General features: G+C 47.4%; 1 protein-coding gene across 1 annotated transcript; it reads right to left on the bottom strand.

Moving 5' to 3' along the window:
* Positions 1-37,997: 37,997 nt before the first annotated feature.
* On the bottom strand, positions 37,998-133,532 carry tfap2c (transcription factor AP-2 gamma (activating enhancer binding protein 2 gamma)). Its single transcript, XM_038802917.1, has 7 exons — positions 133,173-133,532; positions 130,670-131,107; positions 129,053-129,104; positions 95,405-95,630; positions 76,054-76,172; positions 73,224-73,365; positions 37,998-41,405 (listed from the first exon to the last, which is right to left on the bottom strand). The coding sequence occupies exons 1-7, from the start codon at positions 133,218-133,220 to the stop codon at positions 41,114-41,116; spliced, it is 1,317 nt and encodes a 438-aa protein (XP_038658845.1). The 5' UTR covers positions 133,221-133,532; the 3' UTR covers positions 37,998-41,113.
* Between the last annotated feature and the right edge of the window lie 10,647 nt (positions 133,533-144,179).

The raw sequence follows: 144,179 nt of genomic DNA, 5'->3' as shown, positions 1-144,179 counted from the left end.
GTGGGGGAGCATTTTGGAGGTAGTGACCACAATTCTGTGACTTTCACTTTAGTTATGGAGAGGGATAGGTGCGTGCAACAGGGCAAGGTTTATAATTGGGGGAAGGGTAAATACAATGCTGTCAGACAAGAATTGAAGTGCAGAAGTTGGGAACATAGGCTATCAGGGAAGGACACAAGTGAAATGTGGAACTTGTTCAAGGAACAGGTACTGCGTGTCTTTGATATGTATGTCCCTGTCAGGCAGGGATTGGATTGGATTTGTTTATTGTCACGTGTACTGAGGTACAGTGAAAAGTATTTTTCTGCAAGCAGCTCAACAGATCATTCAGTACATGGGAAGAAAAGGGAATTGAACAGAATTCAAGAAAATACATGAGAATACATAATAGGGCAACACAATATATACAATGTACTACATAAGCATTGGCATCGGATGAAGCAGACATGGGTGTAGTGTTAATGAGGACAGTCCATAAAAGGGTCATTTAGGAGTCTGGTGACAGTGGGGAAGAAGCTGTTTTTGAGTCTGTTCGTCCGTGTTCTCAGACTTCTGAATCTCCTGCCCGATGGAAGAAGTTGGAAAAGTGAGTAAGCCGGGTGGGAGGGATCCTTGATTATGCTGCCTGCTTTCCCCCGGCAGCGGGAGGTGTAGATGGAATCAATGGATGGGAGGCAGGTTCGTGTGATGGACTGGGCGGTATTTACGACTCTCTGAAGTTCCTTGCGGTCCTGGGCCGAGCAGTTGCCATCCCAGGCTGTGATGCAGCCCGAGAGGATGCTCTCTATCGTGCATCTGTAAAAGTTGGTAAGGGTTAATGTGGACATGCCAAATTTCCTTAGTTTCCTGAGGAAGTAAAGGCGCTGTTGTGCTTTCTTGGTGATAGCGTCGACATGAGTGGACCAGGATAGATTTTTGGTGATGTGCACCCCTAGGAATTTGAAACTGCTCACCATCTCTACCTCGGCTCCGTTGATGCTGACAGGGGTGTGTACAGTACTATGCTTCCTGAAGTCGATGACCAGCTCTTTAGTTTTTCTGGCATTAAGGGAGAGATTGTTGTCGCTGCACCACTCCACTAGGTTCTCTATCTCCCTCCTGTATTCAGACTCATCGTTATTCGAGATCCGGCCCACTATGGTCGTATTGTCAGCAAACTTGTAGATGGAGTTGGAACCAAGTTTTGCCATGCAGTCGTGTGTGTACAGGGAGTAGAGTAGGGGGCTAAGTACGCAGCCTTGCGGGGCACCGGTGTTGAGGACTATTGTGGAGGAGGTGTTGGTGTTGGTGGGAAGAGATGGTCGAGTGAGGGAACCATGGTTGACAAGAGAGGTTGAACGTCTTGTTGAGAGGAAGAAGGAGACTTATGTAAGGCTGAAGAAACAAGGTTCAGACAGGGCACTGGAGGGATACAAGATAGCCAGGAGGGAACTGAAGAAAGGGATTAGGAGAGCTAAGAGAGGGCATGAAAAATCTTTGGCAGGTAGAATCAAGGAAAACCCCAAGGCCTTTTACACATATGTGAGAAATATGAGAATGACGAGAGCGAGGGTAGGTCCGATCAAGGACAGTAGCGGGAGATTGTGTATTGAGTCTGAAGAGATAGGAGAGGTCTTGAACAAGTATTCTTCTTCAGTATTTACAAACGAGAGAGGCCATATTGTTGGAGAGGACAGTGTGAAACAGACTGATAAGCTCGAGGAGATACTTGTCAGGAAGGAAGATGTGTTGCGCGTTTTGAAAAACTTGAGGATAGACAAGTCCCCCGGTCCTGACGGGATATATCCAAGGATTCTATGGGAAGCAAGAAATTAAATTGCAGAGCCGTTGGCAATGATCTTTTCGTCCTCGCTGTCAACAGGGGTGGTACCAGAGGATTGGAGAGTGGCGAATGTCGTGCCCCTGTTCAAAAAAGGGAATAGGGATAACCCTGGGAATTACAGGCCAGTTAGTCTTACTTCGGTGGTAGGCAAAGTAATGGAAAGGGTACTGAGGGATAGGATTTCTGAACATCTGGAAAGGCACTGCTTGATTAGGGATAGTCAGCACGGATTTGTGAGGGGTAGGTCTTGCCTTACAAGTCTTATTGACTTCTTTGAGGAGGTGACCAAGCATGTGGATGAAGGTAAAGCAGTGGATGTAATGTACATGGATTTTAGTAAGGCATTTGATAAGGTTCCCCATTGTAGGCTTGTGCAGAAAGTAAGGAGGCTTGGGATAGTGGGAAATTTGGCCAGTTGGATAACAAACTGGCTAACCGCTAGAAGACAGAGAGTGGTGGTGGATGGCAAATATTTAGCCTGGAGCCCAGTTATCAGTGGCGTACCGCAGGGATCAGTTCTGGGTCCTCTGCTCTTTGTGATTTTCATTAACGACTTGGATGAGGGAGTTGAAGGGTGGGTCAGTAAATTTGCAGATGATACGAAGATTGGTGGAGTTGTGGATAGTGAGGAGGGCTGTTGTCGGCTTCAAAGAGACATAGATAGAATGCAGAGCTGGGCTGAGAAGTGGCAGATGGAGTTTAACCCTGACAAGTGTGAGGTTGTCCATTTTGGAAGGACAAATATGAATGCGGAATACAGGGTTAACGGTAGGGTTCTTGGCAATGTGGAGGAGCAGAGAGATCTTGGGGTCTATGTTCATAGATCTTTGAAAGTTGCCACTCAAGTCGATAGAGCTGTGAAGAAGGCCTATGGTGTGGTAGCATTCATTAGCAGAGGGATTGAATTTAAGAGCCGTGAGGTGATGATGCAGCTGTACAAAACCTTGGTCAGGCCACATTTGGAGTACTGTGTGCAGTTCTGGTCGCATCATTTTAGGAAGGATGTGGAAGCTTTGGAAAAGGTGCAAAGGAGATTTTCCAGGATGTTGCCTGGAATGGAGAGTAGGTCATACGAGGAAAGGTTGAGGGTGCTAGGCTTTTTCTCATTAGAACGGAGAAGGATGAGGGGCGACTTGATAGAGGTTTATAAGATGATTAGGGGAATAGATAGAGTAGACAGTCAGAGACTTTTTCCCCGGGTGGAACACACCATTACAAGGGGACATAAATTTAAGATAAATGGTGGAAGATATAGAGGGGATGTCAGAGGTAGGTTCTTTACCCAGAGAGTAGTGGGGGCATGGAATGACTGCCTGTGGAAGTAGTTGAGTCGGAAACGTTAGGGACCTTCAAGCGGCTATTGGATAGGTACATGGATTAGGGTAGAATAATGGAGTGTAGGTTAACTTCTTAAGGGCAGCACGGTAGCGTTGTGGATAGCACAATTGCTTCACAGCTCCAGGGTCCCAAGTTCGATTTCGACTAGGGTCACTGTCTGTGTGGAGTCTGCACATCCTCCCCGTGACTGCGTGGGTTTCCTCCGTGTACTCCGGTTTCCTCTCACAGTCCAAAGATGTGCAGGTTGGGTGGATTGGCCATGAAAAATTGTCCAAAATTCTATGATTAACCTAGGACAAAAGTTCGGCACAACATCGTGGGCCGAAGGGCCTGTTCTGGTTGTATTTCTCTATCTCTATCACTCTCAGGGTCTTGACTCGCAGATATACCGATCTTCTGGCCATGGTGCCGTTTTTTGAGATGCAGCTTTGTGCTGTTGCTAGGTAGATTCTCCATTTTGTTCGAAAAAGGTTTCTCAGTTTTGCAAAAAGGGGATTCAAACGAATGCCCATCCCTTTACATCATAAATGGTGCCAATCAGTCCAATAAATGAAGAATGCTTTGATGATGTAAATATTAATACGAATCCAATATAGCCTTAAAAAATGTCCTGCTTCAGTCCCTCCTCTCGTCCAGGGGGTCCCATTCATGGCTGACCCCCCCATGGACGATCTTCAGAGGTAAAGGGGCCTGTATAGATGTTGTCCTTGCTGTTGTTCCTCTTCCCCCATGGTGTGGTACAGTTCTTGCATCTGGATGCTGGCAGTGGGTAGCGTTCTTGATAGAATATTTGCACATATGACTTTAATACAAGTTTGACCCAGGCAGAGTGTGAACAGGATGGCTATTACTAAAATTACTCCTTTCATGATGTATGCTCCCCAAACTGTGTTAAACAACCACCCTAACCACCCATCAGTCCCTGTGAGTCCCTGTTTAAAACTATCCAATTGTTTTTGTATCCTGGACATGGCTGCTGTTATGTTTAGTGTCTCGTCGTGTACATATGTGATGCATTTTTTTTTGATGATGGTGCATACCCCTCCTTATCTGGCTAACTGATAGTCTACCGCATATCTTGTTTGTTGTGTGTATAGTCTGAGTTCTGCGAGTTCTTGGTCAATTGCCCCTAGTGCTTGTAAGGTGCTGTTTCCTAGGATGGTCAGGCCGCATATAAAGAAATTCCTATTCTTGGCGCTGACCACCCCTGCTGCGCCCCCTAGGGGTAGTGTCCCCAGGAATCCATATCCCAATGAGGATCCCAATGTGACAGGGGTCTGCCAGTCAGCGCAGAATTCTGCACTGATGGCCCTGGTCACTATGCGTTTTTGGACATGCCCTTCGCTTGGGCATGGAACCATGAGGGGTTTGATTGTCCCCATGGCAAAGAACCTTGGAGGCCTGTCTGTGGCCGTCATATATCCATTTTTAAACAAAAACACATAACCCTCTTTGACCCGATAACATGCATTACCCCTGGGTCGTCTGACCCCATGGTTCCATGTTGTGGAACCTTTCTTCCCCCGGGACTGCCCACTCGATTGTACCTCTTGGTGAGAATCAAATGGGTATGTCCACGAGGCTGAGCTTACGTGGGTGCCGTTGCACTTGCCACAATGAGCTGTCTACCCGCGGTGACTGCAATGCATTTTTGTTGTTTGCAGTCACAAGTGAAGTGTCCTTCCCGGACCCGGCACTCCTGGAGGGCACAATGGAGGGCACGAGTCATTTTTAGGGACAAAGGCATGCACGCACCCCCATCCCTTTCCCTTGAAACATTGTGGGTAGTCCCCATGTGTCTCTACCCGTTGGGGTCCCATCCCCCCTGAAATTCCCGGCTCAGTGAGCTCTACACATCTCCCTTGTATCCCTTGTTTGAAATGTTCAAAATGTTCCTTGCAGGGTGCCCCCGATGTGTCAATAGTAAACAGGTCTTGTGGGAGCTACCCTGGTGTTGCGATAAATAGAGAGTTTACCGATCGTGCTGAAGGGCAACAAGTGGTCCTATTCCCATAGATAGAACATAGAACAGTACAGCACAGAACAGGCCCTTCGGCCCTCAATGTTGTGCCGAGCCATGATCACCCTACTCAAACCCACGTATCCACCCTATACCCGTAACCCAACAACCTCCCCCTTAACCCTACTTTTATTAGCACACTACGGGCAATTTAGCATGGCCAATCCACCTAACCCGCACATCTTTGGACTGTGGGAGGAAACCGGAGCACCCGGAGGAAACCTACGCACACACGGGGAGGACGTGCAGACTCCACACAGACAGTGACCCAGCCAGGAATCGAACCTGGGACCCTGGAGCTGTGAAGCATTTATGCTAACCACCATGCTACCCTGCTGCCCTCATCTGCTGGTGATCTGCTGGTGTGTCCTCAGGAATAGGTTTTCTTCCACAATTGGTGGTTCTGCTCCCCTAACCCTCATGTGTTGGAGCATATTTACAATGGTCATGGCTATCATTAAATGTATCTCTACTCCCATCTTGGTTTTTTCTTTTTACAATAGTTACGATACATACAGAAAATAAACAAACAGGTGATTAAATTAAAGGTTATTGGTTTTGGTGTCTTGATCGTAGGTCTGGTCCTGGTCCCTATGAGATTTGAACAATGAAAACAGTACCTTAGGTTTACTTGTCTTTATACAGCTTCAATTGGGTCCAGTGTTTCCAGATCCCCTGTCCCCTTATATCTATGCAGGCACAGGTGTCTCCGCTAATAATGACCTCGTAAGGTCCGTGCCATCTCGGGGCAAGTCCTGGTTTTGCAGGAAGCATTTTTGTTAAGACCCGGCTCCCGGCTTTTGGGACCTCTGGTAATGTTTCTGAGTCCTCCTGTGTGTCAACCTGTGCCTGATTTGAAATTGCGGACCGGCGCATCCCCTTTAATTGGGTGCTGAGGTCTCGGATGTACCGGCGGATCCGATCTTTTATCGAACCCACGTCTGTCCCACCTGTGATAATGTTTTCGGGTAAGTGCATTGCTCGCCCGGTCATCAGCTCGTATGGAGTCAAGCCGGTAGTTCGACTTGTGGTCGCTCTAAGCCTCATCAGAACCGCAGGTAGGACTTCTGTCCAATTTCTACCTGAGGATTGCATTGCTTTTGCTACAGTTACTTTTAGAGTCCGATTCATCCTCTCCACCATCCCGGAACTTTGTGGGTGGTTGGGGATGTGAAATTTCTGTTTTATTCCCAATAATTGGCAAATATTCTTCATATTTTTTCCTGTAAAATGTGTTCCCTGGTCCGAATCAACCTGAGTTGGCATCCCCCATCGGGGAATAATTTTGGTTGCCAATATCCTGGCTACCGTTGAAGCTGTACAATTGGTTGTGGGGAATGCTTCCACCCACCTGGTGAATTGGCCAACTATTACTAGGCAGTATGTTTTTCCGTGAGAGGGAGGCAATGGTCCTATAAAGTCCATTTGTATCTGTTCCCAGGGTCCCTTTGGTCTAGGTTGATATCCCATCTTTACTTTTATGGGTTCCCCTGGGTTGTGCTGTGCACATATAGTGCACCTGCGGCAGTATGTAGCCACATCTCATCCTAGTCCTCTCCACCACCACTCTCTCCCCAGGCTATGTATCATTGCATCCCTGCCTGTGTGGGAGTGTCCATGGTGTAGTTCTAATAATGTGGTCTGGATGCATCCTGGTGCCAATACCCGGTTATCTTTTCTCCAAACCCCATCTGTCCCTTTAACTGCGCCCAACTCCTCCCATCTATCTCGTTCTTGTTGGGGAATGTCCCTGTGTAATTTCTGTATGTCAGTTTCCTCCTGTTCTACCACTATCGCTGCAAGGGGCAGGCTTTTAATATCGCTATTCTCCAATGCTTGTTGCGCCGCTGTGTCTGCTGCTTGGTTCCCTTTGAAATGAACCACCCCGGGGTGTCCTTCCCTGGTTCCCGCTGGTGGGCTTTTATTTTGATTACTGCAGCCTCTTTAGGCTGTTCACTAGCTGCTAGCAGAGCCTTTATTCGCTGCTGATGTTTAATGGGGGTACCTCCTGTGGTAATGAACCCCCTTCTCCCCCATGCTGACATGTAGTCATGGACCACCCCGAACGCATATTGGCTGTCCGTGTATACGTTTACGGTTTTCCCTGCTGCTAACCTCAAGGCTTGGGTGAGGGCAACTAATTCTGCTACCTGAGCGGACTGACCCCCATCGATCCGTCCAGATTCTAGGGTTTTCAGGTTCTGGTCTACTACTGCCCACCCTGTCCTTGGTGCTCCGGATACATATTTGCGGGACCCATCCACATAGAGGGTCTCATCTGCTGTTGGAAGGGGTTCATCCCTAATCTTCCCTCCCTCGCTATCGTTGTCAATTTCTCCGCAGCTGTGCGCTTCCCCAATATTTAAAATCCCTGCCGCGGGGTTTTCTCCCGTGTCCCTAATGATGGTGACTGACTTGTTAGGTGGTAGGAGTGTGGCCTCCCACCTTGCCCTTCTAATATTTGAGACTGTTTTAAGTTTGCCCGTGTTTAGCATTTCTACCAGTGTGTGTCTTGTGTGTAACACGATCTCTCCTGTTATGATAATGGGCTTGCTTACCCTCACAGCCCATGCTGCACAATCTAGGGCGGCTATGCACTTGGGCATCCCGGTGACTACTGGTCCCTCAGCCGTTGGAAAATACCCTATGGGTCTCTTCCTATCCCCATGTGTCTGTGCCCCTACGGCAGAATAGAAGCCGTCCTGGTTATCACAAAATATGTGGAACTCCTTGCTTCCATCTGGCTGTCCTAGCCCTGGGGCTGAAACTAACCTAGCTTTCAATTCTGTATATGCTGTCTCTTGCTCCTGTCCCCACTCTATACGTTCTAAGGCTGGCTTCCCTCCCTTCACTAGTCTCTGGATTGGTTCCGCGATCTTTGAGAAGTCAGGGATAAAACTCCTACTATAATTGAATAATCCTAAAACTTTCCGGACCCCTCTTACTGTAACTGGTCGCGGCATCTCTTTAATTGTGGTTTTGCGATCTACGGGCATTTCTTTAATTCCCTGGGAAATTAGGTGTCCTAAGTACAGGACCTGAGGTTTTCCAATTTGTGCCTTATGTGGGCTGACTCTCAGCCCGGCATCCGCCAATCCTTTTAATACAGAATACATGGCTGCTTTGTGCCCTTCTTCTGTTTTGGACGCTATTAACACATCGTCCACATACTGGAGGACCATATTGTCCTCAAGCAATTTCACCCTACTCAGGATATCGCTCATTGTTCTGTGAAATATGGCGGGGCTGTTGTGAAACCCCTGTGGGAGGCGAGTCCATGTATACTGTTTTTCTTCCACAGTGAAAGCGAATTTATCTTGGGATTCTGTGTCCAGTGGAAGGGACCAGAACCCATTTGCTATGTCCAATACCGTGAAAATTTTGTGGTCTTGTGCCAATCCGTTTAAAATAGTCGAGGGGTTTGCCACAATGGGGTGTAATTTAGGTGTCACTTTGTTCAAACCTGTGTAATCGATGGTGAGTCGGTAGCTCCCATCAGGTTTTATAACTGGCCATGTGGGGGAATTAGTGGTGCTGGTGGTTTCTCTGAGGATTCCCTTTTCTATCAGTCCCTTAACTATCTCTACCACTGCCTCTTGCGCTTCTTGCTTGATAGGGTATTGTCGGTGGGGCTTGTGTTCCGGTCCTGGGACTTTTATCGGCTCTGTGTCAGTTAGTCCGGTGTCTAATTTCGTACTGGCCCAGGCTTCGGGAATGGAAGCACAGATGGCTCCGAACCCTTTTCTCTCCTCATCCCAATCTCGGACCACAATGGTGGCTACCCCGATTGTCCCCAGGTGGCTTGCTAATGTCCCTATTTCGGTCTTCCTACCGTCCGGTTGTGGCCAAATTAATTTCCCTCTCCCACAATCTATCAGTACCTGGTATTCCTTCATTAGGTTGTTTCCCATGATTGTGCCCTCAGTATTCTGACACACGTAAAATTGCATTGGAATGTACTTGTGGTTAATTTCTACTAATGTGGTCTCGCTAAGATAGGCGGGCATTCTCTCTCCCCCTACCCCGGTTATGTATATCCTTTTGTTGGTTAGTGGCAAGGGTAGGTTTGTAATTGATATTGCTGCTCCTGTACCTACTAACATGTGGCATTCCCTACCCCCCGCCAAGGCTTCCACATATATTCTATCCTCCTCTTTCCTGCTGTGAACGGGAGCTACGGGTTGGGAGATTTCGACCTGTGTTGGTCGATGCGTGGTGTGGACGGACACCAGCTTCTGTCAGGATTCACTGTCTTCTGTGGGCGTGGCTACACTAATCCTCTCCTGTCTCCCAACTCCCTGGTTTTGGGTCCCTTGTAGTCACCCCTGTGAATTCCGGGGATGTGATGCACCCGGGGTTGGTCTGTAGTGGTCTTGGGGTCTCCCATGTTTCCCCCAACACATTGCCTCGGTATGCCCTGCTCTGTGGCAGTGGTCACAGCGGAGTCCGCCATCCTCGGGTTTCCCCCTGAATGGCACTCCCCTGCAGAATCTAGCCATATGCCCTGGCTGGCCACATGTGTAGCAGCTGAACCCGGTTCTCCCCTCACTTCCGTTATGGGGGGTCCCGGTCCTCTCTGGTCTGGGCTTTGTCTGGGCACCCTTCTTTTCTTTTATCCCGCTAGCCCACTCGACTAGCTCGTCATAGTCCTGGGATGCTATCACCCCCATCCTAAGGACTTCCTGGTGTGCCTCCGATAGCCCGTCCTTAAATGCTTGGATAAAAACCCTGTCTCTCCTATCCACATTGTCCTGTCCTGAACACTCCCTATATACTTGGAATAATCTTTCTCCAAACTCCGATGCACTTTCCCCCCATCCTTGTCTGGTATTCGTGATCCTGCTCCAATTAGTGGGGAGTTCCCTAAGACCCGTTGGACTTCTGTCTTGAATGCTGTGAAGGGTGCCTCTGGTTCTCTATTTCTCCTATTAAAAGTTTCACTTAAGGTTTTACTTACCTTTTTCCACGCGGTCGTCGTTGACCTACACCTCTTTAGCGCACGGTATCTCTGTCCGGCGTCCTCTTTTACTCAAAAAATTCTCTGTACTATTTCAAAAAAAACTTAGGCAAGATTATACAATTCTCCAGGACAATATTTAAAACAGACAAACCCTAACCCTTTAAAGGTACCTCACGTTGAACGGAGACTTGTACCCGTTCTTGGCTGCACTGGATTTTTATCAGATTCGTTTAAATTTGATCCCGGCTTCCAGACCGTGGCCACCAGTCAAGAAGTCAGATATCAAACCCTGCTCACAGCACCATTTGTTGTAGGGAAAAATCCCTTGTGCCAGTGCATTCAAGAGGTCGAGTCTCAAGGCAAGGTTCAAAGCATTTTTACTGTATTGTACAAGTCCTGAAGTCCTTCAGGGAGACCCACGCAGCCAGCTCCTAACAATGGCTTGACCACGGTGATCTCCCCGATATGCAGACGAGATTCAATATCTCTATGCTGTACCTTGATTAGGTGTTGAGTGTGGTTCCTGGGTTAACCTGGGAATCTATTGTGTCAGCCTCCTGTTTGATAGGATTTGTGTCTGTGTGTAAAACTAATCTAATCAATATATTTAATCCTTAGGTTTCTTTTGCCTGCCTGGGTCATTTTGGTTTTACAACATTTCATTTTATAACATTTCATTTTATAAGTCTTAGTTTTAAGCAAAATATATATATATCTGTCCCACTGTCAGGGTCGTGACTCGCAGATATCCCGATCTTCTGGCCATGGTGCCGTTTTAAGATGCAGCTTTGTGCTGTTGCTAGGCAGATTATAGATTCTCCATTTCGTTCGAAAAAGGTTTCACAGCTGTGCAAAAATGGGATTCAAACGAATGCCCATCCCTTTACATCATAAATGGTGCCAATCAGTCCAATAAATGAAGAATGCTTTGATGATGTAAATATTAATACGAATCCAATATAGCCTTAAAAAATGTCCTACTTCAGTTTGAAATGTTCTTCAACCAATTTCATGATCTGGTCAAAGGTCTTTGAGTCGAGTGCCTCCAGGCATGTGAACTTCCAAGTTAAATTATCCGTTTGAAGCCTGCAAACTTTCAGAAATCTCACCTTCTACTCGTCCTCACCTGTGATATCAATCTCAGTAAAAATATGGAGCCGTTCGATGTACTGATTCCAATCCTCAACCCCTTGGTCAAATGGGTCTAGTTTCCCAATGGTAGGCATTTCTACTCATGGTTTAAATGATCCCAACTCTTGCTGGAGCTTCTCTAATTTTTCAACTGTTCCTTCCTTCCCCCCTGCGATCAAGAATTTTTACCTCATTGCTAATATGGTGACTTGAGACATACACTGAAGGCTTCCAGTTGTTAACAAACGAGTTTATTGATGAAAGGCAAAGGCAGTTAAGTAATATGCACAGAACACAACACAACAGGTCGTCGCACATTGGTTCCCTGGTCCACACTGCCTGGGACCCTGCTCCCAGGGCGCCTCACAAACTTTCAATTGGCCAGGGATTATGCGCTCCCACGCGATTCAGCCCAAACTGGTCACATGGTCTGAGAAGCCCATCACCCCAAAGGGGCTGTGCTACACACCTGTCCATGGCAAAATACTGACAGCATCATAAAAAGGCCTCCAATTTGACCTTTAATCACAGTAATCAGGCTGCCACTTCCGTGATTTGGACAGCCTTTATGCAATTGGTCTCACCCCTGCAAAAATGCCCCAGGGGATCGATAAAATCCGAGCCCATATTTCTCACAGTCATTGAGAATGACTATCTGAAATGCTGAGGGTCAGCATGTATGGGGAGTCCTGCTGCCTACAAAAGGTGGTCAACTTGGATCGTCCCTTTAATGAGTATCCCAAGGTACTTCACTTCAAAATAATCAGACAAAATTTGAAACCACAGCCAAAGGAAGATGTTCAGAGGGATGATGAAAATCTTCGTCAAAGAGGCATGTTTTAAACAGAGAGACAGGGAGAAGAGGAAAGATTTAGGATGGGAATTTCAGATCTAATGGCCTTGACAGTTGAAGGCAGGATTGGCAACTGTGATACAATTAAAATCAGGAATGCACAAAGGACCAGAGTTTAACAAGAGTTGGAGAAATGCAGGGATCACAGAGGGTTCTAGGACTGGAGGATTTTACAGAGCTAGCGAGTGTTATATTACTCTTTGGTAATATATCGTTACTCTTTGCTTCATAATCCAGAATGGTCTGATGGTGTGATTGTAAAGAAACCACCAATTTTGCGAGAATTACTTTAAACTTTGTTTTATCTTGATCCGTCATGTATGGGAAAGAATTATAGATCTCTATGGCGTATAGACCAGCCACAGTGAGTAGAAGAGCAATTTTACGTGCATCGGTAGCATTATTCAAATTGGAAGCCTCTAAATAAATTTGGAATTGCTGCTTGAATACCCGCCAGTTTACATTTAGGTTACCGGTGATCCTTTGATGTCGTGGAGCTTGAACTTTGCCCATCGATCCTGGATTCGAAGTTCTGCAGTCGCAGGTTGGTGCTTCGCAAGTCGAATAGCTTCTTCGTTTTTTCTTTTTTCTAATCTTACTAAATTATACCAAATAGTTTCTGTAGCCAATACCTGGTACCATGTTATAATACTCTTTGGTAATATACCGTTACTCTTTGCACCGTAATCCAGAATGGTCTGGTGGTGTGATTGCAAAGAAACCACCAATCTCTAACTTAAAACAAAACTGATTTACTGAATAACGATTACATAATATTGAGTTTGCACACTCCACAGAACTATAACTAAGATGTGCGGGTTAGGTGGATTGGCCATGCTAAATTGTCCTTCGTGTCCAAAAAATGTTAAGTGGGGGTTACTGGTTTACGGGGATACGGTAGATTCGTGGGCTTCAGTAGGGTGCTCTTTGTAAGGGCCAGTGCAGACTCGATGGGCCCAATGGCCTCCTTCTGCACTATAAATTCTATGATTCTATTAATAAAGTAATTTTGGTTTAAGTAATAACTAATTAACTACACATGCTGCTTCTATTTAATCTCTATGCTAGGATCTATCTTTCTCTGCTGACATTCAACTCACTAGTACCCAAGTTTCCCTGAGTTCTTATATTTATACTGGGAACTATTGGTGACCTCAAATGTTTGTACACCTGTATTACACAAGATGAAATAATTAACCCTTTACTTGTCTACATATATACATATCATTACAGGGAGAGGCAAGACCATGGAGGGATCTGAGTAAATGGATGAGAATTTCAAAATAAATACATTAAAACATTTTAAAGCACCCACTACTGGGTTCCAACAAGACTTCCTAAACTCAGCCTCACACAAGCCCTAACGCAACAGTGTGACATTTCTCAATTTGCATTGGAAGATTTCTTTTAACATTATGAAGTGCAACTGACAGGTTATTTGTGGTTTGCATCTTCAAATAAGCATTTTGTTCCAGTAGAACAAAACATAGAACATTCAGTGCAGAAGGAGGCCATTCAGCCCATCGAGTCTGCACCAAATCGTTTAAGCCCTCACTTCTACCCTATCCCCATAACCCAATAACCCCTCCTAACATTTTTGGACACTAAGGGCAATTTATCATGGCCAACCACCTAACCTGCACGTCTTTTGACTGTAGGAGGAAACCGGAGCATCCGGAGGAAACCCACGCAGACACGGGGAGAACGTGCAAACTCCGCGCAGACAGTGACCCAGTGGGGAATCGAACCCGGGACCCCGGCACTGTGAAGCCACAGTGCTATCCACTTGTTCTACCACTACCTGCTGCCCTACAAGTGATTCCCTTTCTGGAATTAGCAGGTAAGTGTTGGAAGGATTAACAGGCTGATTATCGCCCTGTTAAGCCATATCATGAACATTCCTCCCATGGTCAACACGTTTCTGGAGTGGAACCTGTACCCAGAGTTTCTCGCTCTGAGGCAGGGACACTACCTTCTGAGACTCAATAGCCAGGCTTAATTTGGACTAAGACCTGTGATGGCCTTTGACCTGGAAGCAGTATAGTAAGGAAAATTTTCAATTTCGTGAAAATGTCTGAGGAATTTGTCATTTTCACCATAGCACAGTGGTTAGCACTGCTGCTTCACAGAGCCAGGAACCCTGGTTTGATTCCCGGCTTGCGTCACTGTCTGTGCAAAGTCTGCACATTCTCCCCTTGTCTGTGTAGGTTTCCTCCAGATGCGCCGGTTTCCTCCCACATGTGCCAAAGATGTGCTTGTTTGGTGAATTTGACATTCTGAATTCTCCCTCCGTGTACCCGGACAGACACCGGAATGTGACGACTAGGGGATTTTCACACTACGTTCATTAGAGTTAATGTCAGCCTACTTGTGACAATAATAAAGATTATTATTATTAATGTTGTGGCGGTGCCGGCATTGGACTGGGGTGAGCACAGTAAGAAGTCTTACAACACCAGGTTAAAGTCCAACAGGTTTGCTTCAAATCACTAGCTTTCGGAGCACGGCTCCTTCCTCAGGTGAATGAAGAGGTAGTTTCCAGAAACCTATATAAAGGCAAAGTCAAAAATGCTTTGAATGTGAGCATTTGCAGGTAATTAATTATTTACAGGTCAAGAGAGAGGGGTAATCCCAGGTTAAAGAGGCGTGAATTGTCTCAAGCCAGGACAGTTGGTAGGATTTCGTAAACCCAGACCAGATGGTGGGGGGTGAATGTAATGCGACATGAATCCCAGGTCCCAGTTGAGGCTGTACTCATGTGTGCGGAACTTGGCTATAAGTTTCTGCTCGGCGATTCTGTGTTGTCACGCGTCCTATAAGTCGCCTTGGAGAACGCTTACCCGGAGATCAGAGGCTGGATGCCCTTGACTGCTGAAGTGATCACCGACTGAAGGGAACAATATAATATAATAATAATAATCTTTATTATTGTCACAAGTAGGCTCACATTAACACTGCAATGAAGTTACTGTGAAAAGCCCCTAGTTGTCATATTCCGGGCCTGTTCGGGTACACACAGGGAAAATTCAGAATGTCCAATTTACCTAACAGGCACATCTTTCAGGACTTGTGGGTGGGAACCAGAGCACCAGGAGGAAACCCACGGAGACACTGGGAGAACGTGCTGACTCGGCATAGACAGTGACCCAAGCTGGGAATCAAACCTGGGTTCCTGGCACTGTGAAGCAACAGTGATAACCACTGTGCTATCGTGCCGCCCCTGGAGATACAAGGTACCCTTTCTGAGAGGTCGGCCCAGAGTATGGACTGAAATATAAAATTTTACGCAATGTTACTTCAGTATTGGAAGCTGAGGAGGGTGGCGATAAGATGAATTTAGCTCTGAGAGAAATACATGGTGTAAGGTATGAAATGGGACAATGCCACCATTACTTAAATTGCAGAAAATATACCCCATAGAAAATATGTTCCAGCTGCTCTACAGCCACACAAGCGTTCTCCCCTTCTGTCAGCATTTCCTTTCACCCTCATGTGTTTATCCAGCTTCCCTCAAATGCCTCTCTGCTGGTTCCCACCACCACTCTGTGGTAGTGAGTTCCACATTTCAACCACTCTCTTAATTTCACCTCAATCCCTTGTTGGATTCTGAACTCTCCCAAAATGTGACTATGCCCCCACACCAGCATAAAAACATTGCCATTTTACTCTCGAGTTTCCTACAAAAAAAGATGAGCTGATTCAATGCCCTGCAGGGGGCTAGCAGGGACCCAGAGTAATTCACGCAGGTTTAGCTGTGGATACGGGCGCCACACTTCCGGTTTGGAGTCTGCGCATGTGCATGGCGGCGACCTCCAGCGGCCGCACCGAGCGCCATGACAGACGTGGACCACGGAGCCACACATTAAAACTAGAATCCCCGATCGGCCGCGCGCCCGAGCATCTGACCGCGCGGATCTGTCCCCTGGCCGCCTATAAGACCCTCCCCGATGTCTGATCCCCCCACTCCCCGCCAGGGCAGCCACGGACTGAGTCCGCAGCCGCCACGCCAGCATCCCGGCCAGCAATAGATGGTTAGTTCCACGTTGTTGGGAACTAGGCTGGTCGGGAGCGGAGGATCGCTGGGCTGGCCTCTGTCAATGGGCCCCCAGCTGCACGGCATACTTGGCGATCATGCAGATTATCGGGTCCCGGAGAATCGGCGGACCAGCACCGGGCCCGATTTCGGCATGAAATTGGATTCTCTGCCCCCGGGCCGAACGCGATTTCTGCATTGGGCTGCGGAGAATCCAGCCCTTAGATTTTTCTTCTTCAGAGAAAGGAGCCCCAGTCTCTGCAATCTTTCACTGAGCAATGGGCTTTTGACTCAGGAAACCATTTACAAACCACCAGCCCAGACTTCCTGCTGATCTGATTGTGGGTTTGCTTCCCACCAAGATTTGCAAATTAATTACATCCGAAGAATCAAGCAGCTCCGATGCCATCTGGTCACCTTATGGGGAGAGCGGGGGGGGGGGGGGGGGGGGGGGGGGGTGTGTGGGTGGTGAGGCCGGTTGTGGGGGAAGTGTAAGAGGGAAGGGACAGAAGAGATCACTGCACTCACTCAACTTATTTTGAACAGGGTTATGAATTCATGGAGAATGAAAATGTAAACGCCCATTTTCACAATGTGGGACTTTTGCCTGTAGAGACTCAGAAAATCCCTGTTTCTATTCATGGTCTGTGAGCAATGGGACACCATAACTGTCACCAAGGTTCCTAGATTGCTGAGAGGGAAGTTGAACAGCATTCCTAGACCTGCTGGAAAACACACGCCGATACCGAGTTAGGCTCAGATTAACCTTCCGCAGTTAAATAACTGAACGATACTCGTGCTGTAGAATTTGGTTGCACAGTATCCATATTTTGGATGAGGTAGGTGTAGTTTTGATTCCAGGATGGCCTCCATAGTGAACAGTTGCACATGAATACAGTTCATGCTGAACGCTGCCTTAGATAAAATGTTAATGCTGATGGAGAGATCGTGCATATGCTGAGCTGCCAGATAGTGACATCATCAGTCTCGAACACTGATTGTATTCCAGGATTGCCATTTTGGAGCTTAACACGTCAGCTCACATCCTCTCCGATCTTGCGCCAGTATCAGGTAAAGGAATCAACCCTTTTCACGTTAGTCATAGATTGATTTGTATTGGGTTTTTCTGTGATATAAAATTGTTGAGGATTTGTGCTGTTCTCTAAAGTTGCTGAAGTCTACAGAGAACGCTGTCTCAGGTAGTGAAGTTCCTGACTTTAAGGATTCTGCTCGGCCACTTACTCATTCACGGGAGCTATAGTTTCTATCCCCTTTGGCCTGCTGCATGACAGGGTGAGTGAGTAGAGGCTGCACAGATCAGGACAGGCTGTGAGTGGGGGCGGGGGGGGGGGGGGGGGGGGAAGATACAGAAAAGTACTCTCTTCAAGAGTTTATATCCACCAAGAGATGCCCAAATTAGTTGATATAAATGGGATATGTGAGTAAACTAGCCAGGAAGGTAAAAGCAGAAAAGAACCTTTACATGTATATAAAAAGGAAGAGAGTAGCTAAAGTGCATTTTTGTCTCTTTGAACATTGAACACAGTGCAGAAGGAGGCCATTTGGCCCATTGAGTCTGCACCGACCCACCTAAGCCCTCATTTCCACCCTATCCCCATAACCCAATAACCCATCTAACCTTTTTGGTAACTAAGGGCAATTTATCATGGCCAATCCACCTAACCTGCACATCTTTGGACTGTGGGAGGAAACCAAAGCACCCGGAGCAAACCCACGCAGACACGGGGAGAATGTGCAGACTCCACACAGACAGTGACGTAGTGGGTAATCGAACCTGGGACCCTGGCGCTGTGAAGCCACAGTGCTATCCACTTGTGCTACCGTGCTGCCCTCAGTTTCTCCGCCTGAAGCGTAACAGGAGAAATTATCTTGCCGAAAAAGAGAATGAGAGAGACATTGAAAGAATATTTTGTGCCTGTCTTCACAGTAGAAGACACAGGATGGAACCTTACCATAAATATGGCAAAGTTACCATCCCGTCTCTGTCAGTGGGATTTCTCATGGAATCTTGAGCCTGTTGGGGGAAAAAAGTGAGTGGGCATAGTTAATGGCGTCACTCTGGTGAGGCGAGAACTCTTTGACATCTTGAGCCGGGAAGTGGTTTCAACCAGATCTGGACGGCATCTATAAAGCGTGCTGAGTTCAACATCATGGCTGAATGTCACCCAGGCCACATCTGGGAGGTCCTGGATCTCTCCCCCCACCCCCTGACGGTCATAACCGGCAGATCTCCCCCGACAGTCATCACAGGCAGGTCCTCCCCCCACCCCGCCCCAGTCATCGCAGGTACTTTCACACCCTCAATGTCCACTCTGGTCCTCCACTCCCACTACAGAAAAACTCACCCCTTCTCCCATGGGGCTTCCACTCTGGTCATGCCGTGGGAGTGCCAAACTGGCAGTGCCAACATGTGCAGGTGGGCATGTTCCTCTACCCCTCCTCCTCCGGGGTCTATACTTACCTCTGTGCCCCTGGACTGCCTCATGCCTGGCCAGATTTGGTATAAATGCCGTCACGACAGCATCGAGTCAAGAGAAGGGAGTGTCTGGGGAGAGTGCTCGCTAATGACATGATAACATATTAAAATGAGGTTCACGGGCGCCTGCGGCGTGATTTTCACTTCTCCACCGGGGTGGGGGTGGGGGTTAGAAACTGCAAACCACAATGGCGAGAATCGCGTTTTTCGATTCTCTTCGGAGTTTGAGCCCGCAACTGGTTTTTCACAGACAGAGAGACAGAGGGGCTGTTTAGCTCACTGGGCTAAATCGCTGGCTTTGAAAGCAAACCAAGGCAAGCCAGCAGCATGGTTTGATTCCCATAACAGCCTCCCCGAACAGGCGCTGGAATGTGGCGACTAGGGACTTTTCACAGTAACTTCATTTGAAGCCTACTCGTGACAATAAGCGATTTTCATTTTCATTTTTCAAAGGCCTCAAAATCCCCTCCTACGTTAAACATCCCAGAAATAGAGGGAAACCTAGAGGCTCATAAGAGTGAAAACATTAAGGTAATTAATATCAGCAGCGAAAACATATTGGAGAAACCCAAGTGACTAAACTCCAACATATCTCCAGGATCTGCTGGCCTCCATTCTACAAGAACTGGGTGCGGAGATACTGGGTGCTCTGGCTTTGGTTTTCGACATGCCCTAGATTCTACAATGGTCCCAGCAGATTGTCAGGCAATCGAACATCACTATTCAAGTAAGGAGGGAGAGATAAAATAGAACTACAGGTCAGTTAGTCTGATATCAGTTATCGGAAAATATTGGCATTTACTATTAGGGGAGTCCTAACAATGCACTTAGAAAATCATTGCCGGTGGGATTCTCCATTCCTGAGACTAAGGGCTGGATTCGCCGATTTTGCGGCTATATGCAGAGGAAGCATCAGGTCTTACGACCAAAAGGTCGACGCCTCCCCCGCACCGATGCTCCACCCTGTGGGGGGATAGCAGCCGTGCCGCATAAAGTGCCCGGCTTTACCTGCAGATATGGACAGAGAATGACCGTGTCCGTGCCCACGCATGTGTATGGTGGTGACCTGCGGAGGCCGCGCCGTACAACATGGTGCTGGCCGTGAGTGGACCCGGCCTGCCAGATACCCCCCTCCTGTAAACGTCCACGGCACTCCCCGACCACCCCTCACCAGTCCCCCCAGACCCCTGTGAAGCCCTCTTGGTTAGTGGAACGGCTCCCCCCCTCCCCCACCCCGACTGTGGCAGCGCTGGACACAGTCCACAGCTGCCACGCAGGTCCCCGAAAACGGAGAGGCCACACGACCGATGCCATTGGGAAGCCGGCCCATTGGGGGCGGAGCATCGGGAGAGAGCCTCAGGTGACGTCCTGAGGCCGTCCCAATGGCGTACAGCGTACTCACCAATTACGGCCTTTTTGAGGGGGCACAGCATCTGAAAAACAGCGCCGCCCCCGATTTCGGCGTAAAAACGGATTCTCCGGCCAATCGCAGAATGCGATTTTGCCGTTGGCACTCGGAGAATCCCGCCCTAAATGTTGATGCTGGGGCAGGTTTTGTGGACTTGCACATCAATGGTGTTCTGTGTCTGTCCACCCTGACCCCACAGCCCACCTCCTGGCCACCCCGCTACTCCCCTTGGCCCCCCCAGCCAGCGGCACAACTGTCATCAAACTGGGGCCACACCTGGACCGATTCCACTGCTGGTAAGGAATAGCACCGACACCATGTGGAACACAATCGATTCCAATGAGAAATGCTGCAGGATTCACCGGGTCCGTTGGTTGACACTCGGGAGGCTGACAAGCTGCAGCCATATATGCGCACTGCACTCCCACACACACTATCCCAGCCAACAAGATGGCACTGGTTGTACTGAAATGCACTCATCCCGCTGATGGGTCGGCTGGGACCAGAGGGCACCTAGGGGGGATAACCGGGGGGACACCTATATGACCTGTGGCCATAAGTTCACAGTGGGCTGTGAGCGGCGTGCACAGCTGCATGGCTGGTTTTCTGGTGCAGCAATGGTGTTCTGTGCCTGTCCACCCCAACCCCACAGCCCCCTGGCCTCATGGCCACCCCCCGCTGCCCCCCCTGGTCCCCCAGCCAGCGGCTCAACTGTCACCAAACCATGGTGACACTTGGGCACTTTCCACACCCCCTCTGTCTCCCTCAGCAGCCACAGCACTGGTTTCATGATTTTTAAAGGAACAAGTGAACCTCACCATCGGGAATTCGTCCTGGTGGAGGTGGAGTATTGCGGGTTCAACAGGCTGTATGGTCTACTGCTGCTCAGATTTCTTATGTTCTTATGTACAGCAACTTGAAGGAATTTCATGCGCTCAGTGTCCCGTTGGGTAGTGACCACATTCCACATCATGCAGGTCAATGTCCAACACCCTGGCAGTAGTCCTGATGCCCTCATTCTGGACCAATCCACTACACCATTGGCATTCGAGCCACCATGACAACCAGAGGGGAGTTACTGGAACAAAACGGCCATCTGCTGACAATATTGTTCATGACTCTGATAGGCAATCCACAAAAGCCTCATGCTACCACACAAAATGTGATCAACTGGGGCGCTTAAACATAGGCCAGGATTTTCCCATCCCATCATGACGAATCCACTGCTGGGAATTCGGCAGCCCAGCCAAAATTCCATTGACTTTTGGTGGGACCAGGCGATCCCAGCAACAAGTCGGGCTGGAAACTCCCGCCCAATGTTCCGCTGTCTGAACTGGTGCGGAGGAGCCCTGCAGAGCATGGCAGAGTTCATGTCAAGGTTCACTGTAGCTGCTGTATGCTGGATAGCCTCAACAACATGAAGACGTAGCTTTTATTATCAAATTTGGGTGAAACATTGAGAAAGAGGAGGAGGAAGGGAGACAACCATTCCCGTTCTGGTCACGTTGCTTGTGATACATTCATCTTTCTGCAAAATCAGTGAACAAAGAACCGAATCACCATTCACCAACAACTCCAACCTTACCTTCCTCTCCATCACTGGTCATCACAGCATTCTCTTGGCAATGATGCTAAAAATAAAAACCACCAGAAAACAAATATTCCAAATCAAACATATAAATCAAACCTCAACGTTCCAGAGAAAAGTTTAACTGATTACTCAATATGCATTCTCTTAACGCCTGTCATCTCTGTGCTTTTGTCTGTTCTCATTCTCCAATTCTGACTGCTGGGAGGCTGCTAATATTCACTCGGGAAGTTATCCTTCACTTTCAGATTCCTTCAGTATCACTGGATCTAAATCCTAGAATTCCCTCCTGAAAGTCAATCTGGGTATACCTACACTTCAGGGACTCCAGCAGTTCAAGAAGGCAGCTCACCATCACCTTCTCAAGGGTAACAAGGGATGGGCAGTAAATGCTGATCTAGCCAGCGATGGCCACACCTCATGAACAAATAAAAAAGGCTGCATATTGGCTTACAGCACAACCTCAAGCAGCTCTGGACCTAGCAAGCCTGACAGTGGAGTGCAGCACCTTAGCACAAGTGCAGCAGTTTGGGCGGACTGGCTAACAGAGAACATTAAGGGCTGTAGTTGGAGGATGAATACTACCATCCTGAGAAAGGCAACGTTTTGTGCTCTATGACTGGGCATCGTCCCAGCATTCCTAACAAAGTACTGGGGGTGAGACCCTGTCGCCCCCTTTTGAAGATTGGTAAATGCAATTGCCCACACGGGGCCTACGGAGTGGGGATGATTATCTTCCCCATGGTCCTTGTAGAGTACGAACTCACCCGCTAGGGGCGAGGGGTCTCAATTAAAAATCTCTGTATAAAAGATCGGCCAGTCAGGCATCGACCAGAACAGGAACCCAGTAGGGGTCTACCGGTCCGTGCATGTGTCGTGTTGTAAATAAAATTACCTTTCTTTATTTTACCCGATGAGGACTCCCTGCATCCTTGTTAAAGTAACCACAGCTGTGGCGGCAGCAGTCTGAGCTGGCATCCAGCCAACTCCACCTCCACTGCTTCAGTCAAATGTTGGGTGGCTTCTCCTTGTGCTGAAGTGGAAGCTGAAATACTGACCATCAAACATGGTATCGTCGTGGATTTGACCACCATCTCCACACTGGAGCGAATGGACTCCAAGCTCCACAGAAAACCTCATGCGAAGATGGTGCCTGACTCCTCCATGCTTTTCAACATTAACTGAAAGTGTTCATTTTGCATATTCATTCATGTGTGACTTGTACCATTAAGTTCCTCCTCTGGGCCTTCTGCAGGAGAACACATTTGCAACCTTACTCTCTGGTGAGTTGGGGACCATTTGACCCTTTCCACTTGCCTTGGCCACACTCGATGTGTCACCATGCACAGATCCCAATTCTAACCTATCTTCCAAAGCACAAGCAGTGTCAGTGTCCCAGCTGGTAGCTGTGATTGTCAGAGCAAGTCACTGTTCCTTCTTTATCACTGGCTTCCTGCCTGGCTCGGTTTCAGGACTTGTATATATGAACAGGGAGAGCCACAAGAGGAGGGTTGTGGCGCAGTGGAGGCGGAGAGCGAAGAGGTACATCTTTATACCATCTGAGCTTGCAAGTCAGAACAGAGTGTAGGATGAGCAGGAAGTGGGATCTGAGAAGGAGGATTAGGGATGAGAATATCACCATCTTTGATGGTTTCAGCCCTGCTTCAGCTCATAACATGAGACAGGGCTGCTGCAAAGGTGGTGAAAACCATCTCCTCTGTCAGGATCAGAACATGCAGCCTTACGTGTCCACTGTCAGTTAGGTGCTGCTACCTGTGATCCTACAGGAGAGAGCGACGAGTGCAGTGAGTGTGGTGCAGTGCGTTTGGTGATGTGGTTTCAATACTAAATAGCTGGCAGAGTGTGTAAGGGGTGGACGTGAAGTTTGCAGCCAAGTGTGTGAGAGTAATGAAGCATTGAATGATTGGTAGAGATTACCAGGGGATGAGTGATGGGGGTGTGGAGGATTGAGCAATGACTGAAGATAGCGGTGCACTAGGTGGAATATGACAGTTAAAGATGCATAAGAATGTAAGAACTAGCAGCAGGAGTTGACAATTCAGCCCCTTGAGTCTGCTCCACCACTCAACATGATCATGGCTCAACTCCAGTCTCCTGCCCGTTCTCCATCATCCGTTAACCCATTAATAATTAAAAACCTGTCTCTCTGTTCCTTGATTTTACTTGATTTTACAGTGAATTCCAGATTCATGACCCTGTTTTAAATCTGCTACCCCTTATTCTGAGACTATGACCTCTCGTTCTAGATTACCCTACAAGAGGAAACATTGCTTTACGTCTACTTTCCAATGCCTTTTATCATCTTGCATACCTCAATTAGTTCTCCTCTCATTCTTCTAAACTTGAGAGAGTGTCAGCCTAAACTGCTCACTCTCTCTTCGGAAGACAAAGCCTCACCTCTGGAATCAATCTAGTGAACCTCCTCCGAACTGCCTCTAATGCAACTGCATCCCTCCTCAAATAAGGGGACCAAAACTGTGCACAGTACAACATGAGTTTGTCTCATCAATGCCTTGTACAGTTGCAGCAGTACTTTGCTACTTTTATACTCTATTCCTTTAGCTTTAAAAGGCCAAAATTCCATTTGCCTTCTTTATTACCTGTTGTACCTGCATACTAGTTTTCTGCGATTCCAAGGCACCCAGATCCCTCTGCACTGAAGTACTCACTGACTTTGAACAGTTGTGTGAGGTCATTGGCTTCTTGCAACATGACATCCAAATGCTCAGGACTATACAACTGGTATTGACTGCCGCAAGTATCTGGTTCCACTATCTCTGCACTCTCCATCAGGTTTCCTGATCTAATGCGGATTGAAAGTCTCTCTCTTCCTTTCCACAGTCTCCACTAGGACTCCAGCATCAGAGAATCTTTGATCATGCTTCTCTCTCTCCCCTGTTCCACCATAGTCACTCTTCTTGTATATCAGACACATTCTCCAGCTGCTTCCAGCACCTCTACCAGCCAGTAAACACCTCAGCTCTCCAAGCATGAATTTGGGCCCTTTGTTGTGGCATGTAGCCCACTCAACAATGTGTTTAGCGAGTTTGGCAGCCCTGGTCACGGCTCCTCTACCGCTGCCGCTGGCCAGGTACTCCACCAGCCCGGTAGTGGTGGCAACCCTGTGGATATGGGGCCAGTGGAGGAGGCATGTAGGGGAGACGGGGGCGTCGGTTTGGGCACCAATCTGCGATAACCATCGGTTTGCCCCCGGAAGTATGGATGGGGGGGTTTCGAGCATGGCGGCGGGCGGGGGTGGGAAGGGTGGGCGATATGTTCCTGGAAGGGAGCTTTGCGAGTTTGAGGAGCTTGGAGGAGAAATTTGGGCTGGTAAGGGGAAATGATTTTAGGTACCTACAGTTGCGGGACTTTGTCCGTAGACAGGTCCCATCTTTCCCACGCCTCCCGCCCATGGGGATTCAAGACAGAAGAGTCTCTAGGCGGGAAGAAGGGGAGGGTAGAGTCTCTGATATTTCTAAGGGGCTCATGAGGGAGGAAGAGTCCCAGACGGAGGAACTGAAATTTAAATGGGAGGAGGACGGGCTGTGGGCAGAGGCCTTGAGTAGGGTAAATGCGACCGCGACATGTGCCAGGCTCGGGGTGATTCAATTTAAGGTCGTTCATCGGGCCCACATGACGGTGGCTTGGATGAGCAAATTCTTTGGGATAGAGGACAACGGGAGGACCACCGAACCACGTTCCCATGTTTTGGGCATGCCCTAAGCTTAGGGGGCACTGGGAGGGATTTGCAGGCGTCATGTCCCGGGTGCTAAAAACAAGGGTGGCGATGGGTCCAGGGGTGGCAATTTTTGGGGTTTCGGAAGACCCGGGAGTCCAGGGGGAGAAAGAGGCCGATGTTTTGGCCTTTGCTTCCCTGATAGCCCGGCGATGAATACTATTGGCGTGGAGGGACTCAAAGCCCCCGAAGACTGAGTTGTGGCTTGCAGACATGTCGAGTTTCCTGCGTATGGAAAAAATTAAGTTCGCCTTGAGGGGATCTGTACAGGGGTTTGACCGGAGGTGGCAACCATTTATTGACTTCTTTGCGGGAGAGTGAGCGTCAGCAGGAGGGGGGGAGGGGTTAGAGTAGAGTAGAGTAGGAGGGATAAAATGGCGGGTAGTACCGGTGGGAAAGGAGCGGGCTTGTGTAGTATGTTACGATTGAAGTATTGAATGTTCGTGGATGTTTGCACATTTTTGCCTTTTTTGCTTTCTTTCCGTTGATGTCTGTAACTGTTTACAAAGCCAAAAACTACCTCAATAAAATTGTTTATTAAAAAAAACAATGTGTTTAGCAATACACTGCACATTGCAATCGTTTAAATGACCAGCAAGTGTGAAGTTTGGAAGAAAAGGGCCTGGGTTAATGCCATATTGAGACCTAGTTTCGGCCATTATCCAAATTTGCTCCCTTAAGTCGACACATGACCAGCCGAAGTAACAGAGACACAGCTACAACTGATGGGGGAATTATCCGGGGAATGATTCCCCAGCCTCTCAACAATGGGGCAGCAACCAACTGTTCTAATCCTTTATGATGGGGTAGTTGGGATTCATGGAATAAAAATTGCAACAGCCCCAGGAGTCAGCTGCTTCAAGAGTGGAGTGGAGGAGCTGCGAAGATCATTTCAAAGCCCCAAACACCAAATCGCCTGACCTCGATTAGCAGTTTTTCTGAGAATTATGAGGGAATTATTCATTAGAGGTACTTAATAAATATCAACCCCATCAGGTTCACGTATTTTAGACACTGAAGCACCGTTTTAATTCTTTCCCAGATCAATTTTCTGTCGTGAAGCTCATTACCTACCTGGTTAGATCTCCTTCTTACCCAACTGACCATTATTAATATGGAAATTCAACCATATCGAATTGTACAGAGCTCTGTTTTAATAATAATAATAATCTTTATTAGTGTCACAAGTAGACTTACATTAACACTGCAATGAAGTTACTGTGAAAAGTCCCTAACCGCCACATCACGGCACCTGTTCGGGTATATAGAGGGAGAATTTAGAATGTCCAAACTACCTCACAGCACGTCTTTCGGGACTAGTTGGAGGAAACCGGAGCACCCAGAGGAAACCCACGCAGGCACGGGGCAAACATGCAGACTCCGCACAGACAGTGACCCAAGCTGGGAATTGAACCTGGGACCCTGCGCTGTGAAGCAACAGTGCTAGCCACTGTGCTACCGTGCCGCCCACATGGTACTGCAATGATTATGCTGTTGGGTTTGCAATTCAGATGTCCTATGTCAAGCCCCAATGGAGCAATTTGACAAAGTGAGTGGAGTAAAGCTGACAACCTGTGGGCTGCCCCCAGAACCAAATTGTCTGCAAGTTATTGTAAAAACCCTCTGTTTACTTGAGATTGGTCCTCAAAGTATTGGGTGCAGTTTTATCGCTGAGATGCAAGGGTGATGTACAAGTGTTGGAGATAGAGAAGCCCTGAGATGGTTATGAGGACAGACAGAGATTTTAGCTTTTGAGCCTAAAAAGAAGATATCTAGAGGTGAAGGTATACCTCACAGAGTGTAAGGGATGGTTAGGGGAAATCGAAAAGGGTGATCCAATTTATTAATTTAAATAAAATTACAAAATCTCATAGGAACAAGAGAAGAACAAGATTAGGTGAGTCACCCTTTGGAAGCATTCTATTAAATAATGTCTGATTGGGGCAGCACGGTGGCACAGATGTTAGTACTGCTGCCTCACAGCTCCAAGGACCCAGGTGAAAATGAAATGAAAAATGAAAATTGCTTATTGTCACAAGTGGGCTTCAAATGAAGCACCTAGTCGCCACATTGCGGCGCCTGTTCGGGGAGGCTGGTACGGGAATTGAACCGTGCTGCTAACCTGCCTTGGTCTGCTTTCCAAGCCAGCGATTTAGCCCTGTGCTAAACCAGCCCGAGGTTCGATTCCGACCTCAGGTGACTGAGTGGAGTTTGCACTTTCTCCCCTTGACTGCGTGGGTTTCCTTGGGGTGCTCCAGTTTCCTCCCAGTCCAAAGATGAGCAGTTTAGGTAGATTGGCCATGATAAATTGCCCTTTAGTGTCCAACAGTTGGGTGGGGATACAGGGTTAGAGCGGGAATTGGGCCGAGGTAGGGTGCTCTTTAGAAGGGTCAGCAAAGACTCGATAGGCCAAATAGCCTCCTTCTGCACTGTAGGGATTCTATGATTCTCTATGGTCTGGACCTCGACTCCATTCATCCACCTTGGCTCCATATTCCTTATCCTCACCTCTATCTCAGTTTTGAAAATGTCAATGACACCTCCTCCCCCCAGTCCAGTCCCATAGCCATTTAAGAAAGTTCCAGTTCTCCGCGATCCATTTCTCTTTGTCTAGCGTATTGAATCTATTTCCTCACGGTGGATTGGAAATTAGCAAACGTGACGCCACTGTTTAAAAAAGGAGGTAGGCAGAAAGCAGGAAATTATAGGCCAGTGAGCTTAACTTCGGTAATAGGGAAGATGCTGGAATCTATCATCAAGGAAGAAATAGCGAGGCATCTGGATAGAAATTGTCCCATTGGGCAGACGCAGCATGGGTTCGTAAAAGGCAGGTCATGCCTAACTAATTTAGTGGAATTTTTTGAGGACATTACCAGTGCAGTAGATAACGGGGAGCCGATGGATGTGGTATATCTGGATGTCTAGAAAGCCTTTGACAAGGTGCCACACAAAAGGTTGCTGCATGAGATAAAGATGCATGGCATTAAGGGTAAAGTAGTAGCATGGATAGAGGATTGGTTAATTAATAGAAAGCAAAGAGTTGGGATAAATGGGTGTTTCTCTGGTTGGCAATCAGTAGCTAGTGGTGTCCCTCAGGGATCCGTGTTGGGCCCACAATTGTTCACAATTTACATAGATGATTTGGAGTTGGGGACCAAGGGCAATGTGTCCAAGTTTGCAGATGACACTAAGATGAGTGGTAAAGCGAAAAGTGCAGAGGATACTGGAAGTCTGCAGAGGGATTTGGATAGGTTAAGTGAATGGGCTCGGGTCTGGCAGATGGAATACAATGTTGACAAATGTGAGGTTATCCATTTTGGTAGGAATAACAGCAAACGGGATTATTATTTAAACGATAAAATATTAAAGCATGCCGCTGTTCAGAGAGACTTGGGTGTGCTAGTGCATGAGTCACAGAAGGTTGGTTTACAAGTGCAACAGGTGATTAAGAAGGCAAATGGAATTTTGTCCTTCATTGCTAGAGGGATGGAGTTTAAGACTAGGGAGGGTATGTTGCAATTGTATAAGGTGTTAGTGCGGCCACACCTGGAGTATTGTGTTCAGTTTTGGTCTCCTTACTTAAGAAAGGACGTACTGGGGCTTCCGGTTGCGGCTATGACTAGCTAAGTCGCACATTTGGAAGCTCCTGCGGCAAAGGTGTTTTCGGGCCAATTGGAGGGCCCCAACGGTGCTGAAAAGACGAATCCCGGTGGGGGAAGGTCCCCTGAGGAGAACTAGACCGATTTTATGGTCGGTACTCGGAGTGGAGCGGCAAGAAAAGTGGCAGCAGCTCCCCAAAAAAAGCGGGGGAAGAAAATCAAAATGGCGGCCGGCGGCGTACCGGAGGAATGGAGGAAATGGGCGGAGGAGCAGCAGGCCGCTCTCCTCCGTTTTTTCACGGAGCTGAAAGTGGAGCTCTTTGAGTCCATGAACGCGACGACCACCAGGTTGGTGGGAGCCCAGGCGACCCAAGAGGCGTCGATCAGGGAGCTGCAGCAGGAGATGACCGCGAGGGAGGAGGAGGCCACGGTCCTCGGGGCAAAGGTGGAGGTGCACGAGGCACTCCACCTGAAGTGGCAGAGCCGTTTCGAGGAGCTGGACACTCGGATGAGGAGGAAAAATTTGAGGATCCTGGGCCTAGAAGAAGGCCTGGAGGGGTCGGATCTCCCGAGATATGTTGCGGAGATGCTGAGCTCCCTGATGGGGGAAGGGGCCGGTCCTGCGCCCCTGGAGCTGGAAGAGGCATACCGGGTCATGGCCAGGAGGCCTAGGGCAAACGAGCCCCCGAGGGCGGTGCTGGTGCGGTTCCAGCGGCTATGTGATCGGGAGAAAGTCCTGAGGTGGGCAAAAAGGGAGAAAAGCAGTAAGTGGCAGAACTCGACGGTAAGGGTGTACCAGGACTGGAGTGCGGAGGTGGCAAAGCGGCGGGCCCGGTTCAACCGGACGAAGGCGGTGCTACACGCGAAGAGGATCAAATTTGGAATGCTGCAGCCGGCGCGCTTGTGGGTCACCTACAAGGACCAGCATCATTATTTTGAGTCCCCAGAGGAGGCCTGGACCTTTGTACAAGAAGAAAAGCTGGACATGAACTAAAACCTGGGAGCACCGGCGGTCGTAGCCGCCTGGGTACTCTTGATTGAGCAAGTGGCCCTTATCTTTTCAGGCCAGGTCGGAGCTGGGTAACAGTTTCTTGGATTGTTTGGCTTTTTTTGAACGTTTGACTTTTTGAATATCTTGAAGGTTTCGAGTTGTTTGGTGTTTCTGTATATTTGAACTGTTGAAATTTCTATTGCGGGTCGTTTTCTTCTTATGGTGTGTTTCTTCCCGTTTCCAACTTCCCTTAGTCATTTACCCTTTTTACCCCTTTTTCTTCGGGTGTTGGGTCCTTTTTTTTGTTTTTTCTTCCTTCTCTGGTTATGGTTATCTGTGGTTATTTATACTGTTTGATGGAGGGTGATGGTTAAGCACATTGTTAGTTGATAGCTATTTAATTATTTTGTTATTTAAGTATGTAGTTAAGTACTTATGTATTTATTTGCCATTGGGTATTTATATTGTTAAGTTGGGAAGACGGGACGGGGGGGAGTGGGTTGATCATGCGGGTTTATCTCTGGGGTTTTAAGGGGATCCTTCACGGGCGTGGATGGGGATGGGGGGGAGTGGAAGATGGCGGGGCGGGGTGTGGCCGGGCGAAAGCGCGGGCTTTCCTCTGTTTTTCCCGCGCGCGGGATGGAGGAGAGAGGAGGGGGGAGGGGAGAAGAGTGGGGCGTGGCCAGTAATGGCGGCCTTTCCCGCGCTGGAGCGGGTTCAGAGTGGAATGGCGGGGGGGGGAGGCCCCTCCCCCCCCTCGAACCGGGAGGAGTCGGAGTGTGGCAGGAGCAGCCGGGTCAGCGGAGATCAGCTGACTCTCGGGAGTACGATGTTGGGCACATTGCGGCTAGGAGGGGTCCTAGCCGGGGGGGGGGGGGGGGGGGGGGGGGGGGGGAGGGGGGGGGGAGGGAGGGTTAGGGGGAGATACCGGGTTGCTGCTGGAAAGACCAGGGACGAGAAGGGGAGAGCTGGGGGGGGGGGGGGGGGGGGGGCATCGCTATGGGAAACGGGTCAGAAAGGGAGGGATGACCCGGGGCGAGCAAGGGACAGAACATGGCTAATCGACAGGGAGCAGGGACGGGTTGCCCAGCGATCCGATTGATTACGTGGAATGTAAGGGGGCTGAATGGGCCGGTTAAAAGATCAAGGGTCTTCTCGCACCTGAAGGGACTGAAGGCTGATGTAGCGATGTTGCAGGAGACTCACTTGAGGGTAGCAGATCAGGTCCGCCTGAGAAGGGGGTGGGTGGGACAGGTGTTCCACTCAGGCTTGGATGTCAAGAACCGGGGGGTGGCGATTCTGGTGGGAAAGAGGGTGTCGTTCGTGGCGGCAGAAGTGGTGGCAGACAAGGAGGGCAGGTATGTGATGGTGAGGGGTAGGTTGCAGGGAGAGAATGTGGTGCTGGTGAATGTGTATGCCCCGAATTGGGACGACGCGGGCTTTATGAGGCGCCTGCTGGGCCTCATCCCGGGACTGGAGGCAGGGGACCTGATCATGGGAGGGGACTTTAATACGGTGTTGGACCCTGGGCTGGATAGATCGAGTTCCAGGACGAATAGGAGGCCGGCAGCGGCAGAGGTGTTAAGGGGGTTTATGGAGCAGATGGGAGGGGTAGACCCATGGAGATTTGGTAGGCCTAGGGTGAGGGAGTATTCTTTTTTCTCCCACGTCCACAGAGTGTACTCCAGGATAGACTTTTTCGTATTGAACAGGGGGCTGATACCGAGAGTGCAGGACACGGAGTACTCGGCCATTGCGATATCGGACCATGCACCACATTGGGTGGACGTGGAATTGGGGGAGGCGCGGGATCAGCGCCCGTTGTGGCGCCTGGATGTGGGGCTGTTGGCGGACGAAGAGGTGTGCAGAAGGGTTAGAACGGGCATTGAGAACTATCTGGGTACGAACGACACGGGTGAGGTGCAGGTGGGGACGGTCTGGGAGGCCCTGAAAGCAGTGATTAGAGGAGAGCTGATCTCCATAAGGGCACACAGAGAGAGGAAGGAGAGGCAGGAAAGGGAGAGGCTGGTGGGGGAGCTCCTAGAAGTAGATAGGAAATATGCGGCGGCACCAGAGGAGGGGCTATTGAGGGAGCGGCGCAGTTTACAGGCCAGGTTCGACCTACTGACCACTAGGAAGGCGGAGACGCAGTGGAGAAGGGCGCAGGGTGCGGCGTATGAGTACGGGGAAAAGGCGAGCAGGATGCTGGCACACCAGCTTCGTAAGCGAGATGCAGCCAGAGAGATTGGGGGAGTGAGAGAGAGGGGTGGGGACGTAGTGCAGAAGGGGCAAGAGGTGAATAGGGTCTTCAGGGACTTCTACAGGGAATTGTATAGGTCTGAACCGCCGAAGAGGAGAGGGGGAATGGAGAACTTTCTCGACAAATTGAGGTTCCCAAAGGTACAGGAGGAGCTGGTAGAAGGGTTGGGGGCGCCGATAGAGCTGCAGGAGCTAATTAAAGGGATAGGCCAGATGCAGGCGGGGAAGGCGCAGGGGCCGGATGGGTTCCCGGTGGAGTTTTACAGGAAATTTGTGGACTTGGTGGGCCCAGTGCTGGTGAGAGCCTTTAATGAGGCGCGCGAGGGGGGGGTTCTGCCCCCAACAATGTCGCAGGCCCTGATCTCCTTGATTTTGAAGCGGGACAAGGACCCGGTCCAGTGCGGGTCCTACAGGCCTATCTCCCTCTTAAATGTAGATGCCAAGCTGTTAGCAAAGGTCCTGGCAACCAGGATAGAGGATTGTGTGCCAGGGGTAATCCATGAAGACCAGACGGGGTTCGTGAAGGGACGCCAACTTAACACAAATGTCCGGAGGTTGTTAAACGTGATCATGATGCCGGCAGTGGAGGGGGAGGCGGAGATAGTGGTAGCGCTAGACGCGGAGAAGGCATTCGATAGGGTGGAGTGGGAATACTTGTGGGAGACGTTGGAAAGGTTTGGGTTTGGGTTTGGGGAGGGATTTATCAAGTGGGTAAAGCTGCTCTATTCGGCCCCGATGGCGAGTGTGGTAACAAACGGGAGGAGGTCAGAATATTTTGGGCTCCATCGAGGTACTAGGCAGGGATGTCCCCTATCCCCCTTACTCTTTGCATTAGCGATTGAACCGTTAGCAATGGCACTGAGGGGTTCAGGGGGGTGGAGGGGACTGACAAGGGGAGGGGAGGAGCATCGGGTCTCGCTCTATGCGGATGACCTGTTGCTGTATGTGGCAGACCCGGAGGGGGGAATGCCGGAGGTTATGGAAATACTAGCGGAGTTCGGGGACTTTTCGGGATATAAATTAAATCTGGGGAAAAGTGAGGTCTTTGTAATACACTCGGGAGACCAGGGGGAGGGAATTGGGAGGCTCCCCTTCAAAAGAGCAGTAAAAAGTTTCAGGTACTTGGGGGTGCAGGTGGCAAAGAACTGGGGGACCCTCCACAAGCTGAACTTTTCTAGGCTGGTGGAACAGATGGAGGAGGAGTTTAAGAGGTGGGACATGGTGCCGCTGTCGCTGGCAGGGAGGGTGCAGTCAGTTAAAATGACGGTCCTCCCGAGGTTCTTGTTTTTGTTCCAGTGTCTGCCCATCTTCCTCCCTAGGGCCTTTTTCAAGAAGGTAACGAGTAGTATCATGGGGTACGTGTGGGCACATGGCACCCCTAGAGTTAGAAGGGTCTTTTTGGAGCGGAGTAGGGATAGTGGAGGGCTGGCGTTACCCAACCTTTCAGGATATTACTGGGCGGCAAATGCATCGATGGTACGAAAGTGGATGATGGAAGGGGAGGGGGCAGCTTGGAAGCGTATGGAGAGGGCGTCCTGTGGCAACATAAGCTTAGGGGCACTGGTAACGGCACCATGGCCGCTCCCTCCCACGAGGTATACCACGAGCCCGGTGGTGGCGGCCACCCTCAAGATCTGGGGGCAGTGGAGGCGACACAGGGGGGAAGTGGGGGGTTTGATAAGGGCACCACTAAGAGGGAACCACAGATTTGCACCGGGAAATACAGGAGGGGGATTTCTGAGCTGGCAGAGGGTGGGCATTAGGCAACTGAAGGACTTGTTTATAGAGGGGAGGTTTGCGAGCTTGGGAGAGCTGGAGGAGAAATTCGGGCTCCCCCCGGGGAACATGTTCAGGTACCTCCAAGTGAAGGCATTTGCCAGACGACAGGTAGAGGGGTTTCCCGTGCTTCCCGACAGGGGGGCGAGTGATAGGGTGCTATCAGGGGTCTGGGTCGGGGAAGGGAAGATCTCGGACATTTATAAGATTATGCAGGAGGTGGAGGAGGTACCAGTAGTGGAGTTGAAAGACAAGTGGGAGGTAGAGCTGGGGGAACAGATAGAGGATGGGACATGGGCGGACGCCCTAGAGAGGGTCAACTCGTCGTCGTCATGTGCGAGACTGAGTCTCATTCAACTGCATAGAGCCCACATGACGGGGACAAGGATGAGTCGGTTTTTCGGGGGTGAAGACAGGTGTGTCAGATGTTCGGGAAGCCCTGTGAATCATGCACACATGTTTTGGGCATGTCCGGCACTGGAGGAGTTCTGGAAGGGGGTGGCAGGGACGGTGTCGAGAGTGGTGGGGTCCAGGGTCAAGCCAGGATGGGGACTTGCGATCTTCGGGGTTGGGGTGGAGCCGGGGGTACAGGAGGCGAGGGAGGCTGGAATATTAGCCTTTGCGTCCTTGGTGGCTCGGAGGAGGATCTTGATTCAGTGGAGGGACGCAAGGCCTCCAAGTGTTAACACCTGGTTAAACGACATGGCAAACTTCATCCAATTGGAAAGAATCAAATTCGCCCTGAGAGGGTCGGTGCAGGGGTTTTTCAGGCGATGGCAACCCTTCCTGGACCTCTTAGATCAGAGATAGAAACTGAGGTCGTGACAGCAGCAACCCGGGAGGGGAGGGGAGGGCGGGAGGGAGGGGGGGGGGGGGGAGGGTGTGGGGGGAGGGGAGGGGGGGGGGGAGGGGGGATAACAACGAAGGAAACACGGTATCGGTGGTGTCACGGGCAAGGCCTGCCCGAGGACACTGCCAGAAACGACAAGGTGGTCTGGCGGCCGGTTCGTAGGCGGGGGGGGGGAGGCGGGGGGGGTGCGCGGGTAGGGGGTGGGGGGGATTCTTGTTAAGTAGGGGGGTTTGACTTTGTTTTGATATAATTCAAATGTAGGGGGGGTTAAAATGTTTGTACTCTGAAAAATTTCTTCAATAAAAAGTATTTAAAAAAAAAAGAGAAAGGACGTACTGGCGCTGGAGGGTGTGCAGAGGAGGTTCACTAGGTTAATCCCAGAGCTGAAGGGATTGGATTATGAGGAGAGGTTGAGTAGACTGGCACTGTACTCGTTGGAATTTAGAAGGATGAGGGGGGATCTTATAGAAACATTTAAAATTATGAAGGGAATAGATAGGATAGATGCGGGCAGGTTGTTTCCACTGGTGGGTGACAGCAGAACTAGGGGGCATAGCCTCAAAATAAGGGGAAGTAGATTTAGGACTGAGTTTAGGAGGAACTTCTTCACCCAAAGGGTTGTGAATCTATGGAATTCCTTGCCCAGTGAAGCAGTTGAGGCTCCTTCATTACATGTTTTTAAGGTAAAGATAGATAGTTTTTTGAAGAATAAAGGGATTAAGGGTTATGGTGTTCGGGCCGGAAAGTGGAGCTGAGTCCACAAAAGATCAGCCATGATCTAATTGAATGGCGGAGCAGGCTCGAGGGGCCAGATGGCCTACTCCTGCTCCTAGTTCTTATGTTCTTATGTTCTTATTTCAATGGGCTGGATTCTCCGATTCCCCCAGCCGCGTGTTTCTCGGCTGCGCACCGTTCTCTGACGGTGGGAGTCTCTATTCCCACCGCTTGTCAATAGGATTTCCCAATGAAGACACCCCAAGCTGCCAGGAAACCTGGGGTGGGATGGCACTGCCGGCGGAAAAAGAGAATCCCAACAACTGAAGAATTCCGGCCACTATTTAAGGACTGTGATTAGATCCTCCCTCAATCTCCTATACTCAAGGGAACACAAGCTAGGTTTTTATGCAACCAGTCTTCATAATTTAACATTAATATCTCCACTTCCGAAAACAGAATAGTCAGGATTCGGACAGGTTTAAACTTGGAAGGGGAAATTTGTGGTGGTATCAAGAAATTCTTCTGAAAAAAGACTGAGAAACAATTGGATTGGACATGCAGATGTAAAATTGGAGGAACATTGTCTGGAAGCATTTTAGAAACACTGGGTCCACCATATTGTCTTGGTCAGTGGGTCAAGCTGGGCTCAACAGCATCCCCTCATCAGCAGCTCTCATGTGAAGCTAGAAAGGTGACGACAGCAGGCTCCTCATGCACACAAAGAGGAATTCACCTGAGGAAGGAGCAGTGCTCCGAAAGCTCGTGTTTGAAACAAACCTATTGGACTTTAACCTGGTGTTGGAAGACTTCTTACCATGCACAAAGACATGGCCAATTGTATTCTCATTAAGCTAGGCAAAGTGGGTGTGACATTTTTACCCCCCCCCCCCCACCGGCCCTCATCACCCAACGGAAAGTGGGCAGTCCACCATGAATATTCACCATTCCCGCACTACTGAGCAGACAGCAAGGAGACCCAGGGCCAAAGAGCCTCAAACAGGTACATTTGCTAACGTTTCCTATGGAGCAATTTCAAGCTTGAGCCTGTTGCTGAAAATCACTCCCATTTCCCAAAGGTAAGGCCTCCTAGAGACCTAGAGCGCTATCCTCCGGCCACGCTGCGCTGGAAAAGCAGCTCGCCATGGCATAGTGTGACTGGTGAAAGCCGGGAGACCCCATTCCCGGATCTACCCACTCACAATGTTGCAAGGGGAATCCTGCCTATAATGGGCGGGATCACTTTTTAACAAATCTGCATATTAGAGCAAGGTAGTAAGCCGTACTCCATTTTTCCCCCCCTATTTTTAATATTTAGAGTACCCAATTATTTTTTTTCCAATTAAGGGGCAATTTAATGTGACCAATCTACCTAACCTGCACATCTTTTGGGTTGTGGGGGTGAAACCCACACAGACACGGGGAGTATGTGAAAACACAACGCAGTGACCCGGGGACAGGACCGAACCTCAGCACCGTAGGCAACAGTGCGAACAACTGCGCCACCGTGTCACCTTAAGCCTTACTCTAATGTGCAGATTCCCAAGGTACCTGAGGCTTTGGGAATTAATCCCTTTGCCTTGGGCACCTCGGGCGAGCGCCATTTGGTACTGGTCCCCACAAACAAGGATCAGACGGAACACCATTCGTGGGCGTCTCCAAGGGAATCAGAGGCTCTCAGCTGCATGCTCTTTGGGCAGGGTGGTGCCTTGGCACTTCTGGTGCCACCTGGGTGCACGCCTGGCACTGCCAAGGTGCTCAAGTGGCACTGCCAGCTGGCTGCCAAGGTGCCAAGTTCGCACATCCAAGCTGACATTTTTTGCGCACGTGTGATCGGGCTGGGATTGGCTGGTGTGGATGTGGGAGGGGGGACCCTCCTCCCATGTTGTGCTCCCGTGTTATGTTTAGGTTGGTTTGGGGTGAGGCCGGGGATTCTTTCAGGGGCCTAGGAGATCGGGAGGCCGTTTTTATCTCTCACTGCAATGGGGAGATCTGGCGAGCGGAGTTCCCCGTTGAACTCAGCCATGTGTTCCCCATTGAGGCCCCATTGAATAGCCATGTGCTTCTCGGCACTGTGTCTGCCGGGAAACACGTGGCTGAACACGCTCGCTCAGGGACTTTATTCCCTTTTAGAAAGATTGCGCCTAATGTTAGCCAGAGGCTTCTGGGCCGGACAATTTTCTGGGCAGGAATCCCATATTTAAATAAGCCTGGGATTCAGTCCTGGAGCAGCAGCTGAGTTTGTACCTCGCCTCACTACCCTAATTCAACACAGGCCCACTGATCCAACCTGCGCCCCCAAGTCCTGTATAGCTGATATACCCAATTCTTAAATCAAACAAATTCCCACCTTCACTTTATTGGACAAACCAGACACCAGACAGCATGAACAAACAGTATATTAAATTCAGAATAACTTTTTTTATTTTTCTCAATTGGCATTATATTACAGGACAGAAAGACACTGAATCCACATCTTTTCAGGAACTGTACCTAAACATCCATTGGCTTAAAATTCACAGACGGAAGAGATTTAAAAAAGAAAATTCTCTCGCTTCATTTACAGAAAGAAAGTACCATATAACTCGCACCAAGAATAATTATTGCTTTTTCCAGAGAGTTAGGTGAGTGTTAAGGAAAAACACAGCGTTCAACTCACTGCCAGGCACTCTGCACCTCCAACATATTTAAATACCCTGTTTTACGTTTCTCATCATTATAACTGTGCAGGAATGAATAAGGAATTATATCCCAGCTTACCCATTAACAGGAAAATACATCTCCAGAAAAATAAGAAAACAGGAAGACTAAACCCTATTTACAAGAAGTAAACACATTTATCAAAAAGGATTTAAAGTTGCACCATATTTACATTACCCATTAAATTACACATAAATAAATATGTACATTCAGAACACTGGTTCCCTTATTACCCTATTTACCCTGTGGAGGAAACTGTCCGCCATTTGGAGAAGAACAGGCAAGTTGCTGGCTGTCTGGTGACCACTCACACCCGGCTTTTCAAGTAGATTTGGAATTGACCAAAAACCGGTCTCTGGTCCTTAACAGGTCAACCGGCGGGGTCAAGGTCAGAGGGGAAAGGTGGAGTTGGTTCGTGTGGCCTTTCAGTGTAAATGTTGCAGGTCAGTCGATGTCATGTTCAGTGCTGGTTTGACAACAGCTGGCCTGTGACCCCCTCCCCCATGTCATGATCGCGGGAGTTCCCTTGTCCTATAGACTTGAAATGATCAGCGTGGACTCCAATTGGCCAGTCTTAAGAAGAAAGAAGAAAAGTGGGATCACCCTGTCCCTGAAATTGGATCAAAGAAGACTCTATGTTCATCTGACATTCCTCTGCAAGCAGTTGTCCCCCCCAGAGGTATTAATCCTTTTAAAACAAACTGCCAGCTTTTCCACTACAATAACTGAGAGGAATTTCAGACAAACCTGCTCAGCATTAATCCAGTGCCTCTTCCTGATTGCGTACCTCTGTGAATCTCGGCCCACAGACACAAGGAGCAGCAGAGGGGAATAGGTGAGGGGACAATGCCCCCAGGCTGTGTACTAGGGCCATCACCGAATCACACTTCCTCCTCTGTCTTGGTGCTTTTAATTCTTTAGATTAATAGTTTAATTTTTAAGATTTAAGCAACATGTTAAGCAGAGGACACACAATGAAAATCTCTAAAAACACTTTATAAAATGGAAAGAAAGCCCAGAAACTCCTGTTGCCATTCGTAGACAGGCATATATTTAATAAATATGTGTGTATAACATCCCTCAGTTGACTATTTTAACCAGCCATCGACCAGTTTGTTTTAACAGGGCTTGTCCACCACTATTTTCTTCAGTAATTTCTAGGCTCAGATATGTTGATTTTTTTCTATAATTTCCATGCCTGCCCTCACTTGTGGAATACATGTAAATGAAGAAGATTAAGCCCAATAAAGCAGCAGCAGCCAGTGATGTGGGGTTGTCACTCTGATACCCTGACACCTTATCCTGCCTGCAGACTTGAGCATTTCACACAGCGGGCCCAAACAGTTTTAAAATCAAAAAGAGCTTCATTTAACTTTTGCAAAGGCATTCTACGGAGTTTAGCTTCAAATGGGGCTTCTCCTCAGCTAGCCAAAAATGTCTTGAAAACGGGATGGAACTGCAGCAAATGAACACATTGTTTGTATAGGAACTCACTTGGAATCCCAGTTTAATAACAACGCAAGTCTGAAATGCACTCAAGAGCTGGCAGAACCTCATCATATCCAAACTCCAACTCCCGTGCAGTTACATTGTGAAAAAAATAATATGTTTTGAGTCCCTGAATAAAGCACAGCAGCAAGTTCTCCACAGGGTTTGTTCGAGCTCAGTGACCTTTTGCATTATATAGTGACTAGCGAAGATTGGAACACTCCTTTTGTACCTGCATGGGTCAGAGATTCAATGGACACTTTCACCAGGTTGATCCTGGCTCCTGTTAAAAATATAAGACGGACCTGGATCTATCTGCACCACCTACTTCTGAGTTCACAGATGATCGCTATGTCATTCAAGGTTAATCATTGGTAATCGAGAGTATGAAACATTTCGCCTCATTTCCATCGTGTTTTTTTTCTGCCCAAGCTTCCGTCTCACTAAAGTATTGCTAGGTAACATCTATAGTGCATTGACATTGAAAATCCTGATCCAGTCTGAGATGGTGACCCTGCAACAAAGTATAAGTGTCAGTGTACTGGTTTCCAAACTCCCCCAGAGTCAATGATGGTTGATACCCATTGTTAGGCCTTGGGATAATTTGCATTCTTTCAACCTGTAGCCCCTTGGTGAACTAGTATTTCCATCTTGCTTGAGCCCTTAGTCATGTTGGCTAGCTGTGGGATCTTTGGGAGCTACTTCTCTTATTATTTACTGAGACACAGCAACGGTGTGCTATTGCATTCCAGCTATCCCAGCATGCAAAGTGAACTGAAAGGGCTCAGTTTATATCAAAGGACCTGAAGTTCACAAAGCTATTACTCCTGTGGTTTTATTTCTTCTCTTCCTTTGATAAAGTGCTCTGGCCCCTCTCACCAACTCAGGATGGCAATTTTGAAACCAGGAGCTCACTAAATGTTGGCACATACCCCGGTGCCATGTGTTGGAGCCTTTCTTGGATTGGGGAATGGGTTTGTGGTCTTTGGGAACTGGTGAAATGCGATACTCTCAATACCATCGACACTGCAAAGGAGGCCAGGCTGTTTCAACACCTCTCACACTGGAAAATGTGAGCCCAGGGTCTGATTGGAAACCTACTGACAGAACATTTAGACTTTGTGGGAGCTTCTTGTGTTTGATATTTGGTATATGAATGAAACGGTTAGCCATGGAGTAGTGCAGATTAGCAGTCTTGCATTTCACGATGCACAGGAGGTATGAGCTAGCACCTTCCCGCCAGGTGCCATTTTGTTTTTCTGTTGTCGTTGGGTGTTGACCATGTTCAGGTTGTCCCAGGTGCAAAGGGGAGGGGTAAAGTCCAACAGCTCATTTCCTGTGTTTCTCATCTTTGTCCATTGTTTTATTGGGGTGGTCCTGTGGGCTCTGACCGCTGCCGGTGGTCATGTACATTTTGTCCAGGGCCTTCACCGCTTCATTCAGGTAGTTCTGCAGTGAGGTCATGGCGGCACAGATGGCTGGGCTCCCAAAGCCATGCGTGATGAGGCTGAAATGGGTCAGGCAGCCCTGGATGCCAGGTTCCAGGATTGGGCCAGGGCGGGTGTTTCCCAAGGGAGACCGGTCCTGGGCCAGCATGTCAGTGAACTCCTTGAAAATTTGTCTGGAAAGAGAACAGAAAAAGGTGTTTAATCTTCCAAGGTCAGGCAGAACAGGGGAAGACATTGTCATATGAAATGAAATGAAAATAAAAATCGCTTATTGTCACGAGTAGGCTTCAAATGAAGTTACTGTAAAAAGCCCCTAGTCACCACATTCCGGCCCCTGTTCGGGGAGGCTGGTATGGGAATTGAACCGTGGTGCTGACCTGCCTTGGTCTGCTTTCAAAGCCAGCGATTTAGCCCAGTGAGCTAAACAGCCCCTTTTATTAGTATTTCATATTAGTAATGGACTGGTAATCCAGAGGCTTGGGCTAATAGATCCAAATCCCTCCACGGCAGCTGGTGGAATTGAAACTCAATGAATAAATCTGGAACCTAAAGTTAGTCCCAATACTGGTAACTGTGAAACCATCATGGATTGTTGTAAAAAAAAACATCTGGTTCACTAATTTCCTTTAGGAAGGAAATCTGTCACCTGGTCTGGCCTACATATGACCCCAGATCCATAGCAATATGGTTGGCTCTGAAATGCTGTCAGGGATGGTCAATAAATGTGTGTCCAGCTGGCAGTGCCCACAGCCCATGAACAAATTTTTTAAATCTTCCAACTCGCTGACAAACTACCCTTGATGCCACCTTTTTTCTTCCCTTCTAACCAGTTTTCAGTCCAATCCCCGCACCCTGCCCCCCTCACCCCAACCCTGATTTTACAATCAGTTGATTTTCTTGAACAGGCAATTGCGTGTTATTTTGTCAAACAGTTTCTGAAAGTCCATGTACACTACATCCACCGCATCAATCATCTTCTTAAAAAATTCCAACAATAAGCTAGAGCCAGGCTTCTTACACTGGAGGATTGAAGTGTTACCATTCAAAGTCGAGTTAACTCAACACTGGCCCCTTCCGATACTCATAACTGCAAAAACACAATCACAGCCATGTACTCCTCCTCCCTTCATGTTTGAGTTGAAATTTTCAAAACTGGGTTTGCTACCAGGAAGATTTCTTGTTTTCTGACAAGTATAACCTCTATGACAAGTATATTCTTCTTCCAGTAAGAAGACCCGCTACCAAGCCCACACCATCCAGCTGGTGTCGGCAACTACAACATTGCAAGTCTTAAACTAAACGCGTGGAATTCCTGGTTTCTAAGACTAAGGGCTAGATTCTCCGATGTGAAGACAGTGCGCTGTGCTCAGTTCATGAATTTTAGCAGAGCCAGTGATAAAGAATAAACACACAGCAAGCAGTATAACTTTCAGCCCAGTCTGTGACTCAGTGCCTGGAGAATAACTCAAAGACAGAAAGAATCATTGAAAAGCTCTAGTTTTTTTTCTAAACAGATGTTTGAAAGAATGAACAGACCACCAATTAGCGGTGGAAGGTCCAGAAAATTGTATACGGCCATTACACAGCCTATAATTCCCAAAACCACAGTGATGTCAGCTAAGGTTAAAGGTTTTGTGCATTCCATAGGGTATCCTCGTTGACGCAGTGAAATGCACAGCACTAAACTCCAGAAGACAGGGGAAAACAGAAATAGGAGTAGAGGCATGTCATTCGGCGCCTCGTGTCTGCTCCACCATTTGACTAGGCCGTGGCTGAACTGCCTCATTATCATTTTCTTGTCCTATCCCCGTATCCCTTATTGCCTTTTATAGTTTGAAATCTATCAATGTCTGTCTTGAACACGCTCGATGACTGGGCAGGCCTCTGAGGCAGACAAAATCTAACGATTCACCAGCCTCTGAGTGAAGATATTCCTCCTTGTCTCAGTCCTAAATGGCTTGAACCTTATTCTGAAATGGTGTCCTCTGATTCTAGATCCCCTCCTCCACCCCAGCCAGGGGAAATATAGGGCTGGATTCTCTGACGCACCGCCGGGTCGGAGAATCGCCGGGGGCAGCGTGAATCCCGCCCCGACGACGGTTGCCGGATTCTCCGGCGCTGGCAGGAATCGCGCCAGTCGGGGGCCATTGGCGAGGCTGTGCAGTGGGGGTACTCTTTCCCTCCGTGCCAACCGTTGTAACAGTCCGCCATGGCCGGCGCGGAGTAGAACCCACTGCACATGTGCTGGGATGATGCCAGCACACGCTGGTGCTCCCGCACATGCGTCAACTCGCGACGGCCGCGAAGGCCCTTCGGCGGCGGTTGGTGCGGCGCCAACCCCACCAGCGCCGGCCGAGCCCCTGAAGGTGTGGAGGATTCCGCACCTTCCGGGCAGCCCGACGCCAGAGTGGTCCATGCCACTACTCGGCACCAGTACGCCACGCCCCGCCGGTTAGGGGCCAATCCCGCCCATCCTTCCTGCACAGTGGAGCTCTGTAAGAATTTTGTATGTTTCAATGAGGTCACTTCTCATTCTTCTAAACTCTGAACGAATACAGACCCAGTCCCCTCAATCTCTCCTCATGAGCCAATTCCGCCATCCCAGGACTCAGTCTGCTGAAGCTATATTGCATTGTTTAATGATGGCCTTGAAACCATTGCTGATTGTTGGAAAAATACAGTTGGTTCTCGAATGTCCTTTAGTGAAGAAACTCTGCCAACCTCACCAGCTCTGGCCTACATGTGCCTCCAAATTCACAGCAATGTGGTTGACTCTTAAATGCCCTCAGAGATGGGCAATAAATGCTGACCCAGCCAGCGACGCTTGCATCCCATTGACGAATAAAAAGAACTTCCTCTATGACAAGTATATTCTTCTTCCAGTAAGAAGACCCGCTACCAATCCCACACCACCCAGCTGGTGTCGGCAACTACAACATTGCAAGTCTTAAACTAAATGGGTGGGATTCCCTGTTTCTAAGACTAAGGGCTGGATTCTCCGATGTGAAGACTACGTGCTGATGCTGCCGTGGGAACAGTGGCGTTTTACACACAAAAAAACAGCGCAAAAGCTGTACTGATCCTCTATCTGGGGGGGGGGGGAATAGCAGGCACGCAGTGTAGAGACCCTGGATTTATCTGCGGATACGGTGGGAAAACTGGATCCGTGGTTGCGCATACACACGGTGGTGGCCTGCAGTGTGCAACTTGGCGCCGGCCACGTTCGGACCCACCCTGCCAAAAACTGTCCTCCTTTGATCAGGCTAGCCACCCCCGGACCACTCCATACCAGTGCCCGCAGCCCCCGCCAAAGCCTACCCTGCTCACAAAACGGCTCCCACTCAACTGTGGCGGCCCTGGACTCAGTCCACAGCCGCCACGCCGGATTCCCGAAAAAAAATAGGATAAGCATTCCATGCTGTCGGGAACTCGGTCCACTGGGGGCGGAGCATCGGGGGAGGGCCTCAGGTGATTTCCTGAGACGGTCCTGATGGCATGCGGCGTACTCGGAGGGCGGAGCATCGCAAAAGCGGCGTCGCCCCCGATTTTGCACAAAGGGGGTTCTGCCTATCGCCGAATGCGATTTTGGAGTCGGAGACCAAAGAATTGGTGGACATTCATGGCAGCAAAACTGGTGCCGCACATGGACCGATTCAATAACTGTGGAGGGGCTAGCACCGGCGCCACATGGAACACAATTGATCCCAATAAAAAACGGTGTCAGATTCGCCGGTCCATGATTGACACCTGTCGGCTGGCAAGCTACAGCCGCATATACAATTATAATCCCCACACCCACTCATCCCAGCCAACAAGGTGGCACTGGTTGTGCTGGGGTGTTCCCACACAGCTGATGGGACGCTGGGGCCAGGGGGCACGAGGGAAGTGACCTGGGGAGCCACCTATATGAGCCGTGGCCCTAAGCTCACAGTGGGCTATCAGCGGCGTGTGCAGCTGCATGGCTGCCTTTCCGGCTGCGGCAATGGTGTTCGGTGTCCATTCACCCAACCGCACAGCCCACCCCCTGCCCATTCCCCACTACTCCACCCGGCCCTGGCAGAAGCCCCCGGCCAGTGGCACAACTGTCGTAAACTATGGCGATATTGGGACACTTTCCGTACCCCCTCTCTCTCCCTCAGAAGCCACGACGTCGGCTTCACGACTTATAAAAGTACAAGTGAACCGCTCCATCAGGAACTCAGTCCACTGGAGGAAATGGGATCGGCGCTGGCCGCTGATCGGAATGTCATGCTCCGACCCCGGCTGGCGGCGTGAATACTGGGTCAACTCCACTATTATATGCAAATAGTGTCTGCTGTACGTGCATTCTGGAACGCATTGATACCGCTGTCGAGGTGACAGTGAATAGCGATTTGGTGTCAAATCGGTGCATGCAGCGACTTTAGTGTTGAAATCTATTCTCCACCCAATCGCGTTTGCCGATTTCTGCGTCAGCCAACGGACAATCCCGCCCAACATCTTAATAATTGTCTCAGCAGCCAGCTTCACCAGTATAGACCCCAAACACTAACACAGCCGTGAATGTTCACCTTGACAAACTAGGTGCTAACCTGGTTAATCCCATTGTCTCCCCCGAAATAACCCGTTCTGATTTCTGTTTCTACAAAGGGTGAGTGATGTGCCCCAGCAGATTATTAACCAGTTGGTGAAGGTTACAGACTTGCCCGTAGTGCTTCAAGTGCCAGGTTGGCTCAGGTAGTAGTACACCCAGAAACCCAGAGCAAGATCCTCCGCCCCCGGGGCGCCCAAAATGCATTCCCTGATGAGATGGAGCAATGGGCCAAAACCGAAAATACTGGACAGTCTCAGCAGGTCTGACAACATCTGTGGAGAGAAAAGGGAGCTGACGTTTCGAATCCGGATGACTCTTTGTCAAAGCTGTCAGGCCTGCTGAGAATGTCCAGCATTTTCTGTTTAAGTTTCAGATTCCAGCATCTGCAGTAATTTGCTTTTATCTGGAGAATCGGACGTTGTGGGGAAATTGGGATTAGCACTGGGCGCTGGTCCCAATGCTGTGCTCCGACCTCTGCTGACGGCGTGAATGAGCTCCACACGGAACACGAGTGGGAGCATGCAATTAAAGGCAAATGGACCATAAGGACTTCTTTGCATCTATTTAGCGGGTCCAGCGCCCTCTGCTCCGCCTCCCGTGATTCTCCGGTCCCATGCCTGAGCCACAATAGGAGAGACCATCCGAGGCCGAGCCCCCCCTCCTCCCCCACAATCTGGTCCCGAACACCTTCCCCCAATTGCACCTCACCGCACAGAACAGCACAGCAGCCCCTAACTCCTCGATTGCCTGGAGACCCCCACAGGGACCCTGTAATAAGGAGTCCCCCACAGGGACTGATGTAATAGGGGGACCCTCCCCAGAGATCACTGTGATAGGGGGATCCCAACAGGGATGGCGTGATAGGGGGATACCCACAGTGAAATCACATGTTTGAATGATTAGAATGCACTTACATCTCTTTGATGTGGTCAGTGTTTACAAAACATTGGGGTTTCACCGCTTAGGCCACTGAAACATGAAAGGATATGAATGGAACAAAGCTGCAGATGGTTTTTTTTGAGCTGTCAATCACAGACCACTACTCAAAAGCTATGAATGGCTTGCAGATAGTGGATCTATGGAAAGCAGGCACAGGCACAGTTTCTCTCCTTTGAGGAATGGACACATGGAGCTGCAAGGTAAGTATCACAGCTACAATGAATCCCACAGCCCCTGCCTAGACTGTTCTCCGGCTTCCAGACAGGGGTCCTTTTTCTGGAGGGAGAGAGTTGGGGGAGTCTATGTTGGGGGTCTGTGGGTGTGTGGGGGGGGGGGGGGGGTGGTTCAGGCCGATTTGCGTTGCTGGTGGACGGCTGCGCGATCTCGCTATCGGGCTGCCCGCTCAAGATGGTGACACAGGAGCGGGATTCCACGCCATACATAGATTTGCATTGCATGGAACACTGAATTGCATCCTGCTTTACGACTGCAAGGCGATCATAAAACTGCTGCGATTGAGCTCCGCGGAGTCTCCTAAATGGAAAATTTGGGTTTCGAACTCACTCCAAGACTTGTACAAGTTCCAATTTCCAGCATCAAGGGTATGCTGTGCTTTCACTAGTGTTGCTTTTCCTCGGAGCGTACGGTCCACCTGTTCTGGTGGAGGTTAATGATCCCACCATGCTATTTGGAAAAACAGCCAGGAGTTTCCCCGGTGTGCTAGACAATAGTTCTACTTCAAACTGCACCAGCAAAAGCGTACAATTTGGTTATTTCTCTTATTACTGTCTGTGGGAGCTTGCCATGTGCAAACTGCCATTCTCCAAGTTGCACAGTGATTACAATTCAAAAGCATTTCTTTGGCTGAAAGTGCTTTGGGGTTTCCTATGGTTGTAAAGGCATGACAGAAATGCAAATCCTTCTTTTCATTTGTCAAACCAAAGCCCCACACAAACAAACCATGGACGCCCAAACAAATGTTTGACAGTCTTTAATGCTGTTCTTCAGAGACACAGGGAACAAAAACAGAGACCAAGCCAAAGAAAAAGACATTGGCCCAGATTCTCCATTTCAGCGGCTAAGCATGTGGGGCCTGGATTCTCCAGTTGCCGACATCAAAATAGTGTTCAGCGACCAGCCGGAGAATGCAAGTTTCCGACCAAATCGAGGGCGGTGGCGCTTTCGCGATGCTCCGCCCCCTCCAAAGCGGCATGCGCCATGTATCAACGGCCTCAGGACATTGCCTGAGGCCTGCCAGTCGGAGGAGGCCTGATCCGTGGGCGGGGGGATTATCCGGGGCTGGAGGCACTGTGGGGCGATGGTCCGGTGCATGTGAGCCGGCCGAAAGTGGGGGACTGTTTCGCGGGACGGGTCCGCGAGCGCCCAGCGCCATGAAGCACGGCACGGCCGCTGCAGGCTGCCGATATGTGCATGCGTGGCCATGGATCCGGGGAGTATCGGCAGCTAGAGCCGGGTGCTCTACGCTCCCGTACTGCTAGCCCCCTGCAAAACCTGGAATCGGTGGCCGTTTTGCGCCAGGTTTTCGTTCCCATGCCGGAGTTGGATCGTAGCCCCAGAATCAGCAAATCCAGCCTCTGGACTTTTGAGGCCGGAAAATCGGCGTGCAACGCTCACCGATTCCGGCACCGGTGAGGGGCTATCACCGACACTGACTGAAACCCCCGGTGCCAGCGTCGAAACGGCCAGAGAATGGCCAGGTCTCAGGCCGCACATGAACATGGCTATCAACCTGCAACAGTCGCTCCATTCAACATGGCTCCAGCCGTGTGCGACCCCCAGCCATCCAACTGTGATTCCACAGCCCACCCCCTGGCCACCTCCCACTGATCCTCCCAGCCCTTGCAGAAGCCCCCCTGGCCACGTCAGCGATCTTGGATGAGTGTGGCAGTGGTGGACAGTCCGCAATCGTCACGCCAGGTTCCTGCATGGCTGGGATAACCTGTGTCCCACAGCGTCGGGAACTCGTCCCCATCGTGGACGGAGCATCGTGGGTGCGCCGGCCGATGACGCGCCAATGCACGTCACACGTCACGATGATGCCAGTTTGGAGGAGGCAGAGGATGGCGTACCGGGGTCAAACAGGAGCCGGCACCAATTTTGGCCCGAAAATTCATTCTCCGGCTGATTGACAAACAAGGGGCGAAATTCTCCGACCCCCAGCAGGGTCGGAGAATCGCCTGGGGGTACCTAAAATCCCGCCCCCGCCGTGGCAGAGATTCTCCGCCACCCGGGAAGTGGCGGCGGCGGAATCTCACCACTCCGATCGGAGAGGCCCCTGCGGTGATTCTCCGGCCCGATTGGGCCGAAGTCCCGCCGCTGGGAGGCCTCTCCCGCCGCCGAGGTTTGAACCACCTCTAGAACGGCGGGATCAGCGGCGCGAGCAAGCCCCTGGGGTCCTGGGGGGGCGGGGGGCGATCGAACCCTGGGGGGTGCCCCCACGGTGGCCTGGCCCGCGATCGGGGCCCCCCGCTCAGACTCCGGGCCAAGCCCTGGCTGCACTATTTTCTTCCGCGGCCGCCACGGCCTTCGCCATGGCGGAAGCGGAAGAGAACCCCACATCGCGCATGCGCCGGCAGTGGCGTCAGCGGCCAGCTGCCGCTGATGTCACTGCCGGCGCATGCGCCGACCGGCGAAAGCCTTTCGGCCAGCCCCGCTGCCGGGGGCGCCGACTTTTTGCGCCAGTCCTCTGGTGCAAACCGCTCCGGCGTGGGGCTGGCCCCCAAAGGTGGGGAGAATTCCCCACCTTTGGGGAGGCCCGACCCCTGAGTGGTTGGCGCTACTCCCCTACGCCGGCACCCTCCGTCACGCCGGGTAGGGGAGAATCCCGCCCAAGATTCCAGCGTCGGGCTACGGAGAATTTCATTTGGGATTTTATGCCAGTTGGATTTTCAGGTCCTGCCATTAATGGACTTTTCAATGACCTATCAACGTCCTGAGGATAATGATTGACCAGAAACTGAACTGGACCAATTGTATAAATACTGTGGCTACAAGAGCAGGTTAAAGGCTGGGAATTCTGTGGTGAGAAACACATCTCCTGACTACCCAAAGCCAGTCCACCATCTACAAGGTGCAAGTCAGGAGTCCATAGAATCCCTACAGTACATTTGAAGGCCATTCAACCCATCGAGTCTGCATCAATCATCTAAAAGAGCACCCGACCCATTCCTTCACCCTATGTTCATAACCCCACCCAACCTGCACATCTTTCGACTGTGGGAGGAAACACCGGCACGCAGAGGAATTCACATAGACACAGGGATAATGTGCAAACTCCACATAGACAAGCACCCAAGGTCGGAATCAAACCCAAGTCCCCGAAGCTATGAGTCAGCAGTGCTAACCACTGTGCCGTCCTGCCGTACAATGGAATAGTCACTGCTTGTCTGAATTAATGCATCTACAATAACGCTCAATAAACTGGACATGATCCTGGACAAATCAGCCCAGTGACAGCCATGTGTACCATCTACAAGATTCACTGCAGCAATTCACCAAGGCTCCTTATAACACCACATTCCAAATCCGTGATGCTGTAGCCATCTAAGATGGCCACATGCAAAGGACCATGGGAAATATGGCCAACACAGGACTCAGACAGATACACTGTCTATGTGTATCTAAAACACAGGTAACCAGACCTGACTGAAACCGCCGCTCGTTTACATTTCAATGGCCCATTCTCCCAGGACAATAGGACTCCAATCAAGCAACTGGTACAGTCACAGACTGATCAGCACCACTCCCTTACTTAGAAAGCACAACTGCCAAGCTCAATGACCGCTAAGGACCTGCCCAGCTACCAAGGCATTCGCCCCTTTATTGGTCGAAATTGAAGGGTGATCAGAGCCCTGTCGAACTATTGGGTCCAAGATTAAGGACCGCCCCAAAGAGCGCAAAATCCCAGGGGGATAAAAGAGGGCGCAGCCATGTGTTCTGTCTCTCTTGGATCCGGCCTGTGCCTACCCAATTGCAGCAGGAACAGCCAGTTAAGTTCAAGACCACCAATCGCTACCTGACGGATGAGCCCAGCAGAGACAGAGCCACTTTCTTCGAACAAGCCAAGTGAAATCCAGATAAAGGCCTTTATCCATTTGCACAGTGCCAGTCCCCCTGAGGTTAAGTATAGTTTATTGTAGCTGATAGGTGTAGTTTAACTCATAGTAGATATTGGGCGAAATTCTCCCAAAGGTAGACTGAGTGCCGACTCCGGAGTGTTTCACTCCGGCGTCGGAGGCCGCTCCTCGCCCTCTATTCTACCCCCCCGGGGCTAGGAGCGGCGTTGCGGGAAACTCGACCGCCGGGCCTTGCGCTTGCGTCAAAGCGGTGCGCCGAGAATGACGCGGCTGGCGGCGCCTAAGTGACGCCACCGCGCATGCGCAGGTTGCTCGGCTCCAACCCGCGCATGCGTGGTTGCCGTCTTCCCCTCCGCAAGACGTGGCGGCTTGATCTTGCGGGGCGATGAAGGATGCAGCACAGTAGCATTGTGGATAGCACAATGGCTTCACAGCTCCAGGGTCCCAGGTTCGATTCCGGCTTGGGTCACTGTCTGTGCGGAGTCTGCACATCCTCCCCGTGTGTGCGTGGGTTTCCTCCAGGTGCTCCGGTTTCCTCTCACAGTCCAAAGATGTGCAGGTTAGGTGGAGTGGCCATGATAAATTGCCCTTAGTGTCCAAAATTGCCCTTAGTGTTGGGTGGGGTTACTGGGTTATTGGGATAGGGGGAGGTGTTGACCTTGGGTAGGGTACTCTTTCCAAGAGCCGGTGCAGACTTGATGGGCCAAATGGCCTCCTTCTGCACTGTAAATTCTATGATATCTATGAAGGGGAAAGAGTGTGTCTCTTAGAGCTGCCGGCCCGATGATCGGTGGGCACCGATCGTGGGCCAGTCCCCTCCCGAGCACACCATTGGGCTTGATCCTCTCTCCGCCCCCCACAGGCCCCACACTTACCTGCCGCGCGCTGTTCACGCCGGCAGCGACCAGGTGTGGTTGCCGCCGGCGTGAACCCGTCGGGGTCATAAGGCCGCTCGACCCATCTGGGCCGGAGAATCGCCGATCGCTGGGAAAAACGGAAAGCGGCGATTCTCCGAGCGGCGTGTCGCAAAACGCCACACGCCATTTTGGGGCGGGGTGGGAGAATCGCAGGGGGTGCCAGGGTGGCGTGGCATGATTCACCCGGCCCTCTCACGATTCTCCCATCCGGCGTGGGGAGCGGAGAATCGTGCCCATTGTATTTGCATGTTGAGATAACTCTTGTGTATGTAAATAAACCATCTTTTGAACTAACTAACTGGTTAGTGTGGTCATTTGATCGATATAAGGGAAAGGCTTGTGGTTCACTGAGATAAATAAATAGAGCAACAATGTCTACAATCTAGAAGGACAAGGGAGGCAGACACATGGGAACACCACCACCTGGAAGTTCCCCTCCAAGCCCCACATCACCCTGACTTGGAAATATATCCCCGTTCCTTCACGGTACTGGTTCAAAATCCTGGAAACCCCTCCCTTAACAGCACTGTGGGTGTACCTACACCACGTGGACTGCAGCAGTTCGAAGTCAGCTCACCACTACCTTCTTAAGGGCAATAAATGCTGGTCTAGACAGCAAAACGCACATTCCAGGGAGGAATTTTTTAAAGGCCATCGGAATCAAAAGGTCATACTGTATAGAAATGCCTTTTACAAGAAATGATCAAAAATAGGTCGAGGCCACGCTGCTCAATAATGGATCTACCAGATATTTGGATGAAAATGTTTGATCAAGAATAGTAACCTCTTCATTATAAATGACTTGGAGTTTTGTTAATTATTAAATTAGCAATGGACTTGCCTTTCTGAACAGAGTAGCGTGCACGCTATTTTCCTGTATTGATTTCTGGGATCTGGGCGTTGCTGAGAAGACAACATTGATTACCCATCCCTAATAACCCTAAAGATATAACTCTGTGTTCTGCTAGACCATTCTGGAGGGCAATTAAAAGTAAACACAGTACATGGATCTTGAAGTCACAATAAGTGGGCAAGGGTAGCAGGCTTCCTTTCCATTGGTATTTCTGACAATCCATGAGGTTCATGGTTACCACCACTGAAACCCGCTTTTTATCCAGAATGATTTCATTAACTTAAGTTAAATGTTCCCAGCTGCCATGGTAGGATTTCATCTCTCGTTTCTGGGTCAAGTCCAGTAACATTACCACTGTGCTGCCATAGTCAACATTCTGAATTGATATCAATAAAGGGAAAACACCAAGCCTCAGCATCCATTGACACTTTGCAAGGGTACTTCCTGTTTATTCCCTTAATTCCCCTTCCTTTTATTTTGCCGTTATCATTCTTGAACCATGGGGGATTAATGGACATATATCTTTAAGTCAAGCGGCAGAGGGGAGTGAGGAATTCAGAAGTTACAGGAGAGAATACTGCCAGTTTGAACAGGAGACTTCAGACCTCTCGGCACCAAGGAAAGAGATGGGGTGGGACTCGTTTTGATTGATTGGCTCTGCCTGACAAAAGGTGATGGAAACAACCGTCTGAAACAAAGACTCTTCTTGCGGAGCAGGCTCGAGGGGCCAGATGGCCTACTCGTGCTCCTAGTTCTTATGTTCTTTCCTTTTACCAGCAGCACGGTAGTATGGTGGTTAGCTCTTCGCAGAGCCAGGGTCCCAGGTTTGATTCCCGGCTTAGGTCACTGTCGGTGCGGAGTCTACATGTTCTCCCCGTGTCTGCGGGGGTTCCGCCCGGGTGCTCCAGTTTCCTCCCGCAGCTCCCGAAAGACGTGCTGTTAGGTAATTTGGTCGTTCCGAATTCTATGATTTTCACCCTCTCCTTCCCCCTGTTTGTCTGTCTTGATGTGTAGAAGGTGGTTGGAACAAGTTAAAGTGGAGATTTACAAACCTAGTGACTGTGGTTATTGGGTCAAAGGGCCAAAGGCTTTGGGTATTTTTCAAAGAATTATTGGTTAATTCTTTTGAGCTGTGACTCTGGGTCAAATGAGGCTGGAATTGGCTGCGCACTAGCCCAGGGTGTCGTAACAACTTGAAATGAAATGAAAATTGCTTATTGTCACGAGTAGGCTTCAATGAAGTTACTGTGAAAAGCCGCTAGTCGCCACTTTCCGGCGCCTGTCCGGGGAGGCTGGTACGGGCATAAAAGTACGAGGCTGCATACAAGGGCAGATGTTGACTGCCGTATCTCTCACACACATGGCTTACACAGTCCTCTCAGTGTCGGGTGTTCACTTGTTCAACTCTCAGTTAAGGCAGGGCAGGGAGGCAGCAGATACATGGTATAGGAGAACAGCATTGGTCAGATTGCCAAGCCTGGGGAGTTGCCAGAATGTGCTCACTGGCCACGAGCCACCTCCCTGGAGTGGCTCAGAATTAGTTTAATAAAATATCAACTGATTTGACTCTACTTATTCACACTCACCACACCCTACATGGTCTGAAGGAATGTATGCACCCTTTGACCCAGACATTTCTCCGTAAGAAGCCAGAGGATGGGGGAATCCAGTTGGTGATATTACTGTGCAGAAAGCACCAATTTACATCAGCCATCCCAAACCCTTGAAAACAGCTTTGATGGGAAAACTGAATTAGCTAACAAGACTTTGCTGAGAGAAGTGGCAGAGACAGCGCAGCAAGCTCAGGCAACTCTTCCTGGATTCTCTACGGGGCCAGAATTGCCAGGATTGCACTGTGATTCATGGAGAGGTGAGGAGGAGGGTTAACTTAGTCAAGCAGTCTCATGTTAATGCTGTTACATTCATGAGGAATAATCCGTTCCTATTCCTGGAGTGTGACACCCTCAGGCACACTCTCGCTGTGCTTTCTTTCCTGTTAGCTAAATCAGGTCAGCGTTCTCCTTAATAAACATCCCATCACCGTCTGTTTCTGTGGGAACTACCCCAGCTGCAAACACATTGCACGAAAAGGACCATATCTCTGACGCGTTTTGGAGCCATCTGTCAGAAAATAGCTGACAACACTGCCCAATAGCAAAATCTCACTTATTGTTTGATATATTCAGTTTGATTTTTTTGCTATTAGTGTGAAACAGGGAAAATTAGCACCCATTAGTTTGCACTGAAATCAATGGAAACAAAAGTAGGGAAAGATGTGTAGCAGTCCACCATTGACTATCACTTGTTTCACATGATTACACAGCCATGATTACCCCCACTTAGACCAAGTCCAAGTGTGCAGTCTTTGATAGAATTGCTATTAGATTAGATCCTGTGCTCTGCATTACAAACATGTATAATCATGGATATGCACACAACAAGAACATGGACACATAGGTACAACTGCAAGCAGCTCCCGCACATGTACACAAGCGAAAGCACAAGACAGACTCCAGACTACACGGAAAACATAAAGCTGCAACAAGAAGATTATATACAATGGGAAACCAAATTAGGAGCCAGGAACTTATTTTAATTTGTAAAAGATGCTGCCAGTAATGTTTCTGTAATCAGGCCTGTGCACGCATATCATCAAACAGAAAAACTGCACAAGCAGCCAGAGCAATACTTCAGCCCCCTTAACAGAAAACAAAGTCAAAGATAGCTATTCGGGTGAAACCCATGCCCACTTTGCAGAAATGAGTTTCCGCTATTTACCCATAAGGTTTGGAATGCACTTTACACATCAGTGGAGATGACTGCTGTTGAACAATCAGCTTCAAATCTCTTGCCTGCACATTGACTGATTCTCTAATAGTCACCGTGGAGCAGGCTGAGGCTGAAGGAGATGCGTCAGACAGAGAACAGAAAGAATTAGGCTGTTGATAAACTACCTAACTCAGTCCTAACTGCAGTCAAATAAAGAATTTGCATTCACAACCTCAGGATGTTCCAAACACACTTCGCAGTCATGGAAGTGTTTTCTGAAATGAAGACACTGAGCGGAATTTCCCCCCAAATGACCATGGGTGAATACTCCATTGCCCGACCCTGGTATTGGGTTTCCTGATAAGGTGGAGAATGGAGCGTTGATCGAAGAACAGGATTGGCGCTGCGCGCCAAACTCGTACCGATGCTCCTATCCCCCTCGAGCAGCAACACAAACAACATGCCTTGCGTCGGCAGGAGGATGCGAATCGGTGATTTGCAGCCATTTCCATCCAATTAATGGGCTGGAAGCCTGGGTCTCCACCATCCCCATTATGCACCAACCCCCACAGCAGGAAATCCTCCGAGTGGGCGTTGGTGCAAGTTTGTCCAAGTGTGGCCCTGACACGGTGGACACCTTAGTGGTCAAGGGGTTCAGTGCATAACTGAAGTGACCCCCAAAGTCCATCGGAAGGACCCCCACAAACCCCCTACCTAGCCCCCCCCCCCAACCTCCCCCGAGCCACCACATCAGAGTCCCCATCAGACCCCCAACAGAGACCATCAGTCATCCCTGACGGAAAGCTGAAAAACAGTTCAGGCAGTGGAATGAAAAATCACTGCATTTTCACTAACCCTTCTCTAACATCTACTGCGTCAGACAAAAGTGCTTAAAGCAGCAGCTATTACAAGTGACAGAGATTTCCTCCAAAGCTAAGTACATTTTAAAGGACTCAAATCTCTTGACAGCCTTTGAAATGCAAATCTTCCATTCAATTTCACACAGCAATACATTGCATTAGCCAGTGATCGACAGTTTTATTACTCCAGAGACAGGTCCATGGTGGTTTGTTGATCTATCCCTTCCCTTCATGCTTGAATGTATCTCAAGTACCCTGCTTTAATGCTAATCACAATGTTTAAACACTCTTGCTATGATTGACAGTTCATCACCACATCCAAAATGGCTTAGTGCATTCACTTCTCTTTCTCACAGCAGAAAGCATTTAGCTGCAGGAGAATAGTGGGAAGTGTGCCAGGCGCAATGTGGCAGGAAAATCATCCCGACTTGTAATATAAGGACTCAGCAGCCAATTTAGCAGCTGTACCCCCAAACAGCAACATGGCAAATGTTGAGATATTGGCCCAAATCTTCTGCACTCTGGATCACTGGGAAACTAGACGTGCAAGGGAAAATACGTACCATGGACCCCAGGAATTCCTGGTTCGGTGGTACTTACCGGAACAGTTACAGGAAATGTTAGACAATTTAAAATCTGGGTAACTCCTTCCCCGCCACTCGACTATCCACGCAACCACCCAACCACTCCTGATGATGAGACTGCACCCTCCAACTACTCAGCAACCAGATCAGATGGCCTTCCCAAATGCTCCACCGACCCAGCCTGACTACCACCAATCAGCCTGACTAACAAGACTTTAAACTTACCTGAATAGGCCATAAAAAGGGGCATGTTGTCTCTTAATATCCCAGTGATATTGGCACTACACCACCATCTCCCCATTGGGGACTGTTGTAGTTTAGCAGTGGTCACTGCACCTGGGTGCAGTTTGGGGACTTTGACTCAGTTAAATCCAGCCCTTTGTGTTCAAGTGTCTGAAATGGGGTTTGAACCCAAAACCCTCTGACTAAACCCAGGTTGAAAGCCAGCATTTAACATTTCAGCACAAACTGGCCATCTTATCACATGTAAGAAGGTGGGTTACAATTCCTATAAATCCTCCTGCTAGTTATTACATACCGTCAGGTCATGAATCAATATTCCTCCCTGTTGTAACAACTTGAAGGTGCTCTGGGTGGAGGACTTCAATGTTCATCACCATGAGTGAATCGGTAGCGATCCATCTCGACCTCCTTTGGAGGTCCCCAGCATCACAGATGCCAGTCTTCAGCCAATTCGATACATTCCACATGAAATCAAGAAATCGTTGAAGGCACTAGATACTGCAACGGCCATGGCAATATTCCAGCAATAATCCGAAAGACTTGTGCTCCAGAACTTGCTTAGGCTACAACACTGGCATTTATGCGGCAAATGCGAAAAATAAACTAATTCAGCAGGGGCATGGGAACCTGGATTGTAGTTTTGGGGTACGGGAGATTGAGAGTATAGAGGTCAGGAACACAGATTTGACTTCGCAAGAGGGTGCCAGTGTTCAGGTAGGTGGTTTGAAGTGTGTCTACTTCAATGCCAGGAGTATACGAAATAAGGTAGGGGAACTGGCAGCATGGGTTGGTACCTGGGACTTCGATGTTGTGGCCATTTCAGAGACATGGATAGAGCAGGGACAGGAGTGGTTGTTGCAGGTTCCGGGGTTTAGGTGTTTTAGTAAGCTCAGAGAAGGGGGCAAAAGAGGGGGAGGTGTGGCGCTGCTAGTCAAGGACAGTATTACGGTGGCGGAAAGGATGCTAGATGGGGACTCTTCTTCTGAGGTAGTATGGGCTGAGGTTAGAAACAGAAAAGGAGAGGTCACCCTGTTGGGAGTTTTCTATAGGCCACCTAATAGTTCTAGGGATGTAGAGGAAAGGATGGCGAAGATGATTCTGGAAAAGAGCGAAAGTAACAGGGTAGTTGTTATGGGAGACTTTAACTTTCCAAATATTGACTGGAAAAGATATAGTTCGAGTACATTAGATGGGTCATTCTTTGTACAATGTGTGCAGGAGGGTTTCCTGACACAATATGTTGACAGGCCAACAAGAGGCGAGGCCACATTGGATTTGGTTTTGGGTAATGAACCAGGCCAGGTGTTAGATCTGGAGTTAGGTGAGCACTTTGGAAACAGTGACCACAATTCGGTGACCTTTACGTTAGTGATGGAAAGGGATAAGTATACCCCGCAGGGCAAGAGTTATAGCTGGGGGAAGGGCAATTATGATGCCATTAGACATGACTTAGGATGTGTTGGTTGGAGAAGTAGGCTGCAAGGGTTGGGCACACTGGATATGTGGAGCTTGTTCAAGGAACAGCTATTGCATGTTCTTGATAAGTACGTACCAGTCAGGCAGGGAGGAAGGGGCCGAGCGAGGGAACCGTGGTTTACCAAAGAAGTGGAATCTCTTGTTAAGAGGAAGAAGGAGGCCTATGTGAAGATGAGGCGTGAAGTTTCAGTTGGGGCGCTTGATAGTTACAAGGAAGCCAGGAAGGATCTAAAGAGAGAGCTGAGACGAGCAAGGAGGGGACATGAGAAGTCTTTGGCAGGTAGGATCAAGGAAAACCCAAAAGCTTTCTATAGGTATGTCAGGAATAAAAGAATGACTAGGGTAAGAGTAGGGCCAGTCAAGGACAGTGGTGGGAAGTTGTGTGTGGAGGCTGAGGAGATAAGCGAGATACTAAATGAATACTTTTCGTCAGTATTCACTCAAGAAAAAGATAATATTGTGGAGGAGAATGCTGAGACCCAGGCTATTAGAATAGATGGCATTAAGGTGCGTAGGGAAGAAGTGTTGGCAATTCTGGACAAGGTGAAAATAGATAAGTCCCCGGGGCCGGATGGGATTTATCCTAGGATTCTCTGGGAAGCCAGGGAAGAGATTGCTGAGCCTTTGGCTTTGATTTTTAGGTCATCATTGGCTACAGGAATAGTGCCAGAGGACTGGAGGATAGCAAATGTGGTCCCTTTGTTCAAGAAGGGGAGTAGAGATAACCCCGGTAACTATAGGCCGGTGAGCCTAACGTCTGTGGTGGGTAAGGTCTTGGAGAGGATTATAAAAGATACGATTTATAATCATCTAGATAGGAATAATATGATTAGGGATAGTCAGCATGGTTTTGTGAAGGGTAGGTCATGCCTCACAAACCTTATCGAGTTCTTTGAGAAGGTGACTGAACAGGTAGACGAGGGTAGAGCAGTTGATGTGCTGTATATGGATTTCAGTAAAGCATTTGATAAGGTTCCCCACGGTCGGCTATTGCAGAAAATACGGAGGCTGGGGATTGAGGGTGATTTAGAGATGTGGATCAGAAATTGGCTAGTTGAAAGAAGACAGAGAGTGGTAGTTGATGGGAAATGTTCAGAATGGAGTTCAGTTACGAGTGGCGTACCACAAGGATCTGTTCTGGGGCCGTTGCTGTTTGTCATTTTTATAAATGACCTAGAGGAGGGCGCAGAAGGATGGGTGAGTAAATTTGCAGACGACACTAAAGTCGGTGGAGTTGTAGACAGTGCGGAAGGATGTTGCAGGTTACAGAGTGACATAGATAAGCTGCAGAGCTGGGCTGAGAGGTGGCAAATGGAGTTTAATGTGGAGAAGTGTGAGGTGATTCACTTTGGAAAGAATAACAGGAATGCGGAATATTTGGCTAATGGTAAAATTCTTGGTAGTGTGGATGAGCAGAGGGATCTCGGTGTCCATGTACATAGATCCCTGAAAGTTGCCACCCAGGTTGATAGGGTTGTGAAGAAGGCCTATGGTGTGTTGGCCTTTATTGGTAGAGGGATTGAGTTCCGGAGCCATGAGGTCATGTTGCAGTTGTACAAAACTCTAGTACGGCCGCATTTGGAGTATTGCGTACAGTTCTGGTCGCCTCATTATAGGAAGGACGTGGAAGCTTTGGAACGGGTGCAGAGGAGATTTACCAGGATGTTGCCTGGTATGGAGGGAAAATCTTATGAGGAAAGGCTGATGGACTTGAGGTTGTTTTCGTTAGAGAGAAGAAGGTTAAGAGGTGACTTAATAGAGGCATACAAAATGATAAGAGGGTTAGATAGGGTGGACAGCGAGAGCCTTCTCCCGCGGATGGAGGTGGCTAGCACGAGGGGACATAGCCTTAAATTGAGGGGTAATAGATATAGGACAGAGGTCAGAGGTGGGTTTTTTACGCAAAGAGTGGTGAGGCCGTGGAATGCCCTACCTGCAACAGTAGTGAACTCGCCAACATTGAGGGCATTTAAAAGTTTATTGGATAAGCATATGGATGATAAGGGCATAGTGTAGGTTAGATGGCCTTTAGTTTTTTTCCATGTCGGTGCAACATCGAGGGCCGAAGGGCCTGTACTGCGCTGTATCGTTCTATGTTCTATGTTCTATGTAAAGTGGGAGATTGCCCAAGCATGTCCTGTACTCAAAAAGCAGGACAACTCCAACCCGGCCAATTGTCACCCCATCAGTCTACTCTCGATCATCAGTAAATTGATCATGGAAGGGATCATCAATAGTGCAATCAAGCGGCACTTGAACAAAGAACAAAACAGCTCCGGAACAGGCCCTTCGGCCATCCTACCCTGTACCAATCCTGATACCATCCTTGGCCAAAACCCTCAGCACTTCCTAGTGCCTTATTCCTCTAGACCCATCCTATCCAAATATTTGTCTAGATGCCTTTTGAATGCCGTTAATGTATCTGCTTCCACAACCTCCCCTGGCGATGGGCTACAGTCACACACCACCCCCTGTGTAAAAAACCTGCCTCGCACAAATCCTCTTAACTTTGCCTCACGGACCTTAAATCTATGCCCCCTGGTGACTGACCCCTCCACCCTGCCCATCCACACTATTCATGCCCCTCATAATCTTGTAGACCTCTATCAGATCACCCCTCAACCTCCATTATTCTAATGAAAACAGTCCGAGTCTATAAAGCCTCCCCACACAGCTAACACCCCCCTGACCAGGCAACATCCTGGTAAACCTCCTCTGCACCCTTTCAATCTGCTCGCGGATGCTCAGTTTGGATTCAACCAGGGTCACCCAGATCCTGACCTCATTACAGCTTTGCTTAAAACTTGGACAAAACAGCAGAACTCAGAGGTGAGAGTGACTGCCCTTGACATCAACACAGCGTTTGATCGAGTGTGGTATCAAGGAGCCTGAGCAAAGCTGGAGTCAGGGGAAAACTGTCTGCTGGTTGGAGTCATACTTGGCACAAAGGAAGATAGTTATGGTTGTTGGGGGTCAATCAATTTAATTGCACGACATCACTGCAGGATAGTGCCCGAGGCCCAACCTATTCAGCTGCTTCATCGATGACCTTCCTTCCATCATAAGGTTAGAAGTGGGGATGTTCGCAGATGACTGCACAATGTTCAGCACCATTCACGACTCCTCAGATAATGAAGCAGTCCATCTCCAAATGCAGCAAGACCTGGACAACATTCAGGCTCGGATTGACAAGGGGCAAGTAACATTCGTGCCACACAAGTGCCAGGCATTGATCATCCCCAACAAGAGACAATCTACCCATCAATCCTTTACATTCTATGACATTACCATCATTGAATACCCCAATATCAACATCCTAAATCTACCATTGACCAGAAACCGAGCTGGACCTGCCAATTAAATATTGTGGCTACAAGAGCAGCTCAGAGGCCAGGAATCCTGTGGTGTGTATCTCACCTCCCGAATCTCCAAATTCTGACCACCATCGATAAGGCATAAGTCAGGAGTGTGATGGAATATTCCCCACTTGCCTGGATGAATACAGCTCCAGCAAAACTCAAGAATTTAAAACACCCACTAAATTGCTACACTTTCCACAATCAGTCCCTGGGGCAATATGGTGGTGCAGTGGTTAGCACTAGGACTATGGCGCTGAGGACCTAGGTTCGAATCCTGGCCCTGGGTCACTGTCCGTGTGGCATTTGCACATTCTCCCCGTGTCTCGGTGGGTTTCACCCCCACAACCCAAAAGTGTGCTGGCTAGGTGGATTGGCCACTCTAAATTGCCCCTTAACTGGAAATAAAAATTGGGTACTCTCAATTTTTAAAAAAACAATCAATCCCTCAACAACTGATGAACAGTGGCAGTCATATATACCATCTATAAGATGCAATGCAGGAACTTGCCAAGGTTCCTTCGGCAGCACCTTCCAAATCCACAGCCATCACCAAATAGAAGGACAAGGGCAGCAGACAGGTTGGAACACCACCACCTGGAGGTTCATAAGAACATAAGAACGAGGAGCAGGTGTAGGCCACCTGGCCCCTCGAGCCTGCTCCGCCAATCAATGAGATCATGGCTGACCTTTTGTGGACTCAGCTCCACTTTCCAGCCCAAGCACCACTTAGTCCCTTTATCCTTCAAAAAACTATCTATCTATCTTGAAAACATTTAATGAAGGAGCTTCAACTGCTTCACTGGGCAAGGAATTCCATAGATTCACAACCCTTTGGGTGAAGAAATTCCTCCTAAACTCAGTCCTAAATCTACTTCCCCTTATTTTGAGGCTATGCCCCCTAGTTCTGCTTTCACCCGCCAGTGGAAACAATCTGCCCGCATCTATCCTATCTATTCTCTTCATAATTATATATGTTTCTATAAGATTCCCCCTCATCCTTCTAAATTCCAGTGAGTACAGTGCCAGTCTACTCAACCTCTCCTCATAATCCAACCCCTTCAGCTCTGGGATTAACCAGTAAATCTCTTCTGCACACCCTCCAGTGCCAGTACGTCTTTCTCAGGGAAGGAGACCAAAACTGAATACAATACTCCAGGTGTGGCCTCACTAACACCTTATACAATTCCAGCATAACCTCCCCTGTCTTAATCTCCATCCCTCTAGCAATGAAGGACAAAATTCCATTCACCTTCTTAATCACCTACTGCACCTGTGAGCCAACATTTTGCGACTCATGCACGAGCACACCCAGGTCTCTCTGCACAGCAGCATGTTTTAATATTTTATCATTTAAATAATAATCCCTTTTGCTGTAATTCCTACCAAAATGGATAACCTCACATTTGTCAACATTGTATTCCATCTGCCAGACCCTATCCCATTCACTTAACCTATTCAAATCCCTCGGCAGACTTCCGGTATCCTCTGCACTTTTTGCTTTACCACTCATCTTAGTGTCGTCTGCAAACTTGGACACATTGCCTTTGGTTCCCAATTGTGGGCCCAGCACTGATCCCTGAGGGACACCACTAGTTACTGACACCTGATTGCCAACCAGAGGTTCCTCCCCAAATCACTCACCATTCAGACGTGGAAATATATTGCCGTTCCTTCACTGTCACTGGGTCATAATCCTGGAACTCACTCCCTAACAGTGCTGTACCTACACCTCAGGGACTGCAACAAATCAAGAATGCAACTCACCACCATCTTCTCAGGGCAATGAGGGATGGACAATAAATGCTGGCCTAACCAGCGACATCCACATCCTTTGAAAGAAAAATAATTTGCCAACTCCATCATCACTGTATCATGTGACTATGAGGATGATAGAAGAACTAAATGCACCTCAATCGTTTCTTATTCATAAATTCCTGTGTTCCTTCACTTGATATCCATCACAAGCATGCTGCTCGTTTTTAGAAGCATAATCATAGCAACATACAGAACAGGAGGCCATTCAGCTCATCATGACAGTGCTTCAAAGGGCTTTCCAATTAGCCTCATTCCCTTGTTTTTATCAGATACTTCTGCAAATATTTCCTTGACAAGAATATATCTATTGGGGCTGGTTTAGCTCACTGGGCTAAATCGCTGGCTTTGAAAGCAGACCAAGGCAGGCCAGCAGCACGGTTCAATTCCCGTACCAGCCTCCCCGAACAGGCGCCGGAATGTGGCGACTAGGGGCTTTTCACAGTAACTTAATTGAAGCCTACTCGTGACAATAAGCGATTTTCATTTTCATTTCATAACCCACATGTGAAGCTTACCTTCCAGCTATGGTATTGCAGATCATAAAAACTCAACTGGGTGTGATTTTCCCATAAATTACCTTTGCTAGTCTTTGGGATATTTGGGCCGCACCCGCCCGGAAACCAGAATTCCCATTGAATCTCAATGGACTATTACATGGTCTGCGTTCCACCCGTGGCAATCGTGCGGTGGGCGGGGTGGAAGAATCCAGTCCAAGTGTCATTTCAGCAGGGAATATTGGCGCAAATTGCACCAGCTGTTCCGGCACAATTCACATTGTGAACGTCCCGCACTGAATAATTTTGTTGGAACCAGGAGTGATTCACGCCCAAAGTGTGATATGTGGGTCCCAAAGACGCAGACAAGGTGGATCCTCAGAGATCATTTTTAAAGGGCATTTTTAAAGGGTGCCCCACTCTGAAAAATAACCCTACAGTATCCCCCTTCGCACGAGAAAAGACCTACCCCCTCTTGCCAACAAAACCAAAGACCCCCCCCCCCTCACCCCCAACATGGCCAACATTGGGCTTCAGTGCCCCACCATACCACCATCCTAGGTGGCATCAAATCCCCCCCCCAAAGAACTGCTGGCCTCAGGGCCCTCCCAAAGGGTCTCCCTTCTGCCCCCCCCATTCTCCCCCCCTAGATATGCGACACCCCACTTTGGGGTCACCAAATGCCAACCCTCTCCATGTCCTGCCCCTTGGCAATGCTAACTTGACACCGTCCCCTGCCAACCTGTAAGTGCCATGGCACTACCCTGTGATGAACCTGGAGGTTACAATGTCCTCCGAGCCTCATGACGTGCTCATCACTTCTATTTAAAGGATTCCACAGTGGCTGCAAGAAAGTGCCCATTGAAGAAACCTTGCACTTTAATATCTGTGTGGTGCCAACTGTTTGTTAGGGAAATGTTCTTCCGTTCAGGCATGCTGTTCAGGCATCAGAGGTTGAAAAGGACCTCGTTGAAAAAAATGCTCTCAGGCAGACAGCACCTACTCTTTCAGGAAGCACTTCAGGGTAAAAAAAAACATTGCAGAAAAACTACGGTCAGACATGACACCTGCTCTAAAGAGAAAGAACTTCACAGTTAATTGACCGTAAAGTGCTATTAAAAATAAATAAAGCATACCCTCCTTTGAGATAACCTTCAGTTGTCAGTCAAGTCAATGGGGCATGAAATTCAGTGGAAACAACCATGTACGTACAATGGGATAAAAGAAGGCATACTGCAACATTGAGACCACACAGCCTACTGAAACGTCAGGGGGAGTGAAATACCTCTCCAAGCAACAAGCTGCAGACTGGCTCTGTCCTGTGAGAGGATCTCAGAACAGACAGACTGTTGCAGTGCTTTTCCCTATTATGTGGTGTTGAAGATGAAGGAAAGCAGGTTTCAGCACTTCACAAACCCAGAGCGATCCCCATCCTGGTGCAGCCTCTCGATCCGGCCTCCTCCAGCCCAGCCTGAGCCCTTCAACCCCCACAGCATCTGGCCAGTGGCTGCTGTGCCCCTGTGCTCCCTGGAGGTAAGTGGAGAGGGGCACTTACTTCCTTGCTCCCCCTCCTGGTCCACGATACCTGGTCCTCGCTTTTGAGGACCAGCAGTGATTCATGCCGTGGTGAGTTCACACTTGAGTCAGGGTGCGGGGAGGGACATTGAGGGATTTGTGCCTGGCACAACTACTGTGTAAAAAATTACATTCTCTTCATCTTTCCTGATTTGTTTTACCAACTATCTTAAACCTGTCTCCTTTCTTTGCCAACTCTCCTGTCAATGGTAACTTTGATTTACTGCACCATAATTATTTATAACCAGTGTTTTATAAGGCGTACCGTCCTTGCTTTTTTACTCCATGCCCGTTTATAAAGCCTACACCTTAACCAAAATGAAAAGGCAATTATAAAGCAGCCAAGGAATGTTGAAATTGTTCTTGATGACAATCTGCTAATAGTACAGAAATTGAGTATCAGAGAAATAAAGAGACATGTTGTCGAAGCTTTTCAGTTTGCACTCATCAGGACAGTACGCAAGAATACCAATAGTCAAGGAAACAACAATTTACACTACACGAGAAGTGTCCTTTTAGTTGGTATGTGGACTCGGCTTGGTAAAGGCGTTGACATGGGGATTGCAGTATGAATCACAGTTAGTAATTTCTTTCATTTTTCTCCCACCGCCTCCAAACCCCACATTTTCCCACCTTATACCCTGACATGTCTCATTGTACTTCAATATGTCATGGGAATGTCACTTTAAGAAATGTTTGTCTTCTCAAGTGGCTGCAGTGATGTCAGAGTGTGGGTTGAGTGAGCACTGGCTCTGCTTTTTAGTTTTGCTTTGGAGAAAAGCTTGGGTCTGTGTTTTTTAGTTTTGTTTTAGTGTTGGAGCTGCAGCCAGCCAAAGATGGTGTATTATTTATCTCTCTGCCATCCAAAGACTATCTCTAGATCATTTTGTGAATTCAGAATGATAACTGCTCTCAGTAGAGAATTTAAACCTGATGTGTTTCTGTAAAGAGGGTTCTTTTTGTTTTATGGATGTTGCAGGGAAAGATTAAGAGTTACTTAGAGAGTACTGTATTCTTTGGTGGATTTATTGGTGTTGATAGTTGTTAAGATGTTTACTGTGGGTTTATAAAGTGTTAACTGGTTTCATAAATAAACATTGTTTTAATTTAAAAGTATTGCAGATTTCTGATGCAACACACCTGCAGAGTCGTCCCGTGTGTTTCCAAATAACCACAATCCAATCAAAGTTGTGGGTCAGGTGAACTCCATGATACACTTTGGGGCTCTCTAAACCCTGACCCATAACAAATTGGGGGCCCGAGGGGTATGAAAGTCTATCTATTGGGTTGGCTTTGTGAACTTAAGGACAGCGAGGGGTGAGCATATTGTGGTTGCTTTTCAGATGTGGTATTTTAGTTTAAGTAGGGAGTGTGTTGTGGACAATGGCTCTTTCAGAGGCTCTGAAGTTTTTGGGGGTGGAGACGGTCACACGCAGCACCTTACGGACAGAGACTAAAAACAGGCTTTCAGGGTTGGCAAAAACATTGCAGTTAACATTACCTGACAAAATGTGAAAAGATGAGGTAATTATGGCGGTGGCTAAGCAATTAAAATTGCCTGAGACACAGTCTGACTCATTGGAAATGGCAAAAATGCAGTTACAAATTAAACAAATGGAACATGAGAAAGAATTAAAGCAGTTTGAATACGAAAGAGATAAAGAGAAAAACGAGAGAGAAAAGAAACGAAATCAGAAAGAACAGCCTGAGCAGAACAAAAAGAAAGAGAAAGGGAGATACAGATCAGGGGAAAAGATAAAGAGAGAGTTTGAACTTCAGAATATGGCCATGAAACATGACAGTCAGTTAAAATTGCCGGAGGTAAAGGGAAACGTACGGTTGGATGATAGAGACGAGGATAGTGAGAAAGAGCGTCATAGTCGAAGGCTTGGTGGGAATCTATTTAAATATGTCCAAGCATTGCCAAGGTTTGATGAGAAGGAAGTGGAAGCCTTTTTCATTTCATTTGAGAAGGTGGCTAAACAAATAAAATGGCCACTGGACATGTGGCTATTACTGATTCAAACAAAGCTGGTAGGTAGGACTAGTGAAGTGTTTGCATCACTATTGATGGAGGTATCTGGGATGTATGAGGACGTGAAAAAAATCCATTTTAGATGCATATGAACTCGTGTCAGAAGTCCATCGACAAAGGTTTAGGAATTTAAGGAAAAATTTGGTCAAACATACGTGGAGTTTGAAAGATCAAACAGAGAAATTTTGATAGGTAGATAAGGGCTTTGAAAATAGACCAAACGTATGAAGCTATCAGAGAAATTATACTTTTGTAGGAGTTTAAAAATTCAAGTCCTGATGTAGTGAGAACTCATGTGGAAAAGCAGAGGATTAAAACTGCGAGGTTAGTAGCAGTAATGGCATATGATTATGAATTAGTTCATAAATCAAAGTTTGGTTTCCAACATCAGTTTCAGCCTGCGAGGGATAGAAACTGGGGACATGAGAAATACTCACGTGGTAGAGGCAAAGGTGATCTGCTGGGAGATAATAAGGAGAGTGTACCTCAGATTAAAAAAGAAATCCAAGAGGGTGGAAAAGAAATGAAAAGTTTCAAATGTTTTCACTGTAATAAACTAGGCCATGTAAAGTTGGTGGTTGAAGAAAAGCATTGGGAAGGCTGATATGGTAAAACAGGACAAGATAGTGGGGTTTGTTAAAGTGGGAAAGGAAAGCCCAAGTGAAGCGAAGGAGGTGCAAAAGACTATACAGCCTGATCAAGAGGTGATTGATAAGAAGGTGCCAGATCTCTGATCAATTTACTTGTGTGGGTAAAATTTACTCATGTGCACCAGAAGGAACAGGTAAAGAAGTCACAATTTTAAGAGATCCGGGAGCTAGTCAGTCTTTAATGGTAAGAGATGAGGAGTTATATAGTTTGGGAAGAATATTGCCAGAAGAGGTGGTAATATGTGGAATTCCGGGTGAGAAGAGTAGTGTTCCATTATGTAAGGTAAGGTTGGAACGTCCAGTGAAGATTGCTGAAGTGGTAGTAGGAGTAATAGAAAAACTATCTTGTCCAGGAATACAGTTTATCTTGGGTAATGATATAGCTGGATTGCAGGTGGGAGTGATGCCTACTGTGGTTGATAAGTCAGTGGAAAATCAGACAACTGAAGTGTTGAAGGACGAATATCCTGTGATTTTTCGCATTGTGTAGTAACAAGGCTGTAAAGTCACAGGTTAAGACAAGGGGAGAAATCAAAGTGTGAAGATAAAGGTGTAATGCCATTATCAGAAACGATTTTTGATCAGATGGTTGGAAAACAACACGTGGAGGATGAGGCGGATATTTTTAGTTCAGGAAAATTGGCGGAGTTACAACAGAAAGATGTAGAAATAAACCGGATGTGTCAGAAAACATACACAGAAGTGGAATCTGAATGTATTCTGGAGTGTCATCACCGTAAAAGTAATGTCTTGATGAAGAAATGGAGACCTTTACATATGCAGGCAGATGAAAAGTGGGCAGAAATTCACCAAGTGGTATTGCCGGTAGGGTATAGAAAGGAATGTTGCGAGTTGCACACGAGGTACCAGTGGGAGGTCATTTGGGAGTGAGGAAAATCCAGGCTAAAATCCAAAAACATTTTTATTGACCTGGACTACATAAATTGTAGTTACTTTTTGTCGATCATGTCACGAATTTCAAGTGACAGGGAAACCTCAAGCAGTGAAAAACCAGCGCCCTCAATACCCATTCCAGCATTTGAGGAACCTTTGATAAGGGTCTTAATTGATTGCGTAGGACCACTTCCTAAAACAAAAAGTGGGAATCGATGTCTTTTGACAATAATGGATGTGTCTACTAGGTTTCCAGGCCATTTCAGTAGCAAGATTACAGCTAAAAGGATTGTGGAGGAGTTACTTAAATTCCTTACTGGATATGGACTACCCACAGAAGTACAGTCGGATCAAGGATCAAATTTTACCTCAAGGTTATTCAAAGAAGTTATGGATAGCTTAGGAATAAAATAATTTAAATCAACTACGTACCATCCAGAATCACAGGAAGCGTTAGAAAGGTGGCATCAGACATTAAAGACAATGTTGAGGGCTTATTGTCAAGATTATCCAGAGGATTGGGATAAAGGAATTCCATTCGTACTGTTTGCAATTAGGGATGCACCTAATGAGTCAACCAAATTCAGTCTTTTTGAACAGATTTTTGGTCATGAGGTAAGAGGACCACTTAAATTGATTAAGGAAAAATTGGTGAGTGAGAAATCGGAACTTACATTATTGGATTACGTGTCAAATGTTAGGGAACAATTAAATAGAGCAGGGGAATGGGCTGGACAACATTTAAAAGTTGCACAAAATGTGATGAAACGGGTAGCGGACAAGAAATCCAAAGTTCGTAGTTTTGCAAGTGGAGATAAAGTTTTAGTATTGTTATCAGTGGTAGGTGAACCTTTAAAAGCAAGGCTTTGTGGACCGTATCAGATTGAAAGGAAATTAAGTGAGGTGCATTCTGTGGTAAGAATGTCAGATAGAAGGAAAATTCACCACGTGTGTCATGTGAATATGCTTAAAAGGTACTTTGAAAGGGAACGCGATCAAAAGGGGGAGGTTTTAATCATTCTAACTCAAAGTGACAAACCAAATCCAGATGTTTTTGAATTTGACATACCTCAAATTAAATTGGAAAATGAGGATATTCTTAAAAATTGGGGTAAATTGTTGAGTTACCTTCCAGAGGTAAAACGGACTGACCTGAGTTATTGATATCACATCGGCAAGTTTGTGGAGATAAGTTGGGATGCACTAAAATGGCTGTACAGGATGCAGATGTGGGAAATTCTGTTCAAAATGGACATCCATATGGACTTAACCCTTTAAAATTGGCCCAGCTTAACAAAGAAATTGAGAGTATGCTTAAAAATGGCATACTTAAAAGTTGGTTGCAGCCAATGGAGCTCACCCATTGTGATGGTACCCAACAGTTGTGTGTGGACTATAGAAAGGTTAATGCAGTTACAAGAACGGACTCTTATCCTATCCCACATTTGGAGGGTTGCATTGAGAAAGTGGGACAATCAGCTTGTATTTCCAAACTGGATTTACTTAAAGGTTACTGGCAGGTACCTTTATCCAAAAGGGTGAAGGAGATTTCAGCTTTTGTGACTCCAGATGGTATATACCCAATTCAAAATTATGCCATTTGGCATGAAAAACGCCACAGCCACATTTCAACGTTTAACTAACACAGTTGTTTCAGGATTACTCAATGGTGCGGTATACATCGACGATCTCGTAATTTTTAGCCAGGCATTGACCGAACATTTGAAGCATCTGATGGAGTTATTCGATCGACTTCAGGAGGTGGGTTTGGTGATAAACCTAGCCAAAAGTGAATATGGAAAAGCCGAAGTCACTTTCCTTGGCCACACAATCGGACAGGGTGAATGGTCCCACAGGATGTGAGAACAAAAGTTATTGGGGAGTTTCCGATACCCTCAACACAACGGGAAATAATGCGATTTCTTGGTATGAGTGGATTTTACCGGACATTTGTACCAACTTTTTGCAGTGTGGTCGCTCCACTGACGGACTTGCTAAAGAAGCGTAACAAATTCCAGTGGACATCGGATTGTCAACAGGCATTTGGCGGCCTGAAGGCTGTGTTAACCACTGCTCCTGTTAGCCATCCCGAATTATACAAAACCATTCAAAGTGGCTGTTGATGCGAGTGATGTGGGCGTAGGTGCGGTGCTTCTACAAGACGACAACGAAGGGCTAGAGCGGCCTATTGGTTATTTTTGGAAGAAATTGAATTCTCATCAGAAGACATATTCTACGATTGAGAAGGAGACTTTGAGTTTGGTGCTGGCTTTGCAACATTTTCAAATTTCTGTGACCAGCAATCCATCTGACACAATTATCTATACTGATCATAATCCATTGACGTTTTTGGAGCGATTCCGGAATAACAATGCCAGACTGGTTCAATGGAGTTTATTGTTACAATCATTTCATTAAAAAATAATACATGTGGCAGGAAAAGAAAACGTGATAGCCGATTCTGTCTCGAATGTGATGAAGAGAAGCCGCTTCGGTGGACGAAGAACTAAAATGGACTATGTTATTATACCTGTTTGCATGTCTTGCTTTTTGAAGCGAAAAGTATTTTTACTATCTGCATTTCTTAAAGGATAGTGAAAAGGTGGAAAATGAAACCATCTTGAAGTTGATGGTTTATTTTTTTTTCTTGGGGGGAGTTGTCATGGGAATGTCACTTTAAGTAATGTTTGTTTGCTCAAGTGGCTGCAGTGATGTCAGAGTGTGGGTGGAGTTGAGCTCTGGCTCTGCTTTTTAGTTTCGCTTTGAGGAAAAGCTTGGGTGTGTCTGTGTCTTTTAGTTTTGTTTTAGTGTTGGAGCTGCAGCCAGCCAAAGAAGGTGTAATTTTGTGAATTCAGAGTGATAACTGCTCTCAGTAGAGAATTTAAACCTGATGTGTTTCTTTAAAGACGGTTCTGTTTAACTTATGGATGTTGCAAAGAAAGATTAAGAGTTACTTAGACAGTACTGTATTCTTTGGGGGATTTATTGGTGTTGATAGTTGTTGAGATGTTTACTGTGAGTTTATAAAGTGTTGACTGGTTTCATAAATAAACATTGTCTTAATTTAAACGTACTGCAGATTTCTGGTGCATCACACCTGCAGAGTGGGCCCGTGTGTTTCCCCATAACCACAATCTATTCAAAGTTGTGGGTCAGGTGAACTCCATGATACATAGGTGTACAGATCACCAACTGCCTGTCCTGGTCCCCCCCATGCTGACACTATAGTTAAGAAAGCCCACCAACGACTACTTTCTCAGAAGACGGAGGAAATTTGGCATGTCAGCTATGACCCTCACCAACTTCTAAAGATGCACCATAGAAAGCATTCTTTCTGGTTGTATCACAGCTTGGTATGGAGCCTGCTCTGCCCAAAACCGCAGGAAACTACAAAAGGTCATGAATGTAGTCCAGTCCATCACGCAAACCATCCATTGACTCTATCTATAATTCCCGCTGCCTCAGAAAGGCAGCCAGCATAATTAAGGACCCCACGCACCCTGGACATACTCTCTTCCACCTTCTTCCGTCAGGAAAAATACACCAAAGTTTGAGGTCACGTACCAACCGACTCAAGAACAGCTTCTTCCTTACTGCCATCAGAATTTTGAATGGACCTACCTCGTATTATGTTGATCTTTTCTCTGCACCTTGCTATAACTGTTACATTATATTCTGCAGTCTCTCCTTCCTTCTCTATCTACGGTATGCATTGTTTGTGCAGCATGCAAGAAACAATACTTTTCACTGTATACTAATATATGTGACAATAATAAATCAAATCAAATCTATACACTTTGGGGCTCTCTAAATCCTGGCCCATAACAAGTAACAGTCCCAACAAGAGGTGAAACTTACTTTGCTGCGAATAACATGTTCTTCCGATTGTTGACCTCGTTGCGGTCTATGTGCTGTCGAGTCAGGTACTCTGCGGCTGCTTTTGCGGGGAATTCTGTCTCACACACATAACCAAAATCACGGGCCAGATGTACAGCTTCACCTGAAGATAAAGTAGCGCATTGATTTAGTAACTCGAAGCTGGCAGCATATGCACCCACGTGACAAAATTTGAAAGGTGGGAGTGGAATGACAAACACAAGGGAGGTTCTGCACACCTATTAAATAGGACACACATTCCATTCTGGGGCTGGAGGGAGCCTTTGATTTGGTAGTATTCCCCCTTCAGTGTAAACTCCTACCTCAGATAATCCAAGAATTGCAGAGTGCAACTCCAGCTCAGAATTCTGTGTTAACATCCAACAGGAAACAGGTGCTGGGCCCTCTGGGTGCGTTCAGAGAACCCACCTGTACAGGTCTCAACACCGTATTGAGTCTCATAAAGATGGCTACAGCCATGGAAGATTGTGGCCTGTGAGCCTGAGAGTTCTGCATTTCTGGACACAGTTCTCCGAGGGAAGAATGTGAACACGCAAAAATGACATCCTCGTGCAAGACATACATGGGTGGCAGGTTTATAAATTGGTAGAATAGAATCCATGATAAGGGACATAAGTACAAGGAGCAGGTTTCATGAGCTTTATCATGGTACATTTTGTTAAAGTTATGATCACATCAAATTCAGGCTGATTAGTTCAAAATTATTTATTCTTCATATCATAACCCATGTCGTAGTCATGATGTGGAGATGCTGGCGTTGGACTGGGGTGAGCATAGTAAGAAGTCTTACAACACCAGGTTAAAGTCCAACAGGTTTGATTCAAACACGAGCTTTCGGAGCGCAGCTCCTTCCTCACCTGAGGAAGGAGCTGCGCTCCGAAAGCTCGTGTTTGAATCAAACCTGTTGGACTTTAACCTGGTGTTGTAAGACTTCTTACTAATGTCGTAGTGGTTAGACTATTAATGTAGTTCCCAAATCTGCTTGGATCGCCAAGGGGGATTTTGTGTATGGGGAATGTTTGGGGGGAATAAGAATTACAGATTAATCATCCATGTTTATTCTGAACAGGTAAATTGTAACAATTTAATGACCTGGTCTCACTGTGAATCTTTGCCAGCATTGGTTTCAGGTGTTTTAGGCAACATGGGTTTCAGTGCACCCTGTGTAACAACATTAAAAGCCACAAATTTCTGGAAATTTCCTCGACGTACTACTCGCTAGAACTTCAATGCAAATTCTGGCTAAACCAAGTAAACATGGTTTCCATTGACATTCTACTTGAGGGCAGCATGGAGGCACAAGTGGCTAGCACTGTGGCTTCACAGTTCCAGGATCCCAGGTTCGATTCCCCACTAGGTCACTGTCTGTGCGGAGTCTGCACATTCTCCCCGTGTCTGCGTGGGTTTCCTCCGGGCGCTCCGGTTTCCTCCTACAGTCCAAAGACGTGCAGGTTAGGTGGATTGGCCATGCTAAATTGCCCTTAGTGTCCAAAAAGGTTAGATAGGGTTATTGGGTTACGGGAATAGGGTGGAAATGAGTGCTTAAGTGGGTCGGTGGAGACTCGATGAGCCAAATGGCCTCTTTCTGCACTGTATGTTGTATGTTCTACAGGCTCCGTTCTGTCTGACTTGCTGCTGCAAAGTTTTCCGTGAGCTATATTGCAAGAATTTGCTGTACATAAAGGTGTGCATCTTGTCACATCATTCTACATGTTTGTATGGTTTATTCTCTTCCCCCAACTCTCTGATTGAACCGTTGTGGAATTAGAGGCACTAGATATTAAGGACCATAGTTCAGAAATGATCCAAGAAATTGTTATGTATTAAATTTTATATTTGTGGCAGTGGTTTAAAATACATACAGGCATATAGATGGCTAATTAAATATTGTTTACATTTATGAGGTTCCCTGGGGCAGATAATTTACGAGGGATTGTGTTTAGTCCTAGCTAAGCAGGTCAAGGAACATCTTAGTGGGAGGAGACTGGAGAATGCATTATGCTTGGGATACAGATTATGTAATTAATGGGAGGAGCCAGGTCTGTCAGTAGTTTCACCATAGGATTCTAAGTTCAACAGAAGTGTCTGACAAGACAGAAGGGTTTTCAAGATGTTCCTGATGGTGTCTCTCTCCAAAGATCTGCACAGAGAAGCAAGTAACACCGATTGTTAACTTTATTTATAAATCACATTTATAAGTGGCAGTTGAACTGTGAGTTCAAGTTGTTTTTCTCCTTTTATTTAAGATCTGTTTTAACTGTTAATTGTAAATCTATTATTTGCAGTTAATATTAATGTGTTTAAATTAAAGTTTGTTTTGACATAAAAGAGACCAAGGGTGATTAAGTAGTCTTTCCCCATGGTCTTACAAATTGTTGGGATTCTCATACTGGATCCCAGCTCTGTTCTTATGTTTGCATAAATAATTGTTCTCCACTGTACCAGTTTATGTTTTGAAATTTTTTTGCGTTACCTGTAAAAATGCTCAAACTGTAATACAAAATATGCATAAAAACAAAACATGGTTTCAGTCAACATGGTGATATCTGACATGGAGCAAGCCTAAGGAATCGCAAGTGAATGGCATTCATTTTGTGCATCCATGATTGGTGGGCCCGGAAGCGCCCGCAATTTCCGCCTCCAGCCACGATCGGGATCCGAACTCGGTTTCAGGTTCGGGGTATGCCTGCTTAAACAATGTGAAATTCTTGCCAATCTATTTACTGCACGGCACAGAAAGATTGCACTGGGCTTTTCAGCCCAGTTAGGGTATGATGGAACACAGATGTACCTTCAACCAGTGAGGTCAGCAGAGTCACATTGGCGGCTTTCCGTCTCCCAGCTGGAAGGTTTAACCCTATTTTGTCGAGCCTCTCGCGTAACGATCTTCCTCCATTTTTTGACTTTGCCCTGGAGGTAAAACAATTGGAAAGTTGACGTTTAAAGTACAAACTGTGCAAAGTATCACAAAACAAATCTAATTGAGAGACAAGCTTTGATCCTCTACCTTGGCACTATTCCTATTGGTGTGCAGCTGGGTGGGCCTTGCACGTGCCTGACTACACCAGCACCAACCTGGACCACATTCACTTCACGGAATTTCACAAAACACGAGATGAGCTTCTGCAACAGTCAATTTACTTCAGAGGGGCAGCATAGTAGCACAAGTGGATAGCACTGTGGCTTCACAGCGCCAGGGTCCCAGGTTCGACTCCCCGCTGGGTCCCTGTCTGTGCGGAGTCTGTATGTTCTCCCCATGTCTGCGTGGGTTTCCTCCAGATGCTCCGGTTTTATCCCACAGTCCAAAGACGTGCAGGTTAGGTGGATTGACCATGATAAATTGCCCTTAGTTACCAAAAAGGTTAGGAGGGGTTATTGGGTTACGGGGTCAGGTGGAAGTGAGGGCTTAAGTGGGTCGGTGCAGACTCGATGGGCCAAATGGCCTCCTTCTGCACTGTATGTTCTATGTTCTATGAAAAGGCAAATTCCACTAATATAATCCAGCCAATGTATTGACTTTCATTCAATTGATGTTGGCCAGGATTCCCCATTGGAGAGACATGTTGACGCCAGGACTGAATCGCGAGAGTTCTACACTGACGAAAGCATTGCCAGTGCCGGAGCATTTCAGGACACGTTGATGAGCTAGCACCAGGGGCAAATGGCACTAGTGCAATTCCAACAAATGTCGGTGTCTGATTCAATGGGGTCGGGATTGGCACCGGAGAGTCTGACAGGCTGCAGCTGCATTTCAACACTCTCACACACACCCTCATTCCAGCCAAGTCGAAGCCACCCCGAAGAGAGGCCCCAAGATTCACAGAGGCTGAGCTGGGGACATTGTTGGATGGAGTGGCGGGTAGGCGGGGAGCCTGTTCCCCGGGGTGGGAAGGAGGCTGCCACCCGCGGACGTAAACTGGACCTGGGTGCAGACGGCAAAGGCCAAGAGCAGCGTGGGCCCACTGCGAGGACCGGACAACAGGGCAGGAAGAAGCAGCATAACCTCCTCAGGGCGGCCCAGATGAGTCACGGTCTCCATGTACCTGGCACCATCCCCTCCCTCTCCCCCAACATGGTCGCCACCAAGTGGACCGGTAGGCAGTGTTGGGTGAGAGTGAACAACCTCACAGGCCAGCCAGGATGAGCCACCTCCACCGCCATGCCCCTGGCACCAGCCCTTGTCCCACATACCCATAACCGCTCCCCCCAACTTAGAGGGTGATCATACCCCATCCCCTGGCAGACCAGCCTGCTCCACATTCCAACACCCATACCACCTGCCAAGGCTGGGTGCCCCGCACACACAGGCCACCCGCTGCGGATCCATTGCGCTGCTTGCGTCCGAGTGTCACACACTGTGCATTGTCTTTGTGTTGTACCCCCAGGAAAGGTGGGCTTCAACCGCAGAGAGAGAGAGAAGAATGGTAGGGGCCATGGCAGAGATTGGCATCGAAGGTTCAACATGTAGAATCAGTATGGGTGGAGCTAAGAAACAGCAAGGGGCAGCCAACATTGATGGGAGTATTTTAGCGGCCACCAAACTGTAGTGATAATGTAGGGCACAGTATAAATCAGGAAGGGGTTCATGTAACAACGGTAATACCGCAATCATGGGGATGTCAACCCACATTTAAAATGGCTAAACCCAATTAGTATGAATGCTGTGAAGGACAAATTCCTGGAATGTATACGTAGTAGTTTTCTGCAGTAGTATATTGAGCAACCAATTAGGACAGTTTTGATCTATTGTTGCGCAATTTGAAAGGGCTAATTAATAATCCGTAGAATCCTTACGGTGCACAAGGAGGCCATTCAGTCCATCGAGTATGCACCGACACTGGAAAAGAACTCCCTACCTAGGCCCACACCCCCACCTATCCCCGTAACCCCGTGCAATGATCATTGCCTATCCACCTAACCTGCACATCTTTGGACTCTGGGAGGAAACCGGAGCACCCGGATGAAACTCACACAGTTACGAGGCTGGAATTGAACCTGATCCCTGGTGCTGTGAGGCAACATGCCACCCATTCAACTAGTTCATGGCTGATCATTAACCTCAATACCATTTTCCCACACTCATATCCCTTGATACCTTTAGTATATTTGAATCTATCAAACTCTGACTTGAACACATTCAATGTCTGGGATGGAGAATCCCTAAGACTCACCCTGTGTAGAAGGTCTGGGGAACAGGGCAGTTCGGTCGTGGGGGGAGATGGTGGGTGTGGACAATCAGGTCTCGGGGTGTTGAGGGTGTGGGCAGTCAGGTCAGGGGAGATTGAATGAAAATAAAATGAAATGAAATGAAATGAAAATCGCTTATTGTCACGAGTAGGCTTCAATGAAGTTACTGTAAAAAGCCCCTAGTTGCCACATTCCAGTGCCTGTTCGGGGAGGCTGTTACGGGATTGAGGGTGTGAATAGTCAGGTCGGAGGGGCGTTGAGGGTGTGGATAGTCAGGTTTCAGGGGAAGGTGTTGAATGTGTGGGCAGTCAGGTCAGGGAAGTTGAGGGTGTGAGCAGTCAGGTCTCTGGTGGGGGGTGTTGAGGGTGTGGGCAGTCAGGTCAGGGGAGTTGAGGATGTGGGCAGTCAGGTCTCTGGGGGAGGGGGGTGTTGAGGGTGTGGACGGTCAGGTCTCGGGGGGATTGAGGGTGTGGGCAGTCAGGTCTCGGGGGGGGGGGGTGTTGAGGATGTGGGCAGTCAGGTCTCTGGGGGGGGGTTAGTGTTGAGGGTGTGAGCAGTCAGGTCTCTGGGGGGGTGTTGAGGATGTGGACAGTCAGGTCTCTGTAGGGGGGGGGGTTTAGGGTGTGGACGGTCAGGCCTCGGGGGGGATTGAGGGTGTGGGCAGTCAGGTCTCTGGGGGAGGGGGGTGTTGAGGGTGTGGACGGTCAGGTCTCGGGGGGATTGAGGGTGTGGGCAGTCAGGTCTCGGGGGGGGTGTTGAGGATGTGGGCAGTCAGGTCTCTGGGGGGGGGGGGGGGATTAGTGTTGAGGGTGTGAGCAGTCAGGTCTCTGGGGGGGGTGTTGAGGATGTGGACAGTCAGGTCTCTGGGGGGGGGGGGGGTTTAGGGTGTGGACGGTCAGGCCTCGGGGGGATTGAGGGTGTGGGCAGTAGGTCTCGGGGGGGGGGGTAGTGTTGAGGGTGTGAGCAGTCAGGTCGCTGGGTGGGGGTGTTGAGGGTGTGGGCAGTCAGGTCTCTGGGGGGGGAAGTTGAGGGTGTGGGCAGTCAGATCTCTGGGGGCGGGTTGAGGGTGTGGGCAGTCAGGTCTCTGGGTGGGGGTGTTGAGGGTGTGGGCAGTCAGGTCTCTGGGTGGGGGTGTTGAGGGTGTGGGCAGTCAGGTCTCTGGGGGGGGGAAGTTGAGGGTGTGGGCAGTCAGGTCTCTGGGGGGCGGGTTGAGGGTGTGGGCAGTCAGATCTCTGGGGGCGGGTTGAGGGTGTGGGCAGTCAGGTCTCTGGGGGGGCGGGTTGAGGGTGTGGGCAGTCAGATCTCTGGGGACGGGTTGAGGGTGTGGGCAGTCAGGTCTCTGGGGGGGGCGGGTTGAGGGTGTGGGCAGTCAAATCTCTGGGGGCGGGTTGAGGGTGTGGGCAGTCAGGTCTCTGGGTGGGGGTGTTGAGGGTGTGGGCAGTCAGGTCTCTGGGGGGCGGGTTGAGGGTGTGGGCAGTCAGATCTCTGGGGGGCGGGTTGAGGGTGTGGGCAGTCAGGTCTCGGGGGGGGGTGTTGAGGGTGTGGGCAGTCAGGTCTCTGGGGGGGGGTACTGTTGAGGGTGTGGGCAGTCAGATCTCTGGGGGGCGGGTTGAGGGTGTGGGCAGTCAGGTCTCTGGGGGGCGGGTTGAGGGTGTGGGCAGTCAGATCTCTGGGGGGGCGGGTTGAGGGTGTGGGCAGTCAGGTCTCGGGGGGGGGTGTTGAGGGTGTGGGCAGTCAGGTCTCTGGGGGGGGGTACTGTTGAGGGTGTGGGCAGTCAGGTCTCGGGGGGGGTATTGAGGGTCTGGGCAGTCTGGTCGGCTGGGGGGGGTTGTTGCGGCAAAGTGGGCAGTTGGATCAGAGGGGGGTTTAGGTTGGAGTTTTGGAAGGGGCGGCCTCAGGAGTATTGGACTTATGAGTTACACCATTAATCACAGAGTTACACCAGAGATTAGATAGTATAATAATTCTCGGGTAAATATTCGTGTGGTACACGTATCTCACCCAAGTCACCGCCACTGATATTGATGTAAGAGACATTCACAGAGGGCACTGAGCAGCGGAAATCGGCCCATCAGAAGTTTAAATTTCCTGGGCAATTACACCATGTGCCGGGCCGGACCGTATTCTTCTGTACACTAAAGCACAACAGGGGCAGATGACTCAGCAGTCAGCATTGTTGGCATCAGGCGCTCTGCTCCAACATGTGAAACAACTTCCTGACGTTACTCATCCTGAGAAATACTGTGGACTGTTTCAATGTGACTGTCCCACAGATTGACTTTTCATACATAGAAAGGCAAGAGTTCAGAATTAAAGAGACCTCATGAATTCAGAGGAAACAAATCAAGGACTCTTATTTTTAAGTTATCTCCTTCGAGTATTTATCTGACTCCCTTATGAAGATTATGACTGAATCTGTATGCAGCATCTTATCAGACACTACAGCAAATCCTAACCGCACACCCCTTGAAACACTGCTTCCTCACACTGCCTGTTTTTTTTACCAATCACCTTAAACCTGTCACCTCTCGGTATAACCCTTCACCCGGCTCTCTTTATTTCGCTTTCCGAAAACACCTCAAGATTTTAAGCCTCTCTATCAAACCTCCACATCACTTCTCTGCCCCATGAATAATGACCAGTTTATTCACGTAACTGTGATCCTTCATCACTGAAGCCATTCTAATAAATCTCTTCTGTACAAAAGCTAAACCCCCTTCTCTGTTGTGTGCTCTGAATTGGGGTCTGGACTGCAGCTGGGGCCAAATAACTGCTTGAGCACAACTTCTTAGCTTTTGTAGTACATACCTCTGTATATCACAGAATCACAGAAAAATACAGTGCAGAAGAGGCCCTTCAGCCCATTGAGTCTGCACATCAAAAACACCTGACCTACTACCTTATTCCATTTGCCAACACTTGGCCCATAGTTTTGAATGTTATGACGTGCCAAGTGCTCATCCGGGTGCTTTTTAAAAAGATATGAAGTAACCTGCCTCTACCACCCTCCAGGCAGTGAAATCCAGGCCATCACCACCCTCTGGGTAAAAAGGTTTTTCCTCACATTCCCCTAAACCTGCTGCCCCTCACCTTGAAACAGTGTTGCCTCATGAATGACCCTTCAACCAAGGTGAACAGCTGCTCCCTATCCACCTGGTCATGCCCCTCATAATCTTGTACACCTCGATCAAGTCGCCTCTCAGTCTTCTCTGCTCCAGCGAAAACAACCCAAGCCTATCCAACCTCTACCCATAACTTACACATTCCATCCCAGGCAACATTCTGGTGAATTGCCTCTGCACTCTCTCCAGTGCGTCACATCCTTCCTGTAATGTGGAGAACAGAATTGCACCCAGTACTCCAGCTGTGGCCTCACCAAAGTTCTATACAACTCCAAAATGACCTTCCTGCTTTTGGAACCCATGCCTCGATTGACAAAGTAAGAAGTCTTACAACACCAGGTTAAAGTCCAACAGGTTTGTTTCAAACACGAGCTTTCGGAGCACGGCTCCTTCTTCAGGTGAAGAAGCATAGTATCTCACCTGAAGAAGGAGCCGTGCTCCGAAAGCTCGTGTTTGAAACAAACCTGTTGGACTTTAACCTGGTGTTGTAAGACTTCTTACTGTGCTCACCCCAGTCCAACGCCGGCATCTCCACATCATCGATTGACAAAGGCTAGTGTCCTATATGCTCTTTTCACCACCTATTAACCTGCCCTTCTGCCTTCAGAGATCAATGGACAAACACGCCAAGGTCCTCAGAACTTCCCAGTGTCATGGCGATCATTGAATACTTCTGTTTATACAATAAACCTTAAAAAAGACCTCAGTAATAGTACTTACCTCTATTTATAGTATCTACCTCTGTTTATACACCTCTATTTGTACTCTATGTACCTCTATTTAAACTCTCTACCTCTTTTATACTACATGTTTTGTAAGCATAGTATCTCACCTACTTCATTAATTGCTTTATTGAACTATTCTGCTACCTTCAGAGATTTGCACATAAACACTCACACACCCTCCCCCCCCCCCCCCCCGTTCTCTCTTCTTCTACCTCCTCTTTATAATTGTGATGCACAGCATATCCTCAGTCGCCCAACCAAAATGTATCACCTCACATTTTCTGCGTTGAGATCAATTTGCCAAGTGCCTGCCCTTCCGGCCGCCCCTTGTCCTCCTGCAGTCATTATCTTCATTTTACCACATTTCTCAGTTTTGTGTCACTGAAAAATTTGTTCCCTGTACCCCCCCCCCCCCCCCCCCCCACCCAAGTTATTAATGCACATGCAAAAAGCAGTGGTCCGTTCGAACACTGAACCTGGGTGAAGTCCTCCCTCCATATTACAGCCATTCCCCAGAACTCTCTGCTTTCCATCCCTTACTAATTTTGCACCTATACTGCTACTGCCCCTTTCAAACCAAATATGGAACGTTATCGAATAAAGTCGGAATATACAATCTTAACCATATTGTCCTCGTCCTCCCCTTGTTACCCTCATCAAAAATTTCAAGTCTGTCAAACATGATTTTCCCTGAACAAATTTGTGCTGACTCTCGTGAGAGTCCCCATGCTTGTCCAATTGGCTGCGCATTTTCTTTTTGATTACTGGTTCCAGATGTTTCCTCACTGCTGCTGTTTAACTTACTGGCCTGTACTTGTCAGCTTTATCCTTCTCCACGTTTTTAACAAGGGGCTTTTCACAGTAACTTCGTTGAAGTCGGCTTGTGACAATAAGCGATTATTATTATTATTTAACAGTAATTCTCCAGTCCTCTGGCACCACACCACCTCCTCCATATCTAAGGAAGATTGGAAGATTGTGGCCAGCGCCTCCACAATTTCTACCATTCTCTCAGCCATTGAGGAGGCAATCCATCTGGACCAGGTGACTTATCCACTTTTTAGTGCTGCCAAGTTCTACTTTTTCAGTACCTACTCTTTATCTATTTTCAGCTCCTGCAAAATTCTCACAATGCCGTCACTTACTATAGCCATGGAAGCGTTCCCTTTGGAAAAAAACAATGCAAAGTACTCATGTCATACCTTCTGCCTCCACCAACACATATCCATTTTATGAAATGTATTTGCAAAGCAGATGGGAAGAAACCTGACATAATAGCAGACACCAACCAGAGTCTAAACTAAACCTGCCCCGCATCCAATGTTTCCACGGTGTTATGTTACCTGTCCTCTTGTCTCAGATTCTTCCTCATAACTTTCTAAATCAGCCAAGAACCGTTTCCAAGAACAGAATACATGGAACTTCAAACAGTAAATTATCCAAAATGTCAAGAACTTAAACAGTAATTAAATTTATATTTTCTGCTTGCTCTGTCAATTTTGTAAATACCACACAAGCTTCATGTGCGAAAAGCTCCCTTTAAACGAAAGCCCCCCCCCCCCCCCCCCCCCCTCACCCACCCCCTCACCCCACTGCAATGAATAAGATCAGAGGAATTCCAACAGCAGGACAAGGCTCGTCCTTTCACATAAATCAACCCCACCTATTCACATTTTCATACACCTCAGCCTTACCAGCCAGCATTTAATTGCTATTCAAAAGCACTTATGCAGTGCGGTTTAACAACCTCCCCTCGTAACTCATTTTACAATTCTGAAAATAATTCTCTCTTCTGACTGTGACTACAACGAGTAATTTGTCCCGATCTGCTTTCATTTGATTGAACGCTATACTATGTCACAGCAGCATCTTCCATCGTTAACCATCTCTTTAACATTTTGAACAATGGACTGCTGGTTGCCCGGGCAAACTTTCCCTACTAATTCCGAACAATATGTAGTGAACGGCCAGGTACAATCAGTGGCTGGAGAATGCTGAACTTTTGTCAAAATCAATCTTTTTAAAAGGCCCGACAGAACATGATTAGAGTTAGCAGCATAAACAGTGTTATTAAAAAGCTGAGACATACTAGGCTCGCTTCCCCCAAGTCACATGAAGTTGCAGTGCGGCCTTTAAGATCTGATTATTCACCCTTAAAGTTCAACAGATTAATCCACAATTGACCTCTCTACTAGCTAGTTACACTAGTTTGTCTGACACCCAGCACTGGTTGAGCAGAAATTTTCTCCAACTAAATATTGGGAATATCGGTGCCAATGCCTGCATGATTATAATTATTTAAAAAACTGTTGCTAATGTCAGACTTTTGCATTCCCCCACCAGCAGGTTTGAAGGCTGGGGGGAGGGGCTGACCATAAAATCTCTCAGACGGCCTTCTCACCGGACTCCTGCCTGCCCCACCTCTCCATGATGTTATGCTTGGACGAACGAGGCTTGGGTCAGTTAACCACCCTTACTTCAGTTGAGGCCCTTAAGTGACTAATTATTGACCACTCAACCTTTTCCATCCAACCTCAATTTTCAGGCTGGTGGGAGGAATTTGGGGGTGGGAGATGCCTGAACATGAACTATGTTCAGACCTCGTGTGGGGCACCTCCATCAGCAGCCCCCTTTTAACATCGGGCGCTCCTCCCACCAGCAGAAAAGTTGATCCCTTGTAGGTCACCTTTCCTCATCTGGCCTCTCTACCAACACCCCATTCACTTCTGCCCACACCCCTGGGCCTCGCCTCACCTCCCCCTGGTTCCCCACACTGAGACCCCTTCACTTACCTGGTCCTAGACTCCTGGGACATGGAGCCGAGACGGTTCTTGCAGTCCCAATTTTGTCCACTGCCGCCTCTGGCGCTGCTGTGACTATTGGCCGACAGCTCTCTGAGGCGGGACTTCCTTGAGTGAGGGACAGAAGTCCCCTCTCCAGACAGCTAAAATCCACTGGAGCATTAAGTGGATGCGGGGTAGACAGTATGGGTAGGGATGTGTTCTCCACCAACTCCTGAGATAGCAGGAGGGAAAACACCACCATCCTAAAATTCCTGGCTTGTGATGAAGGACAAACAAATTCTTGGCCTCAAATGAGAGTCTACCTCAGGGCAGATATGGAGCTGTGCAGTTATAAACAAAAGGAGTGAATTTGGGTAGCACTAGTAATGTGAAATGGGTTCATTGTGCACTACCAGCCCAGAGCACGCCTACACCTCTTCCATAATGGAGAAAAAGAGAGAAATTGGACATGATTAAACTGACACAGCTCAATTTCACTGCCAAATATCCAATGTAGCTTTGTACGTTGTGAGAATTTAAAAACAGAGAAAGATTTACATTTCACTACAATTAAAATTTGTGGAGGTCTCATGGTGTGCTGGGCAGCTTTCCTCCTGCTATACCAGAAGCTCTGGATTTGAATCCCATCACAAGACCTGATGATCTATGAAGGGGGGTTCATAACATGGCCAAACAGGTTGAGTATCAAACTGCAAATCCTCCCATAGAACATAGAACAGTACAGCACAGAACAGGCCCTTCGGCCCTCGATGTTGTGCCGAGCATTGTCCAAAACTAAGATCAAGCTATCCCACTCCCAGTCATTCTGGTGTGCTCCATGTGCCTATCCAATAACCGCTTGAAAGTTCCTAAAATGTCCGGCTCCACTATCACAGCAGGCAGTCCATTCCACACCCAAACCACTCTCTGAGTAAAGAACCTGTCATAATATACACACAAGTATGTGATGGTGCACAGACAGACATTGATTGACACACAGGATGACCAATGAGCACACAGAACACAGCAGCCAATCACCAGACAGGACATGGCCACGCTAAAGCCAGAGGGCACTAGTTTTCCCACTCACTTGGGATGCAGCCTCTGAGACAGCTAGAGCCCGTGAGCAACAACTAGAACATCCACCATGTGGTAGTAAGATAGTCTGGTCAGGTTAGCCTCAGGTCTCCAGTCAACTCAGCATAGTGTCAACCCACAGTCTAAGTATGTTTAACAGTTGGTAGTTCAATAAAATAGAGTTGCATTTCTCCAAGTGTTGGAAGCCTGTCTCTCTCACTGCTATGGTAAACGCAGTCCTCGCAGACCCAGCATACCCAACACATCATGGTATCAGTGCGTGATGTCAGAGTTTGACGGACCTACCTTGAGATAATCTGCCTTTGACCATCGATCAACCACCCGGTAATATGGACAGCGTCCGCGCCGCCCCCCCCCCCCCCCCCCCCCCCCCCCCCGGAAGATTTTCAAGCAGAAGTTCCAGCTGTATTTTGAAGCCACCGACCTTGAAGCCGCATCGGATGCCAGAAAGATTGCTCTCTTCCTCTCTACAAGCCGGGGACCATGCTATCCACATCTTCAACTCCTCACCTTTGCTGAAGGCGAGGACAAGACAAAGTTTAAAACAGTCCTGCTGAAGTTCGACAGCCACTGTGACATCAAAGTCAACGAGAGCTTTGAACGCTATGTGTTCTAACAGAGGCTTCAGGGTAAGGATGAACCTTTTCAATCCTTCTTAACCCATCTCCGTATCCTTGTGCAATCCTGCAACTACGGCTCCACCTCCGACTCCATGATCCGCGACCAGATCGTTTTCGGGGTCCACTCCGACCCCCTTCGCCAGCAGCTCCTTAAAGTTAAGCAGCTCACCCTCACCATCGCCATCGAAACCTGCGTCCTGCATGAGCACGCTAATAACCGGTACTCCCGTATCAAGGCGGCAGAGATGGCGCATCAAGGCCCCCACGATGCGGAGTGCGTGTAGGCCGTAAAACAGCTCCAGGGCCTGAGTCTGGATGAGGGCAGCCATTTTGCGCCCTTTTCCCGGGCTCCTGCGCATGCGCGCAACGACCGAGGGGACGGCAAGTCCGAGGACCAAACTGCGCAGGTGCGCACATCGTTCGACCGCACCGCGCATGGCACGGTGGTAAAATGGAGCGTTCTGACGTCGGCGCCATGATGTGCAACAACTGTGGCTCCTCCCACTTAAAGCGGCAATGTCCCACGAAATCTCGACGCTATCTCCAGTGTGGCAGCTTGCCCACTATGCAGCCCTGTGCAGATCTGCTCAACTGCCCACCACACAGCGATCCCAGCAGCAGCGCAGGAATGTCTGGTCAGTGCAGCAACTCGTTGCAGATTCCGACTCCGACATGGTTCCAGATCCCGACACCGAGGATCTCACATCCCCATTCCGGGTGGGCATCATCACCAAGCATATGATGCTTTCCTCAAGAAAGACCAAACCCCTTTCAGTGCTGCGCATTGATCTAGATGACGAGTGGTGTGCCACACTTACGGTCAACAAATCTCGCATACGATTCAGGCTGGACACCGGCGCTTCAGCCAACCTCATTTTCTGTCTGACCTGGATAACATCCACGTCAAACCGAACATCCTTGCATCGGCCTGCCAGCTTCTCGACTACAATGGCAATGCCATTGCTGCCAGTGGCTCATGCCAGCTTGTGGTATCGCACCAGTTCCTTAAGAGCCACCCTGCGTTTCAAAATTGGAGGGTCCAACAAAGCTTCCTTGCTCGGTGCTCAGGCCTACAAGGTCATGAATCTCGTACAGCGGGTTCACTCCATGTCACCCGCTGAGGCATCAGCCTCGCCGGATGCCAACTTCCAAACACAATAAAATGACATCATTGCACGATACCACAGCGTCTTCGAGGGTATGGGCACAGTCCGCTACACGTACAAAATTCTTTTGAAACCGAATGCCACGCCTGTGGTTCATGCACCCCGTCGGGTGCCGGCGCCCCTTAAGGACCGCCTCAAGCAGCAGCTGCAGGACCTCCAGGACCAGGGCGTCATTTCTAAGGTTACGGAACCCACGGACTGGGTTAGCTCCATGGTTTGTGTCAAAAAACCGTCAGGGGAACTGCGCATTTGTATCGACCCCAAAGATTTGAACCGTAACATCATGAGGGAACACTACCCTATCCCAAAGCATGAAGAGCTCACCTGCGAACTGGCTCGTGCCACATTTTCACAAAGTTGGATGCCTCCAAGGGGTTTTGGCAGATACAACTTGACGCATCCAGTCGGAAGCTCTGCACTTTTAACACCCCGTTTGGCCGGTATTGTTACAACCAGATGCCCTTTGGTATCATCTTCGCCTCGGAGGTGTTCCACCGAATAATGGAGCAAATGATGGAGGGCATCGATGGGGTGCGGGTGTACGTCGATGACATCATTGTCTGGTCCACGACTCCACAGGAACACATCGATCGACTCAAGCGAGTGTTCCAGAGGATCCACGAGCATGGCCTCCGACTCAACAGAGCCAAATGCTCATTTGGTCCAGCAGAAATAAAGTTCCTCGGCGACCATATTTCGCAGTTTGGTGTGCAGCCAGATGCAGATAAGGTGTCGGCAATCAATGCTATGAAGACACCGGAGGACAAGAAGGCGGTTCTCCGCTTCCTGGGGATGGTTAACTTCCTTGGGAAGTTTATCCCCAACCTTGCATCTCACACCATAGCTCTCCGCAATCTTGTAAAGAAAACCACCGACTTCCAGTGGCTCCCCGCTCATGAGCGAGAGTGGCGTGAACTCAGAGCGAAACTCACCAAGGCCCCGGTACTGGCATTCTTCGACGCTGCCAAGGAGACGAAGATCTCCACTGATGCGAGCCAGTCGGGCATTGGGGCAGTATTCCTCCAGCGCGACGAATCCTCCTCCTGGGCCCCAGTCGCATATGCATCTAGAGCCATGACACCTACTGAGCAGCGCTATGCTCAAATCGAGAAAGAGGGCCTGGGCCTCCTCACGGGGATTGACAAAATCCATGACTACGTGTGTGGACTCCCCAAATTTACGTTCAAAACGGACCACAGGCCACTGGTTCACATCATACAGAAGGACCTCAACGACATGATGCCACACCTACAACGCATCCTCCTCAAACTCAGACGCCCACGCCACAGATCTCCCTGCTCTCGTCCTTGCTGACCGAATTTGTGTTCAACTACCTGAAGGTGGCTTGTCTGCCACAGCTGTGGTGGTCAAGCAAGTGGCCCCCAGATCATTTCTAGTTCGCATGCATGATGGCTCTTTTTTTCGGCGAAATAAGCGGGCACTGCGGCTGCTTCAACGCTCGCCACCTGAATGTGATACCCTGCCTTGCCTGAAGATTGCTCAGGACGCGCCCTTCCACGAGGTCACCGATCTGCCTCTTCTTTTGCCACCCTCAACAGTCAATGCAGTTCCGCCCATTCCAGAGCAGGCGGCCCCTGACCCACCCTTGAGGCGGTTAACCACAGAGATTGAATTTATAGACTGAATGTTTTGTTGCCTTGTTCTTCGTTTACTCACCTGTACATATTGTTCTTTATAATTTGTTATATGCACTCTATCTGCACTAGACATCTTCCCATGTAAATACATTCATATTGTTTGTATATAGTCAAGTTCCTAGTCATGTAAATACGCTCACATACGTTGTACATAGTCATTTCACATACTCACTATTTATTGACATGTACACATTTTTTAAAAGAGGGGAGATGTCATAATATACACACAAGTATATGATGGTGCACAGACAGACATTGACACACAGGATGACCAATGAACACACAGAATACAGCAGCCAATCACCAGACAGGACACAACCACTATAAAGCCAGAGGGCACTAGTTTTCCCACTCACTTGGGATGCAGCCTCTGAGACAGCCAGAGCCCGTGAGCAACAACACGAACATCCACCATGTGGTGGTAAGATAGTCTGGTCAGATTAGCCTCAGGTCTCCAGTCAACTCAGCATAGTGTCAACCCACAGTTGGTAGTTCAATATGTTTAACAGTTGGTAGTTCAATAAAATAGAGTTGCATTTCTCCAAGTGTTGGAAGCCTGTCTCTCTCACTGCAATGGTAAACGCAGTCCTCACAGACCCAGCATACCCAATACATCAGAACCTACCTCGGACATACCTCCTATATCTCCCACCCTGAACCTAATAGTTATGCCCCCTTGTAACAGCTACATCCACCTGAGGAAATAGTTTCTGAACGTCCACTCTATCTATCCCCCTCATCATCTTATAAACCTCTATTAAGTCGCCTCGCATCCTCCTCCGCTCCAAAGAGAAAAGCCCTAGTTCCCTCAACCTTTCCTCATAAGACCTACCCTCCAATCCAGGCAGTATCCTGGTAAATCTCCTTTATATCCTTTCCAATGCTTCCACATCTTTCCTATAGTGAGGTGACCAGAACTGCTCACAATACTCCAAATGTGGTCTCACCATGGTCATGTACAATTGCAGCATAACCCCGCTCAAGCTCCCTGTTAATAAACGCGAACACACTATAGGCCTTCTTCAAGGCTCTATCCACTGAGTGGCAACCTTCAGAGATCTGTGGACATGAACCCCAAGATCTCTCTGTTCTTCCACATTCCTCAGAACCCTGCCGTTGACCCTGTAATCCGCATTCAAATTTTGTCTACCAAAATGAATCACCTTGCACTTATCAGGGTTAAACTCCATCTACCATATTTCAGCCCAGCTCTGCATCCTATCAATGTCTCTTTGCAGCCAACAACAGCCCTCCACCTCATCCACTACTCCACCAATCTTGGTGTCATCAGCAAATTTACTGACCACCCTTCAGCCCCCTCCTCCAAGTCATTGATAAAAATCACAAATAGCAGAGGACCCAGCACTGATCCCTGTAGTACACTGCTGGTAATTGGTCTCCAGTAGGAAAATTTTCCATCCACCACCACCACTACCTGTCTTCTATGTGATAGCCAGTTACTTATCAAATTGGCCAAATATCCCTCTATCCCACACCTCCTTACTTTCTTCATAAGCCGACCATGGGGAACCTTATCAAACGCCTTACTAAAATCCATGTATACGACATCAACTGCTCTACCTTCATCTACAGACTTAGTTACCTCCTCAAAGAATTTAATCAAATTTGTGAGGCAAGACTTACCCTTCACAAATCCGTGTTGACTATCCTGGATTAAGCTGCATCTTTCCAAATGGTCATAAATCCTATCCTTCATGACCTTTTCCATTAATTTAAGACTAGCCGGCCTATAATTACCAGGGTCATTCCTATTCCCTTTCTTGAACAGAGGAACAACATCCGCCACTCTCCAATCCTCTGGCACTATCCCCGTGGACAGTGAGGACCCAAAGATCAAAGCCAAAGGCTCGGCTATCTCATCCCTTGCCTCCCAAAGTAACCTTGAATATATCCCATCTGGCCCAGGGGACTTGTCGACCCTAAGGTTTTTCAAAATTGCTAATACATCCTTCCTCAGAACATCTACCTCCTCCAGCCTACCTGCCTGTATCACACTCTCATCCTCAAAAACATGGCCCCTCTCCTTGGTGAACACTGAAGGAAAGTATTCATTCAACGTCTCTTCTAATTCTTCTGACTCGATGCACAAGTTCCCACTGCTGTCTTTGACTGGCCCTAACGTCACCCTGGTCATTCTTTTATTTCTCACATATGAGTAAAAAGCCTTGGGGTTTTCCTTGATCCGATCCTAGCTCTCCTAAGCCCTTTTTGTAGCTCATTCCTTGCTACCTTGTAACCCTCAAGTGACCCAACTGAAATTTATTTTCTCATCCTTACATAATCTTCCTTTATCCTCTTGACAAGACATTCAACCTCTTTTGTGAACCATGGTTCCCTCACACTGCTGTCACTTGACAACAGCTCCTCCACAAACCACCTTCTAGACACAGTGACCGCAATACACTGATGCAAATTTTCCCCGCAACAGCCAATCAGCAGCTCCGCTCTGCTGCCCTCTCCCAACACACACCAATGGTCGGTGGTAAGATGCAGGGATTTATGGTCCGCCCTGTGATGGCAAGAGTGTCGGAGCCTCTGCCATCACTTCCCATAGCTCCAGACAACAATGTGCATGGAAAAGTAAATATTGCCACAAACACTCAGAGTCCCGGTGAAAATTCAACCAGTTTACTCACCTACAAGCAATTAACATTTCACATTCAATGGATTAATGCACAATTGCAGTAAGTCACAATCCAAGGACAGTGAAGATTCTGTAATCTAAAGCGAACATCTACCCGATTGAACCTTTCAGAATTTTAAAGATTTCTAATCGGCCACCCAGCGTCTTCTCTTTTATAGAGAAAGGTGACCCAGCCTTTAAACCTTCCCTGATGCTTATAACTTCCCAGTTCTGGAATCGTCCTTGCCATTCATTTTTTTTGCGCTTTCTCTGTACCTCTATGTCTTTTGTATTTCGAGACCAGAACTGCGGACAGAACTTTAAATATGATCTAATCGAGGTTCCATAATATAACTTCTCTGAAGAAGATAGTCTATAAGTTTAAAATGTTCAAAGTGTCAAGGGGTATACATCATATGTGCTTTAGTCACTCAGTCGCCCTAGATCAGTATTGTAGGTTCTGGAAAGTTGTCCTGGTAAAGCAGTGTGAAATAAGGAATTATTCAGATGTATGGAGTTCACAGCAGCACCATAACTACACAGAGGGCTAGTTGTTCCCAAGTGTCATGATTTGCTGCATGCTTTCCCATTCTAAATTAGGCTAAAACAGTTCACCTTGCAACAGAACTGGAAATGAGCTTGGGTGCATGAGCTTGGTTCAATTGATAGCAATCATAGGCTAGTGCTGGCGCAGTGGTTTGCACTGTGAAAGATTTTTTGTCGAATCACATCAGAGAGTTTGACACGTAATCCAGCCCTTCAGTTCATTACTGGACCAAAGGAGTGCTCTGCTGTCAAAAGTACCTCTTTCAGTTGCAAAATATCTCAGTTCTAACTAATATTAATCCCTCAACCAAAAGTCATGAAACCAGATTACAATCACCTTCTGGTTTCTCTACCACATATAATTGGTCAATTTCTATGCCTCAGCTTCCTTATCGGAGCTGCCCCTTCATTGCGGTTGACAGTGTCCTCAACCAGATTGGTTCCTGTGCTGACACTCCTGCTTTCATGTCTTCCTCCCCCACTCCTTCCTTCCCTCCCAGAAGCACAATTGTGCTCCCCTTGTCCTCATCTTCCACCCACCAGCCTCCACATTCAGCAGATCATCCTCCACCACCTCCAATCTCCAACCTGATGCCAACACCAAAATATTTTCCCCCATCTCCTCCCCTTCAAATCATTCTGAAGGGACCATTCCCTCCATGACCCCCTGGTCCACTCCTCAGTAATCCCCAACATTCATTCCCCGACCCAGCCGCCTTCACATTGAAGTGTAAAAAATTCACCACCTGGTCTTATACCCTTTCTCTTCCCACCCCAAACATTCCTTCCAGGTGAAGCAGTGACTCGCTTGTTCTTCTTTCAAGTTAGCATACTGTATTTTCTGCTGACAATGTGGCCTCTACATTGTGGAGACCATAGATCAGCTGACTGATTACTGGATGACATCCATTTGGTCTGTGTGAGATTATAAATGTGGCCCTGATCCTTCACTTGTCTGTCATATTCATTTCCACCACACTGTCACTTTGAGATCTCTGTTCTCAGCCTCCCCCATTGTGAATAAGGTATAAGCCATTTTACAGCCTTCTGGACTCAACATTGAACTTAACCATTTCAGATCATCACATTCCAGATAGCAGGTGTTGGAAATTATTCTGCTTTTCTGCTTTTCCCATTTACGCCTCGTCTCGACACATCTTTTTCCTCTTTTTACTTATCTCATTTCCATCTCCTTTTGCTTTGCACCATCATCCCCTTTGTCATTGAATCTCTCCTGCCTTCCATCCTGTCACAGACCTTCCCTATTCTTTCCCACTCCCACCACCAACATCCTCTTTACTTGTGGAGAATTTGTTACATCTCTAATCTCTTTGCCATCTAACAAAAGGTCATCAATGTAAATGGGCGGAATCTTGCTGGTGGTTAGCTTGGAGGAGGAAGAGTATTTAAGTAGGTGGGATGGTGGCATACTGGTGGCATACTGGTACTCCATACCATCCTACCTTCACCAGAATTCAATACTGGGCGGGAAGGCCATGATCAACCATCTCGCCCTGCCACCAATTGAGGCCCTTAAGTAGCCAATTGATGACTATTGATGAGGGCCTCATCGCACCACAAACCAGTGGCAGGCAGACGTGTGCAATGTGGTGTGCATAGCGCTAAAACACACGGCCAGCTTGTCACCTCCGAGGGGGGCTTCTTGATCAAAGGCGCTCAGTGCCTTATTGAGAGGCTGGAAATCGGGAAAGATAGGTGGGGTAGGGGTGGGGGTCATTGAGAGCCACACTCATCTCATGACCACCCCCGCACCCATATCCTCACCCCACGATACCACCAGGCACCCCCCCCCCCCCCCCCCCCCCCCCCCCCACCCCCACATTACTTACCTGTGGCCTGGGTTGCTGCAGGATCCTGGGGCTCCAGTAGGTGTTTTTCAGGCAGGGCTTGTGGTGCTCCTACGTAGCCTCTGGTAGGCTGGCAGCTCTCAGTAGCTAAGGTTTCTATCCCTGAGATCTTGATCCGATGGTTGTCGCTGACCCCACCACTGCCCGTTTGGTGTGTGGTTCAACAGGCCTTCCCAGAAAGTGGCAGTGCCAGTCTCTCACCCAGCTCTGCAGCCAACAGGCAAGATTGCCAACACCTCAACAAGATTCCACCCATGAACTCTGTTTGTCCCTCCACTAGCTTGCCTGGTCTGCTGTGTATTCCCAGCAATTTCTGTTTCACATCATAAATCAAGTAATGTCATCATTTATTACACTGCTGTTTGTGGGCGTTTGCTGTGCACCAGTTGTCTGCCATGTTTCTGACATTACAACAGCGACTGTATTTTTAAAATACTTAATTGGCTGCAAAGTGTTTTGGGACTTCTTGATGTCATAAAAGGTGTTTTACAAATGCAAGATCTTGCTTTCCTCTTTATAAAACTGTTATTAAACACAAACCAAAGCAACACGTTGAATGGGTTCCAAAAATATTTGCTTAAGTGATATCTAGTCGTATCCATATTCACATATTTACTGGTTTCTATTATTGCAGGCTCTCAATCTTAAAGTACGTTATTATAAAGCACCCCTCTTTCTCGTCCCCCAAAAATGAATTAACATCCTTCTGCAGTTTCTCCACTCACCTTCGCAGGACTCCCCCGAGAAGCGATGCATTCAGACACTCAGGAGGAGACAGGCGCCTCTGGACCTCCGCCACTGTCACCTTGTACTTAGATGTAGAACTCAGGAGTGAGAGACGGCCAGGAACTGAACAAAACACTTCATTGGGATTGGTCACTCCCCCAGTTAAACTGTCCTTCTGGTAGGACATTGCAGACAGCGCTGTGCTTTTGGACATTGATATTGGCCCTTGGAAATGAAAAACAATGAAGGTTAGTTGGCAGATTAACAAAAGGGTACAAATAACAACTCTGGCTTCAGTTAGGTCTTGTGACAGCCAGAGACAATGAGCAGCCTTATGTCCTCAAGCCCCATATTGTAAACAGATGCGAGCTGGGTATTTTTATACTCCAGCAATGGGCTGTGCGCATTTTGCAGCATGTTGCCAAACACGTTGGCTTGTAGGAAATTGAGAGCGTGCACCCTTTAACTGAAATAGGGAAGAAGTTTGAATTAAGTATATGGAGCAATTAAAACTGGTGACAAGCAAGAGGCCAGATTTGAAGGCTATCAGAGGGTATAGGGGCTGGAGGAGGTGATAAAGATAGGGAGGTTTAGGGTCTGGAGGAGGTTACTGTAGTGATCTCTGTATATGTAAATGCATGATTAGTTAATGTGCAGTCAGTACAGTCAGATGATCACTAGATGGCATCACTAACAGGGACTATATAAGCAAGCTCAAGCGGTTTGCCCGCTCTCTCTTCTCTTCATGTGTGTTGTAACTAGAGGATAGAAGTGTGACCAACTCAGAGTGTAGTGTATTATATTCATTGTTAATATCATAGAATTCACAGTGCAGAAGGAGGCCATTTGGCCCATCAAGTCTGCACTGGCCCTTGGAAAGAGCACCTCACTTAAGCCCACACCTGCACCCTATCCCCGTAACCCCACCTAACGTTTTTGGATACTAAGGGGAATTTATCATGGCCAATCCGCCTAACTTGTACATCTTTGGATTATGGGAGGAAACTGGAGCACCCGGAGGAAATCCACGCAGACACGGGGAGAACGTGCAGACTCCACCCAGACAGTGACCCAAGCCGGGAATCAAACCTGGTACCCTGGAGCTGTGAAGCAACTGTGTTAACCACTGTGCTACCGTGCTGCCCCAATTTTAATTTAATTGAATCTTAGTTAATTATACTACTAGTCAAAGTATTAAAGTAAAGATCTCACAAGTATATTATTTTGTTACTCAATAAATAATTTGTCATCAACTGGAAGACTTCGACTGTTTATCATCAAGTATAACTCGGCAAGACAAGTAAGTAGCATATATATTACACCCCTGTGATACAACAGTTACAAAGAATGGGAGGGTTTAGGGGCTGAAGGAGGTTACAAAGAATGGGAGGGTCTAGAGGCTGGAGGCGTTTACAAAGATAGGGAGGGTTTAGGGGCTGAATGAGGTTACAAAGATAAGGAGGGTCCAGAGGCTGGAGGCAGTTACAAAGATAGGGATTGGTTTAGGGGCTGGAGGGGGAATTTTTAAATCGAGGCATTACTTGACCAGGACCAGAGTAAGGCAGTGAGACAGGGATGATAGGTCAACAAGACTAAGTGAGAATTAGGATATTAATAAGGATCATTATTTTGGATAGCAGAGTTTTTGATCTGCTGAAGTTAGGAAGCTGGCCAGAGATGCATTTGTTTAGCCCAGAGAGAACAAATGCATGGCTGAAGATTTCAACAACCCACAGATGCCTAAATGTTAACCTTAAACCAATTCATATTTCTAAAAATCAATATGTTCCTAACTGGCAAGAGAGAGATGTCTGGGTGCTATGAAGTGATTCAGAAAAGCACACGTGGCTAGAACTGTGGCTTCCAAGCACCAGGGTCCCAGATTCAATTCCATGCTGGGTTACTGTCTGTGCGGAGTCTGCACGTTCTCCCCGTGTCTGCGTGGGTTTCCTCCGGGTGCTCCGGTTTCCTCCCACAGTCCAAAGACGTGAAGGTTAGGTGGACTGGCCATGATAAATTGGCCTTAGTGTCCAAAAAAAGGTTAGATAGGGTTTTTGAGTTATGGGGATAGGGTGGAAGTGAGGGCTTCAGTGGGTCGGTGCAGACTCGATGGGCCGAATGGCCTCCTTCTGCACTGTATGTTCTATGGCGAAAGAGTGCAATTAGAGACACCTCAGTCGAACAGATATTTTTTGTTCTCAAGGATTTTATAACTTTTATTACCCTAGCACAGAGAAAGTGACTCAGGAATGTGTGGTTAAAACAGACATTTAATAACCCCTTACAATTGAAATGTGTGCACCATTCATCACACACAAACTGGGATTTTCTGATCCTTCCCACAGGCAGGATCTATCAGTCCCTTGTCGGTAAGGCAGATGCGCTATGCCTGTATCCTTCGATGGGACTAGAAAATCCCGCCGGCAACGGCCAATGCCTTGCTGCATTCACCGCGGGGGCAGGATCTCGGCCACAACCTTGATGGGGGGGGAGTAATATTCACCAGCAATACAGGGGAGCTCTCAGTTCTTCTTCAATAGTTCTAGATCTAAAACATCCACCTGAAGAGGTAAACCTGAGCATTTCCTAACGGCACACCTGAAGGAAGGCACCTTGGAAAATGCAGCTCTCCCTCAGCACTGCGCTGGGGTGTCACTCCCTGAGTACTGTATTGGAGTGCTACTCCCACCATACTGTGTTGGAGTGCCACTCCCTCAGTACTGTATTGGAGTGCTACTCCCACCATACTGTGTTGGAGTGCCACTCCCTCAGAACTGTGTTGGAGTGCCACTCCCACCATACTGTGTTGGAGTGCCACTCCCTCAGAACTGTGTTGGAGTGCCACTCCCTGAGTACTGTGTTGGAATGCCACTCCGTCAGTACTGTGTTGGAGTGCCACTCCCTGAGTACTGTATTGGAGTGCTACTCCCACCATACTGTGTTGGAGTGCCACTCCCTGAGTACTGTATTGGAGTGCTACTCCCACCATACTGTGTTGGAGTGCCACTCCCTCAGAACTGTGTTGGAGTGCCACTCCCTGAGTACTGTGTTGGAATGCCACTCCGTCAGTACTGTATTGGAGTGCCACTCCCTCAGTACTGTATTGGAGTGCCACTCCCTCAGTACTGTGTTGGAGTGCCACTCCCTCAGAACTGTGTTGGAGTGCCACTCCCTGAGTACTGTGTTGGAATGCCACTCCGTCAGTACTGTATTGGAGTGCCACTCCCTCAGTACTGTATTGGAGTGCCACTCCCTGAGTACTGTATTGGAGTGCCACTCCCTGAGTACTGTATTGGAATGCCACTCCCTCAGTACTGTGTTGGAGTGCCACTCCCTCAGTACTGTATTGGAGTGCCACTCCCTGAGTACTGTATTGGAGTGCCACTCCCTGAGTACTGTGTTGGAATGCCACTCCCTCAGTACTGTATTGGAGTGCTACTCCGTCAGTACTGTATTGGAGTGCTACTCCCTGAGTACTGTGTTGGAGTGCCACACCCTCAGTACTGTATTGGAGTGCCACTCCCTGAGTACTGTATTGGAATGCCACTCCCTGAGTACTGTATTGGAGTGCTACTCCCACCATACTGTGTTGGAGTGCCACACCCTCAGAACTGTGTTGGAGTGCCACTCCCTGAGTACTGTGTTGGAATGCCACTCCGTCAGTACTGTATTGGAGTGCCACTCCCTCAGTACTGTGTTGGAGTGCCACTCCCTCAGAACTGTGTTGGAGTGCCACTCCCTGAGTACTGTGTTGGAATGCCACTCCCTCAGTACTGTATTGTAGTGCCACTCCCTCAGTATTGTATTGGAGTGCCACTCCCTCAGTACTGTGTTGGAGTGCCACACCCTCAGAACTGTGTTGGAGTGCCACTCCCTGAGTACTGTGTTGGAATGCCACTCCGTCAGTATTGTATTGGAGTGCCACTCCCTCAGTGCTGTATTGGAGTGCCACTCCCTCAGTACTGTACTACATAAGACTGCCACTCTGGATAATAGAACTGATATGCTAAATGTAACGCCTTGTTGACCAGGAATGTACTGTGACTGCACTTTCTTATTTCACAAGTTCCCAATTATACGAGTTCACACAAATTCCCAGTTTAGAGAGGGAAGGGCTACCAACCACACCAATCTGACACACAAGACAAGTCAGAAAGGCATACTATTCACACTGACAGAAGTAAAATCACCTTTGCTTCCGTGGCAATTAACACAATCACATTTCTTGGATATGAATGGTAAATACTAGCCCAGTTCCTTTCGAGAGAACCGGGCAGCACGTTAGCACAGTGGTTAGCACTGCTGTTTCACAGCTCCAGGGTTCCAGGTTTGATTCCCGGCTTGGGTCACTGTCTGTGTGGAGTCTGCACGCTCTCCTTGTGTCTGTGTGGGTTTACTCCGGGTGCTCCGGCTTCCTCCCACAAGTCCCGAAAGACGTGTTTGTTAGGTAATTTGGACATTCTGAATTCTCCCTCAGTGTACCTGAACAGGTGCCGGAATGTGGTGATAGGGGCTTCACAGTAGCTTTGCTGCAGGGTAATATAAGCCTACTGGTGACACAAATAAAGATTATTATATATTATTATATTACTCCAGGGATCCACCTGGCTCGCAACACCTCACGAGATGCAACACAATCTCATGAGATGTTGCAAGGGGAATCTTGGCCACAATGGTCGGGATCATTTTTTGGCAAATCTGCATATTAGAGCGAGGCTTACTCGAAATGTGCAGATTTCCAAGGCACCTTAGGCGTTGAGATTTCCTTCGCCTCAGGGACCTCGGCCGAGCACGGCTTGGTACTGGTGTCCACAAACAGGGATCAGGTGGAACAGCACTCATGGTGGTCTCCAAGGGGCTTGAAGGCCCCAGCTGCATGCCCTTTGAGCAGGGTGATGCCCTGACATTGCTGGTACCACATGGGTACCCTGCCATTGCCAGCCTGCTGCCCTGGCAGTGCCACCTGGGGCCAGCCTGGCACTGCTGGCATCCAGGTGGGGACTGCCAGGTTGGCATTTGTTTTGTGTGCCTCGAAGATCGGGACGCCATTCTCTTGCTACAACGGGAAGTTCCAGCGAGCAGAACTCCCTGTTGTAAAAGATGGGGCCATGTACTGCGCATTCCATGTTCAAGCCTCTTATTTAAAGTGAGTCGTGTTGAATAGCCATATGTTTCTTGGCACTGGGAATGGCGGGAAACACGCGGCTAAACGATAGCACCCATTAACACCATCATGATCAGATGAACCAAATGGCCTCCTTCATTGTAATTCTCTGTAGTGTCACATACCACAAGCACACAATGAAGCACACATCCAAGAGTAGTAAGATACAAGGCACAACTAGCTATTACAACTTGTAAAACAGGCCTTTCCGGTCCTCTGTCAGGTCCAGCGTGACAGGTACTGGACTTCTAATCAGAAAGGCAAACAATGAATCCCAGCCTGGCTGCCAGTTGAATTTGTCCATTGTTGTTCAATAACTATGTCGATTGACAACTGGGTTATTTTTTGTTTAGTTGAGCCACACCCCCACCACCCACCCTCCCCGAGTGGAGCTCCACACAGCAACCTCAGCGCCTGCAAAACGTCGAGGGAGGAGTTGATGCAACACTCTTCCTGTAATTTACCGACGGTTTCATAGCAAACGTTCTAAAATCTCGTCCCACACTGTTTGCTTGCATACCTCAGTCAACAGGCATCAAATGGTGAGAAGCTACTCGAGATTTATTATATATTTGCCAATGGTGTGGGGCAGGAGGAATTTGATTATTTACAATAAGGAGATTTAAAAGCAGATGTAATAATGTAGACCATACATGCTTATGTACATCAATATTAGTCTCAAGCAGTTATCTAAAGCAGTTCCTTTGTCACTTTATTCGCATTGTGGCATCAAACCAGTAATTAATCTGTAATTATTTTCTACTTAGCCAACTGTGTTCCAAGGAGCCAGCCTGATACCATTAAAAATCTCAAACCAGGAACATTTGCATTTATATAAGACCTTTTGCAATATCAGGAAGCCCCAAACCATTTCACTGTCAAAGAATTTCTACTGAAGTGTTGTCACTGACGTAATGCAGCATCCACTTTATGCATAGTAAGATCCCACAGACAGTAATTAGATAAGGCAGTCAGGTAAATTGGCATCACCCCAAAGATAGCGAGAACTCCCCATCTCTTTGAAAATGCAATGGGATTTTTTTTTATAATTCCCCAAGAGAGAAAGCTGGGTCTCAGTTTAACATCACAACATATAAGTTGGTAGCATTGACCGAGTAGCTCTCTCTCAGTATTGCACTGGAGTGTCAACCTAGTTTATGGGTTCAGGTCTCTGCAGTGGGATTTGAACCTCTGACTCGGAGGTGACATGTTATCTAGGAGACTCAGAGGTGATGCCCCCTCCCCCACCCCTAAATAACTTGAGAGCAATGTTGACAGTGGCTGAGCAGCTGATACCTGTGAGTGACATTTGAGCACATTGAGGGTGAGACTTCTGGCCTGGACAATTTGACCACCAGAACCAGATTGATAGCTGAGTAAAGCTTTGCAATGGACAGGCGGAAAATACACTAAACTATCTAGTGGTCTACATACTTTGTGCAACAACAATGTATAACACTGATAACACTGTAACAACAATACTCTCTCAAATAACTACATATACACTGAGACGGCACAATGGCACAGTGGTTAGCACTGCTGCCTCACAGCACCATGGATCCGGGTTCCATTCCGACCTCAAGTGACTGTGTGGAGTTTCTACATTCTCCCTGTGTCTTTGTGGGTTTCCTCCGGGTGCTCCGGTTTCCGCCCACAATCCAAAGACGTGCAGGTTAGGTGGATTAGCCAGGCTAAATTGCCCCATAGGATGGGATTGCAGGAACAGGTGGGGGATTGGGCCAGGGTAGGGTGCTCTTTTTAACGGTCGGTGTGGACTCGATGGTCCGAATGGCCTCCTTCTGCACTGTAGGGATTCTATAAGAACGCATATGCTCAATAACTTCAATACTCACAATTGAAAATCACCACATGAATGAGCACCGAATGAAGCCCGGAGCCTTATAGATTAGGAAGGTCCTAGACTTCCCTCTGAGCTGTATGATCTGATCTCAGCTAAGGCAACAGCTGTGTTGCTATGATTGATCTCTAGGCCACAGAAGAGAGAAAGACATTGATCCAGGGCTCCGAACCTTGATTGCCATCCAGCAACCCTCTGCTGCCTGCTGAGATTGGATGGTGGTTCAGTGAGAACAGTACCAAGCTTGGCTGTGAGCGGCTGAATTGCCAACTGGCTTCACGGCACTGGTTCACACATAATGGACACACAAGATCACCATGGGACTGAGCCCAGCTGCAGTCAGGAAAACGGGGAGAAAACTCAGAACTGTTTGGAATGTCAGTTTTCAACTTGCAGCCCTTTTATTTTAACCAGAGAATTCAGTTGGTGAATCTTTGTTCGAATACAGGACAAGCCTTTTATTGGAGCTCACCACAGCTGACCATCTGTTGGTCAATAAATGAAAGACCAAGGCCCATCTTGTTCACCTCCTGATAATTTGGTCGTCGCTTGATATAATGGTAACGGAGTCGCTGATTAATTATTGCAATCAATCTCCATCAGACCGTCTAGAACACTGATATAAGGTGAGGAAATCTCCAGTGGGTGAGAGCTACAGAAGCATAATAATCATGCCACTTAGCGCCTGTCATGTCTCAAATTTCTCATGCATTGTAGTCCACTACACAGCATGAATGAGTTGCTATCAATTCTAATTCACTGCTATAAGAAGTGGGCATGATAGCTGGGACTTCTAAAATTAAATTAAATGTATACGCCAAGTTTTTTAAAAAAGAAATGGCATTGTAATTGTATTCTAGGAGCTTTGAATTCAAGTTATTTTTTGGTCTGCAAAATCTCTTCAAAGGACGATCCAGGTCCATAACTAAACACTGGTATAAAATGTATATATGCATTCAGGACCAGCTAACAAGAAGCTGGCCATGCTGAGCTTTGTTAAATGCAGAGGATTAAGATAATTGCACTTTAATGAGGTGTCAAAAACAGCTTGAACAGCTCAGTTTGCCTGAGATAGCCGGCACCCTGAATACAGCAGAACCTTTGTAATTGATTCCACTGGAGATGGAAAATGGCTCTCATTAACTGGCCGATTAATCCACTCCTCAGAATGAACGGCAGTATAAATGGTCAGCACTGTACCTACCAAAAACGTTATCTTCCCAAAAAAATCCATCTGATCGGAATGAATCAACATTATCTGCTTCCGCTCATTCCTCCAATATTCTTCCCAGAGCTAGGCTGTCATGGATTTCTGCTTGGGCTACACCCCCCCACCTGCTCCCTTGTACACTTGTTTATTAGTTACAAAACTATTGGGAGATCAGAAACAAAGCAGTTTGGCTGATAGGGAATAGCCCTATATGCCCGGAGAGGCCAGGGAGTTAGTTGGAGTCGTCGGAAGAAAGAGGGAGACTGAGGGCCAGATAATTGAGGCTCGGATGGAAGGAAAAGAGGAAACAGGATGGTTGTAAGGGCCATAATTTTCTGCAGTGATAAAATAGTAGCAGCAATGATATGAGCGGGAGTGAAACGAAGAACAATTTTATACAGAAAATCATGAGTCACAGAGAGAGACTCACTATCCAGTAGCCCCCCCCCCCCAGTGGAGATTTATGAGTCAGAAGGTCTTTTCAGCAGATATCTGGGATGGAAGTGAGGGGATTATTTTATGAGGAAAGGTTGGACAAGTTGGACCTCTATCCATTTGGGTTTACAAGATTGAGAGGTGATCTGCTGAGGAAATTCATGAAGGCCTTCTCAACATTGCCCCTTGCCTGAGGTGTGGTGATCCTCCAGTTAAATCACCACCAGTCAGCTCTCCCCCTCAAAGGGGAAAGCAGCCTATGGTCACCTGGGACAATGGTGGCTTTACTTACTTTATAAGATGCTTGGGGAATGGACAGGCGAATGCTGAGAGGATGTTTCCCATTGTGTGAGAGACTAGAAATAGGGGGCACCATTTAAAAATAAGGGGTCTCCCATTTAAGATGGAAATGAGGGTATTTTTCTCTCTGAGGGCCGTGAGTCTTTGGAACATTCTTCCCTGGCATCGGTGGATGCAGGGTCGTTGAATATTTTTTAAGGCAGAGGTAGATAGATTCTTGACTAACAAGAGATTCAAAAGTTATCAGGGCTAGGTAGAAATGTGAAGTTGAGGCTACAATTAGATCAGCCATGATTATATTGATTGGCAGAGCAGGCTCGAGGGGCTGATTGGCCTACTCCAGCTCATAATTTGCATGTTTGTATGGTTGTGTAAACACTGATTCAGCCTCAATCACAGAGGAGCAGCACAGTCTGCACCAATGTGATAATCCATTGTTTCCCACACCGCAGGCAATCCTGCTGCTTGTTAGAGTGAAACTGAGTTCAATGCAATTCATGCTGAATTATGGACAGGTTTATATTGTGGCTTTGTGGTCGATGGGGCCTGAATTGACACCACCCTTCCGGTTCTGTGATCCTCAGTACCTCATCAAGCAACATGGTGTTTATATACTCGACCAGGATGAAGCAACAATGCCTCAGTATAAAGTGCAACTGGGATAAACCACGACTGTACTATCCTCGGTAATTAGAAAAATATGTTCCACTCATCCTGGATGTTCATGAACAAAGTACAAAACCATGTAGAGGAAGTGGGACAAAAGCACAATGTCACAATGCATCAACTCTTCAAGAATGGGCTCACTCCTCCCCCCCCCACAACCTATCCCCAATCTCCCCCGCCCCCACCAGACACATATAACAGGAAAGGATGCCACATGTTCCAAGTCTTAATAAGAGTCTAATGTGCAGTGCAGAGGAATTCAAATCAAAAGTGTGACTGTGACATCACTTTGATTGAATTCAGATCAGGAGAGCAGCGAAGCAATGTTTCCAGATGCTGGTTATAGTATTTTTACTGTGCCAAATAGATCTTTCGCAAATGAACCAGAGGGAATATACAAACATGAAATAGGGTTGAGAGTAGACCATTCAGTCATCCTCCGGCACCCACCCCTGAGCCTGAGGAAGACTGGAAAACTCTGCGATTTTGGCACACGATAGCACCGTGGTTAGCACTGTTGCTTCACAGCTCCAGGTTCGATTCCCTTAAGTTCTATCTCTTTTGTCATCTAGGGAGTTCTGGATTTCTTTGCCCTCCCTTTCCTTTTTGAGGGAATATTCCTTGACTGTGCTGGCTCATCTCTTCTTTGACTTCAATTTGTTCGGTCCAAATTCATTCTTTCCCAATTGAAATTGACTTTCCCCAGTTAATTGCTCTTACTCTGGGCTATTCATTGTCCCTTTACATTGTCAGCCTAAACCTTAAGATACATAGAACATAGAACAGTACAGCACAGAACAGGCCCTTCGGCCCTCAATGTTGTGCCGAGCCATGATCACCCTACTCAAACCCACGTATCCACCCTATACCCGTAACCCAACAACCCCCTCTTAACCTTACTTTAATTAGGACACTACGGGCAATTTAGCATGGCCAATCCACCTAACCCGCACATCTTTGGACTGTGGGAGGAAACCGGAGCACCCGGAGGAAACCCACGCACACAGGGGGAGGACGTGCAGACTCCACACAGACAGTGACCCAGCCGGGAATCGAACCTGGGACCCTGGAGCTGTGAAGCATTTATGCTAACCACCATGCTACCCTGCTGTCCCAAAATGGTACAATGGTAACTAAATGTTTCCAACTTATATTTGATCCACTTGGTCTACCTCATTCTCAAAAAACAGGTCTAGCAGTGCCTCTCATCTCATTGGATTGGCACATACTGCTGGAGAAGATTTTCCTGAACACACTCTAAAACCTTTTGCCCCTCTCTGCCCTTTAACCACTACTATCCCCGTCTACATTTGGATAATTAAAGCTCCCATTATACTACTTTATACCTTTTTTGCGTATATCTGTAATTCCCTCTTTTCTTCTTTTCCTATCTTTTCTGAACACTTGTATCCAGGAATATTTAATACGGGAATTAACTTGCCGTACTTTGAGCGAGATCTTTGTCATCACAACATCATATATACACATGGTAATCTACACCTGTAGCTCAACCTTATTTATCACACTCTGTGCCTTTACACACATGAGCAGCAATCCTGATTTAGACTCTTGTTACTTTCTGCTTTACTCTGGCCATACTTACTAACTTACTATTCCTGCTCTAGTGCTATCTGTCGCTCACATTATTCTGTGGACCTTTGTATTCATCTCTGCTATTATCTCCTGATTCCCACACCCTGCTGAGTTAGTTTAAATCAGGCTGTCCAACTTTATTTGCCTGAGGGGCCACATTCATTTTATCACTCAAGGGGCAGATAATAAATTTCAAAAAGATACATGAATTCATAAAACAGTTAAATATGAAGAAAAGAAAGAATTTGCTGAGCAAGGATAAAGTTATGTTAAAGCAATAAATTGATAACATTTAAAATTGAGTAGTTAATAAGGATGGCCATGAGAATGTCAGAGGGAGCAAGTGTGTGTCTGGCTTAGTCCCAGTGTCAGAGCGCTCACTAACTGGTTAAAAAAAAGGGGCTGGTTTAGCTCACTGGGCTAAATCGCTGGCTTTTAAAGTAGACCAAGCAGGCCAGCAACACGGTTCGATTCCTGTACCAGCCTCCCCAGACAGGCACCGGGATGTGGCGACTAGGGGCTTTTCACAGTAACTTCATTGAAGCCTACTCGTGACAATAAGCGATTTTCATTTCATTTTTTTTTCAACTTAACCTCGCCCACTCTGAGTATTTGCTGATGTGCGGGGGTAAGAATCCGGAGATTGTGAATAATCCAGACACACCTGCCTCACACTCACTTTCTTCCACACTCACTTACTCTCACACTCAGTCGTGCTCACTCATACTCACTCACCCTTGCTCGCACTCACTCACTCACATTCACACACACTCACTCACACCAATCATATTCTTCCCCACCCCTTGATGCTGGGCTCTTCAACGTCTCACCACCAGGTCCCGACAGACTCTCCATCCCCGTGACCCCAACAGACTCCCTCACCTTCCCCCATGACGCCAGCAGACTCTCCTCCCCACCACCTCCCCACATGGCCCCAGCAAACTCTCCTTCCGCTGTGACCCCAGCAGACTCTCTTCCCCCGTGACCCCAGCAGAATCCTTTGCTTTCCTCCGTGATCTGAGGATATGCCTTTACCTTCCCCCATGACCCAGCAGACTTTCCTCCTCCCCATTGCCCCAGCAGACGCTCCTCCCACTGTGACCCCAGCAGCCTCCCACCCCGGCCCGTGACCCCAGCAGACTCCCTCACCTTCCCCACTGATCCCAGCAAACTTCCTTACCTTCACCTATGCCCCAGCAGATTCTCCTCCCCGCCGTGACCCCAGTAGCCTCTCCTCCCCCGTGACCCCAGCAGACTCCCTCACCTCCCCCTGTGCCCCCAGCAACCTCGCCTTATCCCGTGACCCCAACAGACTACCTTCACCTTCCCCTGTGACCCCAGTAGACTCCTCTCAATCCGCGGCCCCTGCAGATTCATCTTTCCCTGTGACTCCAACAGACTCCCTTCACTGATGTGACCCCAGCAGCCTCCCTTACCTTCCCCATAGACCCAGCAGATCCCTCACCTTTTCCGTGACCCCAGCAGACTCCCTCACATTTCCCCCTGGTTCTGGCAGTCTCTCTCTCTCTAACCATCCCACATGACCCCCTACTAAAAAACCTGAGTCAATCAATAGCAAACATGGGATAGGAACAGCCTATCATTGGAGGAGCAGTCCCGTTGCAGAATCTTCAACTTCCCATACCTGTCTTCGCATTTTGAGCAGTGACTTTGGGATCTACAATCTGGCACATGGATCATCTGTTGGATAATCATAGAATCATAGAATTTACAGTGCAGAAGGAGGCCATTCAGCCCATCGAGTCTGCACTGGCTCTTGGAAAGAGCACCCTGCCCAAGCCCACACCACCCTATCCCCATAACCCAGTAACCCCATCCAACCAACACTAAGGGCACTTTTGGACACTAATTTATCATGGCCAATCCACCTAACCTGCATATCTTTGGATTGTGGGAGGAAACCGGAGCACCCGGAGGAAATCCACACACACACGGGGAGAACGTGCAGGCACCGCACAGACAATGACCCAGCCAGGAATCGAACCTGGAACCCTGGAGCTGTGAAGCAATTGTGCTAACCATTATGCCACCGTGCTGCCCTATATCTTGGTTGAAACTCTGCGTAATATCACTGGGAAATCTAGAGGAACTGCCCAGCTCTGTCCACGTGCAATCTATCCGTGTAATATCACTGGGAAATCTAGAGGAACTGTCCCAGCTCTGTCCACGTGCAATCTATCTGACCTGTCTTATCGCCTCCAGCGCCAGTCCTAAGAATCTAAAGCCCTCTGTCCTGCATCATTTTTTCCAGCCATGCATTAATCTATCATATTCTCCTATTTCTAAACTTTTGCTTAGCATGGGGGGTAATCTGAAGATTACTATTTTTGAGGTTCTGCTTGCTAATTTTCTTCAAAGCGCCCTACTTTTGACAACAGGTCCCTTATTCTACCACAATTCTTGGTACCAATGTGGACCATGACTGCTAGCTGCTGACCACCCCCTCTTTGGGTTATCTGCAGCCATTCAATGATATCCTTGATCCTGGCACCAGGGAGTCAATACACCATCCTATTTATTCCCCTAACCATTGAAACTAATGTGAGACCACATCCACTGGTCTCACCTTATCTATTCAGCTAGTTCCATCCTTAAAAAAAAACGGTAACAATTTTGTCAAACATGATATCCTATTCATAAATCCATGTCAACTCTGTCCAAACCTATCATTATGTTCCAAGAGTCCAATTATAGTCCTTTATAATGGATTCCAGCATTTTCTCTGCTACTAATGTCAGGCTAACTGGTCTATCGTTCTATGCTTTCTTGCTCCCTCTCTTCTTACATAGTGGGGTTACATTTGTTACCTTTCACATTGCTTACCAATTTTATATCACCTAATTCTCTTAAATTCTCGAGAATATAAGGCTCCGCTCCTCAATCTCTACTCATTGGACAATCCTCTCATTTGAAGAATTAGTTGAGTGAACCTTCGCTGCATTTCCTTTAAGACAAGTCTAATCTTCCTGAGGTAAGGAAAACAAAACTGGACAATATTCCAGGTCTGAGTGCATCGAGACCCCAGATTTGTGTTTTTCAAAACACTATACCGTGGTCAGCGTGGTAACATAGTGGTTAGCACTGTGGCTCCACAGCGCCAGGGTTCCAGGTTCGATTCCCTGCTGGGTCACTCTGTGCGGAGTTTGCACATTCTCCCCAAGTCTGCGTGGGTTTCGTCCGGGTGCTCCGGTTTCCTCCAACAGTCCAAAGATGTGCAGGTTAGGTGGATTGGCCATGCTAAATTGCCCTTAGTGTCCAAAAAGGTTCGGAAAGGTTATTGGGTTAGGGGGATAAGCTTAAGTGGGTCGGTGCAGACTTGATGGGCCGTATGGCCTCCTTCGGCACTGTATGCTCTGTATTCTATTTTTTCTGGTGACCCACTTTTATCAAATGGCCGGCCCTCACAACTCACAATTATGTCAAATGATATATTGAAAAATGTTTATCTTCACAAATAGAAAAGTTACGCATGCTCAATTTGAATATTGTGTGCAAGGTTATGTTTTTTTTCTTTTTTTTATAATTTTAAAGTGCCCAATTCTTTTCTTTTCCAATTCAGGGTCAATTTAGCATGGCCAATCCACCTACCCTGCACATCTTTGGGTTCTGGGGATGAGACCCATGCAAACACAGGGAGAATGTGCAAATTCCACACAAACAGTGACCCAGGGCCGGGATCGAACCTAGGTCCTCAGCACCGTGAGGCAGCAATGCTAACCACTGTCACTGTGCCACCAGATGACACCATCTTAATCATCACCTGAAAGCCATTGAACAAGGGGCTAAATCAGCCAATGGACACAAGAGCCTGTGCACAGACTGCAGATATATTGCTTCCCACCATGGACTTATCGGGTGGAGTTGGGATGATGGCCAGGTTCCCACCAATTGTCCTCCAGCCTGATTCAAAGCTACGCCCCCTGACCCTGCCACCAAACCTACCCACTCTAGTCTTATACAACTGTAACATGACCTGCCGACTCTTGTACTCAATACGCCGTCCGATGAAGGCAAGCATGCAGTATGCCTTCTTGACCACTCTATCAACCTGCGTTGCCACCTTCAGGGTACAATGGACCTGAACTCCCAGATCTCTCTGTACATCAATTTTCCCCAGGACCCTTCCATTGACCATATAGTCCGCTCTTGAATTTGATCTTCCAAAATGCATCACCTCGCATTTGCCTGGATTGAACTCCATCTGCCATTTCTCTGCCCAATTCTCCAATCTATCTATATTTTGTTGTATTCTCTGACAGTCCTCCTCACTATCTGCAACTCCACCAATCTTTGTATCATCTGCAAACTTGCTAATCAGACCACCTATACCTTCCCCCAGGTCATTTATGTAGGTCACAAACAACAGTGGTCCGAGCACAGATCCCTGTGGAACATCACTAGTCACCCTTCTCCATTTTGAGACACTCCCTTCCACCACTACTCTCTGTCTCCTGTTACCCAGCCAGTTCTTTATCCATCTAGCTAGTGCACCCTAAACCCCATACGACTTCACTTTTTCCATCAACCTGCCATGGAAAACCTTATCAAATGCCTTACTAAAGTCCATGTATATGACATCTACAGCCCTTCCCTCATCAATTAACTTTGTCACTTCCTCAAAGAATTCTATTAGGTTTGTAAGGCATGACCTTCCCTGCAGAAAACCATGCTGCCTATCACTGATAAGTATATTTACTTCCATATGTGAATAGATCCTATCCCTCAGTATCTTCTCCAACAGTTTGCCTACCCCTGACGTCAAGATCACAGGTCTATAATTCCCTGGATTATCCCTGCTACCCTTCTTAAACAAAGGGACAACATTAGCAATTCTCCAGTCCTCCGGGACCTCACCCATGCTCAAGGATTCTGTAAAGATATCTGTTAAGGCCCCAGCTATTTCGACCCTCGCTTCCCTCAGTAACCTGGGATAGATCCCATCCAGTCCTGGGGTCTTGTCCACCTTAATGTCTTTTAGAATATCCAAAATTTCCCCCCAAATTTAAGAGGTGCGCTTAAAAAAAGCTCCAACCACCAGGCTCTTTGGCACTAACTCAGGCCTCAGCAGTTAGAACATCCGCATGTTCCACAAATAATGTCCCTATTGAGAATGTGAACCACATGCAATTCAGTCCTGGAATCTACACTTATAACAGGATTCTCTGCCGGCGGTATTCTCCATTCTGCCAGCAGTGCACCTACACCTGTGGTTTTCCTGGCAGTGTGGTCACAATGGGTAATCCCATTGGTACATGGCGGGAACGGAAAATCCCGCTGCCAGTGTCGGGCTTGCTGGGGGATGGCTGCCCATGGTGGCGCAGTGGCCCGATGCTTAGCACTGCTGCCTCACAGCTCCAGGGTCCTGTATTCAATTCCAGCCTTGGGTGACCGTCTGTGTGGAATTTGCGCTTTCTCCGCGTATCTGCGTGGGTTTCCTCCGGGTGCTCCCGTTTTCTCACACAGTCCAAAGATGTGCAGGTCCGGTGGATTGGCCATGTTGAATTGCCCTTGAGTGTCCAAAAGATTTGGTGGAGTTACTGGGTTACAGGGATAGGGTGGAGGCATGGACTTAAGTAGGGTGCTCTTTCCAAGAGCCACCGCAGACTTGATGGGCCGAATGGTCTCCTTCTGCTCTGTAAACTCAATAATTTTACCCATAGTCTTTTATTGCCGACATAGATACATATAGATACATAGAAGATAGGAGCAGGAGGAGGTCTTTTGGCCCTTCGAGTCTGCTCTGCCATTCATCACGATCATGGCTGATCATCGACCTCAACAGCCTATTCCTGCTTTCTCCCCATAGCCTTTGATCCCATTTTCCACAAGTGCTATATCGAGCCGCCTCTTGAATATATTCAAGATTTTAGCATCAACTACTTCCTGTGGTAATGAATTCCACAGGCTCACCACTCTTTGTGAGAAGCAGTGTCTCCTTATGTCTGTCCTAAATGGTTTACCCTGAATCCTCAGGCTGTGACCCCTGGTTCTGGACACACCTGTCATTGGTAACATCTTCCCTGCATCTACTCTGTCTAGTCCTGTTAGAATTTTATAAATCTCTATGAGATCACCCCTCATTCTTCTGAACTCCAGCGAAAACAATCCCAACCTAGTCAATCTCTCTTCATATGACAGCCCCGCCATCCCTGGAATCAGTCTGGTAAACCTTGTCTGCACTCCCTCGAGAGCAAGAACATCCTTCCTCAGAAAAGGAGACCAAACCTGCACACAATACTCCAAGTGTGACCTCACCAAGGCACTGTACAATTGCAGCAACACATCCCTGCTTCTATACTCAAAACCTCTTGCAATGAAGGCCAATATACCATTAACCTTCTTTACCGCCTCCTGTACCTGCATGCTTACCTTCAGCGAATGGTGCACAAGGGACACCCAGGTCCCGCTGCATACTCCCCTCTCCCAATTTACAACCATTCAATTAGTAATCCGCCTTCCTGTTTTTGCTTCCAAAATGAATAACCTCACACTTATCCAAATTATACTGCATCTGCCATTGTTTTGCCCACTCGCCCAACCTGTCCAGATCTTGCTGTAGGATCCCTGCATCCTCGTCACAATTCACCCTCCCACCTAATTTAAAACATTATTTACCATAAATGACATGTGCATCTCTAGTTTGTGACATTATTAGTTACCAAAGGGTTCATCATCCACAACAGGGATTCAACAATTTACTGTGATAATGAGTTAACGTTGAACGTAGTGAAGATAACTGGAGTTGTTAAATTCTGTCTTGGTGAACGAATGTATGGCTGATATCATATTAATCTAAGATATCAAAGATAGATATAAGAAAGTTTCCCTTCAGAAAGGTGGTGAATATCTGTAGTGTGTTCAAAATAGTTTCGACACCAGTACGTCCTCGAGTCAATCAGGAAGCGGGACATGTTAAATTTTAACAATGAATGAGCTAGATTTAGTTAATAACCAAATGTTGTCTGAACATTTACCTAACACAAGTTCAATACAATGGGCTGATTCTTCCGCCCGCCTGCCGCAAGTTCGCCATGGGCGGGATGCGGGAGGGATTCGCTGGTCGGTGGACAGGCGCGGCTGGAGAATCCCGCCCAATGTATGAGAAGAATAAACACAAAATGCTTTATAAGATTCAAGATTTTGGGAAGGCTTCAATGCGATGTTGGCAGAGACTGTCTACCATAAACTGGGAAAAGCCTGTTAATGAGGAAAACAGCAGAGAACAAGTTGGAGAGATTTTTTAAAACTCCATACGATCAGGCCAGTTTATATCTCCAGGAGGCACGAATTGTACTTGCCAAAAATAGGCACGAACCATGAAAGAGGCAAAAGACAATGTAAAACAAGAAAAAGCATTACAAAAATGCAAAAATCAACACAAATCCTGACAAATAAAAAAGATAGAAATGACAGCACGCAATTAGAAAGACAAATAGCATGTTGGCCTTTATTGCAAGTGGTTGGAGTACAAGACTAAGGAAGTCTTGTTACAATTGCACAGATCTTTGTTGAGACCAACATCTGGTGCATGTATGGAATTTTGGTCTCCATATTTAAGGAAGGATATACTTGCATTGGAGACGGTAGAGCAGAGGTTCGCCAAACTGATCCCTGGGGTGGGGGAAACTGAGTAAATTCAGTCTATATTGTCTGGAGTTTAGAGAGATGATTGGTGATCTTGTTGATACATTAAAGATTATGGAATGGTTTGACAGGACAGATTCTGAGATATCACCCCCCTCCCCCGCCCCAGCTGGGGAATCTAGAACACGGAGGAGTTGATCAATTAGGACTCAGATGAGGAGAAAACTTCACTCAAAGGGTTATGAACCTTGTGGAATTCTTTATCCCAGATGGTTATGGATATTTATGATGAGGCAGGAATCAAAGGATATAGAGAATGAGGGGAAGTGGAATAAAAGAACAAGTCAGCCGCGATGGTATTGAATGCAGAGCAGACTCGATGGACCGTGTGGTCTACTCCTGGTCCTATTTCTTATGTTCAAACGACAACAAAAAAAATGCCGAAACCCTGAGTACGAGGTGGAAAAAATAAGTGCGACAAGAAACTTGCCACCGGGATATCAAAATCAACACAAACATTTCTACATTTTCAACAGGAAAATATGGTCAGTATTAATGGGCCACTTGGAAACGGATGACAGTATTATGGGCCACTTGGAAACGGATGACAGTGATATTCAAAAATAAGGAAATGGCAAACTTTTTACCTGATTACTTTGCTTCAGTATTTAGAACGGAGGAAGAAATCAGAGGGCTGTACATCTTCAGGAAAGTAATATTGAATCAGGCACAGGGAGTCATCAAAACTAATGTAACTAAAAATACTGAAGAAAATTAGGACACCCGAGTGTGGCCAAACTCCAAGACAAATAGTTTTCATTGCAGGATTTTAAAGAAAATATAAAAGAACATTGAAAATGCAGGAACTGTAATTATCCAAAGGTTTAAAACTATCCTGAATTGGAAATTAACACACCCCCCTGTGCTATTTAAGAAAGGTGGGAGAGGAAAACCAAAGAAATAAAGACTAGTTTGCCCAATATTTGTTGTCTACTAGAATTTATAATTAGGGTTAGAACAACTGGACACCTGGGCGGCACGGTGGCGCAGTGGTCAGCTGATCAGCGAAAACCAGCATAGGTTTGTTACGGGAGAACTTCAATCACCGGACTATGTTATGGTCTAACTCTGGGATTCGCAAACTAAACTGAACATTTGTGAATTTACTCGAAATCTGTGCGATTCTGCTACTCTCTCGTCTGAAGCTAGTTCTGCCCCCTACTTTCACAAACAGTGTGACTGCATTTGATTTCGAGCCACAATGGGTTTCCTATTCTATATTGCAGGTGATCATGATTTTCAGGACTATGTTAGTGCTGGTGGCATAGGGTTACCATCATCTTCTGAAGGACAATTAATGCTGGCCTAGCCAGCAACGCTGACTATTACTGAGTATTTCTGTCACATGAAATAGCTCCAGCGCTATGGGGCAGCACTTGTTGAACATACTGTGGATGCTGGAAATCAAATGAAAACAGTGAATGTTTAAAAGCTATTGGTAGAAGGAGGAGATCCAGTAATGTTGAGACTGTAGAAGTGGATCTGTACACATCAGAATAATATCAGAAAGTGTACAGCATGGTTACATACACGACAAAGGGCTACATTCTCTGGTCCCCCAGCCATGTGCTTCTCAGTGGTGCGAGTCTACACACCTGCCATTTGTCAATGGGATTTCCCATTAAAGCCACCTCATGTCAGAGGGAAACCCGTGGGCGGGGGTGCGCTGCTGGCGGGAAAAATGAATCTCATCAGCTGGAGAATTCCGGCCAAGAATTTGGCTCTGGGAGATTGGTTTTAATGATCTCAGCTTCAAAACATTGATCAAGGTAATCTTTTTGATATAAATTACAAAATGATACGTGAACTTGGATAGAAAGAGCAAATTTCAATGTTGGTGAATGACACAAAGCTTGGAAATACAGTAAGCAGCAAGGATAGTAGCAATCTTGATAACAATAATAATAATCTGTATTGTCACAAGTAGGCTTATATTAACACTGCAATGAAGTTATTGGGAAAGGTCGCTAGTCGCCACATTCCTGCGCTTGTTCGGCTACACTGAGGGAAAATTCAGAATGTCCAACTTTATTTTGGGATTGTGAGAGGAAACCGGAGCAAACCCATGCAGACACGGGGAGAACGTGCAGTAAGGAGGACAAAGCCAGATGGCTGACATGTGCAGACACATGGCAGATGAAACTTAATACTGGGGGGGGGGGGGGGGGGTGTGTGAAGTGCTGCACTTTGAAAGGCAGGATGAGGACAGGCAGTACAAACTAAAATGATTCCATGTTAAAGAGGTTGCACGAACAGAGAGATCTCGGGACTCACACATGCAAGTCTTTAAAGATGGCAGGACTAGTTGAGAAGACTGTTAAAAAATGCTGCATACCAGATTCTGAGGTCTCTCTCTATATATAGAGGTAGTGGATAAAAAAGCAAGATCCGGCAATTGGACAGCAATTTCTAAACAATCTTGATTGCACTAGGAATTAATCAGGGTCACAGCGTGGCTCACTTACATATTGCAGGACGCTACATATATTCACACCGGGTCTTGCCCTTTGCATGCAGAAGGAGCATGTTCATGTTCTGCACATTTTTCAACTAAACAAAGGTTGGGGGTGGGGGGGCAGCCATTCCCTGGTTCATTCTCCATGGCAATCCCATCGCCAATCAGAGCCGGTCTGCCTGATTTGAATTTGAACAAAGGCTTGTCAGTTAACTGTACCCTGGTGCATTGTCCATGGTAGCACCTCTACTAATCAGGGTCCATTGCCAAGCAAGCAGCAGTCTATTCTCATGCGGAATAAATGGTTGTTCCCTTCACAATTGGTATTCTTGCAAATGACCCTGATGAGTGCAAGATGAAAAGTTTTGACAACATTACAAAAGGAATTCTCCAGCCGTTGGGATTAATTTTCTCACTAGCATTATTGTATTATAAACAGGGGCACGATTCAGTGGTCATGTTATGCTTGAGCGAGAGTGCAACAAAACTGGTAAATAGCAGGAGAGGCTAAAAACGAGAACCGTGCAGGGCTCCAAATGGCCCGCTCCCATAGGTGAAACCTGAATCTCGCCGCAGTGTGGCAAGAAACCAATAATCACCACTTAAGACCAATTTCCCGACAATTAACAGGAGCCACCCCATATCCAACCCTGTGCTCCACCCGCCTCCCCAGCAAGTGGTCACGCGGGCACCGATTAGTGCTCCTTTTTTAAAATGTGAACTTGGCGGATGGGATGCTACGGGAACTTGGGGAGGTGAGTAGCCAACTTCTCTCACCTGCTGCCATTTCCCCCGAGGTGGCACTGGGAGGCCTTACTCTCCAGAACCCTCAGTGGAACAGGACATCCCTCCTGGCCTCAACTGCCTCTAGGAGCCTCCCCTTGGCACTGATTGTATCTGTGCCATGGCTGTGAGCTGTGTGGGGTTTGGCTGAGCAAGTATTGCTCTACCTTGTTAGCAGGGGGCTGGCGAGCACAGTCCCGGAAAATCCTTCCAAACAATTAACACTATATACCATAGTTTTGATTTGCCATGATTTGCAGCATGAAGCCCGTGGAGCCTCCTTAATTGGACCAATTAATGTTGGATTACGGTGCAGTCTCGCCGGGCCGAGCGCTGGGAAGCTTGCACAGTTCCCGCTGGTTACCGCACTTAGAAACTTTTTCACTGAATCACGCCCAAAGTATCAACGACCAGTAATGAAAACCTTTTAATTTTATTAATTGATCAAGGACAATTTTTTTAATGCCAGATATCTCAATTAGGTTCCTTCTGCCAAACCCCTGCCGTACAAACATTACTGCTCGTCCTGGCCAACAATTTATCTGCAATCAACACTTGAAAAAAATCATCATCTGGCCATATCCCATTGTTTTGGGGACATTGCTGTGCTAAAATTGGTTACCACATTTGTCTCCCCTAAAAAAACACTTGCTGCACTTCACAAGTAACTCTTTGGGTTGAAAAGTGCTCTAGTCTAGGGCACACAAAGGACATGATAATGTAATATACAACTACAACCACTCCTCGATATTTTAGTGGCATTTGACTTCACCCAAACCCATCTATCATCAGTGTGTATAACACTTCCGTGTACCCAAACAGGTGCCGGAATGTGGCGACTAGGGGCTTTTGACAGTAATTGCAGGGTTAATGTAAACCTACTTGTGAGAATAAAGATTATTATAACACAAGCAGTACAATACTTTCAACCATTTAACAGCCTTTTATCACTTCTTACAAAGTTGCTGTTCTAAATGGCTACACACAGATACATACACATTGCAACAGGCCATTCAACCACCCAGTTTTGGCTGGACAAAGGGGCAAAGTAAGAACCAGCCACCAAAGGAATGAATGCGGAAAAGAGCGAAGGACTTGCATTGACACAGCACCTATCATGACCTCATAAGTCCCAAACTGCATTACAGTCGATGAAGTACTGCACAAGTGAAATCAACTATTTGAATTTTTAAAAATGCAACAGCCAATTTGCATTCAGCAAGATCCCATAAACATTAATGGGAGAAATCTACACGCTGAACGTTGGTGAAAGTTACAGTATAGCACTCTCTCAGTCGGTCAGTGAATAACGCAGTCCTAGAATATGTCATTCCGCAGACACCCATTTTACATCCCAGGGTTTCAACCCATGGTGTTTGCTTTCTGGAACGGGTGGGGAAAGGGAAGTGATGGTATTGGCCAAAAATATGGTGAATGGAGTAGGTTTGGACACTGAAAGATGACATAATATATAGCACAGTGACAAAGTTCAGGCTAAAAATTCCAGTGAGCAAGAGTGTCATGGTTGACAGCAATAGAGGAGTGAAATGGAGCAATAGATTGGAATTAAAACAGTCGACACACAACCTGGACATAGACACCGAGGTATGGAGGGAAAAAATAGTCTTTTCCATTGTTTGAGAGCTCTAATCACTTTCACAGTTCCAATAACACTCAATTGGGTGACAAGAGGGTGTGAAGTTTACACAATAACCTCGTTGAACGTAGAATATTACATGACAATGAGCAGATTAGATCAGAGGTTGAATTCCAACATCGGGATATTTCCAAAGACAAGTTTTCAATAGCATGTATTGGCTCACAAATTCAGGTGTGTTCGCTTTACTTAAATGGTTTCCAAAAAAAATAACTCTTACCAAATATCTTACTAGTATTTAATTAGCTTCAGAAACCGAAACGTGAGAGTAACACTCAAATATGAAAATTAAATGAAAATTGCTTATTGTCACGAGTAGGTTTCAATGAAGTTACTGTGAAAAGCCCCTAGTCGCCAGATTCCGGCGCCTGTCTGGGGAGGCTGGTACAGGAATTGAACCGTGCTGCTGGCCTGCTTTAAAAGCCAGCGATTTAGCCTGGTGACCTAAACCAGCCCCTAATAGTTGTTGTATTGGCTGAAAAATAACAACTTACGCTTTTTAAAAACATACAAAAGCACTTCACAGGGGCAAATCAGACAAATCGCACTGACTAATAGCTTTCTGTTTTAATTTTTTAATCTGCTAATGCGTCACCCAGTCAGTTTCATCAGCAAAATGTTTTATGTATATAGGAATAAGAATGGACCCATAACGATGGAGTCTTCCACCAGAAGCGGTGGCAAAGAGGAAGTCACGACCGAGACACGTACACTGACCCCGTCTGTACGTCTGTGACTTGGACGCAAAATCATGAAGGAGAGATTCCTCCATTTGTAGCTGCCAGCAAGCAAGCAACAGGACTGTGTGAAGAACTGAAGATGGGTCATTTTGGAAGAAGGAAGAGAGAGACAGAGGCACAAACAGGCCAGGATCTCACAACTGGATCTGCTGGAGAGAGCTGTACTGGAGAATCCAGGGAAGGAGAAAGCAGCGCTGGTGTGACCTGTATGCAGAGCTCGGGGGCTTCTGGTGAACACCCAATAAAGAAAAACCGAAGTTGGGTGCAAAGCAATCTACAAATATTTTATTGAGGTGTAGCTTTCTAAATTGTGCCAATGTAAATCGGGATGCGAAGCCCATGTGTGTTTAATGCAGGGAGGTACTGGTAAATGAAAGTTTAAAACCCTCAAAACTTCAAAAGCATGACGAATTTGTGGACAACCCTCTTAATTTTTTTCACAAATCGTCAGTTGAAGCCCTTCGTAGAAGTGTAATATTGAATGACAAAGAAAGTGAGATTGTGAGGATCAAGCAGGCTCACCTGTTGCATTAAAGGGAAGAAATAATGGTTGGCCAGGAAGGTTGGTTGGCCTGGTCTGCGAAAGTCAACCGACATTGGTCTCGAAGGTTAGACAGTTGGCAAAAGTGGGTCCCACAAAAAAGTTTGAAAAACGCTGATCTACAAGATGCAATACAGAAACTCACTAAGGTTCCTTAGGCAACACCTTCCAAACCCATGACATCTGCCATCTAGAAGGACAGGAGCTGTAGATGCCTGGGAACACCACCACCTCCAGGTTCCCCTCCAAGTTACTCACCACCCTGGCTTGAAATGTGTCACCATTCCTTCACTGTCGCTGTGTCAAAATCCTGGAACCCCCTTCGTAACAGCACTTTGGGTTTACCTACAGCACATTGGCTGCAGTAGTTCAAGAAGGCACTCACTACCATCTTAAACATTTTCAGCATGGGAGGCCATTCAGCCCATCATTTCCGTACCAGTCAACAATTATCTGACTACACTGATCCCAGTTTCCAGCGCTTGGCCCATAGCCCTGAAGGATACGGCAGCGCAAGTGACTATTTAAATGCTTCTTAAATGGTATGAGAGTTTCTGATACAATCACCTTTTCAGGCAGACTTCCACTACCTTCTGGTGAAAAGGTCTCTCCTCAACTTTCCTCTGAGCTTCTTAGCTGACTGTAAATCAATGCCCTCTGATTATTGGCCCCTTTACTGATGGAAAAAGTGCCTTACGATCCGCCTGTTTATAATAATAATCTTTATTGTCACAAGTGGACTTATATTAACTCTGCAATGAAGTGACTGTGAAAAGCCCCTAGTCCCTGCTCAGGTACAGAGGGAGAATTCAGAATGTCCAATTCACCTTTCGGGACTTGTGGGAGGAAACCTATGCAGACACAGGGAGAATGTGCAGACTCCACACAGACAGTGACCTAAGCCGGGAATCGAACCTGGGACCCTGGATCTGTGAAGCGACAGTGCTAACCACTGTGCAACCGTGCTGCCTGTTATGCCCCTCATAATCTTATACACTTCTGTCAGGTCCTCTCTCAACCTTCGCTGCTCCAAGGAAAACAGCCCCAAGCTATCTTTCGTGATAGCTCAGATCGCCCCTGCCCATGCAGCATCCTGATAAATATCTTCTGCACCCTTTCCGGTGCAATCATACCCTTCCTATAGTGTGGCAACACAAACTGCATGGAGTACTCCAGTTGTGGCCTAACAAGCATTTTGTACAGTTCCAGCACGGCCTCCCTGCTCTTGTATTTTATGCCTCGGCTAATAAAAGTAGGTATCCCATATGCCTTCTTAGCCACCTTGTCTAACTGCCCTGCCACCTTCAGAGTTATCCAAGATCCCTCTGATCTTCAGTACAATAGGCCAGAAGGTGAAATAACTGAGTGTGGGTGAACTAGATAATAGAGCCAGTAAGGCTCAGAGGAAGAGCTGACATTGCAAAACACAGCGGGACAGGTGGTCTGAAGTGCATTTGTTTCAATATGCGATGTATAACAGGTGAGGCATGGGAACTTAAAGCTTGGATTAGTACTTGGATATATGATGTTGCCATTACAGAGACTTGTTCGAGGGAGGAATTGGATTGGCAGCTAAACGTTCCAGGATTTAGATGTTTCAGGTGGGATACAAGTGGATGTAAAAGGCGTGGTGGAGTTGCACGACTGATTAAGGAGAATATCATAGCTGTACTGTGGGAGGACACCTCAGAGGGCTCATACAACGAGGCAACATGGTCAGGAATAGGAAGGGTCCAGTCACAATGTTAGGAGTTCACTATAGGCCAGTGGGAGATAAAGGAGCAGATGTAGGCATATTTTGGAAAGGTGTAAAAGCAAAGGATTGTTGTAGTGGGGGATTTTAACTTCCCCTATATTGACTGGGACTCACTTAGTGCTTGGAGCTTGGATGGGGCAGTTTGTCAGGAACATCCAGGAAGGCTTCTTGAAACAAAATGTAGATAGTCCAACAAGGGAAGGGGACGTGCTGGATCTTGTATTAGGTAATGAGCTTGGCCAGGTGGCTGAAGTTTCAGTAGGGGAGCTTTTCGGGAGCATTGACCATAATTCACTAAGGTTTAAGGTACTGTTGGAGAAAGATGTCTTGGGTGAAGGTGCTATATTGGCGGAAGGCTAATTATAACAATATTTGGCCAGAACTGAAGAACCTAAGTTGGGCAGATGCTTGAGGGTAAATCAACATCTGGCATCTGGGAGGCTTTCATATATCAGTTGGTAGGAGTTCAGGACCAGCATGTTCCTGTGAGAAAGAAGGATAAGTATGGCAAGTTTCGGGAACCTTGGATAACAAGGCATATTGTGAGCCTTTGTACTTCCTAGCAACCTACCATTCATTTGGTATTCTCTTGACTTGTTAGTCCTCCCAAAATGTATCACCTCACACTTTTCAGGGTTAAATGCCATTTGCCACTGTTCTGCTCCTGTTCATTATCAGACCCCCTACATTTAAGTCCAAATCATTAGTGTGCACTACAATTAGCAAGGGCTCTGCACCGACCCTGCAGAACCCCATCGGAAACAGACTTCCAGTCACAGAAACATCCCTCTACCATCACACTCTGCTTCCTGCCTCTCAGTGAATGTTGGATCTAATGTGCCACTCTGACTTGGATCCCATGGCCTCTTACTTTCCTGACTAATCTGTAATGAGGGACCTTATCAAAAGCCTTGCTGAAGTCCACATAGACCACATCAAATGCAGTATCCTCATCAACATTCCCGGTTATCTCCCCAAAAGCTGTGATTAAATTCATCAAACATGGCTGTTCTGATCGCACAGTGGTGCAGCAGTTAGCACTGCTGCCTCATGGCGTCAAGGACCTGGGTGACTGTCCGTCTGGAGTTTGCACATTCTCTCCCTATCTACGTGGGTCTCACCCCCACAACCCAAAGATGTGCATGGTAGGTGGATTGACACGCTAAATTGTTCCTTTATAGGTTCTTGGGGTGAGACCCAAGCAGACATGGCAAGAATGTGCAAACTCCACATAGACTGTGACCCGGGGCCGGGATCGAACCTGGGTCCTCAGTGGCAGCAGTGCTAACCACTGCACCGTCCCTGGAATGTTGCCATTCCTGAGGCAGCCCCTAAAATTCACATCATTTTCAAAAGTTTTTTATAAATTTAGAGTACGCAATCATTTTTGTTTTCCAATTAAGGGGCAATTTAACGTGGCCAATCCACCTAACCTGCACATCTTTTGGGTTGTGAGGGTGAAACCCACGCAGACACAGGGAAAATGTGCAAACTCGACACGGACAGTGACACAGGGCCAGGATTCGAACCCGGGTTCTCAGCGACGTCATCCCAGTGCTAACCACTGCGCCACGTGACGCCCTCATTAAATCTACCAGACAAATTGAGTTCAGGAAAATTGATATTAATGATCTTAGGGCAAGGAATTCTCCCAGTGTCCCAGCCAACATTCCTCCTATAATTAACAGCACCCAAAACTGATTAACCTGTCTTTCACCTCATTGCTGGATGTAAAATGCAATCACCTGCACTCAAAGTGTTGTTCACTGGACGTGAAATATTTTTGGGATGTTTCTGCAAAATGTTATTTAATTGCAAGGTTTCCTGTCCTTTTAATGGATTTTGCCGGTACTGTTTTTAATCAGCCACATGCATTAACAAGCTCATAGCTGCAAACACGCGCATACTCTCTCTCACACAAACTGTCTCACACACACTCTCTCTCACACACACACTTTCTCAAACCCACACTCTCTCTCAGACATCCACTCCGACTTATGCGCACACTCTCTCACAGTTTTTTACACACCCAGTCTCACACACACTCTCATACACACATACTTTCACACATCCACTCTGTCGCACACGCACTCTTTTACACATACATATAATTTCATGTACTGGAGTTTTCAACCTACAGCCCTGATTCCTGATGAAGCTGGGCATTCTCTTAAGGGTAGGCAGTTGGTGCAAGGATTTTGAATTCACTAGCCTATCTTGTTGCAAAATTCGGATTTAAAAAGGGCTATTTTTAATGCTCATTTCTGGATAAATCCTCAATGGAACAACTTGAGAAATGTAAAAGCCAATTGGAGCAGAAATTGATTATTAGCGGTCCTGGGGGCTCCATGGTCCACACCTACATAACCCAGAAAAACAAAAGGATACCTATGGCCCTGCTCTTGGGTGTGTTGACCTGTTAACCACTCCACAATCCAACAATAGTTTTGTGATGTTAATCTGGAGATCAGAGTGATGACCTGGAGGATGCAATGCAATCTGCAACCAGGTATGTAAAAACACTTGGGAGTTTCCATTACCTGCAGTTAGGTGAAAAGTTTAAACACTGCAGGCCATTGATTGCTGTCTACATTGGCTGAATATAACTGAGGGACAGTGTATGCAAAGGGAGATCCGAGTGAAACCCAAATTATAGCTTCCAGTCTCCAATTGCAGTGTTCAAGTGTGATCAAGCCAACCCGACAATAAACACAAGGAATAGGAAGTATACAACCAGCAACATTATACAAATCACTACACGCCAACTAGTACTAGAATCCCTACAGTGCAGAAGGAGGCCACTTGGCCCTTCGAGTCTGCACCAACCCTTCGACAGAACACCCTACCCAAGCCCACTCCCCCACCCTATCCCCGTAACCCTACCCAACTTTCATACACTTCACAGTGCAGAAGGAGGCTACTCAGCCCATCAAGTCTGCACCGGCTCATAGAAAGAGCATTTTACTTAAGCCCACTAAGGGGCAATTAAGAATAGCCAATCCAACTACCTGCACATCTTTGGAATGTGGGTGGAAACCGGAGCACCCAGAGGAAACCCATGCAGACACGGGGAGAAAGTACAAACTGCACGCAGTCACCCGAGTCCAGAATTGAACACGGGTTCCTTGAGCTGTGAGGCAGCAGTGCTAACCACTGCGAATGCGTCACCCTTGAAGGGTCATTAGTTTAAGATCTCTGCGTATTCCCCATGCTTGGCGGCATGGTATTACTGCTTGTATTATCAGTAAGAGTGTATGGCAAGATGCCTGCAAAGGGTTCGAGAGAGATTGACATCATTGGGAATGAGAGACTGCAGGGGCTATCGTGGTTCAAGAGGGCATCTTACCATCACTTTCCCAAAGGTCACTGTGTTTACAATAAATGTCAGCCTTGATCATGTCACCCACATCAGAATAATGATTTTAGACGATGCAGTGTGAAGACATTACTGAAGTTTTTTGGAATGTAAATAATTACCTTCCGCACAACTATTAAAAATGGATTAAAACTGCTATTTGAGATAACCATGGGCAATCTGATTATAGAGGATGGGGAACAATAGGCGGACTCTCTCCACACATTCAATTTTCTTCATCCATTCCCCCACCCCTTCCAGGCCAGAGACGGATATAGCCCTACTCCCACAGCTGAAAACTGGCTTCCTCACCAAATTTTTAACCCATTCATGCTGGCTGCTCAACTGGGTAAGGCATCACACCCAAAGTCCACCTGCTCGTGGGACTCACTGAATGGTGGGAGAACCCTCCAAAGTGCAGAGTTCTGGGATCAATCGCGCCTTCAATTCAAAATTAAAACTGAAATGCAACTTAAACATTACATAAATGGCAGAGTCCCGTTGTCAGTAAAGGTGCAGAGGGAAGCCATCCCAGACAATACCTCTCCTGTTCTCTATCTGGAAGATGCTGCAAAGCTGTAGCACATAGATCCCGACAAAATAGGAGCTGAGGTGGTATCTGACTGCAAAGACCAAGCAAATGATCGCAGCTCAGTCTGAATAAAATCCCAGCGATTTTTCATTCAGAGCACACAGCCAGATTAGAGAGCTGAGACTGAGGTGTGTCATGTAGGAGCTGTGAACCCAGAGCCTGGAGAGGAGAGAGCCACTTCAGAATGGAAGGCAGTCACTGGAGTCCGTGTCAATATGAATCTTGCTCCCGTTCTCATTAAACTGGAGTATCAATGAATCTGGTTTTAAACTCTGACCTTGGCCACAGGCCGAGTTCAACACATTCCCACCCCTAACTACCAATGATTCTTCGGGCATTGTTCAAAAGTCCACGAGAATTAAAGCGAACGATTTATTCAGTCCGCAGAATTTCGACATGAACCAGAGAACCAATTCAGCACAGACAGAATCTCAGAGACAGGCCTGCATTCCTGCCCCTCTGGTAAGTCAGTGGCAAAGGACAAGTTGCATCTCTCCTTGAACATATTCCTGGCGATTTCATCACTTTCACCTACCTGCCCCACTCTCCCGTCATTGATCAGTGTCCACACCCATCACCTTGATCAACAACAAATAGGAGCGTGAATAGACCTGATTGACAGTGAACAATCCTAGGGTCTCCTAACTTCATTGCGATTTATTTAACTTTAAAAAAGCCTTTAATCCCCCCCCCCCCCCCTCATTTTTCCCTCTTGTGTTTTACTTGCTATCGGGCCCTGGACATTAATCTCCTCAGTTCTGGAGATATCAGGGCCATCCTGGAGAGTTAGCAACCTGTTTCATCCTTAATGTGAGTGTGAAGGTGGAGGAGGAACCACAGTTCATACTAAAATTGCACAGTTAGTTACGCATAGATACAGTTACATTTCACAAACAAATTATAAATTTAGCGTTCAAGCAGCATCTAACAGGCCAAACATACCTCCCCAACCCAGGGTCCAGACCCATCATCTCCCCAACCCAGGGTCGAGACCCATCATCTCCCCAACCCAGGGTCCAGACCCATCACCTCCCCAACCCAGAGTCCAGACCCATCACCTCCCCAACCCAGGGTCCAGACCCATCACCTCCCCAACCCAGAGTCCATACCCATCATCTCCCCAACCCAGGGTCCAGACCCATCATCTCCCCAACCCAGGGTCCAGACCCATCACCTCCCCAACCCAGAGTCCAGACCCATCATCTCCCAAACCGAGAGTCCAGAACCATCACCTCCCAACCCAGACTCCAGAACCATCACCTCCCCAACCCAGAGTCCAGAACCATCACCTCCCCAACCCAGATTCCAGAACCATCACCTCCCCAACCCAGAGTCCAGAACCATCACCTCCCAACCCAGAGTCCAGACCCATCATCTCCCAAACCGAGAGTCCAGACCCATCACCTCCCAACCCAGAGTCCAGACCCATCATCTCCCAAACCGAGAGTCCAGAACCATCACCTCCCAACCCAGAGTCCAGAACCATCATCTCCCCAACCCAGAGTCCAGAACCATCACCTACCCAACCCAGAGTCCAGAACCATCACCTCCCCAACACAGAGTCCAGAACCATCACCTCCCCAACCCAGAGTCCAGAACCATCACCTCCCCAACCCAGATTCCAGAACCATCACCTCCCAACCCAGAGTCCAAAACCATCACCTCCCCAACCCAGTGTCCAGAACCATTACCTCCCCAACCCAGAGTCCAGAACCATGAGCTCCCAAAACCCACAGTCCCGAACCATCACCTCCCCAACCCAGAGTCCAGAACCATCACCTCCCCAACCCAGAGTCCAGAACCATCAGCTCCCAAAACCCAGAGTCCAGAACCATCACTTCCCCAACCCAGACTCCAGAACCATCACCTCCCCAACCCAGAGTCCAGAACCATCACTTCCCCAACCCAGACTCCAGAACCATCACCTCCCCAACCCAGAGTCCAGAACCATCACTTCCCCAACCCAGACTCCAGAACCATCACCTCCCCCAACCCAGAGTCCAGAACCATCACTTCCCCAACCCAGACTCCAGAACCATCACCTCCCCAACCCAGAGTCCAGAACCATCACTTCCCCAACACAGACTCCAGAACCATCACCTCCCCCAACCCAGTGTCCAGAATCATCACCTCCCCAACCCAGAGTCCAGAACCATCACCTCCCCAACCCAGAGTCCAGAACCATCACTTCCCCAACCCAGACTCCAGAACCATCACCTCCCCTACCCAGAGTCTAAGCCATTAGTTAAATGTGAGTAAGGCCTTTCGGCCCATCTGCTTTCACCCTTCCCGGAGTAACCGCAACTCTGACATCTCGGCAGACAAATCAGTTAAAAGCCAAGAGATAATCTTTTCCACCAATAACAATGAAAAATGTGGGATGTGGGGGGAGGCAGTCACGCTGGAACTGGATTTGATCATGGATTCCTGCTCCTCTGCCTTTCTCTCTCTCCCCTCCTTCAGTGCGGCTGTTGAATGTTGGGGGCTCGGTTGGAGCTGGCAGTTGGGCAGGATATCGAGTTGAACAGATATTGGGACAGCAGCGCTCCTGAAACTATCGTGTGGTTTGGTGAAATGAGCAGGATTTGCCGAACATACTGGACAGGAGTCTGTGTGAAGCAGCCACTTCCCTGATTGATTCGCTGTCAGTCTGAAGGGTAGAGAGAGGACACTCTGATCGTCTGTCCCGGAATCCCCCAGCTAGATTGGAGACACAACTTGTTGGAAAGGGCAGCCAGGGTTAAACTCAAATCCAAACGGGAGTTTCTCATTAACACCCGCTGTTCGAGAACGGGGGAGGGGGTTCCAGAGGCACTCGGTGTCCTGGGGGTGAGGCGGGTGTTTGCAATGAATTGAGCACAGGCTGATCCTTCTTACCTTTCTTTATAACTCCGTGGTCCTGAATGAGCAGACTGGGCTCCTGGGCGTGCTGCAAGAAAAGACGAAACCCGGATTTTAGTGACTGACTCCACATCTATCTGACAAGACAAAACTTGTCCAATTCTCCTGCAAACCGCTGGCTCCACTAGACCCAGGGCGCGGGCCGAAGGGGACATGACAGTCTGCACACACGGGAGGCCATTCGGCACCTCGTACCTGTGCTGGCTATCTGAGCATAAACCAATTGAAAACACTGCCGAATTTGAAAACAAAAACTTCAAAACTATCAGAATGAAGGTGAGAAAGATGATTTTTAACATAGAAAAATTAAACTATTAACTCGACGTGATAAATATATCCAAACTAATATTTAAATCCTTTAGGGAAACGAAAGTATCCCTTAAATACTCATGTGGGATTTTGTTTAATATGAGGCTGGTACGGAAATGAAAGGGGCCGTTTAGAGCTAATGATTTGAATTAATTTCTATAAATGTATCTGTTTAAAATAATAGTTACTGTTTAAGTGAATGAATCATTCTCTCCCGGGCTGGTCTGTTTGTCATTCACACTGAGCGGGATTCATTTCCCGGTGTCGTCCCAAAGTTCCTAATTGTGTGTTTGAGATATTTGAGGGAATGTGTCGGGACCTCTCGCCGCCCCCCCCCCCCCCCCCCCCACACACTTTCTCGGAAGAAGCTCTTTGTTCACAACTGGCTCATCGGCCTCCGCTGCCTTTTGCCGATTCCCCGGCACATCGTCAGGAAGCACCCAACAACTTAAACCCCCCCCCGCACCACCGAAAAAAAACCCCTCCTCATTCTGGGAATTATAATTTTAAAAGCTGAAACATCATTAGCAGAGATCTGCAATGGTTTAAACACAGATTCAGCTCCTGAGAAATCTCTGAGATGTTTGAAGTCACTCGTTTCACAAGTGTGAACAATAACTGGTCGAGCTCTCCGGAGAATAAGGGCCGGACTGTTGTTGTGTACAGTCGATTAATAAACATCAACCTTTCAATGCCTTTCTAGGATTTGATCGACAGAAATTGCCCAGTTTAAAAGAATATACTTTTTAAGCACCGCTTGCTATCTACTTGTCCAAGGGCTCTGTTAACTATCTGGACTCTGGGTTGGCTTGACAGGATACAGGACAGAAGCACATCAGGTCCTGTAAAGAGGAGGCAAGCAGTTTGGAGGGTTTGGCACTGTTAAATCTGCCCCCCGTGACACCTGAGCCGTTCTATAACTGGTCAATTGCAATAATGTAATTGTAATAATAATTGCAATAATGGTCAGTTGTAATAATGCATTTCAGGTTTTATAAAGATGCAACATTATTATTCGCATCCAACATTTAAAACGGGACTGGGTCATGGCGAATCCTTCCTCCCTGTCAGTCTACAGTCCCAGCCTGAAATCCCCGGCTCTTCACAATACTTGCGTAAATTCAGGCAGTGCAAAATTAAATCATTAGAAGTTAATTTGCAGTGATTTATGTTGGGAGTAATTAGAAATCCATTATTCAGTTGCTCTTTTCGCATACTTATTTTAAAAAAGGTCGTTAGTCAAGTATTTATCAAAAGGATGAAGAGTATTGGGAATAACTGTACCTCCTCCATTGCGTGCACCACATCGTGCATGTTCAGGTTTTCTGCCAAGGCAGTTTCCATGTGGTGAGTGCCGGGGATGAGGATCTCTGGGCGCCGGATTTCCCTCCTGGGCTCCAGGGTTGAGAGCTGAGCCGCCAGGCCGCTTCGCTGCTGCTGAGACAGGCCGACCCCCTGGTTCTGGCGAGTCTGCCAGCCTGAGTGCTGCTGCTGGTGGTGGTGCTGGTGGAGGACATTGAGGGAGTAAGGGTCGCCCAAGTGGGAGTAATGGTCCGAGGACTGGGTGTAGGCGAGGGGCTGATACGGAGGGGGGAAGTAGGGCGGCTGGAAGTCGGAGCTCGGGGTGTGAGACAGAGGAGGTGCCGCCGAATACAGGTGCTGGGTAACCGCCCCCAGCTGGGGCAGTCTCGGAGTCCCATTGCTGCTACCATCGTGTCGGTCCTGGGGAGAAATGGAAAGATTTTCACTCTGGTTAGTGAGGATCTGCATTGTGAAGATGTTAAACAGACAATGTTTTGTTATCATCACATCATTCCGACTCCAATAAATAAAACAAGCGACAACTTTATCTGGAAATAAAACAATCTCAGTTCAGCCAGGACTATTTTGTTCACGACATTCCTCTTGTCTTTGTTTTAATTTGAAAACGTGAATATTCTCACTTTAATTCCTCATGGTCCCTGAGCAAATTGATTGTACTGAAATATAAGAGTGGGAGTCCTGGGTAAAGGGGGGTTCAATATTGTGATGTGGAGCGGATTCTGACAAATCCCAATCTTCATTTCCTTCTTCTGAACAAACAAAACACCCAACTTCTGTGGGCGCGAACTCCAACCCGCCAGAGGAAACCAATCCCTTCCAGGCACTCTGTCAGATAACTTCATGTTTTCATATATCTCCTGGCAGCTCGCGAATGGATTTAAAAAAATAATAATACTGCAAGTCTTCCAATAATAATACTGCAAGTCTATCATTGCCTCCCCAATACTTCCCTGGGAAAGAAATCCCAGGGCTGAGAGTGTATTAGCCCGAAATGAATTTCAATCGAATCTGTTTCTCAATGGTCACTTCCACACAAGTCTGGATCAGGAGTGAGAGAATTCTTTATTTCTTGTATATTTTTATACTCGGTTTGTACCAGAATAACACCGCCAGACAGCAACTTTCAAACCAAATATTAAATCCACCAACAATAATGAAACATCTGAGGTGTAATTTTCTCTCCCGTGTAGGAGCCACATTGCGGTAGCTGCTGAAAGATTCTGTTCACATTCCTCCATCTAGATCTCATGTAGATCACTAAGAGAGCGACTCTCTATTCCAACACTGAGCACAAACAGGGGCTGGGACTCAAACTAGGTGGTAACCCGTGGTCCCTTTCCGCAGAGCGAATGAATGTGGTTTCGAGGGGATAATGAGAGTTAGCAAGACAGTGAATACTTTGTAAAGAGGAGCCCATCGGTCAGATTGCTGCGGGAATGTTGAGAAAGAGGCTGGGCACGATGGGACACGCCGGGGTTTAGAAATTCACATTCATACGTGTTTACACTGACAGTTAAAAGAGGGATTAAAGCTGGTAAGCTCACTACTAACCGCTCTCTGTTCGAAATAGACATGAACCCGGACAGAAGGCGAAATCAAGCTGTAAGCAACACTGTCCGGGGTCTGTTCTCCAAATTAACGTGAGAATTCGGCCAGGAAGCACCTCCGGCCTCTCTCTCCTCAAGCTAACACATGAAGGTTGGACGGGAGGAAAGAAGTGAGCTGGAGAGGGGAGGGGGCGGTCAGGAGTCCCTGAAAGGAGGGGGTTGTCGGTGGCTGAACACCTCCCCTTGCCTGCTACACTGCCCCGCGTTCCCGGAATCACTGGAAGGAGGGGGTTGTCGGTGGCTGGACACCTCCCCTTGCCTGCTACACTGCCCCGCGTTCCCGGAATCACTCGAGCTCTCACTTTTCTCTGATCTGTCCTGAAGTGAGGAACCAGTTAAACGGGATTCTCAACTCGCAACCCCTGTCACCGGGCTGCTTTCTGTAACTCCCTAACCTCGAGGCTGTTTTACTAATGTGACCGAGCGGCCGGCAAACAGCGTCGAAAACTTCATTTAAAAATACCAATTTGGTAGATATCTCCTTAAATGAAGAGAATAAAAACAATCTTCAAGCATTGAGTTGAAATCGCGCAGTCTGTTGGAAGAAAAGTTGTAACTAAAGAATAGTGTGCTCCGGATGTCACATTAAAAAGGTGTGACCCTCAAAGGTAAAGTTCAGGGACTTGGAGTGAACGGGAGGGGATGAATGAGAAAGAGGAGGATGAGTAGAAAAATGAGGGTAGTTATTTAACTGGGGGTTTAACCAGACACAACCTCTCGAACACATTTCAAACATTGTTAACTCAGAAGCCCATTTGCTACATTGGGAAATAGGGAGGAACAATTTCAGATCTCCTCAAGTTAAAAGCATTGACCCCCCAATGCCGGGGTCTCACCAGTTCGAAACACATTCTCACCTCGCAATCCTCTTCATATTTCACATTGTCGGCTAATTTCCACAACATCTTGTGCCCCCGCGGTGAAGCCGACTCCAGTCGAGCCCGGCGAGTCTCACAATCCAAGCGGAGCACAAGTGTCCAATGATGTGACAACCTCCTCCTGTCTCTGGGCTCCCCGGAATGGGGCAATGTTGCTCGGCTCTGTTGCTGCCAATGAGGATGGAGCTCCCCAAGGGAGGAAGCCCCGCCCACTGGAGGGAAGGGGCCTCGCTGTCTGACGTCACACGAACGCTGGCCCTGGCAATCGAAGCTTTGACCAATCACGAGCCTCGCAGGGTGAGGAGGTGAGCCTATCAGTTTTGAAGGAGGGGCCTGGGGCAGATGATTCAGTGTGGCAGTCAGGAGGCGCTGTCTCAATTCTCCTGAACTCCCCCCCCCCCCCCCCCCAGTCCAGCCCCGTGCCACTCAACACAAGCATCATTCTGAATCAGTGGCATATCTCCCTCATTACACCCCTCTGGCGGGAGAACCATCAGACCCAAGTCAGCCTCAGCCAGCATTCTCCCAGGCTGGCTGGAGAGAGCGGGACCCCCAGCTCCCTGCTTCACCCTCGCAGTCACAAACCTCCACCTCGAAACCCAGGTACTATTCCTCGATTGACAAACAAGTCACCCAGATTATCTCTCTCTCCGCAGATGCTGTCCCAGATTGTCCAGCAATTTCTGTTTTTCCTTCAGGATTGCAGCCATCACGCTATTCCTCGCTGATGCGAGTTCGAGTTCTTCATTAGTATTTTTTCTCCCCCTTTTGTGTCAAAAACTCGACACGTTCACAGGAGGATCTTGTCAGCGGTCGGCGGCTCTGACCTCCTCGCGGTTTGAGGAACAGTTGGTGTGTGTCGATTTGGGTGCAATGTATTCGCGCCACTGGATAAACTGGGAAGAATCCACTCACAATAAAGTAAGCGTGACATTCATATTTAAAAAAGAGAACTGCAGAATCGCTGCCTGAAACTATCAGGGGAGGCGGTGAGATACCAGAGAGAGCTTTTCCCGAGTTCCACTCTTTATCCAGAGGGTCGGCCACATACTGCGAAAGATTCACAGCGGCTTCTCAGTGTTTCTTCGGGGTTTCCTTAAAAGGGGAGGGAACAGAAGGCGGGAGATTCCCCTCGCAACTGAGGATAGAAATTGGAATGGGCCCCAGGTAGGAATCAGATTACAACCCCGCTCCTCCAGCAATAGGATTGACCACAGACTGCAGTCTCTCTCCCTCTCTCTTGTGCTGCTAGCTTTGCCCATTTCAGGAGTGTGAGTGGTTTGATACATACTCCCCAGTTTCTGATCATTGGGGGTTTATCTCTGTTGTTTGTGTCTTTCTCAAGACCCTGTCTCGCTCGAACAGGAATTCCCCAGTCTCCCTCTCTCGCTCTGGCTTCCCGCTCCTTAAAGTAAGGAACGAGGACTAACAGACCACAGGGTCAGTTCGGAGTCTGGACCTGCTATCAACTGTTAGCCTGAACAGTTTACCAGACATATTAAAAGCCTTGCCGATTGCTCCCTCAGTAATGCAGTTTCTCTGTAAGAATTCGATCTGTTCCTCTCTCAAACAGGTTTGGATTCACTGCACTGATTTTTAATGATAGGTTTACAGTCGTTTTTTCAGAATTGTTGAAAGATTCTCAGTGAGCAGTTTATTATATGCTCTCAGGAACAAATGTGTTAACACCCCTGGATCGCGACTGCTTTTGTTTTTGCTGATCTCCAATGCTATTTAATCATAGTCATTATCATCGATACACAGCAGTGACTGGCAGCTGATACTTGGCTCCATTAGCCACTGCCTGTGCCAACTCTCCAACTGGGAATGCCTCCCGTTTCCCACCCTCTTTCTCTTTTTAGCCTTCATTTCCAAATCGTCTTCCAAGTAATTTTAAATTCGATTGTAAACGCTTGCCTGTGAATGACTGCGTGTCGAAACAGACGGCTGTGTGGAAACTCATTTTCTATACTCTCTCTTCATTTGCTCAGTCACAACCCTCGGTCCCATTCAGCAACTATCAATGGGTTATGTAACTCGTCAATTTTTCAAACCTTGATTACATCCCTCTTAACCCTCCTCTGTTCTGGTAAGAAACACACGTTGCGTTACACCCTTCAATCCATTGAGCAAATAAACCTAAATTCATATACAAACTGGTATAATCCTTACACAACTGTTATAATTTCTGGTATAATTCACATAAAAACTGGTATAATTGATGCACAACTGGTACAAGTCCTGGTACAATTCATATGCAAACTGGCATAATTCCTGGTATTATTCCCATACAGGCTGATATAATTCCTGTTATAATTCATATACAAACTGGTATAATTCCCATACAAGATGATATAATTCCAGGTATAATTCCTATACAAAATGGTATAATTCTCACACAAACGAGTATAATTCCTGGTATAATTAATATGCAACCTGGTATAATTCCTGATATAATTCATATACAAACTGGTATAATTCTCATGCAAGATGATATAATTCCTGCACAAGGTGGTATAATTCATAAACAAACTGGTATAACTCCTGGTATAATTAATATACAAACTGTATAATTCCTGGTATAATTCATTTATAAACTGGTATAACTCCTGGTATAATTCATATACAAACGGTATAACTCCTGGTATAATTTAATCACAAACTGGTCTAATTTATGGTATAATTCATGTACAAACTGGTATAACTCCTACTATAATTCATGTACAAACTGGTATGATTCTTGTACAATCTGAGATCATTTCTGGTAGAATTTATACACAAGCTGATACAATTCCTATACAAACTGAATAACTCCTGGTATAATTCATATACAAACTGAATAATTCCTGGCATAATTCATATACAAACTGGTATAATTCTCATTAAACTGATATAATTCCTGGTATAATTTCTACACAAGCTAATATAATTCATTTACAAATTGGTATAATTCCTGACATAATTCATACGCAAACTGGTATAATTCCTGGTATGATTCATATACAAACTGGTATAATTCCAGGCATAATTCATATACAAACTGGGAGAATTCCTGGTATAACTTCTGCACAAACTGGTATAATTCCTGGTAGAATTCATTTACAAATTGGTCGATTCCTGCTTTAATTCATATACAAACTGGTATAATTTGCATACAAGCGTATAAAATTTCTGGTATAATTCTTACACAAACTGGTATAATTCCTATACAACCTGGCATAATTCTGGTATGATTCCTGGCATAATTCACATACAAAGTCGTATAATACCTGATATAATTCATATACAAACTGGTATAATTCTCATACAAACTGATATGATTCCTGGTAAAGTGCCTACACAAGCTGGTATAATTCATATACAAACTGGTATAATTCATGTACAAACTGGTACAATTTCTGGTATAATTCTCATACAAGCTGATATAATTCCTGTTACAATTGTGACACAAACTGGTATAATTCATGTACAAACTAGCATAATTCCTGGTATGATTCCTGGTGTAATTCATATACAAACTGGTATAATTCCAGGTATAATTCATATACAAGATGCCATAATTCCCTTACAAATTTATATAATTCCCATGCCAGCTGGCATAATTCCTGTTCTAATACTGCTCTGCATCTTTATTTTCAAAAAAAATAAATTTAGTGTACCCGCTTCAGTTTTTTTCCAATTAAGGAGCAATTTAACGTGGCCAATCCACCTACCCTACGCCTCTTTTTGTGTTGTGGAGGTGAGACCCACAGACAGGGGAAGAATGTGCAAACTCCACACAGACAGTGACCCAGGGCTTGGATCAAACCCAGGTCCTTGGCGCCGTGAGGCAGGAGTGATCACCACTACATCAGCTTGCCACCCCAGCATCTTTCTTTTTACAGTTCAAATATCTGCCAGTTGGTGCATTGTAATTCTTCAAAAATTCAACTTATATATACACTCATACATATAGTATTGTTAGATCGTATTACCAAATACGAAATGACTAATAAAATAAGAAAATGCTGGAAAAGCTCAGCGCGTCTGGCAGCATCTGTGAAGAGAGGAATAGTGTTAATGATTCGAGCCATCTGTGATTTTTGTTGGGAACTCTGGCTCTCTCTCCATAAAGTCTGACAGACAGTCTGAGCTTCCCAGCGCTTCCTGATTTTATTTCAGATTTCTAACATTCACTTTTATTTTATGACTAAGTTGTGAGAGAATATTTTGCTGTGCTTTACTCAACAATTGTGATTTGTCAAGCATATTTTGTAAGTCTAAATTGTAGATATCCTACTATATTAAGAAATATTAAAATGGCTCTGAAACACAAACAGAAAATGCTGGACAACCTCAGCAGGTCTGACAGTACCTGTGGAACTAATGTTTTGAGTCTGGGTGATTCATTGTCAAAGCCAGTGAAAACTGGAAATAGGATCAGATTTATGCTGTTTGGGGTGGGGAGGTGACGTGGAGCAGCGAGGCTGGATAGGGGGCCAGCGATAGGTAGACAAAAAGATGAAGGGATTGCAAATAGTGGTGATCAAGGCTAAGATAGTAGCACATTAAGAGATCAGAATGCTTTAATGGCAGAGCAATGGTAAGAGAGGAGAACCTGAAACAGGTCCCAGGGTGGTTCAAGTGGGGTGGGGTGGGGGAGGGCGGACAATGGTGAGGGAAAAACGGATTGATGGAAGAAATTAAAATAAATTGATAAATATAAAGCAGTGCTCCGAAAGCTAGTGATTTGAAACAAACCTGTTGGACTTTAACCTGGTGTTGTAAGACTTCTTACTGTGCTCACCCTAGTCCAATGCAGGCATCTCCACATTATATCACAGTCTGAAGTTGTGATACTTAATGTTAAGTCTGGAAGGCTATAAAATGTCTAATCGGAAGATGAGGTGCTGTTCCTCCAGCTTGCGTTGGGCTTCACTGGAACATTGCAGCAGGCGAAGGATGGATATGTGGTCGTGAGGGCAGGACATGAGTTGAAATTACATGCAAGAGGAAGGTCTGGGTCCTACTTGCGGATGGACTAAAGGTCTCCAATGTAGAGTAGACCACATTGGGAGCAGCAAATGCAATAACCAGATTGAAGAAAGTGCTGCCTCACCTGACAAAAATGTTCAGGCCTTTGGATGATGGACAGGGAGGAGGTAAAGGGACAGTCATTGCACCTTCTGCATTTGCATGGGAAGGTACCGTGGGAAGAGGGTGATGTGTTGGGGGTGATGGAGAAGTGGACCAGGGTATTCCAGAGGGAATGGTCCCTGCAGAATGCTGACATTGGAGTGAGGTGAAGATGTGTTTGGTGGTGGCATCATGCTGGAGTTGGCGGAAATGACGAAGGATGATTCTTTGAACGTGGACGCTGGTGGGGTGAGAGGTGAGGACAATGGGGATGCTCTCTTGTTTCTGGGAGGGAGGAAAGAGGTGTGGGAGGTAGGGCAGACACAGTTGAGAGCCCTGTAGACCACAGTGGGTGTGAAACCACGATTAAGGAAGAATGAAGACATGTCAGCAGCACCATTTTGGAAAGTGGCATCATTGGAACAGGTGCGATGGAGATGAAAGAACTGAGAGAATGGGATGGAGTCCTTACTGGATGTGGGGTGTGATGAGCTGTTGTTGATTGAGGTAGCTGTGGGAATCAGTATGTTTGTAATGGATACTAGTGGATAATCTATCCCCAGAAATGGAGATAGAGTGGTGAAGGAAGGGAAAGAAGGTATTGGAGATTGACCATGTGAAGGTGATAGAGGGGTGGAAATTGGGAGCAAAATTGAGCATTTTTTCCGGGTCGGGGAACATGAAGCGGCACCAAAACAGTTGTCAATGTGCTGATACAAGAGATGTGGGCCTGAGGAGGACTCCAGTTCTATTGCGCTGTACTGAATGTTAGATTTCATTATAGGATGGGAGAGTGGGTCTAGGTAGGGTGCTTTTTCAAAGGGGCAGTGCAGATCTGATGGGCCAAACGGCCTCCTTCTGCATTGAAGGGATTCTATGAATAGTATATCATACGGTGCTACGGTATATTGCTAAACGTTATTCTGTATTATGTGGCTCTGTTGTATTTAAATTGCACCGTGCTCTATACAGTAAGACGTCTTACAACACCAGGTTAAAGTCCAACAGGTTTGTTTTGAATCACTAGCTTTCGGAGCACTGCTCCTTCCTCGGGTAACCCTGGCACATTCACCTGAGGAAGAAGCAGTGCTCCGAAAGCTAGTGATTTGAAACAAACCTGTTGGGTTTTAACCTGGTTTTGTAAGACGTCTTATTTGTGCTCACCCCAGTCCAACGCCGGCATCTCCACATCGTGCTCTATACCTGAGTGGTCTTACACCGAGATCTCACTGTGCTGATACACCAGATATACCTCTGCAGGTATTAATACTGACCATTCTCTCTCCATGCACATGAATAAGGTGCTTGACGAGGCAAAATAACTGTTGTGCTTTCACAACACGGGGATTGTATCTGGATACACCACATCGCTGGGGCTTCGTCACCAAGAGCGGTCAATGTGTTCAGGAACTCGGGAAAGAAAACATTGCTGCGGTTTAACATTGAAAGGGCAGCCCAGCGGCGGAGACACGTTCTGTAGAAACTCCAGAAGTGACTGGCTGGTGCTATGGAGGTGGAAATTCAGCTCTCTCCCTTTGCCAGCAACTCACCTTCTTCGACAATAGTCTTCATTACCATTTCTGGTGGGGTCGACAATAAAGCGAGGTGTTAACTCGCGGCATTGTCCCTGCTGGGGAATACCATTTGAAATGCAGAACAGTTTCACAGCTACTTAGAGGGTTTTTCAAGGGCTGGAATCCACCCTTTTGATAAGTCTCGAAACCTCTTGGAAACGGTGTACTTCCAGTGGCTAAAATTCCTGTCTCCACTACTTCACAAGGAATATCACTGTGACATCCCAATTAACCCCAGTTCCTGAACTCCAACCGTCTCTGTGGGAGGACCGTTTCGGGATTCCCAGAAGAGTGGATGTTAACAGGTCAACGCAGAGGAGCTTGTTTCCTGGTGATACAGTGGCGTTGCCAGGATTTCGTTCAACCTATTTCTCAAAGGAAGGCTGGGGGCAGAGGGTGGGAGTCACGGAGTCATTTCAGGTCTTCAGTTCTCTTACATTTCGTGGTTGGTGGCCTACGCTCTGGACTTCTCAGTTTTACATATCCAAGTGCTTGCTGCACTCGTACGGGCTTGCCTGCATGTGTGTGTGTGTGTGTGTGTCTGTGTGCATCTACATCCACCTTCGTAGGGTTGGAATCATTAACAGGTAGTGGACAGATACAGCTGTCATTAAAAGGGCGAATGGAATTTCTCTCAAAAGGATTGGAACATTAAAAAGTAAGTTGCAGCTGGAATAAACTCACCTGGAGGCGACACCTCACGAAGGATATATTATTCTAAGAGGGGATAGATTTTCATAACAATGACACCAGGGCTAAAAGGCTTAAATTGTGAGGACGGATTACATAGACAAGATTTGCTGTATAATTAGCTGCGTACTATGAAACATTGTGTAAGTTTATATTGTAGAGGTATATTCTGGTATACTATTTAACACGGAAATTATTTTATTATGCTGTATTGGACGTGGTATTTATTTTCTCGCACTGTGCTATGGTATATTGTTAGATTTGACATTACTGAACATGCTAAGACTCTACTGTATTATATAGCTCTGTTAAATCGCACCGTGCTCTACACACGAGTGGTTCTACACCGAGATCTCAGTATTTTGATACACCAGACATTCCTCTCTCTCTCCCGTGTACAGACAATTCGTTGAGGTGTTTATTAAATATGTTGATAGGGAGATAAATACTTTCCTCTGGTGGGGAGAGTGGAATAGTTTCACGGGAGCAGTCAGGAAGCAGTTTCCCACACAGCAGAACCCTGGCTCACTCTCCCCAAAATGCTGCAGAGGCCGAGGATAGATTTAGAGTTACGGAACCAAGGTTGGTGGAGACGTCCAATACAGATCATTGAACACTGGGTGCGATATTCTTACGTGGCAGTGCATCTATCCATATGTTCACAGTAACTTAATTGCAGTGTTAATGGATTGGATTTGTTTATTGTCACGTGTACCGAGGTACAGTGAAAAGTATTTTTCTGCAAGCAGCTCAACAGATCATTCAGTACATGGAAGAAAAGGGAATTAAACAAAATTCAAGAAAATACATAATAGGGCAACACAAGACAAGATATACAAGCCTACGAGTGATAATAATAAAGATTATTATTATTCATGAAGCCATACAGCACTGAAGGCCATTCGGCCCAGCGTGCCTGTGAGGGCGCGTTGGGAAACTATTCAATTAGTTCCACATCCCTGCTCTTTCCTCGTAACTTTGCCAATTTGTTTATCATTCTTCTGGCGAATATCCATTCCCTCCAAAAAGTTCCTCTTTAAATCTCTTTCCACTTATTCAAAGAATGAATTCGGGTCACAAAACACAAATATAAAGACTCAGAAGGGGTCCCCTTAACAAGCACCTTGTAAAATCATCAACCGTGTGTGTATCTGAAAGGTGAACCCTGATTATGTCCCGAATATAACGAGGTGAGGGGATTAAACCTGACAGCGTGCGGCAAGATTATTATTAAGAAACACGGTTCCCGAAACTTCTCAACGGCCGTTCTTGCTGACATTCTCTAGAATCATTGCATTATTTATGAGATGTCTGACTCCTTCACAAAGGATGGGAGGCGCTGAATAAAAATCACATTGCCAGGATCTGCAGTGAACGGCCCCGAACACGGCAACGATTCATTTTATCGACTGTTGATCGGTGTTTGGAGCCCTGTTTAAAGGATTGTTCCCCGCTCTTTCCAAATGCCATTTCGAGTCGCTGATGACCATGAAGTCTTGCTGGAGTTATTCCGCCTCCTTTTTAAATATATATCTATTTCAGGACACACTGGAGATATCAGAAACTCCACTCCCCCCCCCCCCCCCCCCCCCCAAAAGTAACTCACTTGAACTCCTCAATACTTGGGAACGAACCCAGTGGCACAGTTAAAACCCGGCCTGTAACTGAGATGACCTCCAGTTGAGATAGTTCAAGGTGGAGTTAGACATTTGGGTGTTTGTTGAATTACAGTACAGCCCAGACTGTCTTCATTGCAGGCTCGACCTTTGTAACCATTACACCCTGGCCAGTCACACCGTGTTCAGTGTGAAGCCTTTACCCTCCTGGCAAAAGCATTGCCCCAAAGGGATTTAAACAAACGGAATGGTCACCCCCACTTTCAGTCTCAAGGCAAAGGTGACTCAACACATTAGTGTCTAATGGCTTTGGGACTTTTTAATCCCCGGAATGATCCTGAAATGTGTTTCCCCGTGTCTCCCACACCCAGGTGCTGTGTGGTTGGAGGCTGGTTGTGGGGGGCAGTGCGGTAACATTATAACATAGGAACTAAATTGTCCTTTTTCTATATGTCCCTAAGATTTACTTCACGACAGCCCAGCCAGCACTGACATGGAACAACAGTAAGGCAATGATCAGGATCCCTCTCACAAATGTAAGGACTTTTCTAACTGTGGAGGTTTCAGAAGTGGCCCGCGATCACTGGGCTTCTGTCAAACACAGCAAGTGAGTTAAATTAAATTCAACAGTTCGCCTTACACCGATCCATCACTTATGTCTGGCTTTGCCTGGTACGATTCTCAAATCTGCTAAATGAACAGCCCAACGTTCTGTCGGTGAAACTGACCGGACAATTCTGTGAAAGCCAGTCCACACAGCAATTAATCTGTATACAGGGTATAATCTCACCGTCTCTACAAAGTTACATATCACCGTTCCATCGGCACAGAATTAGTTCCCACAACATATCTGTTAATTGCTTGCACTGAGAGTTTCTTCCTTTGCAAGTTTCGCCTTGAAGGGGCCTCCGCCGTCCCAGCTTCTGCCCGAGTGAACCATGCTGAGACTAACTGGAAAGGTGCTGGCTGTAAATTTGGTGAAAGGTGTTACAAGCCCCCGACTCCCTCTGGCCTTTTCAACACTGAGATGTTTGAAAGTTTAGGAAAGGGGGTTGTGGCTGTTGGGATCAGAGCTCCCACGCTGGCTACTTCCCAGCGAGAGGGCCAACGTTCTTCGGAGTCTGTGGTCAGGAAAGGCCTGGGGTATTGACAATTACAGCAGGCACCACATTTCAAAAGTACTTTATTGGCCGTGCGGCACCCTGAGAGGTCGCTGAGAATGAAAAGCGCCAGATAAACTCAGGTCTGTCTTTAACAGCTCATGGAACACGCACACAACCAGCAGCGGCTGCCAGCCCGAGAGATTGGGTCTGAGATCCAATGCACAAGCGAATAGAGGGAGCACTTGTTGCTATTGTTGATAACCGGCCGAAACGCACAGCTGCCTCCCCCCCCCCCCCCCCCCCTTAGGGGAACTGAGATCCGGACCATGTTAACCCTTCCCTGGGCCACATCCACTGCCTTTGCTGACTGTACAGACGAACACATATGAGGTGTGAGTATAGAAATCTCGCCTGCGAAACTGAAGCGTTCCTTCTGAATGTAACACAGGGTAACAAGTGAATTAAAAGTTTACAGGGACCCCTCCCTCCCCTCTCCTGTGCAATCCCAACCCCCACACAGAACCAAGTGCCTGATGGCAGTGAGTGAGTGTGCCTGAGCTCCACATACCTGCCAATCGCCTGTTTTCCCCAGTAAGGACATGCTCGCTTCTCGGTCGATGCTGCACCGTGGAGGAGCCAGTGAGAGGCACAGATATGTCTCTACGTTTACAAGCTGCACTTTACTGTATTTGGGTGAAACACGCGCCTGCGCACCTCACACAGGTCCACCTCGCAATCACTTACCTGAGGAGCCATCAGCAGCCTCCAGTTCTGCACAGACAAGGCTCCTCTCCCCCGCTGCTCGTCCCTTTTGTTTCCACCCTTTGCCATTCAATCCCGTTAAAGAGCCGGTGGGCTGTCCTTTGTTAGTCAGGCCGCTGCACACAT

This window comes from Scyliorhinus canicula, chromosome 7 (assembly GCF_902713615.1).
Source record: "Scyliorhinus canicula chromosome 7, sScyCan1.1, whole genome shotgun sequence".
Taxonomy (NCBI): domain Eukaryota; kingdom Metazoa; phylum Chordata; class Chondrichthyes; order Carcharhiniformes; family Scyliorhinidae; genus Scyliorhinus; species Scyliorhinus canicula.
The sequence above is the reverse complement of the archived record's forward strand: the minus strand, read 5'-3'. Positions and strand labels throughout refer to the sequence as shown.

Coding starts and splice junctions, on each gene's coding strand:
- tfap2c (XM_038802917.1), bottom strand. CDS start 133,220: ATGTTGTGGAAATTAGCCGACAATGTGAAATATGAAGAGGATTGCGAG. Junction 95,631..129,052: donor CCACGGAGTTATAAAGAAAG/GTAAGAAGGATC, acceptor TTCATTTCCAAG/GGCCAATATCAATGTCCAAA. Junction 76,173..95,404: donor CTCGGGGGAGTCCTGCGAAG/GTGAGTGGAGAA, acceptor TTTTACCTCCAG/GGCAAAGTCAAAAAATGGAG.